The 106122-nt window shown below is 36.3% G+C and overlaps 1 protein-coding gene across 1 annotated transcript; it reads right to left on the bottom strand.

The window, feature by feature from the left end:
* Nucleotides 1–26983: 26983 nt before the first annotated feature.
* LOC150081287 (fatty-acid amide hydrolase 2-like) lies at nucleotides 26984–89430 on the bottom strand. Its single transcript, XM_090379072.1, has 7 exons — nucleotides 89020–89430; nucleotides 69482–69701; nucleotides 68301–68510; nucleotides 60917–61036; nucleotides 58373–58527; nucleotides 49494–49592; nucleotides 26984–27675 (listed from the first exon to the last, which is right to left on the bottom strand). The coding sequence occupies exons 1-7, from the start codon at nucleotides 89203–89205 to the stop codon at nucleotides 27067–27069; spliced, it is 1599 nt and encodes a 532-aa protein (XP_090235198.1). The 5' UTR covers nucleotides 89206–89430; the 3' UTR covers nucleotides 26984–27066.
* Nucleotides 89431–106122: the final 16692 nt, after the last annotated feature.

Raw genomic sequence — 106122 nt, 5'->3', positions numbered from 1 at the left:
ATATATTTATGTTTCTTTCTTATGAGAATATTTCTATGACCATTCAAGAATGACGATATTATATTTACTGCATCAGTGTCTCAATATTTTATTGTTAATAGTTTTGAACATGTTATCTATTCCTACCTCTCCAACTATGCCACCCTTTTTTTCTTACCCCATCAGATGCCTCCCCTCTAATTACTGTCCTATAGTACAGGGACCCCAGCACTTTGGGAAATAAGTGAACTTGACCCTGCAACTAAGTCATTTGATTTCTCCTTGGTTTCCCATAGTAAATTTACACGTAGATATGCGGATTATAAAGCAACGTGTCAATTCTAACATATAATAAATTAATAAGATAAAAATTAATAAAATAAAAACCTTTTTATTGTTTCAAGTTTTTGTAGAATTTTTTCGCCGATTATTAAAAATTAATTTAATTACTTAAATGTAGTATTGAGGTCTTGGTCGGGTCCTTGAATATCTTATCCTTTCCCCCTCTTGTTAGCCCTGCTCAGCATATATGCATAAAGTGCCTATTTTCTTCACCATTTTCGTTTGTCCGTCCGCATGTAATAATTCGACCTAATTGAATGGATTTTCATGAAATTTTATATTCCCTTCTTTTAGACAAATCACTCTAAAGAATGATTTGTCCAGTCTTTCCAAATTTCATTAAAATCAGACCAATAGAAATCTCGCGAATATATTTCACCCCCCCCCAATACATATCACGTATGTTGTCTATGTAACGCGTATTATAACTGAAGAACTTTTATAGCCGAAAAATGGTGCCTGTTAGATTAAGGTTCAACGATATTCAGCCATCTTTGGACTGCAACTTCCATGGTAGTGCTTTCCATATTTCAGGCCCTTTTTTCCTTTTCTTTTTAATCTGTCGTTCATTGCTCTAACAATAACACCATAACCTTTGACTTTTACATTGTCTAGATAATTAGCAGTAAGAATTTTAATATGTTGACTCGCGTAAGTTTTATAATTTGTGAGCTAACGAAATTTTTATAATCAAAGTATAAAAAGTATCTTAATAGATTTCTGGAGGCGCTTTTATTCCATTCATCTGCATAATCCCTCGTGGGTAGCACAACTGGTTCTCCCCACATCGGGTGGAAAAGACCTCAGTTAGAATCCCGTCGATGACGTCAGAAATTTTTATGGGCCTTTTTCATAACGTGGCTGAGTTAGTCGGTCTCAGGCTTAGCATGGTTTCTTCTCCCGGAAACTGGAGTTTTCGTCCAGGAAACAGAAAATCGACCACAGAACACATGCAATTTACAGACAGTATACACGGAACAATATGACCTTAGTTGCTGATGCTCCTAAAACCCTATTGCAACAACAACATATAGATTAAATCCAACCACTTCGAGCGGCAAGATACTTGTCTCGTGCACGTGTTTACGTTTTGAGTAAGATCTCGCTTTATTTTTCTAACGGTTTTGGCCTCGCATAATGTATTTTGCAGCCGAGAAAAACTTCAAGCTATTTTTGATTACAAAAATCCAGGAACAGATCCCACAAAAGTTATAGTTTGCCAACTGTGAGTAACAAAGAAGCCAGGAATTGTTTCCCTTTTGAGGTATGAATGTTATTGCTAGCGTATACACGCGGAATAAATTTGGAAACAATTATTAGATGTAGATTCTTATATTTCTGATTAGATATTACAGAAAGCAAATATAATTTAAAATAAGAAAAAAATTTTAAATATCCAAAAGTTTGCACTTTAGAGAGTTTTAATTTATGGTAGTTTTCGTTGTTAATGATGCTAGATAATTACAAAATAATTTTGTTGTTGTAGTAGGATTTTAGGAGCATCAACGACTAAGGATATATTGTTCTATATACTGCCTGTAAATTGCGTGTGTTCGACGGTCGATTTTCTGTTTTCTGAACCCGAGTTCCCGGGAGGAAAAAACCATGCCACCCTCGCCTGGGACCGAATAACTCAGCCACGTTTTGAAAAAGGCCCATAAAAATTCCTCACGTCGTCGACGGGACTCGAACACAGGTCTTTCCCACCCTGTGTGTGGAGGATGGCGATTCTACCAACTGTGCTACCCACGAGGGCGAAATATTTAACTCCAGGGGCTCACATCTGGTGGGTATGGACTTTGCACACCCAAGGGTCTAAGCTGGATATCATCATTCTTCTCTTTCTTGGTGATTCCCTTCTACTTCTGACTCTTGTTTTCTCTCTCTGGGTAACTCAGAATTTTTTTTTTTTTTTGGCTGGTGCAGCAAAAGCTTGGCTAATAATATAAACATATACATGTATACAGTATATATGTGTGTAATTAAGTTAGAAATGTAAATAAAGATATGTCAGCAGGGTGGAGAAGCCTGCGAACGGCGAATACAACAAACAAGAGCTATGCTTCAGTAATCTATGGTTCTTACCCATGGATTTTTGAGACAATGAGTGATGGGTAGGTCTAGCTCAGCCCACTACTTCGCATTGATTGGTTGCTTATCACCACTATTTTAACAGGCCAGAAACCTAACGCTTGTAGTTGACACTTTTCTCTCTCTAGGCAGTAGATTAATTAAAAGAAAGAACTTTTTTGTTTAGTCTTTAAAATCTAGTACCCTTTCTGATTGATCGTTGGGAGTAGCAGTGATTGACATTCCTAGCTCGCTATGGCTACAGATTAAATCCCCCCGCCGCTGTTTTAATATCGTGAACTCGTTTTCCGATTTTAAAACAGCGTCAAGAGGGGTTGGTATAAATACCTTAAGTAAGAGTAACCATAGTGGGCTAAGCATGTCAATCACTTCTCGCAATGATAAATAGGAAGGAGTTCCAGAATGTAAAGAATAACCATTTTTTAAAATAGATTTTCATTTTAAACTAGATAAAAAAGGTTAGATTAGTTTACGTCACCAATTCGGGATGAATTCATGCGTAAAACGGTTTTCGTATTTTATAGTATACAAGACTATGGACACACCGTTTTTTGCTTGAATTCGTCCAATTCTGGACGGATTCAACGTTAAACTAACCTACCCTTTTTGAAATAGTTCAAAATGAAAGAGTACTAAAGACAATAAATTACTCACAGGACTACATCTTATAATCAATGCGGAGCAGTGGGCGGAGGTAAACCTGTAAATCACTCATTGTCCCAAAGATCTATGGGTAAGAGCCTTGTACTGAAGCCTAACTCAAAAACAAGTTCTTGGAGTTCTTTGTTTTTGAGGAGAACAAAAAAGGGTAGAACTAAATTAAGAGAAAGAGTTTTGTGAAATGAATACGTACCTAAAATTTTTAATATATATTAAATAAAGCCAATGTTGTTGTTGTTGTTGTTTGGTTTTTAGGAGCATTAGCAACTAAGGCCATATTGCTCCGGAATATGCGGTGGTCATTCCTTGACCTTTCCGCATCCTCCATATTTGGTGGTGACGGGCTCGAACCCCGGTCTAATCAAGAAGCGTGTGGTACGCACTGCTGCTCCTTCCCACCTGGCTACGGAGACGCCAAATAAAGCCAATGTGGCATAATTTACAAAAGCATTTAAACAAGTTTAGACCGGTGTCCCCGAAAACGCCAAAGCAAAATAATGTGAAATGTCACATAAATACTGTAAACCATCCACACCATGACCAATAAATGAAATAACTAAAATTCAAAAACAGAAGGCCACAGGACAACAACAGTCATGGAATCACTGCATTTTGAACTTTACTCAAACCACAGAGTAGTAATATCTTACTACTCAGTGACTCAAACGAAATATAAATATGTAAGGACATAAAATGTAAAATTAACCAGTATATAGATGCAAGCATGAGCAGTGCCTAACAACTACGCTCACTACAACCATTTTAAATAAATTAAAATTAGTAAATCGTAAAAAAATAAGAATAAAGCAAAGAAAGTAAGTAAAATAAAGAAAAAATGGCGGTAAAACTCCAGAACACGTTGCCCCTTTGATAATCACGTGCCTAACTTGCTATGGTTAGCGTTAGTTAGGGTGTTTATCCCACCCTTGCCGCTGTTTTAAAATCGGGAACTCGTTTTCCTATTTTAAAACAGCTGGAAGAGGGGGAATAAACACCCCAAGACCATGGTAGGCTGAAGGTGCACCATGTTCTGGATTATAGCGAAATTAAGTTATATATGTAAATAAAAATATATCATCAGGGTGGAGACTCACTGCGAAAGGAAAGTACAACGAAAATGAGTAGTTAAATAAACATCGAAGAGAGCAAACCTGCACTCTGCTGACATATCTTTAACGCAACTTAATTTACATTATGTTTCAGGCAACATGTCGGTTACACTATGCAGCCAATATTGTTTGTCATTTTTTCTTTATTTAGTTTTCTTTCTTTGCTTTATTCTTGTTATTTTTACAATTTATTAATTAATTTTAATATATATATATATATTTTTTTTTTGTCCTTGCCTTTTCCCATTATTATATGGGGTCAGCGTTTTTATTGTTTTGGCATGCAATTTTACGGCAGGATGCCCTTCATGACGCCAACCCTCACCCTTTATTCGGGCTTGGAATATGCGGTGGTCATTCCCTGACCTTCTGCATGCTCCGTATTTGGTGGTCACAGGCTCGAATATATAGTATATATATATATATGCAAGGTGGAATTAATACTTTGCTGCTGCATTTGTCATGTCTTATTTATTTTTATCTCTCCACTGCTATGTGACTATTGATATAAGTAACAACATATTATAAAAGGCACTTGATATAAGTATTACAAGAAAATATATCAGGAAATATTTGTCTACTTCTAGCAGGTTAGTTCCTAAGTTTTATAGTACTGCAAAATAGATTACTTGTATTACTGTAGAATGGTGTAATGGTTGTTATATTTTGCACATCGATCAGCGGTACAGTATTAGCATTAATATTTAGTATGACTAACTCAGCAAGGAAGTAACCTTTTTATATATCCCCCCACCAAATAATACTTTAATGTTATATATTGAAGTATATTTTCTATACTTTATTGATATATATACACCAGTAAAAAATATATTTACTGGTATACTGCACGACTGTTGTTTGCCTACCTGTATCTTTTGTCATTACCAAATTTCCGTTTATGTATAGTGCACTTCCCTATGAAAATAAATTCACAAAATGTAATCCTAATTGTTAAACATATATGATTACATACAAATACTGTATCTTCATTATTTTTAAATTAGAAAATAATTCCAACAATTTCTCAAATTATATAAAATTACAGTATGTCTTGTCGTGATGGTCAGTATCACAGAGTAATAAGAGTGTCAACTAGCTGAATTACTCCCAGCGTCACCAATTTCGGACCTATAAACTAACGCGGCCATTAAAATCCACACAGTGCTAACGTGCATGCTGCCCATTGCTAATAAAATTGGTATTGGTTTGAAAAGACTATAAAGCGTTTAGGGCTGAAGCCTCAAGCTATGGAAAAGTCTAGCCTATGTATAAGTATACTGCAAAAACATCAATAATACATAGCCAAATCTGAATTAACAGAATGTTAGCAAAATGGCATCATTTTAAGTTATATCTCATACTTCGAATACGTAACGCTTCAACTGAGGAGAAAACTAATGTTACTTATTCTCAGATGGATACCACCACCCAGACGGCATCGTTTTGAAATATGGTATTGGATAAAGTTCTCTGTTATCCTCATACTATCCCTATTAAACTTAGAAATGAGATAAAGATGTAGGAAGGTGATAGCAGGAGAGGTAGAGGAAGAAAGGGACAGTTGCTCCTTCAACTCACACTCAAAGCTCATATATTCAATAAGGCAACATTTCCCCAGTAGAGAAGATTGTTGTTACTTAGTCGAGGAAATTCAGTGGCCATCAGGCCTCCCCCCCAGACGGCACCGTTTTGAACTTCAACTCACACTCAAAGCTCATATATTCAATATTCAAATAGGCAACACTTCCCCAGTAGAGAAGATTGTTGATACCTAGTCGAGAAACTCAGTGGCCATCAGCCCCCCCCCCCCCCCCCCCCAGACGGCACCGTTTTGAAATATGGTATGGGATAAAGTTCTCGGTTATCCTCATATTATCCCTATTAGACTTAGAACAGAGATAAAGATGTAGGAAGGTGATAGTAGGAGAGGCAGAGGAAGGAAATGCCGTAGAAGGAAGAAAGGGACAGTTGCTCCATCAACTCACACTCAAAGCTCATATATTCCTCGAATAGGCAATGCTTCCCCAGTAGAGAAGATTGTTACCTATTCGAGGAAACTCAGTGGCCATCAGGCCCCCGAGATGGCACCGTTTTGAAAATAGTATTGGATAAATATTTCAGCTATCCTCAATATCCCTATGAGACTGAGCAAAGAGAAAAAGAGACAGTAATAGAAAAAGATGCTATAGAAGAATGAAAGGGATATTTGGTTTTAATACGCAAACTCAAATCTCCATGCCCCGACTGGGTAATGCGTCCTCACCACCTGAGGACTGTTATTACCCAATTGGAGTCCCATAAAGTTGATTAAATTCTTCCCGCCAGTGCTGTTTCTGGCCCTTTAGCCTTCATCAGTGGGGAGGTAGGCATTCTGGTTAAACCAGACGTGCCTTCCAGTTTCCAGGTATTTCTGTAAGATTGAACCCATCAAGGACTCTATCTGGGTCCTGCAGTGGAACCACATAGTGGTCTATATGGTTCTTAAAAAAACCCTACCCCCTGTGATAAACGGAAAGGGACAATAACCCTTATCCACTCATGTCTATATACCTCAACCCAATTGGGCTTCTCACTCTCCCACTGACAACACTCCGAGGAAGTCCCAGTCCATGTGACCACCAGGTTGGCAGCCGCCTGGAGTTGGCTTGCCCTACATGGGTTCTAGGGTCGTGCCCCTCTTTCACACTCCTTTTATTACATGCAACTTACAAAGCTCAGCCGCCATACATGTGAGAGAGAGACCAAATGCCTGTAGCTGACTTGGTCCCTTTCCCTCTAATAGATAAGCTGATCAAGTTAGTATGTACACTTCCCTTAACCTAGACTCACCATTACCATCTAAGCTGCACATATATGTTATCACCTATTAGCCAACATAAATGTGTGGGAAAACACCATAATCATAAAAATCTTTGCTTTCCAAGTTGTAGTAACTCTAGTACCAAAAATCATTTGATTGCAGCATGCATCATTTGATGGGCACACTTTGACACCTCCATTGCAGAGCCGCCTTCTTTTCTTTTCCTAATTTTTCAGGCCTGAGATTTGCCTTCGTTTAAGAGGTATATCAAGATGTGCGTCACTCTGGAAATCGGGGCCGGAAACTGTAAGAATAGTACTTGTTCCCTGGTCTCACTGAGAAAGTGGAAGAGTCAGAATCAACCAGGTACAGTGAGGATGTGGATATTTCTGATGAAAATGTACTGGCATGTGTCTCAGGTTACCTAGCCAGAAATATTTTAAAGAGCAACAATTGTGAAACATGTAAAAATTTACTATTAGGCCCAAAAGATCTTGATATTGAAAAAATGTTGTTGTATTTTAAAGATTTTCATGTGAGGAGTATGGACTGAAATGGCCATTAAAGGAATTATTGAATACAATAATATGTGTATCAAATATCTTCTTTTCTGAAGTTGATTTGGTATTTCATAAGGAAAATTTTGTAAAAAAAAACATGTTTGTGATAAAACATGTTTTATTGACCTTGAGTGGATTGGGAACCACAAGCACAAAAATATTATTTACAAAAAGTGAAAAATGTGAACTTGGCTTACTGGTCTAGTCCAGCATCAAAATCCCTTAAAAAAAAAAAAAAAAAAAAAAAAAATTGAAATATGTTAAACACATGTAACTGGAAAATGTTAAACATATGCTGTGAAAGCTAGAGGGAAAAATTGTGTCATGATTTTTTTTTTTTTATTAGAGATCAGTTATATGAAAGTAATATTAACTGACTATTCTGAACTACATAAAACATGACAAATCCACAAATAAGATACAATTTCATTTCAATTGGATGGAATTCTATTGTCTGCAAACCACTGAAGTGGCTTCTTCTGGTTTTCAGAGACATTCCAAAGTAATCTTCAGAATGTCACTGAAAGCCAGATATGAAGATTATTTTGAATATGAAAAATACCTGTTCCTTTTTATTAAAAAAAAAAAAGTTCAGAATTGGCATCATAGTTTAAAAAAAAGGTTCTGATGACAGCTCCCACTTGTTTTAGTCTAGTGAACTATCCACAAGAAAGTCTTAAGCATGTTTCAGAGTCTTTATCTGTATCAGTATCTTTCTTACAACTCCAGTATGAAAATTATCTGAATTTTGATGCTGTAGTTGTAAAAAAGATACTGATTTTTGTATTTGCAAAGGAAGCAAAGCTTATCTCTCAGTAACAGCATATCATAGCATCTTTACTGTTTATGAAAACAAGGATTGTGTTGAAGACTGTAACACAGTGTTTTTTTATTATTAATTTATTTGTCTATGTTGCTTGTACTGGGCATATAAGTCTTGCTTTTAATTTTATGACAAATCAATATGCTTTTTTTATATATATATATATTTGAGGACGGTTCATATATATTACTATTTCAATTTACAGAAGACAACATATAATTCAAATGTTTCATATGTAATGAGAAACTTTATAAATTAAAGGAATTTGAATAAATAAAGTGTGAAGTTTGTCCTTTTTTTTTTTGTTGTAAAGTGAACCTAACATAACCCAACCCAACGCAAATAGTGATCTAAATGAAAGAATGCTAAATTTTGTTTTGTTAAAGAAAATAACTAACTCAGCAATAAAATAGTCAAAATTTAGCCACATAATTGTATTTAAAATTTTTCACTGATTACAGATTCTTTGTATTTTTGTGTAGTACACAAAAAAAAAAAAAATTATTAGTGGCTATGGTTTATAAATTTAGCATTAGCATTTAAACTTCTCAATATTTTTACTTGTTATTCTTCCGTCCTTTTTTTTTTTTTTTTTTTTTGGTATTGAAACAATAATTAATTGTGAATATTTCATACTAATAATGGATGAATTGATATATTGTTCATTGCAATTACAAAGCTGTAAAAAATTCTCTACGCACTCTTCCAGCCTGTTTCTTAGGTCCGAAATTAGTGGCGCCACTTCCTATGCGTTTTAACGTGTAACCGGAATTAACATTATCGTCTATGAGAGTTGACCTGTATCTTACTACTCTGTGGTCAGTATTTATAGATACTAAATAAATAACATTAATGATTTAATTAAAAATTAATAAATAATAATGAGTTATTAAGTGTGCTGAAACGGCGAGAAAGTTATTTTGATTAGTGCACAACAGATCGACATGTACTAAAACTTAACGAAACAATAGTAAACGTTAATGTATACACTGACTGTTCGTTTTATTAGGCACATCTATTGGATATGTCGTGTTGAAAATGTGCGACATGGTGCGAGCTGGTCCATTTTGTCGAAAGCGTACCACATGGGTGCTGCTCTATGCTGACTCAATTGCTTCCCACAATCGTTGCAAATTGGATGATTGTGGATTCCATACCGAAGAGCTTGTTCTGTCTCAGCCTGCAGGTGCTCATTTGTCTTGTCCATTCTCGTATTGAACTGCCCAAATACAGAATCTCATTCACATTGTCCATCTGTTTTATTTCGCATGGTACAAACGGATGATGGAGGAGTCCATTTCATTAAAAAGAACAGTGTGCTCAATAAAATGGCTATTCAGTATAAGTTGAGATTAGAAACGTTTATAGCCTATCAGGTATTTTTAACAAATAACACCCTAGACAATATTTAAAATACTGCCCGACGGCCCCCAGACAGGTGTAAAAATAATAGAAAAATGTGACTGAAATAATGCAACTTTTGAATAAATACGCTGCAATGGAATCAATAACTTGAACTCCAGGAGTCACGTTACTGCACTTGTGTCCATTTTCACAGCTCTTGTAAATAGCACGCGTGATACGATCTTTTGAAACAGGATGCAGTATCAAAGTTTACAGTGGGTTTACTGTTGTTAGCTGCGTTTCATTAGATAATGCCTCTTTAACGAGCTAGGAAATATATTTGCAAATAAATTTACTTGATTTATTTACTTATTTCAGGAGTTAGCTATGGATTGCAATGATAATAGACAAACTGGATACATTCAATAACTATATCACGAATATGTCGTGATATAGTTATTGAAGTGTCCGAAAAATATACGGTGCTTTTATCTGATGATCATGGATGCAGACAGTTGACGACACTTCTTGGAAGGATCGTTAGGTTACAATAGAACCTAAATCAAAACAAAGTAATAATAATAAATAAAAAAAAAATAGCGTGATACTGCGGCATGGATTCACACCAAAGTTTGTAAACGCAAATCCTATATTGAGTATTCCAAATATAAGTGTAAAAATGTACCATTTTTAAAACTGAACGCTTACTTTTCGCAGTATAGTATTATACAGGGTGTATCGTAAATAGTGGTCCAGAGTAAAGGAGTCGGTACACTGTGTTCTTAGGTATCACGTACAGGAATTTGTTACTTTTAGTCAAGATTCGCAAAGATTAAATTTTTTGCAAAACGACCTCCCTGAGTTATTGAGAGATGTCGACCAAGAAATACGAGACACAATGTGGCTGCAGAATGATGACTGTCCCGCTCACTTCGCTGTTATTGTACAAGAACATTTAAATCAAACTTTTCCACAAAGATGGATTGGGCGGTTAGGCCCAATTTTATGGCCACCACGTTCACGGATCTCAACCCCCTAGATTTTTTCTACTGGAGGTGTCTGAAAGAAAAGGTCTACAAAGAGGAAATCACTTCTGTCGAACAATTGCATCAAAGGATTCAAACAGCGGCTGAAGAAATTAATGCAAACGGATTTGCTCGCAGACTCAAACGATCTTTTATTCGGCGATGCAGAGCATGCATCACCGCTAATGGTGGCCATTTTGAGCATTTTGTTTAGTTGAAATAAATAGTTAATTTGAAAAGAATGTTTTATTTCAAAAAACCCAATCAAAGAACTTAAAATAAAAAAGTTTGAACCCAAAATATCTTAGGCAATTAAGCTGCTTTTTGTTTTAAATGCCAATAACTTTTTTTTCTGAACTGTTAGCAATTAATGTTGTACCATTTTAGAATCTTGATTTAATAATGATTTTTTTAAATTAATGGGCACTGACAGTGTAGTACATTTTTTTTAGACAATATGCACCTAAAGTCACATGACTTTTTGGAGATGAGTATCGAAATAGGAAAAAAATGAATTTCTTTAAAAACCTTTGACTTTAAATCAGTCGAATGTATTTGTTTACGATAGTGCACCTATTCAGGAGTAATAATAAAAAAACAGAATTAAAAAATATTGATATTTGTTGAAATTATAGGCAAATTAGTGATGCAAGACAGAAATTTAAAAAAAAAAAAAATGAAATTTATTTTTTTCCGAGAATCTTGACTAAAAGTAACTGAAATTCCTGTACGTGATACCTAAGAACACAGTGTACCGACTCCTTTACTCTGGACCACTATTTACGATACACCCTGTATAATATAATTAGCTTGCCACTAATAATCCTATGATTTACCAGTACAAACTGGTAAATCGTAGGATTTATTTCAGGCTTTTACCAGTGCAAACTGGTAAAAGCCTGGTAAATCGTTATTTCGCAAGTTTGTAAAAACTAACAGTTCAAAAATTCAAAATAAGTGAAGCTATTTATTTATTATTATTTTTAGTAAAGTTTTCTTCACAAATTCTAGTGTAGAAACACAAACTATAAATATATATAACACTGTCATATTCACTTTATTTGGAATATGTTCTCCAGGCTACTTTTGCAGGATAGCATATATATCCCCCCCCCCCCGCCCTTCTAAGTGAATGCCCTTAGTGAAAAGTGAGTGCCCTTAAAAGTGAATAAAGCACGAAATTATCATTGCTTCCCTTTTTTGCACTCAATCATCCATATTTTCCGATTTCTAAACAATAGTATACGAGTAATATATATCAGATAAACACACACGCAAGGGTATCTGGGTAATATATTCAGTGGTGCATTATACTTTCATGGGGCCCAAGGCAAAATGGAATTTGGGAGACCCGTCTAAAGAAAAAACTAATAAAGAACATTTTCAATTTCATTTTATTGTGACAACAAAACAAACAAATTATATCACATAACAACTAAATATAAAATTCCATCAAAATGGTAAAACCAATTTTGAAAAAAACGTAATTTTCAAATTAATCTTCAAGTAAAGTTCATTGACCTTCGCAGGTAGAAAATACAATTTCCGATAAAATTCACTAAAAATATTAGTAAAAAAACAGCAATGAGTTTTTGAAACAGTGATTTTGGGGCCCCTTCTGATCAGGGTCCTAGACAGATGTCTTTTTTGCCTATAGAATAATGCGCCACTAAATTTATTCACTATATTTTGTATTAATGAATAACCCGTCTCCATGCACTTGTTTAACAATCGGCAGAGATAATCGGACAGTGCGAAAGTGCTATATCCGCTGCAACTCCAGCTCCTTGTGCTGGCATTTCTGCTCTCAGCAGCTCTTACCCTGCTGGCTTTCCAACAGACTGAACAGATGCAGATCTTTCCAACGAAGTTTGGACTTTGTCTGAAATTTAATTATATGTATATCTTATTTTTTATGTAATTTGATTATTTTTCAATTTGTTCATATCAATCTTTTTTGGTCATGGCAGGTTTTTCCCCTCCCTGTACTTTGGCAAACAGGAGAGGGAGTATATAAGAGTACTGCTAAATTACGTGTAACTGACAGCGGGGTTGCCATTGGCTGGCTGGGACCGCTTTAAATAATAAATATCAATATCAGTGTGAAAATGGAAGCATCCTGCTTCATTCACATTTCCGATTATTAAACAATGGCATAGGGGATATATAACTCCTATCTTCGCCTGGATAACATTCTCTAAAGTTGGAGCATTGGCTCACATCTGGTGAGTATGGGCTTGGCACACCCAGGGTCCTGAGCTGGATATCATCATTCTTCTCTTTTTGGTGATTCCCTTCCCTTCTCTTCTCTTCTCTCTCTTAGGGTAACTTGGGAATTTTTGTTTTTGGTTGGTGCAGCATAAGCCTCAGGCTTCCTTGCACCATATAGCTAATAATACTTTAGTTGTAATGCACAAATAATTTGCAAATGCTATTGTCAAACAGGTTTTGACCAATACAATCAGTTAAATGATAAGATTTAGAGAGATAATGGTTCAAGTAAAGTGAAATGGCCTATAACACACTCCTACTCTCATTTTTGCTTTCCCAGTGCTTGTCACACCAAACTGACTCAACACTGCACTGACCATCTGTCAACTGGCTGCACTTCCTTAGATTAACAGCATAACCCCTCCTCCCTTCCTATTCTGCTTGTACATAGAGTTCCCAAATTTCAATTCTGTGCTGCTTATATCTGCTTGACACCACATTTCTGATATTCCAACATCTGCCTTTGATGTCTCGACCAGCACTTAGAGTTCAAATTTATTTACTATACTCCTAGCATTTGCATTTGTGTACATGCAAGTATACATGCACCTATTCTTAATCTGTTACCCTAACACAGCCCATGTATTTATTTGTTCCGTGATGACCCCCACCATTCCCTGAAAACCCCAGCACCCTGCCCTCCATTCTAATAGAACCTCTGCCTGCAACTACTTTTAAGCTTTTAGTCTGTGAATTCCCCCAAGCAACCAGTTTTCCAACTCACCTAACACTGCCTTGATAGCATCAGCAAATATTCTTGCACCCATTCTATTTAAGTGTATCCCATCCCTGTAGAAGCAGTGTCTCCTGTTAACGACCACACTGAGAAAAATTCTATCCCATAAACCTTGCACAATCTCTCCAGGGTAAAATTAATTGACAAGGCTCTCATCATGTACTCCCTCCTATCGTGTCTGGGCAGAATTGCAGACACCAATTTAACCTTAACTCAATACTTTTTTTCAACATTGACCTGATTGTTAAGTAAGTCTGCAGATCTACTCTTAATGTCATTAGTGCCAACATGTACAATATCACCCTTTGTACCCTTAAAAGGTATCTGCTCTACAACATCAACTTTTGCACCTGGACGACATACCCTGGTCCTATTCTTTTTACACAGTATATTACCCATCTCCCTAACAATAGAGTCACCAACTATAATTAACTCCTGTGGGACCAGCGCATTTTGCCGCTGAGGCTAAAGAGTGAGCTCTGGCATTGTATTTTAATACCTTTTTAATACTTTCAAGGGCATCTACACAGCTCTTCAAACTCTCATAAGGTCTATCAGAATGCTGAGTTGGCACCTAGCATGCACACAGACATCCTCCTTGGCTAGATCATGTCCTGTTCCAGAAGTTCTGCAAACATTTCACAAGCTACACATTTTTTTAGGCTGATGTGTTGGAGAATTGCACCCCCCCCCCCCAGGAGAGAACTGAGTTACAGCACTCCTGCCACTTTGTACCCGTTGCTTTGCTGCTCTAGTCTGGGGCATGATATTGAATTGATTTGAAGTCAGGATAATCTCCAATAAAGATATATGATCCTGCCTAGAAATCAGAGTGTCATTGACGATAAGCACAGGAGCAGAAGAATCCTTTTAGTAATTTTATTAGTAGTGGACTATGGTACTACTATCCATTGGTACGTTATTCAGGGATTACTGCTACCCAAATACAGTACTTTTCATTTTATCAGTGTTAAATCTATTTGCCACTTCTCAGCACCTCTGCATAACTTTTCTATGTCTAGTGTAGCATATCTTGATTCATTATTAACTACTTTGTTAAGCTTTGTATCATGTGCAAGTTTAGATGTTAAATTTGATATCCATAAATATCATTAATACGAGGGGGGGTATCAAAACGTTTGTACCCTTACCTAGAAAGGTGAAACTGCACAGCAACTTTAATCCTTTTCTATGTATTCTCCATGTATAACAACAAATTCCTCCCATCTATGGATCAGTTGTTTAATGCCTTGATCATAGAAATCTGCACTTTTTGCTTGAAACCACAATTCCACTTCATTGATTACTTTCTGAGATGAATCAAAGTGGCATCCGTGCAATGGTTTTTAATTTCTCGAAACAAGAAGTCTGACAGTGCTAGGTCAGAAGAATAGGGTGGGTGCTGCAGTAGTTTGAAGCTGCACACAAATCCAACAGTTGGCAAGAACATTGCATTCGACATTGCTTCTGCAAGGGCATCAGCAATCTTGGAACCCATCTTAGACACATGCAGATGGTCATGTAAAATGCTGTGGGCAGACCCATAACTAATTCCCACTGCATTTGCGATGAAATGAATTGTTACATGTCTGTCACTCAGCACCAGCTTCACAACCTTTGCAACAGTCTGTCTGGATTTTGATGCCCTTCCTTCTCTTGGCTGGTCAAAGACATTTGTACGACTGCACTGGAACTCGCATTTCCACTTTTTTACAGTGTCATAGAATGGACAATTTTGCCCATACATAGCGTTAATTTCTTTGTCAATTTCCTGAGCTTTCTTGCCCTGCAAATGCAGGAACTTAATCACTGCTCAATACTCCACTTTGTCAACATAGTGTCCTTCCTCAGATTATGGTTCCACCCCTGGTGTACCTACGGGAATGAAATTTCACGTTAGTTATTGAATATGTAGACAACTTATATTAAAAATGGCATCGTCCTACTGATGTTTTATCTAGATCAGGATATGAACTTTTTGATACCCCCCTCGTGTTGAAAGCAGTAACAGATGGGGATTTCTCAAGGGTGTGTGTTTTTAGATGCAAAAAGCAACTAAGCTATGAGACTGCAGTTGAATATATTCTTCAGTCATAAGCTGGATGAAAATCTCAAGTTTCCAGGCCAAGAGCCATGCAGTTCCAGTCTTAGACAGTTTAATAAACTTCTGGCAATAAAAAAAAGTGTACTTTTAAATTTATTGCAGGTACGAGAGAACAGTCCTGCACTTTAGAAATTACCCTCAAGTTATAATATAAGTTATTATAATTTGAGGAGAAACTTCCAAAGTACACTTCAAATATTTCTTGTAGCCACATGAGTAACTTGCATTCATTTGATTCAAATATTGACTCAAGCTTTGGCTTTTGAAAAAAGATTGCAGGACTCAACCAGTGTTGGCAAAATTTTATATAGCTGCTCTTTAATTGTCGATTATTTAGATATTTTATTGAATATGTAGACAACTTATATTAAAAATGGCATCGTCCTACTGATGTTTTATCTAGATCAGGATATGAACTTTTTGATACCCCCCTCGTGTTGAAAGCAGTAACAGATGGGGATTTCTCAAGGGTGTGTGTTTTTAGATGCAAAAAGCAACTAAGCTATGAGACTGCAGTTGAATATATTCTTCAGTCATAAGCTGGATGAAAATCTCAAGTTTCCAGGCCAAGAGCCATGCAGTTCCAGTCTTAGACAGTTTAATAAACTTCTGGCAATAAAAAAAAGTGTACTTTTAAATTTATTGCAGGTACGAGAGAACAGTCCTGCACTTTAGAAATTACCCTCAAGTTATAATATAAGTTATTATAATTTGAGGAGAAACTTCCAAAGTACACTTCAAATATTTCTTGTAGCCACATGAGTAACTTGCATTCATTTGATTCAAATATTGACTCAAGCTTTGGCTTTTGAAAAAAGATTGCAGGACTCAACCAGTGTTGGCAAAATTTTATATAGCTGCTCTTTAATTGTCGATTATTTAGATATTTTTATATCTGTAAAACAATAGAGGATAAAGTTGGAACAGATAACACTTTTTGGGAAAAAAAAGAAAAATTTAACAAAAAAAAAGTTCCTTTAATAACAAAGTTTTAACAAATTTTCACACTTAGAATTAATTTAAAATAATAAATGTATTCATTTTCAATGAAATATTAATGCTTAAGTTCAAGTGAATTTGAAACCATAGTTATAATTTTTCTCTTTTTGCTTTACATAATGTGGAGAGAATGTTCTAATAAAAAAAAATATTAAATAATTTTTTGTCCATGAATTTTGGCAGAAATCTGTCTTAATACCATCTGGTTTAACCCGACAAAATTTAATGTGCTATTACTTCTTGCCACCAGCAAAAGTGTGCATTAGGTTAAAGTCAAATATATAAAAACTGGACAAAGTGCATCTGGTTGGAGGAATAAACCTGACATAGGTCAGTATAAATGTTGAGGGAGCTACAAATCCCAAAACTGCTGTATTACTTTATGTTCTGTAAAGAACTCAAGAAATTAAGTGCAGATAAAAGCTTTCAGTCATACAATCCTTGAAGTCAGACTACAACTATACTGCATCTACTTCCATTGCATCTTCCTCTGTATCAACAAATCTCTTACCTCCTCCCCCACATAAAATATGCATATGGTCATTTTGGATTACTAGTAAGTTAACACATTTGCTGCCTTTATGCATAAAATATGCACTAGGAGTGATGTTCGGCAATGCATATCCGAGTTAAAAACAACATTTTGAACTCAGATATGCATCCCAAGCTCTGACAACACAACAAAAAGTCATTCTTAAGTGGTCAATCAATGAGTGGTAAACATAAAATTACCTACTACTCAGTACTGGCACACTGATTGCAGTGTTCAATCAGTGGCATAGCTACCATGTAGGCAGGCAAGGCAATTGCCTCAGGGCCTGGCGTCTTTGGCTGTCTTCTGTTTTTGCAATTTTCATTAAGTAGGGACCCGAACATGTTCTTTGCCTCCGGCCCCAAAAAAAAAGGGTAGCTACACTAGTGACTGCAGTAATGCTTGGTTTTTGTTTATAGATTTGGCATGCAGTTTTGCTTTTTTTTGCTTGTGTTGATGTTAGTTTATGTACATGAGTAAACTGTTTACAAAATTTTAAGATTTTTTCTGATTTACAGCTCAGCTAAGTTAAGTGTTTGCTTTTAGGAACAAATTCCAAACTTATATGAATTTCCAGAATGCTGGGGACATCGGAATGTATTTTCAAGATTCCAAAAATTACAGCATATTGAATAAGTTCTCTCATATTTAGGTAGCAGCAAACATGTTAAACATGCACACATTTAAATTTTTCTATTTTTACTATTTAAAAACAACATTTATGTATTTTCTCACTTGCACGAACAAATTACTTTAGGTATTTGCTTCAAATGTTTTGTTTCCCAATCACAAGGGTTTGCCAGCTGCTAAACCTCACAATCTCTAAGGATTAGATTGTAATAATAAAAAAAAAAATTATAAAAAAAAGTTGGAGGGACCCTCAAACTTTTCCCAGGTCCCTTTGTAACTACCAATCCACCCATGAGCATAAAGCATACTATGCAAAAGTTTCATGTGCAAATTACCAAAATTCCTGCTTTTAGGTTGATTTAAAAGTTATTGACGTACAGGTTAGTGCAAGTGCATAATTTTAGTATTCAGAAAACTACTAAAGTAGTAAAAATTGGCATAATTTAAGTATATCTCATATTGTGAATACCTTCATGAGTTGCCATCATTTTGCACTACCTCGAATAAGTAACGCTTCACCAATGGAGAAGACTATTGTTACTTTTTCTTATGTTACTTATTGTGGGCAGGTACCCAGGCAACACCAGGGTACCTGCCCACCCACCTATCTTCAATGACACTCTAATTTCTAGGCAAGATTGATATTTCTATTTGAGATTACCCTGACTTCTAATCTCTCTTAGCATAAGCAACACCAGGGTACCTGCCCACCCAGCGATGAGAAACCAATAAGCTTCGAAACACACTGTCTGGTTGGTGGTATCCACCGAGAATAAGTAACAATAGTCTTCTCCATTGGTGAAGCGTTACTTATTTGAGGTAGTGCAATATCATGGCAATTTGTTGTGAAGGTATTCACAATATGAGATATACTTAAATGATGCCAATTTTTAACTACTTTAGTAGTTTGCTGCGTACTAAAATGATGCACTTGCACTAACCTGTACGTCAGTACATGAGGCTTTAGCCCTAAAATTCTTTCAGTTTAAAAGTTATTATAATAAAGTGTGGCAGCAACTGCTTTATAGTAGCAATGTTACTCGATTATAGATAAATTATAAAATTCTTATAAGTCATATACTTGATCAAAGCTAGAGAAAAATGATGTTCTAGAACAGAGTATTTGCCTGCTGCAAAAACTGATGTTACACATCAGTTGTGTGCTCCATATGCAAACTACTGACAAACAAAAACAACCAGAACTTGGTCACAAAATAAGGTCATGATAAAGAAATTCCAAGTGATAAATGTCAGCATCTGTAATTGTATCTGGACTTGCTGTTTACCTTAACCTCAGCAGGAAAATGCAATAATGGAGTTTATCTACCTTACAAAAAAAGGGAAATTTTTGTAAAATAATAAGAGGAGTTTATCTCAATATATTACGTAGAACACTTCCATATGATACTCTCCAGAAATTAAAAAACGTTTTAATTTCTGGAGAGTATCATACAGAAGTGTTCTACATACTATATTGAGATAAACTCCTCTTATTATTTTATAAATATTAATATCAATGTAGAACATACTGAGTATTACAGCTCTGATTCATACTATATAAAACAAGGGAAAGTACACACTGGTTGCTTAAAAAAGTTTCTCATCAATGCTCTAGCTCAACTACGCCACGATATTTTTAAGAATTTATTTATTTGCAATTTTTAGGTTACTTAAAACTTAAAAGGTTACTTAAAATTTGTACTGAAAGAAATGCTACTGACTTGTGCGGCGCCTCCGTAGCCAGGTGGGTAGGAGCAGCAGTGCATAGCACACGCTTCTTGATTAGACTGGAGTTTGAGCCCGTGACCACCAAATATGGAGGATGCAGAAAGGTCAGGGAATGACCACCGCATATCCCCGGAGCAATATGGCCTTAGTTGTTAATGCTCCTAAAAACCAAATAACAAACAGACTTGTGCTGTAATGTGATAATGGAAAATGAAAAACATACCAGGGTGAAATTAGAGCACGATTTCTTAGAATGCATCTTTATTATAAAGCTTTGTATTCGGCATTATACAAAATACTTACAAAGTGCAAGCAATATAAAACATTAATAGTAAAACATATTCAGCAAGAATTTCTTCACTGAATTCACACGGGATTATACAGTTTGTTACCAGACAAAAGATACCAATGAGTGAAAGGAAAATAATTTAATAATTAATTAACAAATAAATCAAAGTATGAAGGTTATCACATTTTTATTTCACTTTTTAAAAATAAAATCTGTGCAAAATTTATTATTTTTTTTCTGTCACTTATGACTAGTTTACTTCTTTGGCCTCATGTTCAATATGACAATTAGCATTTATTATCCAATATAAACTGAAATTCCTTTCCTCTGTTTTCTCTTTATTTAGTTACACTGACTACACTTAGTTGTGGGTTTTTAATTGTGCAAAAAATGCTAAATATAATTCTTTATTAACTTAAAAATCGAGATGTAGGTTTAATAGTGGCAAAACTATGACACTTACTGGCAGGGTTGCCACCATGAGGGGGTTTCAAATGCAGATATAAGAATGTAGTTTTATATATCCAGTAGAACCCAGATAAGAAATTTCCACATAAGAAGTTTTGCCCTGTACTAGGTTTGGTTTCTTTAGTCCCAATTTCACCTCAGTATGTTGTAACGTATTATTTTCCTGCATAAGAAGTTTCCTGGGTAAAAAGTTTTCCCGCATAAAAGTTCGTGATAAAGAATACACAGTATTATTATAATGATGTTTTCCCACTTAATACGTTTTTTAAATATAGAAATTATTTATTTTTATTATTAAAAAATATTAAACAATATAAACATTTGGTAATCAAACAAGTTAATGTCAAGCATCATTTTAGTTCGTAGTAAACCACCGAAGTAGGTGAAATGGCATCATTTCTGATATACATACACGTATCTTGTATTGTGAATTTCTTCATGAGTTGCCCTGATATTGCACTACCTCCAATAAGCAACACTTCGCCAATGGAGAAGACAAATATTACTTATTCTCAGTGGAGGGGTCATGGGGTGATGCTATCCACCGAGAATTCATTGGCGAAATATTACCTATTCGAGAATCCACTGTTGAAGCGTTGCTTATTAGAGGTAGTTCGATATCAGGGCAACTCGTGAAGGCACTCACAATATGAGATATAACAAAAATTATGCCATTTCACCTACTTCGGTGGTTTATTACGAATGAAACTGATGCTTTGCACTAACTTGTTCAATTAGTGAATTTTCCGTAGTCTGAGGCTTTCAGCACTAAAACATTTTTAGTAGAAACATTTTGATATAATGGAAGTGAAATATTGCAACTGTTTTCATTAATATCCATAATTGGATATGTAGACAGCGTTAAATTCTGATGGTTGTGAACAGTTCTGAATTACTTAGTAGATTATTGCTCTGTCTTATTGTAATTGTGACCTTTTAAGGTATGTTGAAACTCCAAAGGAGCTCCTTCTTCAAACTTGGTAATGAGTTTAATGAACAGAATGTTAGGCAATTAGAAATTCTTAGTTTAAAAATGTTTCCCATAGGCAATGGAAAATATTTATAAATTCTGAAATAGTACTTAAAAATCATCTTTAACTTATGTTTATCTTTTCATTTTATTTGTGTAACTAATATTTCATACCCTTAGGTCATTTTCCCTTCTAAGAAGTTTTCCCGCATAAGAAGTTCTAAACCTCCAGTCCCTTGAAAAACTTCTTACCTGGGCTCTACTGTATATGGAAATAAAACAATCATATTCAATATTAAAGATATACAATATAATATTTATATTCAATATTAAATATATACAATACAATATATTTAATAATTAATTAATATATCCATAACAAGCACCATTTATTATAACACACATTATGCATTTTAATGAAGTTTAAAAACTGAACAGAAAAGGGTAATTGCATTATCCTACAAAAAAAACAATTTTTTTGTTTTGTAATATAGTGAGAAATGTGTTGAAATACATTCTTTCAAAGTCAAGGGGGCTTGACAGCTAGTTAGTAAATTAAAGATAGAAAAAATTTTAGAGACAAATGAAAGTTCTGTGAGATCAATAACCTGTGTTATTGTCAAAAATATTTCTGTGTATTATTACACAGAAATTTTAATTCTGTTCTATACTTTGGAACCACCAAGTGACAATAGGGGTGTTAAAAACTTCACTAATATGGCAGTCATACATGATATTTGGTTAGTAACAAGTTGTCTTTTTACAACACTGAACAGATTTGAACACTCAGTACAAGCTACCACATGGTCAAATGTGTCACCATCCTCTTTTTTTTTTTTTTTATGAAAACCCCAAACACGAAAGGTATCAAAACCTATAGTACTTAGTACCGTGCATGGGTTGAAGAAGTATGGGGGAAGGGGGATGCCGGAAACTTTGCTCTAGAGACTAAACATGGGTTTCACCACATGGTGACTATAATTAGGGTGCATCACTTTGGCACCTTGTAAGTGGTAAAACATGAATCACTTATAGATGAAACTTGGGGTAGTCAAGTGTCTGGACAAAGCAGAAACTGAGGGGGGGTGTAAACTCCACTGACATGGTGGTCATGCCAGAGTAAAAACAAGAACATTTTATTAATCCTGCATGAATTGGCCATTTTTCACTTAACAAGTAATGCCAATATCAATAACTACAAAAAATAAACAACAGTTTATGGAAGAAATGGCTGCACAGTAGGATGTTGTGCAAACACCTTGTACTTGAACAGGCCATAAAACTGTTTCGTATTTAATGCAGTTTGCATCAAACACAATTCTGAATATAACTTATTTTGAACCACACAAAGCAGCACTTTTATAAAGTGCCTAGATCAATAATTGATTGCCATGTTTAGTTCAAAACAAAAATGAATTTAACTTGTTCAGCATATTCACTTTTCAAATATCTGAATAATATACAACTAACTTAAGTCTAGGAAATTCCCAATATTCAAATGACATATATGTTAAATTATTAATGTCAAATTTTAAATTATTGCAATCGAAGAAAAAAAAACCATTCATAACTGATTATTTCAAATCTTATGAAATAAGGTGATATAAAACAAATAAATAATTATTTGTTTTATATCACCTTATTTTTGGTGTTTTAGGTGCATTAAAAATCCCTTTGGTCTTGTCAAGACCAAAGGGATTTTTAATCCACTATACTGTCATTGAGGACTAGTACCCCAGTACCTACAATTTTGATACATACAATTCTTTACGATTGCACATCTTTTTATGGAAGGATATTTATCACAAGTGTAAGGAAATTTTTCATTAGTTTCCTCCACTTCTTGTGAATCTTATTTGAGTATTTTAAAAATATGGAAATAACAAGGTACTATAAAACTAAAAACAAAAATTCAGTTTTCTCAAAATTTCAGTTGTGTCAATGTACTCTTCAGATTTATCTTGTGTACTCTTAAGGATATGTATATTAGCAGTTGAGAAAAGATGGTGTATATCATGAAGAATTTATCATTCCAAATGATTATTTTTTTGATAATTATTTTAATGATTGTAGTAATGCACATTAGAAATATTTCCAAAATTGGATGTAACGCTAATAGTCAAAATTTTGATTCTTAATTTAAACTGCATTAACAAATAAATTAATGCTTTTCTAACTTAACCAAAATTGATATCTGCTCTTTAAGGGCAAAGGTTACACCAGAAAACCAAATAAATGGTAAATGATATAGAAAATCAAAGTGAATTATGAAGCATTTATAATAGCCAAGAGGCGGGGGGACACACCCAGATATTACCAGAGAATGGCACTGAATTAACTAGTATTTCAAGATGTATTATCTTTATCTGTGTGTGTGTGTGTGTATGTGGGCACATGCAGGCACACACACACAAGCAGTATTATACAAAAACCTAAAAAAAAACAAAAAAAAAAACCCAGATTGAGAAAAGATGGTGTATATTATGAAGATTCTGGGATATATGCAGTTACACAGCATATATCCGTTTTATATATAGCAGTTTTATTTTTAAATAAAATGCAGTATTCACATTTCTTTATTTTGTTTGTTTTTTTTAATCCTTTCAGGTATTCCCAATCAGAGAAGGTTAATAAACATTAGTAACACATATGGACAGGGAGTAAACACATTAACATTAGATTTGAATTTCTGAATATTATAGTTATTCACAAAAATTTTCAAGAATTAATGTGTTACATACTGATGATCCTGTAGACATTGATGACAAACTGAATAAATATTTTGCACCTGCAACTACATGAAGTTTTTAGAGATGGGAATACCAGAAGTATACTTAATTCTAATTGTGAGTTAAATGAAGTTATGATAGTTGAAGGGAAGCTGCTTAAGCGAAAAGTAAGGCACCTGGAGCTAATGGAAGATTTCCAATTATAAATAAAAGAAGCAGAAAAAGAGGTAAGCAAACCTTTAGCCATAATTGTGAGAGCATCCTTGCATTCAGATATTCCTACAGATTAGAAAAGCACAAATATCTTTCCTGTTCACAAAAGGGAGGGGTCAAAGGATGAAGTGATTAATTACAGACCTATAAGCTTCTGTACCACAAAAAAAAAAAAAAAAAAAGTATAGAATACATCCATGGGAGGATTAAACCAGAGGCCAACAAACAGCAACCTTGTCAGTGAAAGTATTAAAGCTTTTTTCATTGAAGTAATAGATTAAAAATTGTTCAACAAAATGCAGGGAAACAGTGGTGAACCCATCTTGGCTTAATATCTTCAAAGATGCAATCATTCCTAAACTGAGCATTGCAGTGGTCAGCATAATATCACGCATAATCATGTATAAAATCTCATGAATTAGATCTGTTACTATAACAAAACCTAATTCACCATTACAGTCAAATCCAGTTGACAGCATTTGTGTAAAGATAAACAACTCCACACAGACTTCATTTCCTAGAAAGAGATAAGTTCCTTATCGTAATAAGAGAATCAAGTGCAGGAAAAAGCAAAGTAAAAATATTATACGCTTTCTGCACCACCTTATTATCTCTCTAGCTCAATTCTCATCTGTTCCTTTCCAGACTGCACACTCTTCAATTCAAAAACTAGCAGTGATTCTTTAATGTTAATCTATGCTGTGTTACTCTGTAATATTTGTATTTAAAAAATTAATAATTCTGATGACAAGGATAAGAAAGATCTGTGAGACATCCATCATGTTTAGTGCTGAAAATATCTATTCAGGTATTAAAAGTGATAAATTCCTTTTTTTCTTTTTTTAGCATAATGCCCAAGTTATTTACAAGTATGTAGGGACACCATTCCAGTGTTAAAACATGGCATTTAAAATAAATATTGGTAATACAAAATGAATTTAAATAAAATTTAACTTTTACAATGGGAAGTTGAGAGGAATGTTGTAAAGTTGTGAAACCCATTTATTTTTCAATATAGTCCCCCTTCAGTCAACACACTTTCTGGCACAGTCCACTAGCTTTTGTGATCCACTCAAATAAAATTTGGAAAATTTCGACTCAAACCAGTTGTTAACTGCATCCATTGCAGCATTGTCACTGTCAAATTTCTGTCCTTTCAAGTCCTTTTTTTTTTGAGATTTTGAAATAGAAAAGTCCAATGGATCCAAATCTGGTGAGTACTGCAGATTCTGTAATAGCTCGAACCCACAGTCACATAGTGTTGCGAGTCACAAAAGCACCAGTACATTGTCTTAATGCAAGATACTTTTGGCCAATTTTCCACGCCTCTGGAGCTTTAATTCCCTGCAGAAATGTCTCAGTAGGTTAGAATAATATTCGGCATTGACAATAGCAACTAGTTTCAGAAAATCAACCATGATCATTCCTTCTGCCTTTCCCAGCTGACTTGAAACTTGAAACTTGGAAACTTTTTAGGAGGGGAGAAAAGGGGAAACACTTGAAACTTTTTAGGAGGGGAGAAAAGGGGGATGCCTTCCACTGTTTCGATTGTTCTTTTATTTCAGAGTTGTAGACAGGTGCCACCATGTTTTGTCCATAGTGACAGATCATCCCCAAAACTGAGCTTTATCTTCATTAGTTTCAAAATGCTGCACTTTCTCATGTCAACACCTCACTCTTTCCTGCTTCTGATCTGCATTCAGTGCTTTAGTGACTCACCTCAAAGAAACCCTTTTCATTCCTAAAATATTCACCACAATATCATGAGCTTGTTTATGGGAGATGTTGAATGTTATTTCAGTGTGCTTCAATGTTATTCTGCAGTCTTGTATGATCAGGTCATGAATGGCATCCACATTTGCAGGTGTGGACATAGTAACAGGCTTCCCACTGCAGGGTGCATCTTCAACACAGTTATGTCCATGCTTAAATACTGTAACCTAGTTTTTGAGTGTGGCATACGAAGGACAATATTCCCCTAATGTTTGCTGTATGATGCTGGATTCTCTCAACAGTCACCATCTTCATTCACCTTCCACACTTCAATGCCCTCTGTAAAGGAGAAGAATATAGTTACAAACCTGAAAATTTCTGTGAACACACAAGAAGAGTCACAGCACAGATTGGCAATATTGTCTTTCACAAAACCTTTGCAATCTATATTGGGCTAAAAACTTTTCAACCCCCCCCCCCTTAATAGCATCATTTGCATAGCATTGGAGGATATTCAAACTCATTATATAGCAATTAAGCTTCACTAAATAAGGTAGTTTAGCATAAAGATTGAATTTTTAGATAACAATCTAAAAATTAGAATTACAAAATTTCAACGAGTTTACAATTCTGAAACAAATGCAATTAGTGTATTCAACATTTACAAATATTTATCAGTCCAATTTGGAAAAATAAATCCATAAAGATAACAAGAAATAATAAAATTACTTTCTTCACTTTACTATTAGCAACAAATGTAGTAAAATATAACAAAAATCTAAAATGATTTATCAATAACCAATTCTTAATAGACATAGTAACATGAAACTTCTTATGAAAAACAATATATACAAAATCCACTCTAAACATCAAAATACTTAGAAAAATTGTCTTGCTTGAAGCTGAGTGCATAGACAAATTATACTGATTATTCATGAGTTTATTATACAGCTATTTTTCCATGCATGATTCTTCTTGTATACTGCTAGGACTTACCCATCCACCAAAGGCTTTTTCTAGTTCCATTGCCACTGCTATGGTTATATGATCATTGTTTAATGACCCCACAACTTGAAGACCAACAGGAAGGCCCTCTCTGCTAAGACCCATTGGGCAGTGGGTTGTTGGAAGGCCTAAAGCATTAAACACAGCCGTATATGCAATATTAAAAGGCTTAAGAAGTGGAAAATTATGACATGGTGCTGGTTCTGGATGGGTAGGATAAATAAACACCCCATTGTCTTTCAACAAGTCTTGTAATTCATTTTTAAGATCTGTACCGATTTTAATAAAATGACCAATTTTTTCATGTTTTTTGTGTAATTTTTCTAACAGCCCTAGACCTAGAGCAGGGAGTGTGTGCTCAGACCACCCAAACAACCATTTAACTAGCTCCTTGAAGACATTCACCTCCTCCTTTCTCCCACCAAGCTCCTCACAGAAAGTGGGAGAATCAGCTGCAGTCATTCTGTAGGCCCATATATTAAATGAATATTTCAGCCTTTTCAAGTTGACTTGTTGTATAGGAATTTCATATGTAGTTTTCAAATAGTTGACAGCCTGAAAATATTTAAACAGATTGTAATAAATAACATGTAATGGCATTAGTTAATTACACATTAAAAAGTGTGCAATGCAGATTGCACATTTAAACAAAAAATTTACACATTACACAAAAATTAAAACAGGACATGAAAGGAAAATGATTTGAGTCAATTCAAGCAGTCCAATCAAATACAATAGATTGTCAGAGTGTTCACAAAAGAAGACTTCCACAAATGTTATGATAGTGACAGGCATGATGGAACAAGTGATTACACTGAAGAATATTAACAATGTAAGCACATTTATCATTGAATAAAATAATTTTTTTGCAACATTCACAAACTTTTTCATCAAACCTTTCACTGATATGATTAAAAAACCCCCGCTAAATACAGCACAGTAATGGATCATTTTTCATCATCATTTAGCTCTGTTATACCCAGTGGGTGTACAGGTCATTGTGGTAGAGCAAATCAATTCTGGGCTATCAGCCTTCCATTCATTATTTTATTTTATGCTGTACTATTTCCTTTTAGAATTTTAATCTAGCCCAAGTAATCTCTCTTTCTTCAAATGCTTGCTTGACACCATTGATTGACTTTCTTCTTTGTCTGCCTCTGGGCCTATTACTATTTGTTTCTGCTTTAAAAATCTGTTTGGTTAATCTCCCTCCATCCTATCTACATGTTGTTGTTATTTGGTTTTTAGGAGCATTAGCAACTAAGGCCATATTGCTCCTGGGATATGCGGTGGTCATTCCCTGACCTTTCCGCATCCTCTGTATTTGGTTATCGCGGGCTCGAACCGCGGTCTGATCAAGAAGTGTGTGCTATGCACTGCTGCTCCTGCCCACCTGGCTATGGAGGCGCCCCTCCCTATCTACATGTCCATACCACCTTATGTTTGTTTCATGTACCTTAGACTGGATATTGATTACCCCAAGAGATTTTATTTATTATTTCTTTGCATGCATTATGAGCTTGCCATTGTGTCTATTAGTTCTATTTGTTTATCTTAAAACTCAAATTTTTGTTATATTCCCTTACCGCATATAAGTTGATTTGGCATACAAGTCAACCTCTACTTTTTTGCCTCAAAAATTCATGCTTAGTTATATATTCACTGTATAGGATGATTCCCTGTTTTTAGCATCATCTTTCATACCTTGTGTAATGTCGAATTACAGTAAAATCTGCATTAAGAACCACTGTACTTTTTAATCCAATTATTTCTGGTCTTTCTTTCTTTCTTTTAAATGCAGCATAATAAATTGTGACATTTTATTATACTGAACAGTGAACTGTAAAGAGAGAGAGGTAAGATATTTTTTACGGTAAATCCATATGTAGCACGTCACAAAATCAAATCTAGAGGCATAGATAATGTGGAATTGCTCTTACTATATATGTACATGGGAGGCTTTGATTATCCAAGCCATCCTTTGTCTATTTAGTATTATACTGCTAATTGGTTTTGCTGTAACAACTCGTTAAGGAAGCAAATTAACTATTAGATATTGACAATTTAAAAAGTACATCTGAAATCATAACTCCTGATGAATTCCATGAATTATTTTTGCTTAATGAAGATTACAGACAAATTCTTAGGTTTTATATGGTAAGCAACAATGTATATTTATGTAAAAAATGTATATTAATAAATTGTAAATGTATTGTTATTAATTCATGTTATTCTAACTTAAGAAAAGATTCTTCAATTTAAGCTTAAAGATTTTAAGCATATAGGTATTTCTCATTCTCAACTCTTAGGTCAATAGATAAAAATGGTTTGGAAACTATTATAATTATCTTATTTTTTGTTTTGGCTAATTTTAATTTTTTCTCCAAATAACTTTGTTTAACTAGCTTCTTATACTTTTTCCTTTATCTATTCTATTGTTTGCTTCTACGTCTAAATTTCCATCTTTAAAGACTGTTCCTCAATACATAAACTTATTTGTTCCAACTAATGGTTATTAATCTAAAATTTAACATTTACTCATCGTTTTCATAACTTTTGTTTTTGTGCAATTAATTTCCATGCCAATGCTTCACAATATTTACTAATTTCATTCAGAGATTCTTGAAGATCTTGCAGGCTATTATTTAATAGCACAGAAACATCTACACCAATGAGCCAAAACATTATGACCAGTGAGTCGTTATGCAAATCGAAGCAACTGCAGGTGAACTATGGCGCATACGCGGCGGGTCGGGACACGATATAAAAAACACCTGATACAGAGCTCCATTAATTGGCGTTACCCTTGTTCTTCAGATGGGAAAGGCAGTGAACTTAAGCGAGTTTTGACAAAAGGCAAATTGCAATGGCCAGACAACTGGGTCAGAGCATATCTGAAATGGCATGGCTGGTGGGGTGCTCACGGGCAGCCATGGTTAGTACCTACTGAAAATGGTCCGAGGAGGGGGAACCCACAAGCCACCGGCAAGGTGTTGGATGACCACAGCTCATCAATGCTTGAGGTGAGTTAAGGCTCTCCTGGATGGTACATGGCAACAGAAGGGAGAATGTGGCGCAACTCAACAGTAATTGGAATGCTGGTGATGGGAGTAATGTGTCACAACACACAGTACATCCAACCCTGCTGAAAATGGGGCTGCATAGATGCACACCGCTCTGAGTGCCCGTGCTAACCACGGTTCACCGGCGACAATGCCTACAATGGGCACATGAGCATCGAAACTGGACCTCGAGTGATTGGAAGAAGGTAGTCTGGTTCGATGAATCACGTTTCCTGTTGTACCATGTGGACGGCCGGGTATGTGTGCGTCATTTACCTGGGGAAGTGATGGCACATGAATGTGCCATGGGACAAAAACAAGCCAGTGGCGGCGGTGTTGTGCTTTGGGCGATGTTCTGCTGGGATACCCTGGGTCCAGTCATCCATATGACAGGCACTCTGACGTCTACTACCTACCTAAACATCATTGCTGACCAGGTACACCCTTTCATGGCAATGGTCTTCCCATCTGGTGGTGCTGTTTTTCAGCAGGATAATGCGCCATGCCACACCGCCCGGATTGTTCGAGACTGATTTGCGGAATATGAGAAGATTTGCAGGTATTGCCCTGGACTCCAAATTCCCCAAACATCAATCCCATTGAGCATTTGTGGTTTGTGTTGGAACAGCAACTCCGATCTGCTGCATCTCAACCACAGACCTTACAGGAGTTAAAGGATCTGCTGGTTATGCATTGGTACCAGATACCACAAGACATATTTAGAAATCTTGTAGCATCCATGCCTCGCCGGGTACGAGCTGTTTTGGATGCCTGTGGAGGACCAACATCATATTAGGTAGGTGGTCATTATGTTTTGGCTCATCGGCGTATATATAATAATGATATACAATTTTTACAACACCCCAGCTAAACTTCATCAGCAACAAATAGCGTAGGCCAGTAAATTAGAATGTTTTATCATGGGAGATGTTGGGGGAGGGGGATTGTAACTTTCCAGATATTGACAGGAACTTTCAGATTAATCATTCACAGAGTAATAGAATATTTTTCGTTTTACTGGATGATTGTTTTTTTTACCAGAATATTAGAGAGACAATGAGAGGGCAATACTCTTGATCTCATTGTCAGCAGTGACTCTGTACATTTAAGAATTTTTATATAAAGGAAACACTAGGTGACAGTGATCATATGTATTAATGTGGGATTTGTTTAAGGATGTAACTACTGTCAGGGATAAGGGGAAGGGATTTTGCTTTCACAGAGGTGACTAGTAGAATGGTCATCTTAGTTTTTAATTCTTTTTGGTGGTTTATAAATTTAAATTTCCAACCAACCCAATATGTAAATTTCCAACTAATACTATTCTTGCATTGTCATTAGTTTCTTTTGTACTTCTAAGATATTAAATATGTAATCAAGTTAGTCACAAAGGAGATTAAGTGAGCTAAAGAACATTATGAGAAGTCTCTGGCAAAGAAAAGCAGCAACAACTTCTTTCCTTATACAAATGACAACAAAAAACAAAGAAGACTGCCAACTTCAACGACAGACAAGAATGTTGAAAAAAAAGTCGAGATTGTGCAACGAGGATATTGGATGAGTATTTGACTAATTGCAGAATAGTTACACATTGACAAAGAAACAGTAAGAACAATTGTGACAGATGGTTTTTCATTGTGACAATGTGCCATATCATTACTTGGTCGCAGTGAGAGTTTTTAATGCAAAACAAGATCACAATGTTGGAGCATCTGCCTTATTCGCCAGATCTGGTGCTGTGTGACTTTTTTCTGTTCCCAAAAATTAAAATCCACCTCAAAAGGAAAACTATTTGAGGCCTTAGCAGACATTCAGAAGAACACAATGTAGCAATGAAAGGCAGCATCTTCTGATGCCTTCCTCTGCTGTTTTAGATCTCGGAAATCACAAATGGAGCTTTGCATAGTATGGCTGGAGAGTACTTTGAAGGGGATAAACATTGAAATTGTTGTATTTAAAATAATAAATGATTTAAAAAATATATTTTTAATTTCTTTTTAGACAGACCTTGTATTAACAGGAAAAGACAGGGGTTGAATCACATTGGTCCATTTGATGTCAGTGGTTTAACTGTTGATGATCCTGCTCAGTTTAACAAACTCAGTAAGAATTTTACATCAACATTCACACATTAAAAATTTTTAAGGGAAGAGGGGTTGTCAGAAGATTATCAAATTCTAACAGGGAGCTAAATGACTTTGTGATAGCTGAAAGAACACTTTTCTTTCAGCTATCACAAAGTCATTTAGTAGTAAATGGTAGAGAAATTGTTGAAGCTAAACATAAAAATGGCACCTGGGATGGATAGGATCTATCCAATTATATTAAGGGAAACAGCAAAGAAGGTTAGTAAACCCTTACCTATAATTATGAGATTATCTTTGGATTCATGGGAGGTCCCTGTGGGATACACAAAGGGGGGAGGGATCTAAAATTGAAATGAGTAATTCAAGACCTGTCGGTTTAACTTTTGTTCTAGTGAAAATAATGGAGTCACTGGCTAAAGAAGTAATGCAGGACCATCTAGACAGGAATGCAATTATATCGTAGTCACAGCATGAATTTGTTAAGGGGTGATCAAGTCTGATCAATCTGATTATTATAATGTGGTAATAAAAAAAAAAAACCGGATGCAAAAATTAATTTTGACATCATATACTTGAATTTCAGGAAAGCTTTTGATACTATTGCATATAAAAGTATACTGTATAAATTGGAGCAGTATGACATTAAGGGCAAGTTACTGCTATGGATAAAGAGATGGTTGAGTGGGAAAAGACAGAGAATGGTTAATAATGGACACTGCTCTTCATGGAGTACCCTAGGGTTCAATGCTGGGCCCACTGTTGCTTTCTATATTTGTTAATGATATTGATAAAGGTATAACAAGCTTAATGTCAAAGTTTGTAGATGATACAAAGGCTGGTAGGTGGTTAATGACAATAATCACGGTAAGCACTGCAAAAAGGTCTAGGAAAATTAGGCAGATGGGCTGAGAAATGGTAGTTGAAGTTTAACACTGACAAATGCAAGGTATACTGCATATGGGTAGCAATAATTCCTCATTAACGTACCAGCTGTGTGTACTACACCCAGCATAATGGAAAATTAAAAAGAGCTGTGGATAACTGTGCAGTCAGATATAAAATTCTCTAAGCAGTGCAGACAGGCTGTCAGGACAACTCATGGTGTTTTGTTAATGATATACAAGAACTTTGCTAGCAGGGATAAGAGGGTGCTTATCCCATTGTACAAGGCAATGGTTAGGCTGCATCTTGAGTATGCATGCAGGTCTTGAGGTGTCATTTTAGGATGATGCAGATTTGCTAGAATGGGTGCAGAGAAGAGCAACAAGATTAGCAAAGAGAACAAAAGGGTGGTCCTATCAAGAAAGGCTTTTGTTCTGCATCTGAAGACTAGGCACTTGCAAGGAGATCTGAATGATGTGTTTAATGCTTTGAATAGATTGAGTAAGTAAATGTTGATAGCATTCTTCTTCTTCTTGTTCACAATACACATATGAGGGGACATAATTTCAAACTGAGGAAGAATGGTTGATTGTTGGAACAAACTTCCATCTGTTTTTGTGGAAGTGGGTAGTTTGAATAAATTAAAGGAAGAACTAGACAAATTATTGGAGGGGATGGACAGGTTATGTGGGAATTATTATTATTATTATTTTTTTGGTTGATGCTTTATAAGCTTGCTTCCTTGCATCATTTGCTACTACCCATAATAATATAAAGAATTCTTCATTTTTTCTTTTTCTTTTTTTGAGCTTTCAACTGGGCTGTATCCATTGATAAGTTTCATTAACGAACTTTCCATCAAAAATTCTGCCCACATAACTCTACTAGACAATGTTTCCTAGCTGCTTCCAAAATGGATCTAAAAAGTTACTGCTACACTTTTCTTACTTCCAGAATAAATTTATAATTATTGTTTAGTTGCAGCTCACTTGGATTCACCCTCTTGGGTTTTTGTAATATTAATCATTGACTTCATTCTTCTGCTAATACCGCTCATTAGCTATTTCAGCTTCTAACTATATGTATCTTGATGGTTGTTTATTTTCTTAAATGTAAAATAAAAGCCAAAGCTATGGTAGAAGCTAGTTTACTTCTAATGGCACAACATATTCCCCATGATCTCCTTTATTTTGAACATTATAAATTGATCCTTAAACTAAGTTTCAAACAGAGTCCTTGGTGTTTTAGACATTGGTGAATCAATGCATGAACTTTGTGAGTCACTGCATGTCCTGGAGCCTGTATGCAGTGAAATTCAAATTTCACAACTGTCAAATAATTATTGTGCAATTATTTAACAATTTTAGTGCATCTTGTCATTATTATTTTATAAAAAGGAATGGAAAAAATTAAGGATAAGGAATATAGGTCTCATAAATGTAATACAGATGATTAGTTGAAATAATTAGTTGTGCTGAAAGTGGAAAATCTTTGGCCTCAATCAAACAACCAGTAAACATAAGCTGATTGCCTGTTATTCAATTGTGAAAGAAAAGGGCAAAATTAACGACCACGTAAAAAATGCTAGAAATAAAGTGGGCAACTATGACAAAAAAGGTGGCTAAGGTAAAGAAAGCCACACAAGTACCACTGGAATGTCGGCTAACTTGCACAGAAAATTAGTTTCCTGAAACCGCACTCTAGCACTGCTCGCTCGGTAAACAGACGGTAGGTGTTATGGTCTGGAGAAGAAGTCAAGAACGATACTTTGTATATTGATTGACAGGTAGGTGTGGAAAATGATGAAATGACTGGTGGTGGGCGTGACGGACGGCAAGCTACTGTGTAGCTCACTGGTTGGCATTATGATGTGTATTTATGAGTAAAGAACGGTGCATAATTAGTTTTATAATGACCAAGTAATAGTAGTGATGAATCTTTTAAAGATGGAAGAAATTTGCAAGGAAAATAAAACGTTGCTTGATTTTTTGATGAAAACTAAATGAATAAGTTTAACACCGTTTATTTTAAGTTAATTGAATCATGAACAGAGTCATGTGGAAAGTTCTGGTATTGTAAAAATTGTTCTGCACAAGTTTCTTTATTAAAACAGTTTTATGGAAAATACAAAACTTCCATTAAAAAAGATAATGTATATTATATACTTTTGGTCAATGCGCATGCCAGTAACTATGACAGCATTCCATCTGGAGATTTCAAAAGTAAACAGCAATTAAGTTTTATAAGAAACTAAGAGATATTTGCAAATTGCAGTTGAAAAACCCATTAAGTTGGGTGGGTCGGGGAAAACTGTAGAAGCAGCCGAAACTGTATTGGTAAAACCAAAACATCAGAGAGGACGAAATTTAACTGCTAAGAAGAAACGGGTATTTAGAGTATTTGAAAGATTGGTTGGTTGGTTGGTTTTGATTTTATTGGCGCAGTAGCTACTGAGGCTATAATGCACCAAGACCAAGTCATATATAAAAAATTTTAAACTTTCAGTGACCCAATTACTTAGGTCACTATGTCAAAATATATAACAAATGTATAAAAGATAAATAAATAGAAAATCACAATAAAATGTAAATTTTATATATGAGCAAAAACGTTTATTGATTTTAAAAAGCTAAAAACAGCAGACACATTGTTATTGTCAGATAAAATCTGACTGAGTGTATAAGGCTCAGCCGGATGACTAAAAACGGTAAAATATAAATCACATTCTTGTCTAAAACGTGGACACACGGTTAAAATGTGATGAATAGTTAAAATGGTGCCGCAGTTCTCGCACATAGGACAGTCATCTACCCTCAGCAGAAAAGCATGTGTAAGATGACTGTGTCCTATGCGGAGATGAGCTAAAACAACTTCCTCTTTGCGGTTCCTGCGCAGACTAGACTGCCAGTGTTGGATTACAGGCTTTATCTGATAGAGCTTGTTTGTGACTTGCTCATGCCAAGATTGTTGCCATTGGGAATGTAATTTAGTTTGTATTAGCTGCCTGTAGTCTGTATAGGGGACTAACAGGCAATAAGTGTTGTGTGGTTCTGGTGATCTGGCCGCAGCATCTGCCAGATCATTTCCCCTGATCCCAATGTGGCTCGGAATCCAGCAGAAACGGATCGAATGAACACTCAAACAGGGAATGTAACGTCTGCTGAATCCGTGTCACAATCAGATGAGGATTATACCTCATCCCCGATAAAGCCTGCAGTGTACTTGAAGAGTCAGTGTATACCATACATCTTTGGTGCTTACGGGTTTTAATGTGGTCCAAGGCTAGCTCAATAGCATACAACTCAGCTGTGTATATGCTGCATTCGTGGGGAATCTTCCCAGAGATAGTATTATCTGGAAAGATAGCAGCAGATCCTACAGACAACTCTGATTTCGAGCCATCGGTAATCACAGGCAAAAAATCAGCGTAATCGGATCGGTGGGCAGCATAGAGTTGCTGGTAAACAGATGATGAGGTCCCAGACTTTACCCATTTCTTAAGGGAAAAGTCACAGGACGGGATATTAGCATGCCAGGGTGGAAGAGTTTCTTTTGGTGTTTTCGCAACCTTGTCTACCGTGATGTTAAACTCTCTGAGTAGCTCTTGGACACGAATACCAAAAGGTCGATTGGCAGTCTGACGGGTATTGTACAAGTTTTCCCAACGTGGCTCGAAAACGGGTGTCCACGTAGGATAGTCTGGCAGGGATTTCAACTTTAATGCATAGTTTAAAGACAGCTGCTTACGTTGAAGGGGTAATGGTGGTTCACTTACTTCGCCGTATAAGTTCTGGACAGGAAATGTTCGAAATGCTCCAGTAGCGATACGGATAGCCTGATGGTGGACAGGGTCCAACCATCGGAGGACACTATCTCTGGCTGAGGAGAATACCTGGGACCCATAATCTAATTTGGATTGTACAAGTGCACGGTAAAGCCGTAGTAGGGTGCATCGATCTGCTCCCCAACGCATGGAGGAGAGAGAGCGAAGAATATTTAGTCCTCTCGTGCATTTTGTACGAAGTTGACGAATATGTTCGAGAAAGGTCAACTTTTTATCAAACGCAAGTCCCAAGAATTTTGTCTGACACTACTGGAATAATATTTTGTCCGAGCCTTAATTCAGGTTCAGGATGAAGATTACGCTTGCGACAAAAGTGTACGCAAACGGTCTTCTCCGGCGAGAACGCCATTGGCAAGTGCCCAGGAATTAAGGCGATCAATGGCTTTCTGCAGTTGTCTTTCAATAACTCTCATGTTGCATGACTGACAAAATATGCTAAAGTCATCAACATAGAGGGCACAGTTTACAGTTGGAGGAAGTTGTTCTGTGATGGAATTTCCTTTGATGGCAAAAAGCGTGACACTTAATACTGATCCTTGTGGTACTCCCTCCTCTTGGCTGAAGGAACGAGAGAGTGAGGATCCCACACGAACTTGGAAAGATCGATTGGCTAAAAAGTTTTTAATAAAAATGGGGAGTTGCCCCCTAAGACCAAGGCTATGCAGATCTTTTAAGATGCCAAATCTCCAAGTTGTGTCATATGCTTTCTCCATGTCAAAGAACACCGACACCAAGTGTTCACGTTTTAGGAAAGCATCCTGGATGGATGCGTCCAATCTAATAAGATGGTCCAAAGTGGACCGGTTCCTTCGGAAGCCGCACTGGATGTTGGAGAGAAGGTCATTTGATTTGATATACCATATTAAACGAGAATTAACCATTCTCTCCAGGATTTTGCACAGACAGCTAGTCAGAGAAATAGGACGATAATTGGTGGTGACTTTTGGATCCTTTCCTGGCTTAGGAAAGGCAAGAACGATTGCCTTTCGCCAGGAGTCCGGAAACTGCCCTTCAATAAAGATTCTGTTATACAGAAGGAGCAGACAATCCATAGATTTTGGTGAAAGATGTTTAATCATTTCATAATGGATGCCATCTGGTCCAACAGCACTTGCTTTGGAAAGAGTGAGGGCTCTTTTCAGTTCCTCTATAGTGAATGTCCCGTTGTAGGGATAGAGCCCCTTGGACTTAAAGTGCTTGTTTTTCCAGTTTATGTTTCAGGACCAAGAACTCTGGGGAATAAGAGGATGTTGCGGAGATGATAGAGAATGTTTCCCCAAGAGCATTGGCTATTGCAGTTGGATCTGCAATAGTGCATCCATTATAATCTAGGATTGAAGAAGGGTGGGATGTATATTTTCCCTTCATTTTCCGGATTTTATCCCAGACTACCTTAGAGTTGGTAGACTGGTTAATAGATGATGTAAAACGGATCCACAATTCCTTTTGACTCTGACGACGGATGTAGTGTGCTTTGGCTCTTGCACGTTTGAAGGCTATAAGGTTGTTCGTGGTAGGATATCGCCGAAATATCCCCCACGCTTTGTTTTGAGCCTTTTTTGCTGTTGTGCATTGTGAATTCCACCAAGGTTTGGGAAATGGTGGAAACCGGGCAGATGTTTTTGGGACAGCATTCGCAGCTGCTTGGACAATGATTTCTGTGATGTACTTTACTGCATCATTGATAGGCTGCTGACTGACTGTACTGAGGTCAAAATTTGCCTGATGTTGGAAGGCATTCCAGTCACCTTGATCAAACTTCCACCATGGTAACCTAAAAGGAAGACATGGCCTCCCACTGTGTAACAAGATTATCACAGGGAAGTGATCACTTCCGTATGGATTCTCCTCCACTTCCCAAGTGAGTGAAGGGAGTAGAGAAGGGGAGCAGATAGAGAGAGATCAATGGCAGAAAAAGTACGAGTAGGCATGTGGAAGAAGGTATTTGTTCCAGTATTTAGAAGGGAAAGGTCATCGTCATTGAGCATACGCTCTATGACTCGTCCCCTTCCGTTGATGTTAGCACTACCCCACAAGGTGTTATGTCCGTTAAAATCCCCGAGAAGTAAGAAAGGGGGAAGCAACTGCGTTAGAAGATCATCAAGGTCTTCCTGGGAGATGTCAGTCCCAGGTGGCAAATAGATAGAGCAGACCATTAATAAAAATCCCACTGTAAGGCGAATTGCAACAGCTTCTATGCTAGTTGTAATTAGCAAGGGCTGCACTGGGGTCTGGTTACCTACAAGGATAGCCACTCCCCCATGAGCAGAGCCATCCGCAATTCTGTCCTTTCGAAAAAATGTGATGTTGTGCATGGTGGGATCATCATTTGCCTTTAGATATGTCTCCTGCAAGCAAAAGCAAACTGGCTCGTGCTTTTGCAGGAGGGCCTTGATGTCATCAATATTTCGCCGGAATCCACGACAATTCCATTGTAGGAATTTAGCCATTATTTTGGCTTGTTGGGTCCATCAGGCGGCTTCCGAGGTGCTGAGGGCTTACTTTTATCAGTCTTGGGTTTATCTTTTTTGGGGAAGAATGGACGCTGTCCCGTGTCCATTTCTTCCTCTGCAAAGAGTTCCAAGACTGAATCTTCGGGTACCTCCTTCTGCTCGATATCCACGTTTTCTTGGGTACTAGGGGGGGACTTCCCCTTTTTTATTCTTTTCTTTCGTAATTACCTTGGTTACTTGTGGAGCATTAGGAGGTACTGATATAGCAGTGGCAGCTGTTTGGTTTTTCTGTGCAGGTTTTTGAGAACTTAAGAGATAATGCACGATGGGAGTGAAAGACTCCTTTTAAGGAATGGTCATGTCCGTCTGAGTTCCGACGGAACATCTCCCTGCTACGTTCTGGGCGTAGGTAGGTTTGTTGGTATTCAGGGGTTTCACCGATTTCCTTGCCTCCTGGTATGATATATTTAGCTCTGCCTTCAGCCGTTGAATTTCTTTTTCTTCTTTCCACCTCTGGCATGCTCGTGAGTAGGCCGGGTGTTCGCCTTCACAGTTAATACAGGTGGGTTTTGCGGCTGAACATGCTGTTGTTTCGTGGTCCTTTGCACCGCATCGAGCGCATGCAAGGACTCCATGGCAGGCCATTTGAGAATGTCCATACTTCTGGCATTTAAAACACCGTAAAGGGTTCGGAATGTATGGACGCACTGAACAATTTATGTATCCAGCTTTAATCTCGTCAGGAGGTTTAGGAGAGTTAAAAGTCAGGATAACGCTCCTGGTTTTAACAATTTTTCCATCCCTTTGCGCAGTAATTCTCTTGACGGCAATAACTCCCTGTGGTTTTAATTCGGAGCAGATTTCCTCCTCGGTTACGTTGAGAAGGTCCCACTCCGAAATGACACCTCTTGATGAACTGAGTGTTCTGTGTGGTGTCACTGTTATGGGTACTCCTCTGATTGATGTTGTTCAGAGTAGATGTTCCGATTGCCTGTCATTTTTAGTTTCAATTAAAAGGTCTCCAGAACGAAGCCTCTTAACTGATTTGGGTGAACCTGCTAACCCATCTAACCCTTTTTGAATAAAAAAGGCGACATTTTACCAATCGGTGTTTCATTGGTAGAATGCATGATTAAGAACCTTGGGACTGGCCCTGATGGTAATTCGGTTCGCTGACTCTTTTTAGCAATAATGCTATCTGCATCTTTGTCAATGGTTTCAGATAGGGACCGGGTTGGGGCTCCTGAAGAAGTTAGTTTATCAGGATTCATGTAAATTTTAATTGGTTCAGTTTCCGGGCTCCCCACCCACCACGGAGCCCAAAGGGACGCCCACTACCCGGCATGCAATAAATGCGCTTGGGAGTGGAACGCCAGGGCTACCCAGACACTATACCCGCACCACTGCCAGCCTGAATCCTATCCCTCAGACCATGAGGGTAGGGGCGTGGCATTGACACGGTTGACCCTCGCAGGCGAGCCTACTAGCCGATTGATCCTAGTAGGTCTGCTTCGACAAGACCACCCGTCTTGTCGAAGCAGGGGCCAAAGTGGTGTATTGAAGCTGGGCCTCCTCAACCACCAGGATCCCCCTTTCCGAATTTCCATGGGTCGCAGCGCACGGCAAACACGCCGGATTCCATTGATGTAAGCCTGGAACTTGGGCTGTGGGCGTTGGATCCCAGTGCTGCTAGTCTGGAAGTCCAGCAGCGTCACTGGGAGGTCTCCTCACCACATACAGGTGCCCACGTCGAGGGGGAGTATTTGAAAGAGAATCAAAATTCGTCTTCATGAACTTCATAAAAAAATCGGAAAGCATAAACTCTTTTACGCATTATTATAAAATTAGTGAAGAAAAATATTTTATTTCTTATTTGGGCTGGAAGGTATAATCTAACTGGAAGTATAATCTGTCTTGGAAGGTATAATCTGACTGGATAAAGTTTAAATTCTAATGAGCGATACTAGGAGAGGCTGTTATTGATAAGCCCACTGGTGGGTAGGGGAGAAATAAGGGGCTCAATTTAGCCACAATTTACCATCATAACAGATGAATGGTGTGAATATAGGCATATTACAGCCTTAGAAAAAAAGAAAATCAAACATTTAACAGTGAAACACAAAGAACATTTTGTAGATCCGCATACAAATAACATCGAAGCCCAGTGGAAGAGACTAAAAAGTGTGACTAAAAGACTAAATGGCAGCTGTAAAGATATGTCGATGGGTTACATGAATATGCGTGGCATCAAATTTATGGGAAAAAATCATGAAGATACTTTTCAGAATATTATTACTCAAATTTCAAATAGCTATTGAGGTCCAACTATATGATTTGTATTCATGAATTTTTTTTTTCTGAAAAAAAAAAAAAAAAAAAAAAGTCCCGTTCCATTCATTTTTATGTTCTTCATGTTTTTTTCTCATTAAAAGCATATTTTTGGAGTTTGAGTGTTTTTACTATATTATTGATTTAGGTTTGGTTATGAAAAAAGGAAAAGGTTTCTTTATTTTTCGTTTCATTTCATAATCTGACCTTAAATGGTAGGTTAGGAAATAATAGAAAAGGTTTCCCTATACAGTGGATTCTGGTTATTTGGGCCCTGGTTAATTGGGGCAGCCATTTATTTGGATCAATTCTTAAAAAACAGAACCCAATTGAGAAAATAGCCAGGGTTTACTTCATTTAATTGGGACAACGTGTGGTTTAATCGGGGTAGGAGACTGCAGCACTAGAGATTACTATACGATTGTCTCTGACCGTACCACGTGGTTCGGTCGGATTTCTGGAGGTCACAACCATAAAACAATAAAAACAATTAGCAGTCACCTGTTTATTGGGTTTTTCTGTTAGTGAAATCTATCTATCATAAACGGACAGTAAACTCGATCTTATTGAATTTGCGATAATACCGACAGCTGGAATTCTATGGGTTATTATGGTGAAATGTGTTTACACTTCCATGAAGTCTTCAATCATATAAAAAAATTAATTTTCAGGATCTTCTCTTCATTCCTATTTTTAAAGCTTCGTAACTTGTTACTCCGTTCTCACTTGTGCATATTGTGTTAATTGCAATTTGTGTATGCTGTGTTCTTTGTTATTGATTGCTTACCTTTTTACTGTTTTAAATTTTAACCCCCACCCACAAATGTCAGTGAACAGAAATGTCAACTAGTTAGTATGTACATATTACAGTACGTATTAATTATTCCGATTATCACATATATTCTTCTGATTTTCATGTATCATTTAATTTTTTAATTGGTAAGGTAATAAAGGGCAAATTTGTGCTTAATATACTTTACTTTTATAGCCTGTGGATAATATTCCTCCTATTTTCGCTAATTAGAATCGCTGTTTAATAGAATTAAAATTCAATTCACAAACGTGATCACAATGACTGGCGCTTACTACACATCATATAGTGAATGGTACTTTACTATTGTGAGTTCATCGTAACATGATTTGATTGTACAAGGTATGTTATAAGGTATGTTCGTGTCAGACGGCACCTGGGAATTCTCCCATCTCCTGTATTGAATGGGTTGAGCACGCTGAATTCTGATGGGATCCTTCCACTTGTTCAGATTACGAACCTAAGGGGGCATAAATTCAAATTAAGAAAAGACAGATGTAGAATAGATGTGTGGAAATTTGCCTTTAGCCAGCGGGTGGTTAATTGCTGGAACAAACTTCCATCTGTTGTTGTGGAAGTTGATAGGTCGAATAAATTTAAGGAGGAACTGGACAGGCATTTGGAGGGAATGATGTGATTTTTTTTTTTTTTTTGGCTGATGCTGCATAAGCTCATACACATGCTTTCTTGCATTACATGCCACTACTACTACTACTATTGAGGACAACAGACAAGGACAGATTTGATTGTAGAGTGAACCAATTGTAAAGTGGGGGGGGGCTTGTATTTTTAACTATTTACGTGAAACTTCGGATAATTGGGGCAGCCGCTTAATCAGGCCAAAATGCACTTACAGTAATAAAAAATTAATATTTTGTTAATAAACAATTTATGCACTAGTCCACCCATGATTCTAAAGAAAAAAGATCAGGTTACCCCTCCACTTCGGGAGGGTTCAAGCTCCCATGGGATTCAAGTGGAGGAAACCTGACCTTTTTTCATCATTATGGCATATTATTGAACAACAAAATAAAAATACAGTAATAAAAAAAATTACCTTTTGTTAATAAAGAATTAATGCACTAGTCCGTCCATCAGGCTGCCCCTCCACTTCAGGAGGGGTTCAAGCTCCCATGGGATTCAAGTGGAGGTAACCTGACCTTTTTTCACCATTATGGAAAGCGTTCATTAGGGCAAGTTACCATTAGTGCTTCTGAGATTAGGGTAAGTGATACTAAACCGACGTTATTGTCTGTTGTGTTCATGCACCAATCAGCATATCGTTTGCCACGCCTACCTGTCAATCAGTATATTGTTCTCAACTTCTGCTCCACACCAATAACACCTACCATCTGTTTACTGAGCGAGCAGCGCAAGAGTGCAGTATTGGGAAACTAATTTTCCAAGTAAGTTATCCGACGTTTTCCGTGGCTCGTGTTGGCTTTCTTTACCTTTGCCAAAAATGTAATTGAGGAAATGAAAAAAATTTTTAATTTAATATTGAGAACCACATCAAGAAACATTCCAGTAAATCTTTCAGTCATTTGTGGCTATGGGTTTGTATGATGATTGGTAGTACAACCACCCCAGGGACTCACATCTGGTGAGTATGGGCTTGGCACACCCAGGGTTCTGAGTTGAATATCATCATTCTTCTTTTTCTTGGTGATGCCTTTCTATTTCTGATTCTCTCTCTCTCTCTCTCTCTCTCTCTCTCTCTCTCTCTCTCTCTCTCTCTCTCTCTCTCTCTCTCTCTCTCTCAGGGTAACTCAGTGCAGCATAAGCCCCAGGTTTCCTTGCACCATATAGCTAATAATAATAATTTGGGTGAAAATGTACTGCTAATGCACCAGGAATTCATGCAAGCAAAACCTGATTCAACAGGTTCAAAAATAGGGTCGCACAATATTAGATTGACCGTTGTAGTAGAGAATCTGCTCGTTCTAATAAAAAAAAAAAAAATGCACTAAAATTTGTGAAAAAGCTTGCTAAAATTGTTGATTTTAGCAAGCTAAAATCAACAACGGAGGTTAATTTTCTTGTCAACTTTTTTATTGTTGATGAGACAAGATACGGCGCCTCTGTAGCCAGGTGGGAAGCAGCAGTGCGTAGCACACGCTTCTTGATTAGACCGGGGTTTGAGCCCGTCACCACCAAATACGGAGGATGCGGAAAGGTCAGGGACTGACCACCGCATATCCCGAAGCAATATGGCCTTAGTTGCTAATGCTCTTAAAAACCAAATAACAAACAAACAAACATGAGACAAGATTATGTTGGAAAAAGACTGCCTGCATGAACCTATTTGGCAAAGGAGAAGTTGCACCTGGGAAAAAAGGTAGCCAAGGACAAGTTCACACTGCTGCTTGGTGGCAATGCAGCAGGTGACTTAAACTGAAACCCAAACTAGTCTTTCGTTTAGAAAATCCTAGAGCTTTGAAGGGGAAGGACAAAGTATGTTACCAGTCATTTGGAAATTATTTCAGATAATTTCCAAATATTTCAAATATACTGCCCCACACAAGAACACAGCCTCCATCATAATAAATAAATAAAGAAATTTTCTGTTTATACTCCGGGACGACCAAATGGTCAGAGGAGTTCACAAGATAGACAGAATACAAGAAACAGCCGTATTCAGCAGTCATGTGCTTGAACCCCTGTCACTCAAGGCACGTGTACTTATGCACCTGCATGCCTGACCACTAGCTACGGTGTCCTTGAAAAGAAAATCTGGGCAAACTGCACTCCTAAAAAGTTGTACATAGGGTTCGGGGATCTGTTATCGGTACTTCTGCGTAGTTACAGTACCCCTATCAAAAACATGAGGGGTATAGCTGTTGATCATTATTCTGTCCCAAATGAGAATACCATCTCCACCATAAGCATCTCTTTCTCTAATGTTGGAGGAATGGTACTGCATTCCTCACTGTCTCTAGATGAAATAATGATTAGAATCTGTTTGTAGGCTAAAAAGGGAATCATCAGAGAACAGAACTGTACCCTATTTGTCAGGGCTCCAAGTCACATGTACATGGCACCAGTTTCAACATTAATGACACAAACCACTGGCTTCCTTGTATAAAGTTCACTTGAATCGAGCCTTCTTAACACAGTCTGGTTGGAAATGTTTTGACCTGCAGCTGCAGCAGCCTCAAGACAGTTGATGACAGGACATTGTAAGGTTCTGTCTTGCTGTAAGAGCCAGACAGCAGTCTGTTCTGGTTGATGTAACTCTTATGTGACCTTGGCCAGCTTTTCTTGTAATGGTTCCTGTCTCCTGAAACTGCTTCCATGGTGCCGAGACAATGTCACATGACACATTAAGCCAACTTGCCACCTCTGCCTGCAACGGCCCAGCTTCAAGTCATCCAACAGCCCACTATCTCAAAAAAAATCATCTAAACAATGACGACTTTCAATTCTGAGTACTGGAGATGCGACTATGCCACTGAGCAAGCCAAAAAATGGGAATGAATGATGTTGTTGCAACCTGTATTTTTATAGGCTTGAATAATTTGCTGCTCTGTAAGGTGGTAGATCAATTTCTATTGAATACTTGGAATTTACATGCCTATATTATATCAAATATTTGCTTTCGGCAACACTGTTCACAATAAAATATTAATGAAAAACATTTTGTTCCATTAATTTTGTCAAGAAGTGTATTGAATTGTATTTCTTCTGTCTAATTAATGCCACTATCAGTAAGCTGAGATGGGTTGGCTTTAAAATAAGAAAGCAATATTTAAGATTAATCTTATTGCTTATAAATATTTAAAATATTCCGTATACATTTAATAACAGTTAGCATTAGCATTAGTAGAGGCATTTGATGCAAGAAAACAAGCTTATGCAGCATCAGCCAAAAAAAATAAATAAATAAATAAAAAATAACCACTTCCACTTCACCCCTCTGTCCGTTCAAAATACCTGTCCAGCTGAGCCTTAAACTTATTTAGGCTATCAACTTCCACGACAAGGGATGGAAGTCTGTTCCACCAACCAACCACCCACCAGCTAAAGGCAAATTTCCTCAAGTCTATGCTACTTCTGTCCTTCCTCAATTTGAATTTATACCCTCTCAGGTGATTTTTCTGAGCAAGAGGAAGAATCATATCAACATTGAGCATGCTCAAACCATTCAAGGCTTTATACACCTCTATCAGTTCACCTCGCTGGTGCCTAGTCTCCAGACACTGTAATTTGAAAAACTTTAGCCTTTCTTCGTAAGAGCACCCCTTTGTTCCATTCACTAATCTTTTTCCGTTCTCTGTACTTGTTCCAGCATCTCTACATCCTTCTTGAAATGAGGCCTCCAGACCTGTATACAGTACTCTAGGTGTGGCCTGACCATTGCCTTATACAAGGGAATAATGACCTCCTTATCCCTGCTAGAAATTCTTATATATCATCGACAATACACCACAAGCTACTCTTACAGCCCGTCTGCACTGCTCAGAAAACTTCATATCTGCCTGCACAACCACCCCCAGGTCCCTTTCATTCTCTACCACTGTCAGTGTAGTACAACAGAGTTGATACGTTGCTCTGGGGTTGCTGTTTCCCATATGTAGTACTTTACATTTGTCAATGTTAAACATTTGCCACCTCTCAGCCCATCTGCTCAACCTTTCCAGATCCTGTTGCAGTAGCATAGTGTCAGTAGTGTCCTTGACAACCCTGCCAATCTTCGTATCGTCTGCAAACTTGGACATTAAGCTTGATATACCATTATCAATATCATTTATAAATACAGAAAACAATAATGGACCCAATACTGAACCCTGAGGGACTCTACTAATAACATTAGTCCACAATGAGCAGTGTCCATTGATTACCACTCTGTCTTCTCCCACTCAACCACCCCTTTATCCATAGCAGCAATTTGCCTCCAATGCCACACTGCTCCAATTTGTGCAGCAGTCTTCCATGTGCAACAGTATCAAAAGCCTTTCTAAGATCCAAGTATATAATATCAAAGTTATTCTCTGCATCCAGTTCTTTTGTGACTGCATCATAGTATCCAATCAAATTGGTCAGGCAAGACTTACCCTTAACAAAACCATGCTGTGTCTGAGCTATAACCGAAGTCTTGTCTAGATGATCCTGCAGTGCTTCTTTAACCAGTGCCTCCATTAATTTTCCGTGAACAGAAGTTAAACTAACAGGTCTATAATTACTTGTGTCATCCTTTGATCCTCCTTTGTGAATTGGGGTCACATTTGCACATCTCCAGTCCATGGGTACTTCCCCTGAGTCCAAGGAAGCTCTCATAATTATGGCTAAGGGTTTGCTTACTTCCTTTGCTGCCTCCTTTAATATAACTGGATAGATCCCATCCACCCCAGGTGCCTTGTATTTATCTTCAACAATTTTTCCTCCACTTTACTCTCAGTTATTACAAGATTCTCTAGCGTACTGCCAGAGTTGAATCCACCTCTGGCATTCCCCTCGCTGAATAACTCCTCATGTGTGAATGTCGATGCAAAATATTCATTTTTAGTTTGTTAGCTACCTGAGCAGGATCATCAACAGTTGACCCATCGATATCAAGTAGACCAATTGATTCATCCCCTTCCTTCCAGAGTTTACATAAGTAAAGAACTCTTTGCTGTTTTTCTTTGCATCCCTTGCCAAAGATTTCTCGTAATCTGCCTTCGCCTGCCTAACCTTCTTTGTAACTTGGTTACAGATCAACTTGTATCTATCATAGGCTTCTGTGTCATGTGTTAATTTGTATGTATCTCATGCATTTTTCTTCTCTGCCATATGTCTCATTAGTTCATCTGACATCACCTTAGGCCTAAACCTTGAACAATATTTCTTAGTTGGTATGTAAAGCCTAGTAGCTTCCAAGATAAGTTCTTTGAATGCTTCCCATTTTGAATTTTCTGTTGGTAACGTCATCAGTTGGTCCCACTGTATAGAATTTAAATACTGTCTCAGTCCATCGTAGTCGCCTTTACGAAAGCAATAACCCTTCCCTTTACCCCTAATGGTAGTTACCTCTGAGTAAATCCCACTTCAGCACGCTGTGATCACTGCCACCTTGTGGTTCATTTATCTGCAGATTCTTAATGCATGAAGAATCACTACTGATAATCAAATCAAGAGTATTACTTTCTCTGGTTGCCTCCCGAACATGCTGATGTAGAAAACAATCATCCAATAAATCCACAAAAGCCTTGCTAGTGTGTGAGTGACCAGCCCCCAAATTCCAGTCAATATCTGGGAAATTAAAATCCCCCATTATAAGACTCTGATTTACTGACCCACTATTTCCCTGTACAGTTTCTTATTATACTCATCAGAGTCATTAGGCCTATAGCACAGTTGGAGGTAAAGACACTAAACATTTATACCATAACAGAGATTTTCAACTCCTATACTGCCTTATCATGGTGAGGAGGTTTGAGTAATCCAAGAGGCACCTGCCTCTTGGATTACTCGAAGGCAGGAGCCTAGGCTGGCAGGAGCTTATGCTCTTAATAGGGCAACCCTAGTCAGACAAGTCAAAGAATGGAGTTAGACAAAGTGTAGTCCACCATTGAAGAAGGTGGGCTAGCAACCCACTCTTCAGATGTAAAATTAAAATGTGCGAAGAAAATTAATGGATAGAAAATCCAACAAGTAACATACTTTATGGTAAAAGATGATGAAGAAGATTAGAGATTTTAAAATATTTCTCTGCTCTGAAAAAATTTTCAAATGATTTTTTTCAGACTATATGAAATGAAGAGAACTTATTATATTTAAATAGAAAACACTGGTTAAAAAAAAAAAAAATCCATGTACATTTCATTACCAGTATTAAAACTTTTAATATTTGATGGATAAATGAGCATATGATAAATTGTGTTGTAAATAGTGAGCTCTTAAACAATACAGTGAAAAGCATCTCACCCTTTTAATAGTTTCTGCTACATCTGGATGTACATTTGAAATAAGTGGATTTCCACCATCATTCAGCATATAAAACACCTTCAGATCCTTCAATGATACCTAAATAATAAAACACATTTATAACTTCTAAATGCAAGAAATGAAAAGCAATGCTTAATGATCATGTAGGTCCACTAAACAGGATAAGAGAAATGCTTCACTATGGGTAATTTACAATTTTTTTAAAAATTAAATTTAGAGGTATACCTCTAAATTTATTTTTTAAAATTTTTTAGTCTATATACCTCTAAATTTAATTTTTAAAAAAATTGACAGTAACAACAAAAATTTTAGACTATAATGTAAGAAATCACTGGCTACCTAAACCCTTTATTAGCCCCTGTTCAGTCTTAAAATTGGAGACAGGCTATTTTCTTATTTGGGCTGGATATCCCAGAAGGTATAATTTGACTGGATAAAGTTTAAATTCTAATGAGTGATACTGGGAGAGGCTGCTGTTGATAAGTCTACTGGTGGGTAGGGGAGAAATAAGGGGGTCAATTTAGCCACATATCTGGCCTCTCTTTGCTAGTAGTCTGGCAGATATCGAAAGATTCTCTGGTTGTATAATGTTCGGAGATGCAAATTTCCTGGAGGGTATCTCTTGTTTTCCCCCACCTCAGTTTTCCCTCTCCTCCTAGAGATGGGGTTGTGATAGACCTATCTGACCATATCTGGCTGGGAGTAATGAAGATTATGGAATGAGGAAATGTTTGGAAATGGTTTTGAAATGCTGTTAATGCTGATCCTTGGTTACTGAATAGCCCAGCCTTCTTTAACCCTCCATGACTTGTACTATAAATGAAACAATTTTCTTTTTAATTATATAAAATAGAAATTTTTTTTGCTTTTTTTTTTTTCTCAATTGAAAACAGTTTTATTAATTATGGCTTGCAAAACTCAGTTAGTCCTATTATATCAGCAGTAGTTATAACCAGGAGGAGTTCAAATTCAGCCATTTTATTGACAACACTCCCGACATTACTGTAGATATTAAGACTAAGCAATCCTCTATAGTTTACTAACTTGACACACCCCTTGAACTTATTTAGGTGTGTATGATGAGCTTTATCTTTCCTCTCATCTGAAACACTGCTACAATCAGAACATCTGATCAACGTTGGCTGTTGTGGCAACAAACAAGAATTCATGAGGCAAGTGCAAGTATCACTCTGACCCATATCAGATTAGTTTAGATCTAAACTAATTAGTGATCTAATTAGTTTAGATCAGCATTTATCGGATGTTTACAGGCAGTTTCCACTTTACGAGTTCTTGGGTTTACAAGTTATTTTTTCAAGTTTCAAGTATCGACAAAATCGAAAATATGAACATTAATTTCCAAAAATGAATGTTAAACATTCATAAATACTGAATTTCAAACCACACACGTAGCTATACAATACAGTGCACCCTGTTTTACAATATGTTCCAAAGACACCATCGTATTGTGAAAATATCGTAATGTGAACTCAATAACATTGTTTTTTGGTAATTTGTTCTACAGTCTTGGAAGTTGAAATTTTCACTATAAATGTCATTTTTATAGTATAAATTGTATTAGTTACCAATTCAAATCATTAAAATGCACTACACTTTCATTGTTATCATATGTTCTGTTATAAGAACGAATTTTGAATGCTTCATGATATTTTTCTAAAGCACATTTCTGGAGGTCACAACCATAAAACAATAAAAACAATTTGCACTTTCCGGTTTATTGGGCTTTTCTGTTACTGCAAGAATTATAAACAGGTAGTAAACTCCATGTTATTGCATTTGCAAAAATACTGATAGCTGGACTTGTGTGCTTTTTTACATTATTACAGTGAAATGTGCTTCCCCTTTACTGAAATCTTCAATCCGATTAATAAAAAAATAAATAAATTTTCAGAACCTTCTCTTCATTCCTTTTTTTTAAAGCTTCGTAAACTTGTTACTCTGCACAAATTGTGTTAGTTGCAATTTGTGCATTCTACTAAAAAATGCTTATGCATGCTATTGAAATTTATAAAGAAAAGAGAAGATTATCTTGGAAACAAATGCCTCTTGAAGCATTTCTGAAGAAGGAGACTCCTTGTGCAACAAACCAACAAGTGCTGACCCAGTAACGAGTGATCAACGAGTGTACATTTAGTCGATGATGATGAAGAATAAGCATTCTTTAACACTTGTAAGTCATAATTTCTTTATTATTATAATTTGCTTGATTTTACAGGCTGTTTTCCTTTCTTTGGGTAAATCAATCATTGTTTAAACAAACTAATTAGCTAACTAATTTCACTAAAAAAATTGAATGGCAAATGCCTAAAAAACGGTACTCACCTTGTATAAATCTGCAATAAATTATTGGTAAATGTTGGCTGAATTTAGTTTGGAAGAAGCATTAAAAAAACTAAGGCAGAGAATGGGGAAAAAATATTTTGAAACAAATTTTAAAATGAGCACAAGGAAGTAGAAGTGCAGATCTCCAATCCTTGGTTGTCATAAAAAGGTTGAAGGACACGAATGAAAGAATGAAATAAAAGAGAAGACTGGTGGTGCCAATAGTCGTTGTGAGAGACTTTCGTTAAATGAACCGTCATCAGTTGGCAAATGGAAGAGAAGTGAGCGCGTGTTGTATTTAAAGTTGGTCTATACTCTCGTGATGCTCTTTTTGACACGTGGGAACTTTAGCTGCGAGAGGTTCCAAGCCGGTGAGAGGTTGAAGGGAAGTTTTGCGTTAATAATATTGAGATCGGAATGGTGTCGGTACCATTCGATGGTGAGGGCTTCATATTGAAGAATTCTGTAGCTCGATCTAAGTTTAATAATAGTGATGGCAGAGTCAACAAGGGGGGTGTGGTTGTGGTTTTGAGCATGGGTTGTTAACTCAGTGCAGGATTGACTTGTCCTGAAACTATTGAAGTGGTAGTATGCGCGGGTGTTGGAAGTTGTGGAGGAACCGAATTTGGTGGTAGTGCTGCCGATGTAACAGGTGTCGCAGTTTGGTTGGCATTTTATGAGATATATTATATTATATTATTGAGATCATTGATGGGATACTTGTATGTTTCTTTATAAGAATTAAATAGGGAACCTAGTTTATTATAAGTAGAGAAAGTGAGGGAGATGTCGGTATCTTTGAATGTATGTCGGAATTGTGCTGCGAGTTCACTATGGTAAGGGAGAACTATGCGAGTATTTGTCTTGTTACTGTGTCTGATGGGGTTATTAATGTTGTTTTTAACGGTGGATATTGTGTGTTGGATGAGTTAAGGGGGATAGCTCCTGGCTATGAATTTTATCAGTAAGGTATTGAAGTTCATTGTGTAGATTGTTTTGTGAAGAGCTGGATTTGATAGCATTGTAGATTTGGTTGTATAGGACGGCTTTTTTGGTACTAAGGGGATGATGTGAAGTGAAATGTAGATATTTACCAGTGTGCGTGTTTTTTCTGAAAATCTTGGTATTTAAATTTGTGTTTGTTGTATAAATAGTGAGATTAGGAAAATTAATTTGGTTGTCTGTTCCGATTTTGAGGGTAAGCTTTAGCCTGTCATGTATTGTATTGAATTTTAAAAAAAGATTGTCTATGGTTGTTCTGTTGCCTATTATTAAGACATCATCGGCGTAGCGGATGTATAATTTAATTTCAGAAGGGAAAGGTTGTAAAATTTGGTTTTCAATAGTGGCGAGATAAATTTCAGAAAGGGGAGCAGAAATGCCTAAACCCATTGGTAAACTGAATGTTTGTCGATAAATTTTATTATTAAATCTAAAATATCTAGCATCTAGTAAAAGAGTAGTAAGTTCAAGGATGTGGTCAACTGAAAGAGGTACGTTTCGTTAAAGTGTCATCAGCTGTTAGAAGTACGCGTAATGCTTGTAGGGTGAAAGGAATATGCACGTTAGTGTATAGGGATATGACGTCAAAAGAAGCTAATATGTCTTTGTCAGATATGGTGGTGTTGCTGATTTTTTGGAACGCTTGGTTTGTATTATTAATTTTGAATGTAGAGAATCGAGTGAGTGGGGATATAATTTTAACAAGGAAGGTGGATATATTAGCAAAAGCTGATCTACTAAAAGAAACAATAGGTCTTAGTGGGTGGCCAGGTTTGTGTAGCTTGGTTATTCCAAAAATGTGGGGCAGAATGTTGTTGTGAATACCTATCTGTTGTAAAGTAAAGAGGTTGATTTCTTTGTTCTGTCTGAGTTTTCTGAGAATTGTGTCAAGTTTATTTTTAAGTTTTGTAATGTTGTGGTTGCTGTCATTTGTATATGTATCTTGGTCGGCTAAAATTAATTCCATTTTTTCTGTGTAGGTGTCCTTGTCCAGGATAACGATTGTGTCTCCTTTGTCAGCTTTTTGGATGATGATATCTGGGGTTTTGCTTAGTCTTTGTAAATCAGAGAGTTGTTGTTTTTTTATGTTAGGGAGAGATGTGAGTTTAGAATTTATTATCCTGTTAGACTGGTGTATAAGTCCCCACTTATCGGGATGTTGGTCGAGTTTAGACTGGAGTTCGATTATACAATCTTTTATTGGATAGTGTTGTTCTTTAATGGCAAAATTAAAGCCAAATTCTAGGCCGGAGAGTTCGGAAGGGGTGAAGGATTTTGAAGAGAGGTTAACGGTGGAAATTTTTGGGGGGGTTTTGGATGTGAGTGTGTTCCATTTTTTGGTGTATTTTTGTGTTATGTGTTGGATGGTGGCGTTGATATGTACATTGTTGTGGTTAGTATATTCGAGTTAGTATATTTTTTTTAGTCAGTTTTGTCACGGTATTATAAGACTACTATAATTTCACTATCGTCTAACTAATTTCATTGTTGAGAAATTAACCCCTATTTTTAACATTATGTGTATGGGTAATAAATTCCTGCTTTAAGAGTTTTTGCTTTACGAGCGTGCGCTAGGAATGAATTAACTCGTAAAGTCAGGAACTACCTGTATATGATTATAAACACCACTTAATTTATAAACTGTACATTCAACAGTAAACCCTAACAGTTGTGTTTTGCTCTCGGCACTAAATCGCATACAGTAATTCTTTTACAATGCAACTGTTTCCATGTTTCAATGAAAAAGAATTATTAAATACTATTTACTATTGTATTCTTATAATTTACAGTGAAGTTTTCAAAATAAAATAAAGTACAGGATAATATTGAAAAAAAGTTGCAAGTTAGGATTAAATTTGAAAGTGTCTGCAATTCTCCCCAGACACGACAGGAGGGAGTATATGATAAGAGCACTGTCATCAATTCAGCTCTGGAGGGAATGTACAAGACTAATGGGGATAGAATTTTTTCTTAGTGTGGTCTGTACTTGTTAACAACTCTATAGCATCAGCAAAAATATTTGCTGATGCTATCGAGGCAGTGTTAGGTGGCTGGAAAACTGCTAGCTTGGGGGAATACACAAACTAATATATTAACAATAGCAGCAGGCAGAGGTGTAGGCGATTTTTGCACTGCTTCTATTGGAAAATGCAGCAGTCTGAAAAGCAAGGTGCTGGGGATTTTACGGCCTGCTGTGAGTCATCGTGAAACAGTAAGAACAGATGGATGTACACCAATGCTAGGAGCATAGTAAATAAATTTTATGAATTTGAAGTGCTGGTCAAGACATTGTCGGGATATCAGAGAAATGGTGTTACTCATATATAAGGGATGCAGAATTTGATTTATAGAGAATACAATGTACTGTATTTCCCCATGTATAAGACACACCCTTTTTCGAAAAATTTGGGGTCTGAAAACTGGGTGCGTCTTATAGAGGTTGTAGATTTTTTTACTTGTATTTCATGCTTGTTGTCTTTGCGCTCATTGTTTCGCACTTGTTACCAGTATATTAGGTTACGTTTTGCCACGTTCTGCCCAGAAATGGTTCAGAAAAGATTTTCATACAGTGCTAAATTCAAGTTAAAAGTGATCCAGTTTGCAAAAGTGAATGGAAATCGTGCTGCTGAACATAAGTTTGGTCCTCCTCCAACTGAGAAAACAATCCGAGACTGGCTACGGGAAGAAGAAACCCTACTGAAAATGCCACGGCAGAAGAAGGCCATGAGAGGCAAGTCAGCAAAATGGCCTGATTTAGAGAGGGAATTGAAGATATGGATCGAAGAGCAAAGGGCAATTGGAATTCCTGTGTCCACAAAGATGTTTTTTTTTTTTTTTTTGTAGTTGTTGGTGCATCGGCTTCTGTGGCCATAATGCACCTCCCAAGGTTTTTGCAGTACTTTGATCCAAGCCCGAGGCAGGATTCAAACCCGCGACCTTCAGGTTGCCAGGCAGGCATTTTAACTACCCGGCTAGCCCGATCGGCCAAAGATGGTTCAAGCATGAGGCAAGAAGAATTGCTGATGAAAAAGAAGTTACTGATTTCAAAGGAGGACACAATTGGTGCTTCAGGTTCACGAAACGGAATGGACTAGCATGCATACACGCACCAGACTTGCCCAAAAGATGCCTGAAAGCTATGAGCACAGAAGGTCCTTGAATTTCATCGTTTTGTCATTCAATGTCGGAAGACATCAGTTTGAGTTGGGACAGATTGCAAATATGGACGAAGTCCCCCCCCCCTCAATTTGATGTCCCAAGCAACAGAACAGTTGATAAGAAAGGGGTGAAAACTGTAACTGTGAAGACAAGTGGACATGAAAAGAGCCATTATACAGTTGTTCTAGCTTGTTGTTGTGCCGACGGAACCAAGCTGCCTCCTATGCTGATTTTCAAATGCAAAACAATGCCAAAAGAAAATATTCCTCGAGGAGTGATTGTCCATGTTCATGACAAGGGTTGGATGGATCAGGATGGGATGAAGATCTGGTTTGAGAAAGTTTGGAGCAGGAGACCAGGTGGGCTCTTACGCAAACCTGCCCTATTGGTGCTTGATCAGTTCAGGGCACACATAACAAAAAACACAAAGAAGATTGCTGCAGAGCAAAAAACAAAACTTGCCGTCATACCTGGAGGCCTGACATCCCAGCTCCAACCACTTGATGTCAGCATTAACAAACCCTTCAAAGCTGCCACGAGAGACGAATGGAACCAATGGATGAAGTCTTCTGGGGACAATTTGACACCAGCAGGAAGAGTGAAGAAACTAACTATAGGAGAAGTTTGTACCTGGGTGAAAAGATCTTGGGATAATATCAAGATTGAGATCATTGTCAAGTCATTTAAGAAGTGTGGCAATTCAAATGCCATAGATGGAACTGAGGACTAGGCAATATATGAAGACAGTGATTCGTCATCAGACACAGATGAGGACAAGCTAATGGATGGGAGTTTTGACAGGGATGAGGAGTTGTATGAATTTTATGATGAATAAAACTTGAGTTCAATAACTTTATGTAATACATTTTTTCGGGCCCCAAAATTAAGCTGCGTCTTATACATGGGGAAATACGGTATACAGAAACGACAAAAAAAAAAAAAAAAATTACATTAGGGTCAACCGGAAAGTTATTTTATATACCCTGTATTGTTTCTGTAAATTGTATATGTTCTCTGGTCGATCTGCCTGTTTTGCTGAAAGAAAAATCCCAGTTTCTGAAGAAGAAACCTTGCTGTCTACACCCGAAACCGACTAACTCAGCCACAGAGTGAAAAAAAGCCCATAAAAGTTTCTTGCATCATTGATGGGATTTGAATCTTTTCTGCCCGATGTGGGAAGACTGTGATGATACCACTGTGCTACTGACACAGACATACAATACAGAAAGGACATATATGTATATGTCTATGGTGGCACCCGGACCTATGTCCATCTCCACCTGTATAATTTGTATTAAATGTACGTATGTCTAACATGTAGGTTAGTGCAAAAGCATCATTTTAACGTAACCATCCACCAAAGTAGTTAAATTAATTAATTAATTAAATTGGCATTGTTTTGGTTATATCTCATATTGTGAATGCCTTCACAACGAGTTGCCATGGTATTGTACTACCTCGAATAAATAACACTTCATCAGTGGAGAAGACTACTGTTATTTATTCTCAGCAGATACCACCACCCAGATGGCACTGTTTCAAAGCTTGTTGGCTTCTCTTCTGTGGGTGGGCAGGTACCCCGGTGGTGCAACGGTGGGTTTTTTGGGGGAAAATTTATAAAGGAAATAGTAATCGGATACTCGATCAATATATATCATTAAAACGAAGGTCCGCTTTATTTAAGAAACCACTCAGAAAAATTTCTAAACAAGTTGAATAAAAGCTACAAGTGTCTGAACATGGCTCATTATCGACCACGTGGTATTCCTGTTTGCATTTATTGAGTCCTGTGATCAGAGTATGACACTGGTATAAATTGTATTTTATTCTACTGATTGTGATTACTGATGTTATCTCTATATGTGGGATAGCCCAAAACTTAAATCAGGATCATTAACTGCTGTAATTTGGTGGTATAATACAACCATGATCGACCAATAAATGCTTTGCCAATATTGCGATTGATTGGTTTACAGCCCAGCTGTAGTAAATGGAAAGAATGGGAGAAAAATCATAAGTACTTGTGACAGTATGCAATTTTTGAAACTTTTGATTTGACAAGTAATGATAATTGAGAAAAACTGAGAAATGCACTGGTAATTTTATCATCTGTTATCTGGAAGGAACTATAAAATGTAAAAATTGTGAAAACCCAAAACAAGAAAAATACATGAGATAAATGAAAGTTTATTTCAGTTTATTGGCAATGTACTGTTTCATAAGCCTCCAATAAATTCATGAAGTAATGAAAAAAAATATTTTTTTTTTTTTTTAAAAGCATGTAGAGATAATCTGCACAGAGATAATTACAGTTTACTGCATATCTAAAATAACTAATTTCTCTGGATACTTACAAACTTATCAAGTTTCAGTTTTGAAACTTTATCTCCAGCTAAAATTTTGAACAAGGGTATCAAGTCAACAGCATATCGACACATGGGACCAGTTCCCAAGAGATTATCAATGTCACCTTCTGCTGGTGGGAGTAAACCCTGATTAGAAACAACACCTAGGAGAATAAAAATATTGAAAATGTAGTTCATTCATTTTATTTTAAATAATAAAAAAACAGATTTCATTACTAAAATTTTTTTCATTATGCATAATATAGGATTTAACATAGAATCCAGAAATGTTTCACCAATTATTAATTAGTTCTATTGTAGCCCCCATACAGTTATTATTATTATTGTTGCACTTATATTATTTCTCCCTGATTGGGGAGGGGGGTTCCATCCCATGATGGGTACTGCTACCAAGTACACAGGATGGTTGTTAGGTCTGGTGTTACTGTTGGTCGAAGAACTCTGACTATCCTACAAGTGTTCATGATTGTGACTTTCAGGAATTCCTTGCAGAATTCCTGAAAGTCACAGTCAGGAATTCCTGGGAGACCTATTGCTGCTAGGCTGTTATGTAGGGTCTTTGGCAACATAACGATGGTTGACATGATGATCGTGATGGTCATTACGTGTTGTATATGGCACATCTCTTTGATCTCCTGTCTTAGGTTAGTGTACTTCCTGATCTTTTCCCCATGGGTTTTCTAGAAGTTGCAAGTGCTGGGCACCACTATATCAATCAGATAGGCAGCGTTTTCCTTCTTGTTGACAAGGGTTATGTCTGGTCTGTTGTTTGGGATTTTCTTGTCTGTTATTATGGCATGGTCTCAGTACAGCTTGTGGTTTGAGGTCTCTAGTACTGCCTGGGGTTCATTCTTGTAATACGGTACATTTTCTTTCTTTCAACTGGTATTTCCTCTCTAGCTTCTGATGTATTATCCTGGCTACCTGGTTGTGTCTGCGAGTGTACTCCATTTGGGTGATCACCTTGCATCCTGCAGTGATGTGGATTGTTTCTGAGGCATAGTTGTTGTGTCAGAGGACACTCCTGTCTCCTCAGTGATGTATTTTCTATAGTTTCTGGTGTTATCTTGGATGGCGAGAATGAATCCTTCAGTCTTGGGGAAGAGTGTCCCACTTGTGAGCCATGCATTGGAAGCCATTTTACCTATGTGATCTTGATGGAGGTCATCATCATTATTGGTGGAGATCATTATAATTATTACTAGTACTGGTGGAGGCCATTATTATTATTAGTAGTAGTAGTAGTAGCAAATGATGCAAGAAAACAAGCTTATACAGCATTAGCCAAAAAAAAAAAAAAAAGTCAACACTTCTCATTTCACCTGTCCATCCCATCTAGCAGTTTATCTAGTTCTTCTCTTCCTTGAATTTATTCAAATTACCCACCTCAACAACACCAGATGTTTGTTTCAACAAACAACCAACACGCAGGCTGAAGCAAATTTCTGCACATGTGACCCGCAACCATCCTTCCTTAATTTGAATTTATGTCCCCTTGAGTGTAGTCTGAGCAAGAGGAAGAATTCCATCAGCATTGAGCTTACTCCTCCAGTTTTAATCATAATAGCATATATGTGTAAAGTGCCTGGTGATCTTCACTATGTACATCCACCTGCATATAACAACTTAACTTCTAATGGAAGGATTTTCATAAGATTTTATACTTGGCTTGTTTAGAAATATTTGTCAAGTCATCCCAAATTTCATAAAAATCAGACAAATAGAAATCTGGAAATTATTATTTCTTTGTCCATCCATAATAACTACTTCCAGTGGATGTATTTTGATAAAATTTTATATTTAGTTCTCTTAGAAGACCCGTTGAGTCATCCCAAATTTAATTAACATTGCACCAATAGAAATCCAGCAATTATTATTTCTTTGTCTGTCTGTCCACGCTTAAATAACAGAACTTTCAATGGATGGATTTTTTAATAAATTTTACATTTGGTTCTTTTATAATTTGTCAAGCTTCTCAAATTTTACTAAAATCAGACCAATGGAAATGTGACAATTATTACTATTATTTTTTCATATATATCACACAGGCCATCCATGCACTACATATTGTAGCTGAAGCAGTAGATACACGTTTGTTGCCATGTGTTGATTGGAGGAATGTATTGGCAATATGGTGGATGTGTAGAAATTAAATGCTCTCAATTCTTGCATAAAAGTCATTGCTTTTTTTAAAATAAATCTTGTGTTATTGCTATTTGCTGATGTGCCTAAAATGTAAAGCACTGCATACATTAACTAATTTGTTTAATCTCATATCAGGTGTTGTGAAATGCATGTTAAGTTTATATTTTTTATAAACTTAACATGCAAAAACTATACTGTCAAATAGCAGTATGAAATTAGGAAAATAGCATAAGTTAACACATTTAATTGTGAAATGAGTTTCTTTCTGTACTATAACATATATTTTATCTTTTAAAATTTTTACAGTGAACAATATGGAACCTTGAGTAAGTGAACCAGAGTTAAATGCAACAGTCTTGGCACAACATACCACAATATATAACTCACCTCTGGATGGCTTATGACCAAATATCCCATTGAAAAATGAAGGAATACGTATACTTCCACCAACATCTGATCCAATCCCAATAACAGAACCTGCTGATGCCAAAAGAGCACCTTCTCCTCCTGAAAAGAAGAATGATCCATTAACAAAATATCTTATTTGAATATCTTATTATAAGGACCTTGGAAATGCACACATCAAAGTATATGAAAAATATATATATATAAATTTAGTTGTATTATAAATAATTTGTAAAAATTAAGTTAAAAATTAATTAGCCCACTAAAGTATTCTCTTATAACTGTTAGTAAGGCATTTAAGTAAATTATGAATGACAAGTTAAATTTGGTTAAAAGGAAATCTTAGCATTACTAACAAAAGACATTCCTGGCCAACATGATCTCCAGATTAAAATACACTGGATTATTTTCTTTGGGGGCATACGAAGCACTAACATATGCAAAAAATCTCAACAATCCAGATGCACTTTTTCAACAAATCATGGATGCTATGGGTCAAATTTGAAACAACTCAAGAATGTTGGAGAATGCAATCACATCTCTACTGCATATGCTGAAATTTGTATTGAGGTTGCTCGTTCTTGTCAAGAGCGAGTTGTAATGTTATTTAGAGACATTCCTAGGGTATGTGGTGCCTGGGTGCCAATTGCGATTTGGCTCTCAGGTGCCAATTGAAATTTGGCGCTCCCTTTAAAATTTTCTTTGTATGTGTATGAAAGTTTCAGATTTTCAGGTGCCCCTTGAACGTTGGCACCCAGGTACAGTGCACCCCTTGCACCTTCGGTATGGCCCACCCCTGGTGATGTTGATTAACCTTACAAACATTCGATTTTTACATATATTTATAAAGGAGACATTTCTGGACCCATGTTTATATGCAAATTTTTTCCTTTTGGGCTGAAGAACACATTCCTACAGTATTTTGAGGCAGGTTCCTCCTGTATATTAGATCACCCTGTATATTAGATCAAATTCCAATTAATTAATTCTGCTGATTCTTAAAAAAAAAATCAATTTAAAATACACGTTAAACTATAAATTCAAATTCTATATAAAATTACTGAAAACTTCAGTATAAAAATTCTTTAAATTGGGACCAATAAATAAATTTCATGAAGTATTAACATGTAAAGCATAGTTTACTGCGATACGTAGAAAGACTTGCTGAAATTCTTACGACCTTAGCCAAGCTCATACATGAAGGAGATTATATCAGAGCCTGGAGCTAAATGGCAAACTGTAACCCCCCTCTTTGATACATGAGATGGAGGACAATCCAAGAAGTGTAGCCACACATAAACACTAGATGATCAAAGATCAGACAACAGAAAGGTCCTCCATTTTCTAGATTTTATAATACATGGAAAATCTTGTGAAAAAGTCATGTCATATTTCTTTGGTATCTCTTAATGAAGGACAGAGTCAATCAGCTTTGCACCACCACACACACAAAATACAGCAAACACTACATGTAACACAAAGAACAAGACATGCTGTTTTGCATATTCTATATATTTTACACAGCAGACTAGCAACACCTGATGACCAGTACATTAACAAAAAAAAGCAGAAATTTGTAGAGTTTTTAAAAAATTTCATATTTAATAGTGAAGCCATAATTTAATACTTTTTCATGAAAAATACTGAGAAAAATTCTGTCGTGATAGTGTCAAAACAAGTTAAAAAAAAGATAGGAGTTTCTGTTTAAATCCAGAGAGCTGGAAGGTATGCTACAGATATTTCATGTTCAATGGTGCCTTCTACTATCAAAAATCAGTGGCTCAACTGCCTTGCTCCTTTATTTACAGAAATATATAGAAAGAAAGAAACAAACAAATCCCTCAAAAACAGACAAACAAGCACAATTTCCTCTTGTATTTCATTTGGTATACATATCTTATTCTATATTTTCAGTCATATCATACAAGATAAGTAGCAACCACTTTCCAGGTCTACAAGATTTTTTAAAATCTAGTATCATAAAAATAAGCCATTAAAATAATTTTACTTGTTAACTATGATGTAATACAGGAATCCTTCACCAACTGCGGTGGATACATTCCTGAAAAGTACCAAGTTTGGCAAAACTTTGTTTGCAAGACTAAGATCCCATAGAAAACAAAGAGTTAAAAAAAGGGGAAAAAACAATAAATAGGTCAATAAAATAATATAAAATGTTACATATTATATAACATAATAATAATAACACTGACAACACAATAAAAAAAAAAAACAAAGATAAGGAAATACACATACATACACACAAAGTGTCACTATCCTCTGAACCTTCATTTGACACTGCAAAACCCAGTAATTTTCAAAATATTACAAAAACAAGTTCAAAATATCTCTGGGAAAAACAAATTTTAATTAAAAACACAAAAATCTACAGAGAGAGAAAATAACACAGTAAATATATGATACCGATAACAGCACATCATTGAGAAGATAGACTGCAGGGATTCCTAAACTATTTGTTCCAGCACCTTGGTGTGCTACAAGATTAGAAGAAAACTCTGTTCAGTTCAATGGCATTCACACTTTGTTTGCCATGTCTTTTAACCCTAGGTATGATTCAAGTGACAGAAGTCTGGAGCATAAACAAATGTCCTTCCACTGCACTGCCCACGCTGATGGTTAAAGCAATAACTGTTGTGTTCTTTTGTTAGTATTAGTAATGGCTGCATCGTGCAAGAAAGCCTATGGCTTATGCACCAGCAAAAAAAAAAAAAAAAAAAAACTGAATAAAACAATGATAAAAAAAATAAATGAAATAAATAAATAATAATAATTAATAAAAGAAAAGGAAATTAAACCTATCATCCTATGCACTTCCCTAACCCGAAGGTACTATCCAGATGACCTTTGAATTTCCCCAAACTGTCAGACTCTACCACCCACCATGTAGGCAACTTATTCCAGTAATTTATAACTTGCTGGCTAAAATAAAACTTCCTGCAGTCCAATCTAAACGTTTCCCCCCCGTAACTTGAATTTATGTTCCCAGGTTCTAGCATCATTTATAATCTTGAAAATTTCGTCCTCATTCATTTTACTGAAGCCTCTCAGAGCCTTAAACACCTCAATCAAAAATTCTCTATAAGGTGTCTAGTTTCCAAACTCTGCAACCCACATATTCAAAGTCTTTCTTCACAAGGACACCCTTTTGCCGATCTCACCAGGCGAGTTACCCATCTTTGCACCCTTTCAAGAAGCTCAATGTCTTACTTTAGGTGCGGTCTCCATACCTGAACACAGTATTCCAAGTGTGGTCTAACAAAAGCCTTATATAATGGGATTATCATGTCCCTATCTCTACTTGCAAAAGTAGAGATAGGACACCATGGGCCTTCCTTGCAACCTGTTTACAATGCTCAGAGAATTTCATGTCTGACCATATTGTAACGCCCAAGTCCCTTTCCTCCAGTACTGGGTTTAGTTGAACTCCACCAAGTGAATAAGTTATTTTGGGATTACTGTTTCCCAGGTGTAATACTTTACACTTCGTTGGATTTAAAGCATAGCTGCCATTTTTCCGACCATTCCTGAAGTCTATCTAGGTCTTTCTGAAGAAGCTCAGCTTGACAGTGATTATTAACTACCCTACCAATTTTAACATCATCTGCAAATTTATACATCACGTCCTCTATCCCTTCATCGATATCGTTTATGAAAATTAAAAATAACAGTGGTCCTAATACTGATCCTTGGGGAACCCCACTTCTTACATCAACCCAATCTGAGGAATAGCCATTTATCACAACCCTCTGCCTCCTGCCCTGAAGACATCCTGCTATCCATTTAAGGATTTTCCCAGTGATTCCAACCTGTTCCAGCTTATAAAAGCAACCACTCACGCGGGACTGAGTCAAAAGCTTTGCTGAAATCTAAATAAACAATGTCGAAATTATTCCCTAAATCCAGCTTGTGAGAGACCCTTTCAAAATAGCGAACCAGATTTGTTAAACATAATTTTCCCTTTACAAAACCATGCTGAGTATCCTTGAGAATTTCAATTTGATCCAAATGATCCTGAATTCCACCCTTGATCATTGCCTCCATGATTTTCCCTACCACTGAAGTCAGACTGACAGGTCGATAATTTCCCATTTCACTCTTAGAGTCACCCTTATGTATGGGAGATACATTGGCACTTTTCCAATCCAAGGGAATCTCCCCAGAGTCTAGTGATGCTTGCATAATTAGCCTCAATGGTTCAATGCACTCACTTGTCACCTCCCTTAAGATTATAGGGTATATTCCATCAACTCCAGGAGCCTTACTGGCCTGTAGGCTCGAAAGTTTTTTCATTAAATAATCTTGCGAAATTTCAATATCATTAATTACATATTTTTAAACTTTGCTCCCACAATTTCCCATTGCCACAAAAGGTTTTTCATTGGTAAATATTAATGCAAAATAACTGTTGAGCTCATCTGCAACGGCAGCTGGTGTATTTAATACTATCCTCTTTCCCTTACGTGAAGGTCTGATCTGGTTTGTACTGCTCTTCTTGGCATTTATATATGTGAAGAATTCTTTATCTCCCCTCTTTGCTCTGTTTGCTAGTGCTTTCTCATAAACTGCCTTTGCCTGTTGAACCTTTTCTGTGGCTCTATTACAGATCATCTTGTAGCTGTTATAGGCTTCAGTACTTTTTATTGCTCTGTAACCTTTCCATGCCACCTTTTTCTGCTCAAGTAATGTGGCAACTTCACTATTCATCCAACTTGGAACCCTCCTCGTGGAGTATTTTTTTTTAATGGTAAATACGCATTCAAGGCATCTGTGATTAATGTTTTAAAAGCATACCACAGTTCAAATGTTTTCATTCTCTGCGCGATATCTACCCAGTTAATAGCGGCCATGTAGTACCTTAAGGCATCGTAATTTCCTTTTCTGAAATTAAAACCCATTCTTTTGCCTTTTACTGCTCCTACCTATCTCATTATCATCCACTGTAGAACTCCGTGATCACTCCCTGCTACTGGTTCCTCTACTGTCAGCCCTGTTATGTCATCTGATTCATGGGTGATGAAGTCTAGGATATTCTTTTCTCTAGTACTTTCCCTGACATGTTGATACAAATAACAGTCATTTAGTTGATTTAAAAATTTTGTTTCCCATGTCTAGTTTCCTTCCCATTTACTCCAATCAATTAGAGGCAAATTGAAATCACCCATAATAAGACAAGAGAATGGGTTGAATTGTGCACATACATTCATGCACAGAATGTAAAATATAAATACAGCAGACTCTCGATTTACTGGGAAACTTCAAGACTCCAAATTAAAAAAAAAAAAAAAAAAGAAATCAACCAGAAATCATAAAATTCAGGTAATAATTAGAATAGGCATAAAAAGATGTTTTGGAAAGTCGTAAATAAGTGACAAGAAGCAGCATTATAAGTCGTCATTGGAAGATGAATGTACCTATTATCTTGCAAACCCCGATGTCTTCACACCAGCTGCTGAAAAAAAAAAAGAAAAAAAAAAAAGAGAGAGAGAGACCAAATGTTTAGTTTGTTTTAGTGCATCACGTCGATTGTTTTGTTCAGTTGCACTGCAAAAGGACAAATTTGTTTCGTTATTTATGTCAGGGATGTCGGAATTTTTTTTTTCTGTTTAGAAATCTCAAAAATGATGGATAAACTCAAGAGTTGTGCTTTCAATTAAACAAAAACTTGAAATTATTCAAAAGTTTGAAAACGGTGCATCCATTAAATATCTAATGAACCATTATAATGTTGGTGACCAAACCACCCACAACATTGTAAAAAATAAGGGGAAGCTATTAGATTTAATATCGACATTGTAAAAAATATATGCATGTCCAATATACGCGAGTATATTTTTCTTGTGATAAGTTTTTTCTTTTTTTATCTATCGCCATACTTTTTACGTAGGTTGCTGAACATTTTTCGATACAGTAAGTCTCCGACTTACATTAAATTATTTCTATTTTTTTTTTATATGACTGAATATTTGAGTGAAGGGGGGGACACTTTTCACTATAATAACTTAAAAACGCACAGAATTCCATCTATTGGTATTATCGCAAATGAAATAAGATTGAATTTACTACCCGTTTATAATGAATTGCACTAACAGAAAAGCCCAATAACTTGGAAAGTGAAAATTGTTTTATGGCAGTGACCTCCAGAAATGTGAGCTCGCGTGGGATGATGATGATGATGATGATCATCATCATCATCAGCCATTTTCAATCCACTGCAGGATGAAGGCCTCTCCAGCAACTTTCCAGTTCCTTCTGTTTTGTGCGATGGCCATCCATTTACTACCCACAAACTCATGGATGTCATCTGTCCATCTCCGTCATTGTCTTCCATGTTTTCTTCTAGCTCCTCTTCAGTACCATTCTGTTGTTTTCCTAGTCCATCTGTCATCATGTCTTCGAGCCATGTGTCCTGCCCAAGACCATTTTAGTTCTTTAGTTTTGATAAGAATGTCCTTTACTTGAATTTGCTGCCTAATCCATGTGTTTCTCTTCTTATCTAACAGTCTGATTCCCAATATATTTTGTGTGGGGTGATAAGTCTTTCTGCCTTAACCCTATGAAGTTCTTTACAGAAAATTTCATTTTAACCGTTATCATAGTGCCCACTAAGAGAATAAGTGACAGCGGTACTAGTAAATCTATCAGGAAAAGGAAAGTGATCGAGATGGATCAGAAAATTAAAATAATAAGGATGTATGAAAATGGCCAAACATTAACAAGTATTGTGTGGAATTCAGATTTTTCAGTGACAATGGTGAACACAAAAATGGAGAAAGACAGAATACGAGAAGCAGTGAAGCGATCGGCACCAATAAAGTCAACTATAATAACCAAGGCTACAAAATACATATCAGTTTTTACAGTACAATAACATGCATTTTTTTTTTCCTTTTATGTTTTCTTTTCTTATGTGCCACTCTGGCTACTTCACCACTGTCCCCAGATAAAGTTTTTAATTAAACTAATTAAAAATATATATATATATACACATATAATATACATATATATATTTTTTTTCATTCTTCTGAGAATATGTGGTTTTTGTAATTTTGACATATCAGGGATATAGTAGCAATATTTTTTAGTCATTCCGGGGTTACGTAAAACTCGACTTATGTAAGAAGTCCTGGAACATATCTCTTATGTATGTCAGGAACTTACTGTTTGGATTAACTGGGAAATCAATTATCTGGGAATTTTTTTTTACCATCTATCCCAGAAAATCGAGAGTATACTGTATAAACAAATATAAAACTGTGTTGAATTTGTAGTTGGGGAAGGATTGCTGTACATTTACTTTTTTTTGGGTCATGACAAATATTAAATATTCTCAATGATTTATACATACCACTACTTCCTCCTACAATCCTGGTAGTATCATATGGATTATTTGAACGACCATATATGTTATTACTTGATTCCCACCACATGCACAATTCACTGATATTTGTTATTGCAAGGGGAATTCCTCCTGCTTTCCTAAGCAAATTAACTGTAACAGCATCTTCAGTTGCCCTCATTCCTTTTCGTAATACAAGACCTGAAGTAAAGAGCATACCTAAATTAAAAAAAAAAAAAAAAAAAAAGTGAATGCTAAAGAAAAGGAAATATATTCACAAAAATTTTTTTTTTAATTAAGCATAACAGTAAAATATAGTAATTGAATTAGCATCTGTAATTCTAACCCTTTTTTTTCAAAACCAGTCTGTAAATGTGCATCAGTCCATTTTTCACAGTTTAATTCCAAACTCAAAAATTAACTTTTATTTTTCGTTTCTCCTTTCAACTTCTATTCTTTGGAACAATTAAATCCCAATGGAAAATTTTTCTTCTTATGTATTTCATGAATATTAAAATCACATAAAGTAAAGTCCGATATCAACAAATATTTCTGTCTTCTCAAATACAACCAATACACATTACTACAGTACTGTTGAAACTTTATACATACTAAACCTTTTGAACTCTTCTTTTTATTCAATTTTCTCCATATATATATATATATGGGAAAATTAAGATAACCGAGATTAGGCTAGCTTAAAGACCTGTAATGTATTAACTATAATACCTATGTGTAGAAAATACCTGTAATTAAGAAAATGAACAAAGACGGAATAAACCACAATAGAATGATAATACAAAAAAGAAATAACAATATGTACTCTGTTCGTACCCATGCATTGCTAAAACAGCTACTGGGACAACAGTAAAAGCTAGAGATAGAAATAAATTAAGTAAAACTACTATAAAAGCATATTAAAAATAAAATACAACATGAATTATCATATTACAAAAGAATAATATATATATATGGACAGTGGATTGCTGAATAATGGAATAAGTCGTCTTTCAATATGGCAGAGGCAGAAAATCTGACTAAATTCAAAGCAGAATTTGATGGTCACCCCATGGAAATGGGAATAATCTGAATATTCTGTTTTGTTTTATTATTTTATTTTATTATTTTTTTTTTTGGCTGAGGAAAAAAAAAAAAGTATATATATATATATATATAATAATCTTGATTACCTTTCACTGCAATTGCTTCTTTAGTTGTAAATGGAACTCCAAAAAATGGAAACTGACTAGCTATTTCTGTTTCTGATAATTCTCCAGATGCAATTTTCTCATCAACTATGGAGGCTTCTTTAAGAGCATCACCAAATCTGTCTTCTACAATTACATTTAAGTAAGGCTGGATTTCACGAATTCTGGAAATGAAAGCTCTCACAACATCTACGCTCTTTACCTGTTTTATTTAAAGAAAACAATTATTAAAATCTAAGTCTTCAAAGTGCAACTGTGTATATGAAAAACACTTGAAAATTATATAAATTTACATTATTATTTAGAAGACCAGGTTATTTTCAAAATTTCTATATGGGGTCAGCCCACTGGTAGGTCACATCCCACAGGATAAGGAAATCTGTACTTCTGTCTCCATAATAGTAGACAGACTATGGTATACCAATCTGTAATTTAACACAAACTATTCAAAAAAATTAATTTATTAAACAGCTGCTAATAAAATTGAGTTTTTTACATATCTCTAATTGTGATTCAAACAGAATTTTCAATTTATATTCCATTTGTACTCTAAAATACAGACCAAAAATTTACACTAGTCAGCTGCAAAACATTATTAATGGTGTATTTATATAATTTTTATACAATCATAACATTTTAAACAATTATATATAAACACAGTTACAACTTATCATTTTGGGTTCACATTAATTTGCCTGTCTGCAGCAGGAATATATCATGCAATGTTCATGTGGACTAATTTATAAACTTGGAATAAAGCCAAGAAAAGGTTACTCTCATCAGAAATGAAATTTGAAATTAGATTATTTCTACAGTAGAAGGACAATGACAAACTCCCTATGCTACAGAAATTGTAACAGAAAGCAGATCATATGGATTTGATCTGCAAACTGAATTTCTTAACTAAATTAGCTGCTTCAGCAAATGCCAATGCACAAACCCAAGATTTTTAGAATAGTGAAATAAAATTTTATAAACATGCAAGTAATCTGAAACTTTTTTTATTAAGCAATCAGTGACAGTGTCAGGCCATGAGGTATCAGTGTGCCATGTCTATAAATTGCATTTGTTCTAAGGCCAACTTATCTTTCCCAGAGAGGGGGCAGAATGAAAAAAAATTTGGGCAATCCTTGTGATGACAACTGAAAATGGCTAAATCAAGGTTCCTTGTATTGTTGCATTTCAAACCAAGCCTTTCCAAGTAAGAGAATTGAAATACCACTAACCTACCAACAAAGGTTAAACAAATTGTTGAATTCCTTCAATTATAACATCAACACAGGAAGTTGCCTAATTTATACAACTGGTCTATATACAGAAAGCTTCTTTTTTTCTTTCTAATGTTTTGTATCCTACTTTCTTAGTTTGCCAGGACTGATACTGTATGTATACATGTTCAAATTTTTTCATAATTGTTGAACAGCATTATTTTTCCAGAGTAGTTTAAGGACATTAATCTATACTTATTGAGGAAGTATTTTGAAATTGAAAAACCAAAAATATTTCAGCAGGGTTGCAACATTATTGTAAGACATAATGGATGAACTCCATGAAATTCACCAAAAGTTGAAAATACTCCACTGAGAAAGTCTAGAAACAGTAAATATGTTATTAGGAAAAAAATGAGTGAATTTTCTAAAATCTATTCTTGTGTAAACCATGTTTCCAGTCAGTTTGTCAAACTCTGCAGTCAATACAGTGATATTCTCAAAGTAACTCCACATATGCATTCTTAACAGTTTCTCCTTTGTTACGTTTTTGCAGTTTTTCAGTGTACGGATGGATGCAAAGAAATGACCAGAGCAACAAATCATCCATAATTTACACTGTTTAAAAAAAAAAAAGATGAATTCATAGTCTTAATTTTAAATATTCTCATTCCAAATCATTTTTAAAAGGACTGGAATCTTTCTTTTAATAGATATGCAAATCAAAAACATGAAAAAATGATAAAAATGAGCTTTAGTGGGTAGATTTGTTTAATTAAAAAAAAATCTATATACATTCCAACAAACTGTGCAGAGATCACTCTGTACACTCTTTTGGGTGTTTTTCAATCCCCCAAATACTATTTTTTACTATTTCTAGGCTTCCTGCAGTAATATCACACATATATTTTTGGCAGCAAACACTATATTAAGCACTTGAATTTGCCTTCCAGCATCTAATCATCTTGATATTACACAAAATGAATCTGTAAAAAAGTCTGGTAGTCCCATAAATTTTCTTGAGGGCAATATGGAAAATATTGCAAATATATTGCATGACATTGCAAAAAAAAAATTTCCTGGGTGTTTTAATTTAATAAACCTTAGGTTTATTAAATTACAGTTTTAAATTATTTTATTATTTTACAGTTTATTAATTAAATTAGGTTTATTAAAGTTAAATGTAGTATATCAAGTCTGGGTGTTGTAATTTAATAAACCTCAGGTTTATTAAATTACAAAACCCAGACTTGATATACTACATAAGCTCTAAATAACAAGCAGGTGTCATTTTTTTTTAGGTGTGGAAACTGCATACGATAACATTTCCATCCTTGTCTCACAGTTAGTTCTACAGGAATATTTCTTCATAAAGGGAAATATCCTCAACATTTCAACAAACATTCTTTAGTAGAGACAAATTACAGTGAACAACAAAAACATGAGCGCTACATATGAGGTAAATAAAGAAGTCTCACAAAGAGACATCTTGTCTGCCACACTATTTACTACAGCACTTGACCCCTTCTTATGACACTGTGCAGGTGGTATGAAATTTTTGTTTATTCAGAAGACCAGGAATCAGCAGACTACTGTAATGAATACGTAAGTGCCAAGATAAGAGAACATCAGAGTATCTGGATTATAATGGACTCAACCTGAATGAAAATAAGACTGCACAAATAATTTTCAATAATAAAAGAAATCAAAGATCCAGTGGCTCTTCCAATAATTTTGCACCTTCAATGGAATATGGCATCAAATTCTTGTTTATGAATTTTTGAATTATATCCAGGGCTTTTTTTGTGACGGTACGCAACGGTACGACGTACCGGCACCTTTTTTACAGCATGCCAGCACGGGTGACACGCCTGGCACGCAGTCGGTGTCAGCCATGCCAGCTGCTTCCATCTATTAAGGAGATCACGTGACAATGGGCGGAGTCAGCACCCGTCAATCACGGCCATATCCTAGCAGTCTGGAAGGGGTACCCGTTTCTGAATCTCGATCAAACCTTGCAATGAGGTCACTTGAGATAACGCCACATATACAAGTTGTCGTTGATTATCTTTCTCATAATTATATACAACTTTGTCGAAGGTCCCTCCTTGAGATTTATGTATAGTGAAAGCACAAGCACATACTAAAGGAAATTGTGTACATTTACATGTTAATTTCCTATTGTTCTTGAATGGAATCTTAGTTGATCGTTTTTTAATAGGTACACACTGACTAGGTAAATGTTTATCTTTCACATATTGTTTATAACGAGATTGAAGGTTATGTCCTATTTTGACTCAGAAAATTTCATCCATACTTGTTTAACCATTGCCTATTTTTGTAAGAATTTTAAAAAATGTACTATTGGACCATCAAACAACTTGTACTAATTCATGAAATTCTAGTGAATGCCATAATTCTGGAGCAATCTCTAATGACTTGTTTTATAAATTCTTTCGATTCCAATATAGAACGAGTAATGTTAGCTGTTATTCCTACTGATTTAAATGCAATTTGAAAATTTTCTGCGGTAAGCATTCGCATAATTTTCATTGCCATATATGGCAAACGTTGGGGAGTTACTCCACGATGATCAGATCTACGAATTTCACTCGATGCCATCATAAAGGGAGTAATTATTAATCCATTTTTAAAATTTTCATGCATGTCCCAAATATACAGCTGGAAAAGAAAGTTCTTCTGCATGTATATCAAATATGAAACTTGTTGGAGATGATTTCTGACCCAGTGCTGTACATAAATATTTACCTTCAGACCATAATAATGTTTGTTATTGAATTATCAATAGTTTATCATCATTGTTGACAGGTTCACAATTTCATCTGAATGTTCCTGTTCACTATCATCATTTGTCCCCAAGAAATCATCACTCACTTTTATGCCATAGAATTTATACAGAGGTGAATTTATCAAATACCGTAGCCATATTTTCACTATTTTCTACTGCACACATCCTTGTAGATATGATGATTTATGTACGAGTCTTCGTTTTATATGTACATTAATGGCATAATTGTCATCTAATTCTTTAGGTAATTGATGAACCATCGTATTTACGTTAACTGGTACATTTATTACTTGTCCAATGATCCCATATTGTTTATGTTCATAATGTAAACGACGAATTTGCACAAAGGGTAATCGTGGTGATATCAAACACTCAGTTACAACATCCAGTGGAGGCAAATGATAGGATATGTTGGATATATAAATCCATATGACATGGCCATAGTTGGTATCCATCCCTCTTTTAATGAAGTATGACACGTCATGAAAGTACTCACTTCTTGTAAATGAAATTCATATGAAGTTTTTGAAAATAGTGTCAAACCTAATTGAAACCATAAATGATCAGAAACATTACAACTAAATCCAAATGGGTTTTGTACACTAGTTTTTCAAACTCACTGTCAGCTTGTATAGACACTATAGGGACGTAATCAAGAATCTCATTATTAGCCATTTCTAATTTTTCTTTTTTTCATGCACAATATTCCTTCATTCGTTCTGCTCCAGTTTTAGATTCCTGATAAGTATCAGGCACAGTAGAACTCTGTGGTTGACAAGTATCAGGCATAGTAGAACTCTGTGGTTGACAAGTATCAGGCATAGTAGAACTCTGTGGTTGAATTTCATTATTATTCGGAATAGTTTGAATTTCTAATTTCCTTTTCTTCCGTTCACGATATTCCTTCATTATTTCAGCTCGAGTTTTTTTGGGTGCAGTTTGAGAACTCTCAGGCATGACGAAATATTCTTGTTGAATTTCATTTGGATTCACATTTCTATCCAACTTCCCTTTCTTTCTTTCACAATATTCCTTCGAACACTGGGCTGTAGATTTTGGCACAGTCACTCGCATATTAATCATTATGCTGATATAACAGTATAATGTAGTGCATCACTGCTCAATTGTACTTGTTGTGTCACTGCACTTGTTGCGTACAATTGAGTTTTCATGGGTGCATACGTTGTTGCATCAATGCACTTGTTAAATTTTTAAAATATTTTTGTTAATTTAAAATTTTTAAATTTAAATTTGTTAAATTTGGGTTAAATTTGTCCATTTTTGTGTGTTACTGAGAAAGAGTAAATGTGCCATCAGAATTTAGTTTATTCAACCCTCTTAAAGCTTTAAACATTTCACTTATGTCCTAATGCAAATGATGGTTTCTTGGAAATTTCTTAGTGAAATTTCTAAGCCTATATGCAGATGAGTGTCCATGATATGGTTTAATGATTGTTTCATACAATGGGATATTTGTCTTGACTCTACCTCTCATTTTTCCCAAAAAACTTCGGCAGAACTCTTATTGCATAGTTTAATCTGCAGAATATGTTGGGCAAAGATAAACAGTGATGAATGGAAATGAATGTGTTTTAAAAGTAATCTATACACCCATTTATTTTTTTATTATTATTTTTATTATTACCACCACTAGGCATATGGTGCAAGGAAGCCTGAGAGAGAGAGAGAGAGAGAGAGAGAGAGAGAGAGAGAGAGAAAAGTAGGAGGAGAATCACCAAAAAGGTTAAGAATGATGATATCCAGCTCACTGTCACTTTATACAAGAGCATCCCTTTCTGCTGATATTTATAACTAAATAAAGTTTTGATTAAATTTAAAAAAATTCCATAATGTATAGAGTATTACAGTGAAACATTCCTCTATGACCAACAGTTAGTTCTCCAGCAATCAATTCTTAATTTTTTTTTTTGCTGGACTTAGGAAACACCCTGTATATTAAGATGTGTATTTACATGTAAATACACATCTTAATACATAAAATCTAAGGAATATAGACACAAAATCTAAAGAAGTGAATCCAATTGATGTGGGTGGGCAATGCAATGTTGAGTCTGTTTGGTGTGACATAAGCACTGGGAAAGAAAAAATGAGTATAATGAGCAATTGTGCAGAGAAATAGTGGGCCAGTAAATTAGAGTGTCTTATAATGGGGGATTTTAATTTCCCGGATATTGACTGGAATTTGTGGGTTGGTCACTCATACACTAGCAAGACTTTTGTGGATTTATTAGATTGTTTTCTACAGCAGCAGGTTCTGGAGGCAACTAGAGGGAGTAATACTCTTGATCTGATTATCGGTAGTGATTCTTCATGCATCAAGAATCTGCAGATAGAGGAACCACTAGGTGGCAGTGATCACAGTGTGCTTTACTCAGAGGTAACTACCATCAAAGGTAAAGGGATGGGTTTTGTTTTCTTTCGTAAAGGTGACTACGGTGGTCTGAGACAGTATTTAAATTCTATACGGTGGAACCAACTGATGATGTTACCAACAACAAATTCAAAATTGGGAGCATTCAAAGAATTAATCTTGGAAGCTACTAGGCTTCTCATACCAACAAAGAAATATTGTTCAAGATTTAGGCCTAAATAGATGTCAGATGAACTAATTAGACATGTGACAGAGAAGAAAAAATGCATGGGATACATATAAATTAACATGTGATACAGAAGCCTGTGATAGATATAAGCTGGTCTGTAACCAAGTTACAAAGGAGGTTAGGCAGGTGAAGGCAGATTATGAGAAATCTTTGGCAAAGGATACAAAGAAAAACAGCAGAGTTCTTTACTTATGTAAACTCTAGAAGGAAGGGGATGAATCAGATTGGTCCACTTGATACTGATGGTTCAACTGTTGATGATCCTGCTCAGGTAGCTAACAAACTAAATGAATATTTTGCATCTACATTCACACATGAGTTATTCAGGGAGGGGAATTCCAGAGGTGTATTCAACTCTGGCAGTAAGCTAAATAATCTTGTAATAACTGAGAGTAAAGCGGAGGAGAAATTGTTGAAGATAAACAATGGGTGGATGGAATCTATCCAGTTATATTTAAGGAGGCAGCAAAGGAAGTAAGCAAACCCTTAGCCATAATTAGGAAAGCTTCCCTTGACTCAGGGGAGGTACCCATGGACTAGAGTTGGGCAAATGTGACCCCAATCCACAAAGGAGGATCAAAGGGCAACACAGGTAATTACAGACCTGTTAGTTTAACTTCTGTTCCATTGAAATTAATGGAGGCACTGGTTAAAGAAGCATTGCAAGAGCATCTAGACAAGACTTCAGTTATAGCTCAGACACAGCATGGGTTTGTTAAGGGGAAGTCTTGTCTGACTAATTTGATTGGATACTATGATGTAGTCACAAAGGAACTGGATGCAAAGAATAACTTTGATATCATATATTTGGATCTTAGAAAAGTCTTTGATACTGTTGCACATGGAAGACTACTGCATAAATTTGAGCAGTGTGGCATTGGAGGCAAATTGCTGCTATAGATAAAAGGATGGTTGAGAGGGAGAAGACAGAGTGGTAATCAATGGACACTGCTCTTCATGGACTAATGTTATTAGTGGAGTCCCTTAGGGTTCAGTGTTGGGTGCATCAAATGATATTGATGATGGTATATCAGGCTTAAGGTCCAAGTTTGCAGACGATACGAAGGTTGGCAGGGTTGTTAATGACACTAATGACAGTACACTGCTGCAACAGGATCTAGAAAAGTTGAGCAGATGGGCTGAGAGGTGGCAAATGAAGTTTAACATTGACAAATGTAAAGCACTACATATGGGTGGCAGTAATCCCAGAGTAACGTATTAACTCTGTGGTACTACACTGACAGTGATAGAGAATGAAAAGGACCTGGGGGTAATTGTGCAGGCAGATATAAAGTTTTCTGAGCAGTGCAGACGGTCTGCAAGAGTAGCTCATTGTGTCTTGTCAATGATATACAGGAATGAGGAGGTGGTTATCCCCTTGTATAAGGCAATGGTCAGGCCACACCTTGAGTACTGTATACAGGTCTGGAGGCCTTGTTTTAAGAAGGATGTAGAGCTGTTGTAACGAGTACGGAGAAGAACAACAAGATTAGTGAATGGAACAAAGGGTTGCTCTTACGAAGAAAGGTTTAAGTTTTGCAAATTACAGTGTCTGGAGACTAGGCACCTGCAAGGTGATCTGATTGAGGTGTATAAAGCCTTGAATGGCTTGAGCATGCGCAGCACGGATGGGATTCATCCTCTTGCTCAGAATAATCACCTGAGAGGGCATAAATTCAAATTGAGGAAAAACAGATGTAGGATAGATGTGCAGAAGTTTGCCTTTAGCCAGCGGGTGGTTGATTGGTGGAACAAACTTCCATCTGTTGTTGTAGAAGTTGATAGCTTAAATAGATTCAAGGCAGAACTTGACAAACATTTGGAGCGAGTGGAGGGGTGAAATAAGGGTTTTTTTTTTTTTGGCTTATGCTATATAAGCTTGCTTTCTTGCATCATGTGCCTTTGCTAATGCTATGTCCTAAAAAGCAGCATAAAGCAATTCCCCCCCCTCTTCTCTGCACCTGTCCCAACAGATTAACATCCTTCCTAAAATGAGGCCTCCAGACCTGTATGCAGTACTCAATATGTGGCCTAAGCATTGCCTTATACAATGGAGTAATCACCTTTTTATCTCTGCTGATAAAATTCCTGTATATCATTAATACCATCAGTTGTAGAGGCAGCATGTTTGCGCTGTTAAGAAAACTTAATTGACTGCACAATTATCCCCAGGCCTTTTTACTTCTGCAGTGCACCGAGTGTGATACCACATAGCTGGTACATTAATCTGGGATTAGTGCTCCCCATATGAAGTATCTTGCATTTGTCAATATTAAACTTCAATTGCCACTTCTCAGTCCATCTGCAGAATGGAGGGGTGAAATGGGAGGGTTTTTTTTTTTTTTTTGGCTGATGCCACATAAGCTTGCTTTCTTGCATCGTATACCTCTGCTAATGCTAATTTGTCTAGATCTTGCTATAGCAGCCTTCCCTAATTATGTGATTAACATATCACTTGCAAACTTAGACATAATCCTGATAGGCCTTCATTAATATCATAAATAAATATAGAATGGCCCAACAATGAAACCCAGTGAACTTCACTTATTAGCACGGTTCACTGGCATTCAGTGCTGGGACTCTTCCTTGAATATACACCTTGGGGATAATTGTGCAGTCAATGAAGATCTCTGAGTAGTGCAAACAGGTTGCCTGGCCAGCTGATGGAATTTATAAGCAGAGATAAAGAAGAGTGCAGGAACCAATAAGGCAATGGTTAGACCACACATTGACTACTGTACAGGTCTGGAGGCCACAATTTAGGAAGGACATCAATCTGCTGGAAAGGCTATAAAACTACAAAATGAAAACCAAAAATAACCAACAATAGCTAGTACATATCCAGGGAAGCACAGTGACAAGGGAATCTGCAAGGATAAAGCACAACTGCTGCTCAAAATAATGTTATAAAAGCCCACTCATAAGCAAATACTGATACCCACTAAGAGGAAAACTACCTAAGAGAAAATTTTGGGGAAATTTATCAAAGCATCCATGGTCACTTTGCTACAGCAAAGTGACCATGGATGCTTTGATAACAATAAAGATGAAATGAACTGAAAACATGTGCTCAAATATGGTTGACACCCAGTAAGCACCTCTCAAGTACTGCTTGTTGCAGTTAGGAGCAATCTGCATACATGTTATAAGTTTCCGGCACCCCCCTCCCCCATACTTCTCCTTCAACCCATGCACGGTACTAAGTACTATAGGTTTTGATACCTTTCGTGTTTGGGGTTTTCAAAAAAAAATTTGAGATACATCATTATACTGGCTGGAAAATACCAGGAAGGAATCTTTGTAATAAGCTGGAGATATACTCAATCTCAGTGACTCAGCAAATTTAAAAATATGATTCTGGAAACCCTTTATTCTCTGAATGTTGACAATTTGTTTAGAAGAAAAGTAATGCCAAGAGCAAAGCCCAGTTTTTTAGATGCAGAGGAAGTAGTTTTTTTTTTTTTTTTGTTAATTGTTGGCACATCGGCTTCTGTGGCCATAATGCACCTCCCAAGGTTTTTGCATTTTACTCTGATCCAAGCCTGAGGCGGGATTCGAACCCCCGACCTTTGGGTTTCCAGGCAGGCACTTTACCCACCTGGCTAGCCCGGTCGGCTAGAGGAAGTAGTATTTGTATTGTGCTTATGCCAAGAGACATTAGAAGTCAGGATAGAGATCCCCTATACAGATATATGATCTTGCCTAGAAATTAGTGTCATTGAAGATAAGCATAGGGGCAGAAGAATCCTTTTTGCAAGAATTGAGACAGGATTGAGTTTTAGAAAGAATAAAATCAACTAAGTTATCTTTGCCTCACTGGAGAATTACATGGAGATCGGCATTTAAGGAATTGGTAGTGGATATTCGAAAAGTTGAAGCTGTTTGTGCAGGGAAAGTTTTCACCTTCCCATTTCTCAAATTAGAGGGTGGAATGCAATGTGCTATCATTAGCAAAAATATGGAAAGGATTTCCTGTCAATGGAAGGTCATAAATATACAACAGGAAAAAAAAATGGGAGAAGGAACTGAACCTTGGGAAACACCAGCATTAGTGGAGACGTTAAAAGACAGAGGCATCTACCATCACCTGCAGTGAGAGGTCAGAGAGAAAACTAGATACCCAATTACAAAAAAAAAACAGTTGGCGAACCATAAGATGGAAGCTTATTTAGAAGCCCTTTATGCCAAACATGATCAAAAGCATTTGAAATGTCAAGAGCAACTGCTTGAGCTTCACCAAACTTTTCCATTGAATTTGTCCAGAGATGAGTAACATAAGAAAGAATATCATCAGTGGATTGACACTGATGGAATCCATACTGGCAATCGTTGATCAGATGGAGGGTTTCTAAATAGTTTTAAGAGCTGGCAGTTAATTGATTTCTCCATTACTTTAGAAAGAGTGGAAGTAAGTGCGATGGAACAATAATTGGATGGAAGGGATTTGTCACCTTTTTTAGGAACTGGCTGGATATGAGCAAATTTCCAAGCAGAAGGGAATAAGAAAGTGAAAAAAATGTGACACAGAAAAGAAGTAAGTTCAGGAACACAGGTTTTGAGAAAAAGTAGAGAAATATCATCAGGATTTAGTGCTTTCTTAGTATCAAGACTGTTCAAAATTCTTCTGACTTCCTTTTGATGGAAGACCACAGATTCAGACGTCTAGTATCATTGTTGCAGGCTCCAGAATTTCCCTCATTCTCTACTGAGTCCTCAGTACTTGGCACAGCCCAAGCTGTTACTTCCGGCCAACAACAGAACATGTTCTGCCATTGGCCAAACCCAATAGGCATATAGCAACCAGGGTGCACTAGACACCCTGGTTGCACTAGTGCACCCTGATCCCCATTCCCTAGCTGTGTGGAGGCATGTCAGTTTCTACTATCGATGACTCTTTACTGGGGTCCCAGGGTAACTGAGAGGGGCAAGTAGTAAGTGAAAGGAGTTGGTGATAGTGGGAGAAGTTTGGGATGTTTGGGTGGGGGGGACTAAGTGATGAGAGTAGTAAAAGAATACAGATTGTAGTGATGGGCAGTGAGTCAGGAGGCATTGAATACAGGAGTTGGAAGAAAAATAGGCTCTAGCAGGTCAGCTTTATCTTTGACTGAAGTGGCAATGGAACCATCTGTTTTTGACAGAGGTGGGAACAGAGATGGGCAAAAGTTGCAGCCAATAGCTTTAGCAAGAGACCAGAATGCTTGACTACCATTTGGACAAGAAGAAAGTTTTCTACTCTTAGCCTGTTTGAAATCCAGTTTGGACTGATTAATAACTACTTCACAATTGTTGCGAGCTTTGGTGTAAGCAGTAAATTAACTTAAAATTTGAATACAAGAAAATTGTGATAAGCAATGTTCTTATCTTGAACAGCCTTAGCACATTTATTGAAAAACCAAAGTTTAGACAAAGTCTTGATCAGATTTTTAGGAGGAATAAAGGATTTCATTCCTACAAGAATAATTTCATGACACTATCTGAGCAAACGTTGACATCAGAAGATTTGAAACAGTAATCCAACCAAGGAAAAGAAATCTTGTGGATCATCCCATTTTGTATTCTTGTCTCACCAAACAATGCAAGGTTGAGAATGGCCATGAGAGAAAGGCTCCATTGGAGAAGAGATCATCACCAAAATGTGATGGGCTGTTTGTGCAAAAAAATATCAAGTGTATTGCTGCATGGTTAGGATTGTCTGGTATTCTGGTAGGTAAATGAACAATCTGTGTGAGGTCATTTAGTAATTGTAAAAGCCTCATCATCTCAACCAGCTGGGTCCTTGTGACTAGAAAATGGAAGCCAGCTGGATTTGTGAACATTAAAATCACCAAGGAAAATTATCTCACTGTTAGGAAAGGTGGACTGGAGAAAGTCAAATTTCAAGGAGAGGAGGTCAAAGAGTTCCATTAGTGGAGTTTGAAGAACAATAGAGGCAACAGATGAATTTGACAGAATGTGGTAGAGAGATTTTAAGCCAGAGAATACCGAAAAGAGGAGATTCCAAATTATTAAGTCTCTGAAAGGGAATATCAGAGCAGACATATGCACACGTACCACATATGCACACGACATATGCACACGAGCAGACATATGAGCAGACATATGCACACGATTCCAAATTATTAAGTCTCTGAAAGGGAATATCAGAGCAGACATATGCACACGTACCACCTTTGAAGTGAAAGAATCAAACAGCAAATAATTCAGACAACTGAGACGAGCAATGATTGAATCAACTGATAACAGAGATTCTGTCAGAAAAAGTACATGAAGTTTGGCAGACTGTAAATGAAAATCATTAAGATTAGAACTGAGACAACATATATTTGTGAAATAAACAAGGAAGTGTTTTGGAGGTTTAGATCTTTTCACAGATAAGTTTGTTATATTAGTTTGATAATTCATGATGTATTCAGTAGTAAGAAAAGATAGGAAGGACATGCTATATGAAGTAATGAAATTTTTGAATGTGGCATACACAAGGCAAGAATATACCCAGCTCCTCGACATAACGTAGCCTCAACCATGCCCCTGGCATACACACTGCTCAGACTCCATCCAGTCACTGTCTTGCAGAGTAGAGGCAGATTATACACTAGCTGATCCGGAAGCCTCCTAGAGAGCTACCAATAGATTTGGTCCAGTGGACTATCTAGCAGCAAGCATGTGAACACAGTTTTAGAGCCCTGTACCCTCAAAATTTAAGGGAAATTAGATCTTGCCATGATGTCCATCATAACTTAAAAAGACATGAATTATACTGTATGACAGTAGAGATGGTATGGGTTGCTTGGCTTTGCTCTGGAGATTAAACATGGGTTCCACAACTTCAAGCCTCCAATAAGCAAAGTGATGGTATTGCACCAGTTCATGAGAGTCATCTACCACCTAGTATTGTGTAGTAACACAGAACAGTGGCATTCCTCCATGTGGGGTGGGTGCCACACCTTGACCCCCTGCTTATGTTGGTTAGCACCTGGGTGGTCACCTCCAGTATGCTAGGTGCCATATATCAGGACTTGCACCTTGAGGTTATAACCAGGGTCACTAACAGTTCCACCATTGTGAAGGTTCACGCAGAGGATTTGGCTGTCACAGACTGACCAGATTTCACTGAAAATTAGGTTTAACTTGACTTTCAGTGTCATTTCATTTTTTTCCCCCCTTTACTCAATAAATGAAAAAAAAAATTAAATGACACTCAAAGTCAAGTGAACCTAATTTGAGTCACCTGAATATCAGTTCAATCAGCGTTTTAGACTCCCAGGTAACAAGCTCAGCTTGGCATAGCATACCTGAGAGAACATCTGTGACAGCCTCAAGGACTTAGCAATGTTGTTATAACCATATAATAAGAATGTTGTTATGTTATGTAATAATGATTAGATTTCATATTCAATTACTGAATATAAAAAATAAATAAATTGCAAATATAAATAATGATAAAAAAATTAAATTCTATTTCAAAAAATGCATAATTAGTGGTATGGAACTATTTTGGCAAGAAATCTACATTTTATCTATTTTAGTCCCTAGCCTAAAAAAATAGGCTAAAATGGATAAAAAATGCTATAGGAGATCAATTTTGGAAGCACTTCATAAACGCAGTAAACAAAACTGTTACTGTTGTCATTAATGCTACCATAACCTATTATCATTTAAATGCAAAGCTCAATGGTTGTCTCATCCTATAGCTGAGTCATGCTGATAGGATTTTTAGTGACTTTCATTCTCAAAGAATTGATGTAATTTTAATTGTTACTGAAAGTTAGCTGTAATTCCTATGAGTGTCAATTTTTGGGATCAATGTACTTTTTGTGGTTATTAAAGGCTTTTATATTATATAATGGGTAAGTTTTGCTTAACTTGAACATGAATATCATTATTATTTATATAGTGTTATCATGAAACAACATATTGCACTGTATGTACTATGTCTGTACAAGTGAATGTTCATGGGCTGCCTGCTTTGCAGATTGTGTGGATGGAATTTGAACCCAGACCTCTCCCATCAAGTGCAAATAGCAAAACCATTAAATATCAAAGACTGAAATTAATGACACTTTCTCCATGTAGGAGTATAAAAGGAATTCCAAAAGAATGCCAACTGATCAAAATTACATTAGAAAGGAACTTAGTTGAAAATTTATTCTTTTTTTTTTTTCTGGAAGTTTCAAATTTTCTTTCCAAATATCATCCGTTGAACATAAAAATAAAGCTAATTAATTAAAAAAATAAATCTAATAAGGTCAGTCAGGAAGAAATACCTCCTATTCTTTTTCAGCATTAGTATTAGAGACATATGATACAAGGGAGCAAGCTTATACAGCATCAGCCAAAAAAAAAACCTTCCCATTTCACCCATCCATTTGCTCCAAAGGTATATCCAAAGATATATCGATGAAGGTATATCAGGCTTAATGTCCAAGTTTGCAGATGATGGAAATGTTGTCAGGGTTGTAATGACACTAAAGACAGTATGTTACTGCAACAGGATCTAGAAACGTTAGGCAGATGGACTGAGAAGTAGATACTGAAGTTTAACATCGACAGATGCAAAGTATTGCATATCGGTAGCAGTAACCCAAGAGAAATGTACTAACTGTGTAGTACTACCCAGGGAGGTGGAGAATGAAAAAGACCTGGGGGGGGGTAATTGTGCAGTCAGATATGAAGTTCTCTGAGCAATGCAGACAGGCTGCCAGAGCAGGTCATGGAGTTATGTCAATGACATATAGGAATTTTGCTAGCAGAGACAAGGAGGTGATTATCCCCTTGTATACTTCGTACACCTTGAATACTGCGTACAGGTCTGGAAGTCTCATTTTAGGAAGGTTGTAGAGTTGCTAGAACAAGTACAGAGAAGGGCAACAAGACTGGTGAGAGGAACAAAGGGGGTGTGCTTATGAAAAAAGGCTTATGTTCTGAAAATTGCAATATCTGGAGACTAGGCACTTGCAAGGTGATCAATCGAGGTGTATAAGGGCCTTGAATGGTTTGAGTAAGCTCAATGTCGATGGAATTCTTCCTCTTGCCCAGATTGATCGCCGGAGGGGACGTAAATTCAAATTGAGGAAAGACAATTGTAGAATAGATGTACGGAAGTTTGCCTTTAGCCAGTGGGTAGTTGATTGCTGGAACAGATTTCCATCTGTTGTTGTGGTAGTTGATAGCTTAAATAAATCTAAAGGCTGAACTAGACAAATATTTGGAGTAACCGGATGGATGAAATGGAAAGGGTTTTTTTGGCTGATGCTGTATAAGCTTGCTTTCTTTCATCATACGCCTCAACTCATGCTAATAAAAATAAATCTAATAAGGTCAGTCAGAAATAAATATCTTCTATTCTTTTTTAGCATTAGCATTAGAAAGGCATATGATGCAAGAAAGCAAGCTTATACAGCATCAGCCAAAAAAAAAAAACTTCCCATTTCACCCATCCATTTGCTCCAAAGGTTTGTCCAGTTCTTCCATGAATTTATTTAAGTTATCAACTTCCACAATGACTGATGGAAGTTTGTTCCAGCAATCAACCACCTGCTGGCTAAGGCAAATTTCTGAACATCAATTCAATAACTGTCTTTCCTCAATTTGAATTTATGCCCCTTCAGGTGCATAATCTGAGCAAGAGGAAGAATCCTATCAGAAATGAGCTTGCTCAAGCCATTCAAGGCCTTATACACCTCAACCATGTCACCACACAGGTGTTTGGTCTCAAGGCAATGCAATTTTCAGAACTTAAGCCTTTCCTGGTAAGAGCAAACCTTTGTTTCCCTCACCAATCTCGTTGCCCTTCTACATCCAAGCTCATTTCAGCAGCTCTACATCCTTCCTAAAATGAGGCCTCAAGGTGTGGCCCAACCACTGCCTTATACAAGGGGATAATCATCTCCTTATCCCTGCTAGAAAAATTCCTGTATATCATTTACAAGACCCTATGAGCTGCTCTGGCAGCCTGTCTGCACTGCTCAGAAAACTTCATATCTGACTGCACAATTACTGAGTGGTCAGGAGTGGGCATGCAGCAGCACACGTTCTTTGAGTAGACTGGGGTTCAAGCCCCTGACTGCTATGATCGATATGGTTGATCTACCACCTGCACTGGACCAGATTATGGTCCATCTCCCTCAACATGAATTGTTGAGAAGGCTTCCATCCTGCAGTGAATTGATAATGGCTGCTGCTTAGCTTATCTTTTTCATTCTCCACTACCTTGAGTGTAGTACTACACAGTTGGTACATTACTCTGGGGTTGCTGCTACCCATATGCAGTACTTTGCATTTGTCAATGTTAAACTTCAGTTGCCACCTCTCAGCCCACTGCTCAACTTTTTTAGATACTGTTGCAGTAGTGTACTGTCATTAACAACCCTGCTAACCTTTGTATTGTCTGCAAATTTGGACATTTAGCCTGATACACCATCAATATCATTGATAAATATAGAAAACAATAATGGGCCCAACACCGAACCCTGGGGGACTCCACTAATAACATTAAGTCCACATAGAGCAGTATTCATTGATTACCACTCTTTCTGTTCTCCCACTCAACCATCCCTTTTTCCATAACAGAAACTTGTCCTCCTTGCTTTTCCTTTAAGTTACTGCCATATGGCAGGGGCATATTCAAGGGTGCATATGCTCCTCCTTAACCCTAAATTTTTTTTAGAATATCTCCTGTGTTCTAAAAAACTCACTGGTTGAAATGCCCCCTCCCCCTTACGATGATACCTGGATTCAGCACTGGCCATATGCAATAATACTTTGGTGTAGCAGTGGAATAGTCACCAACAGTTTTGCAAATTACAATCTCATCCAACAGATGGAAGTGCAATAGCAGCAGTAAATAAAAAATGATGGAATGTATTCTTAAAATGACAATACTTAACTGAAGTCAATTATTGAAGGTCAGAGTCCAATTTGTACACACAAATGATAGAGGCTGACAGTTTGAATAAATTCAAAAGTCAACTGAATACTTACCTTTCTGAGAAGGGAAGCATATAATTTGTGTTTTCTTATCTACTTGGTTGTGGGTTTTTTTTTTTTTTTTTTGGCAGTGCAGCAAAAGCCTGTGGCTTCCTTGCACTATATGGCGAATACTATTATTTCGAAAAATGTATGGAATCATCAAAATCTGAATATGTGTCCAATCCTTTCTGTAGTCCAGATGTGGCTGTCATAATATTATCTCCGGTTGTTCGAAGGGCTGAGAGGACATAATTACAAAGATGCTTGGAACAGAAAGGGAGAATTTTATAGATTGGGAATTCGTGTACTTGTTCGATGTTGGAAGAAACGTCAGAAAAATGGGGTTCCAGTTGAAAAGTAACCACCTTCAATATTGTTAAAGACACCTTCAATATTGTTAAAGATCCCTCTGTGATAATATACTGGTTTCACCGCCTGTCACTCATTTGGAGAGGTCTGGGTTTGGGTACCATTGATGACTGGAGGAATTTCTAAAGGCCCCTTCAATTGAATTTCGGTCCATCTCAAGAGGAGGTGGTAGGCCTCCCATGAGTTATTTTGGATTTTTCAGTCCACACAATGTGCAAATGTACAGCAATAATACACAACAGTGCAATATGGCTTGAGTTGCTGAGGCTTCTAAAACCCAACAGCATTGTTGAAAACACAATTATTATTGTAAACTGCCTGAGGTATAAATTTTCTTTCAGGAGACATTATTTTCTGATTAACCCCTTCATACATTATACTGTTAACAATTTTTTAAAAAATTTTAGTAACTTTAATCACTAATTTCTGGAAAGGAAATCAAGAAGCGCAGTAGTAGGATAAATTTCCTTTTAATTGTAATTGTTTAAATCGACACTGTTTTCAGATTAAATCCTCTACCATTATGTGGAAAACATCAGCCAGCATCTAATTTCAAATTTTGTGCCCATGTCATATCACACAAAACCCATATGAGAAGCATTTGAACACTTGCTTTACAGTTTAAACGTTAGGCTTTCCTCATTTTAATCCCACATACCTTAATAAACAAATAATAAAAATGAAGTTTGATGAAATCTGCTACAAGGCATTTAAAGCTGATAGCCGAGTTATTAAAATAAAAGGGACAGCCAGAGCCTCATGCCAGGAGTTAATACAACGCTAATTTTATTTTATGGCGTGATTTTACTACTTAAAATTTTGATTATTAAAGAGATTATTTTTAAAAAATCTCTCCGAATTCTAGTTAAGTTCACACGATTTTATATCTTAAAATTAACGAACTGCATATTACAATACTGAAAAAAAGTAAGAGTTTCTATGTATGTATGCCAAACATATTGTAACTAGAATACCAAAGCCTGCTAAACATTTTCGTTCTGTCTATAGCAGTACGTTGTCAGGAAACTGTCGTTGCTGTAACTTAAAATCCTTGAAGAGTTACGCCCCAGTCACATTTAAAATTTCATAATAAATAGCCATGAACGTCGCCAAATATTTTAATGGAGTGGGACACTTGCGTTCTGAAAGCCAGTATTCATCTGTTCGACACACTACTAAAAGTCATAAAATAACTTAAAATGTAACTGCTTGATTTTTATCCTAAAATCAGCAGCTGTATGATGACAATCATCGGCATTGAGCGAGGAGAAAAGGTAAAAGTCCAAATAAAATTTTAATTTTACTTGGGATGGGATCCTACTGTAAAACTGAGAGGAAATGCAGTTATTTATTATTTTTTTTTTTTCGTAATCCTTTTGACTAGCTTAACAATTTTTCTAACTTTAATTGTATCCAATTTAAAAAAAAATTCACTTTTCCTATTATTAAAATATAACTATCGGACTGACATCACTAAAGGGAAACCAGTCTTACGCATTTCATCATCAATCTACATACCACTGATCAAACTGTTTTGACACCTACTTTTTTCGATCTGATTTTCTCTGCTAAGCTTGTTGCACTTTCCAGAAGTAGAGAATTTTTAATTGGCGGAAGCTTTTCTGACTTTCCATGATAAATAATTCCAAAAACACAATTAAGAATTCTGATGCTTATAAACTGAAAAACAGCTAAACAACGGTAAGCGACAAGGAGTAACAGGTTGGCCATCGCAAAGGAGAGATGTAGCAGAAGACAAAAGTGAAGTAGTTGTACAAAATTCGTCACAACTTAGCACCATACTACACACATAATTCACCAACTTTTAAAAACAATGATAATGTGTGAATTTAAATTATTCAATTAAAGATACACCTTTACACTTTACAAAAGAACGACAATGCACGCGACTTAGGTCACACCTACACGATCCTGAAACGATATCCCATGCGTATCAGTCACAGTCATTCAGTGACTTTTCCTATCACTCCGTTCTACAGTTTGCATTTGGCGCCCTCGAGTGGCTGTTATTAACCCACTTTCATCATCAGCTGTCAGACTTGTTTCCCGGATGAAAAAACATTCTCAAGGTTCGTGTTCAACAAGGACAAGTCTTCTAAGAAGTATGTTGCTGCAGATCGCATGATAACTTGAACCCAAATTCGCTCCGTAAGAGAAGGGAGAATGTTCAGATTAAAATCTGAGCTTTATTAGTTTCATTTTAATTTTGAAAATAACTTCGTTAATAAACAAAGAATAAAAGCGATTGCGTAATGCTTCATTTTACTAGGGAATTAAGATGGAAAATTAAACAGAACTATTTGACAAATGGTGCGTGATGGATAACCATTTAGTTACAGTATTTCCATTTGCCATAATTTTCAGGGCTTTTTATATGTATATTTAATAAGTGGTGCAAATGATTGTTGATATATGTTTCATATAAAAAACAAAACTATTGGTTAGAAGGCTGATGAGAGGAAAGAGAAAGCTGAACTCATTAATTCATGCTCATTTTCATAAATTCGTTTTGAAAACTGTATATTCTCATACTAAAATATCAAAAAGAACAATTAAAACTTAGTGATAGAAGATTAACTTTTATTTTACTATTTTTTATCATCAAATATATAATACAGAATTCAAATTGGGTAGATAATATACAATTATATACTGAGTGGAGGATTTATTAAATATATTTTAATAGATTATTAACAGAGCCGGCCATGTTAATCTATTAATGGGGGCGGCTCGTTGGTAGGCACTACCGAATTGCAATACCCCCAGTTTTTAAATCTAAATATACAGTCAACGGAGTTATATGAAATTTTGTAAAGAACAATGCAACACAATGAATATTTTTATTAACAGGTCCCGCATATAGTGTACTCATCCTCTATTTCCAATAATCAAAAATAAATAAATACATAAATAAATAATTGCATTATTTAATACAAGTATTAAATAGAGCCCGGGCCATCCAGGCCCAACCATACATAGCCTAAAGCCTTTGGTTCATGGGAAAACAACTATTTCCAATAATAAACAAATAAAAACATGAAATCGTTTCTAACTTTGAAGTTTAACAGTAGGCGTAACTGTGCGCTAGACAGTTCCACATTTTGCTCCCAGTGATTGAGTCAATGCCTGGTCGGTGGGTTGCCGATACGCCTTTTTTTAGAGGATTTTTGAAAATTCCGATGACTACTTCAGAGCCCGAACGCTGCCATTCAACATTAAAAAGAATAAAAACATTTTTAAGGAGCACTATGAACCAGGAAAGGCTAAATGCTCTCAAGCAATGCTTTTAAAAGAGAAAAGCTTGGTCAACAGTGCACCAAACTTGAATGAAAAAGTTATTAATATATTTTCAACAAATAAAAACTGAAAAATGGATTTTATTTTTAAATAAAGTTTCAGGATTACCCAAGTCTGTTAATGGTAAGTGTCCAGTTAATGTTTTGTAGTATTTTTAACTTGCTTATTATTATTACTATCAATGTCTACATGTCTTATAACCAAGGCAATTTAATGTAACTTTAAGAATCAGCACCTCCATATATCAGAGTTATGAGCCACCACTGCTATCTAATAAAGTGGCCGCTCAGTATACAGTGAGTGTGTCTGGTGTGTATCAAGATTGGTTCCAGAACTAAATAACATCCAGTCAATGGCGATCCGGTGGCAGAGAACAGCTTGTTGATCAAGAGAAGTCAATGGAGTTTGACAGGAATTGTTACAGAATGGCTACAGTCAGTAAAATAATAACCCAGTACAACAGTGATACCTAAAGAGGCATTTTAGAAAGCATAATTTGTCATACCTTTTCAAGTATGGGATATCGCAGTCGACGATTGAAAGTGGTTCCACTCCTGTCAGCAAAAAAAAGATATGGTTATGATGAATTTAAGAACACCAATACTGGACAGTGGAAGATTGTTAAAAGACTTCATGGTCTTATGAATCTCAGTACCTGCTGTTTCACGCTGATGAAAGGACCCGAATATGTTAAAAACAGTAAGAGTCCATGGACCGATCTTGCCAGGTGTCAACAATGCAGGCTGGTAGTTGCGGTGTAATGGTTGGAGAGTGTTGCGCTGGTGCATCTTGGGTCCCTTGATACTAGTGAAGTAATTTTTTGGATGTCACTGGTGATCTAGAAATTTTCCTGACACAGTGCATCCCTTCTTCGCTGTAGTGTATCCACCTGAAAGTGGATTCTTCCAGAATGCATAATGTGCCATGCATGTCACAAGGCCAGAAATGTACAGAACTGGTTCCAGGAAAAAGAGAGTGAGTTCCACGTAGTGCCGTGGAATTCACGTTATCAGATTTAAATTCAAATGAGTACCTGTGGAATGAGCTCTTCAGAGTAAAGTTGTCCAACCATCTAATTTGCAACAACTGCAAGAAGCAGTTAAGTCAACATGGACCAACATTCTTATGGCACACTTTAAACACCTCATTGAGATCTGAATGCTGTTGAGTAGGTGCACCTAATAAAGTGGTCACTCAGTGTATTAAATATAATTGAAGTGAGTTAAATATAACAGAACTGAGGTCACTCAGTCTATTAAATATAACTGAACTGAAACGAGTTAGCAACACTGCCTATAAAGCTGTGGAAGGGAAGGAAATAAAAATAAATACAGTACTGTATTTAAAAAAAAAAAAAAAAAAAGAGGCTCACACAACTAGATGTAATAGATTTGGGAAGACAGAACGGTCACTTGCCTGTACAAAAAGTCACGGAATCTCGTGTTTTTTGATAATTTTAATTTCTTAGAAGAAATTAAAATTATTCATCTACAAACCATGTCAGCGGCCATACATCAAAACAAATCTTACCAAATTTATTTGGCCTTTCTCCAGCACTCAGACTAAGTAGTCATTTATGAAAGATTTATTTTGAAGAAGCAAAATTACTGGGGAAGCTGCGTTAGATTACTAACAGTTTTTTTTTTTTTTTTTAATAGATATTTTGCTTCTGAAAGCCTTTGCAGGAATCGACCTCAGTTGGGAATCAAGGCGCATAATTCAAATTTACGAATCGTTATTGGTGAGCGTCAAATATCATCGGGAAAGAAATCTTTCCCGATGATATTTGGCGCTATGATGAGTAAGGTGTAAGTCAATTGTAGCTTGATGATTTCTTCAAGACCACTTCATCAACTGGACCTATTTGACCAGAACCCTCTACCAGAACGGAATTATCACCTCTCCCTCTATATGACAATTGTTTATGACTCTGAAAATTATAATTCTTTCAATTAAGTTAATATTGAATATTATGTATCTTTTTTAACTTTTTTTTGTATGTTTTTTATTCAATGGAGTTTAATAATTTTAAAGTATATTTTCCCCTCTAAAATCGATTTAAATGAAAAACCTGATGTTAATATTGAAAACAACTTTGTGTGAAAAAAAAAAAAAAGTGGTGGAAACACTCCCTATTAGTTACATTGTATAGTTCTTGACGTGTTTAATTAAAATAAAGTTTGGTTCCTGTCGTAAATTTATTTTTATATTTTACAGATGTTTTAGTGGCGTGTATAAATTACTCAATGTACATTATAATATTTTATTCATACTTATACATTATTAATAATAATATTTTTGTTGATCCTGTAAATTATAAGTTCATTATTAATATATGCTTTTAAAATACATTCGATTTAACTTAGTCCGTTAAATCGAGGGCCTACTGTAATTATTTTAGCACACTTAGTTAAAATTCCCTCATCACCAGCTGCCACAGTGCCATGACACGGCTATTACTTATGATGAGTAAGCGTCATCTGCCAACTTTTTTTTTTTTTTTTTTTTTTTAATGTCTACCAGCAGACGACGCGGAAAGCAGTAGTTAAACAACGGATGCTGTAACTTGTTTAGGTTTCCGCCTCACGTTATGTAAGGAAACATGCCCACGAATTATATTTACATGCTAATATCTAACATCATAGTAAGAACTACGAGAATTAAATGCTTCCTTAAGAACTGACCTGTGCATTTTATTTTAATTTTTTATGTGAAATAAGTTAATAAACTCTTCGCATTCTAAGAAAATCGTTGCCTCTATTATTTTACCTTAGTGCTTATGTGGCTTCAGGAATGCTGAAAATTTGAATTTGGCAAGGTCATTCAAATTTATTATTTTATTTTAATATATATTTTATTTAATTTATATTATGTTATTAATATTTATTATATTATTTTATTTATGTATATTTAATAAATAAAAATTATATATAGGCTAGCGGTTATTCTGCCAGTTTTCTGCTAAATTTAAGGTATATTAAAGTAATTAAGCCAATTTGATTATATATTCACAGTAAATTCTCAGTATATTTTTGAACATAGTAAAACTGGCAAATGGCAAACAGAAACAGATAGCCTCAGCTAATTATTGATGGGATATATATTGAGTGCAGCTAGCCCTTGTCCATATAACTAGCTATCTATATTATCATTTTAATTTTACTATTTCATTTTATTTTTATTTTACTTTATGTATTTATTTATAGGGTACAACAAAGAAGCCCAACATAGGAGTCAAAATTACCAACACAGAAGTCCAAATTACCTAAATTTGGCCCTTTGAACTAATGAATATAGTTTTCACTCCTAATACTTTTATGCTAAATTCTTCAGTTTATCTAATTGGTATTATAATTAACTAAAAAATTGTTTATATATATATATATATATATATATATATATATACATATTGTGAATTATTACTATTAGTTATAATTCACTGCAAGAATTTTGGCTGATGCTGTCGAGGCAGTGTTAGGTGGGTCGGAAAACTGCTAGTTGGGGGGGGGATACAAGGACTAATAGATTAACAGTAGCCACTGGCAGAGGTGGAAGTGATTCTTGCACTGCTTCTATTCAAATGAGCAGAAGTCTGAAAAACAAGATGCAGGATATTTCAGAGACTGCTGGTAGTCATTGCATTACAAGTAAACACATGGGTTGTGTTAGGGTAGCTAAGAATAGAAACAGGTGCATGTATACCTGCGTGTACACCAATGCTAGGAGTTTGGTAAATAAATTTGATGAATTTGAGGTATTGCTCAAAACATCAAAGGCAGATATTGTTGGGATATCAGAGACGTGGTGTCACACAGATATAAGTAATGCGGAACTGGAATTTGGGGAATACAATGTATATAGAAAGGATAGACAGGACAGGAGGGGAGGAGGGGTTATGCTATTAATTAAGAAACACATAAAGTCAAAGGAAGTGAAGCCAGTTGACATCGATGGACAGGGCAGTGTCGAGTCAGTTTGGTGTGACATAAGCATAGGGAAATCAAAATTGAGAGTAGGAGTGTGCTATAGGCCTAATGACTCTGATGAGTATAATAATATATTGTACAGGGAAATAGAGTGGGCCAGTAAATCAGAGAGTCTTATAATGGGGGATTTTAATTTCCCAGATATTGACTGGAATTTGTCGGTTGGTCACTCGCACACTAGCAAGGCTTTTGTGGATTTATTGGATGATTGTTTTCTACATCAGCATGTTCGTGAGGCAACAAGAGGGAGCAATACTCTTGATCTGATTATCAGTAGTGATTCTTCATGCATTAAGAACCTGCAGATAAATGAACCACTAGGTGGCAGTGATCACAGTGTGTTGAAGTGGGATTTACTCAAGGAGGTAACTACCATCAGAGGTAAAGGGAAGGGTTTTTGTTTTCGTAAAGGCGACTATGATGGTCTGAGACAGTATTTAAATTCTATACAGTGGGACCAACTGATGATGTTACCAACAGCAAACTCAAAATGGGAAGCATTCAAGGAACTAATCTTGGTGGCTACCAGGCTTTACATACCAACTAAGAAATATTGTTCAAGGTTTAGGCCTAAATGGTTGTCAGATGGACTAATGAGACATGTGGCAGAGAAGAAAAATGCATGGGATACATACAAATTAATGGGTGACATGGAAGCCTATGATAGATATAAGTTGGTCTGTAACCAAGTCACAAAGGAGATTAGGCAGGCAAAGGCAGACTACGAAAAATCCTTGGCAAAGGATGCAAAGAAAAACAGAAAGGAGTTCTTTACATACTTGAACTCGAGAAGGAAAGGGATGAATCAGATTGGTCCACTGGATATTGATGGTTCAACAGTTGAGGATCCTGCTCAGGTGGCTAACAATCTAAACGAGTATTTTGCATCTACATTCACGCATGAGGAGTTATTCAGGAAGGAGAATGATGTAGGTAAAGTAAACATTGGCAGTGAGCTGGATGATTTTGTAATAACTGAGAGGAAAGTGGAGGAGAGATTGTTGAGGATAAACATAAAAAAGGCACCTGGGGTGGATGGGATCTATCCAGTTATATTAAAGGAGGCAGCAAAGGAAGTATGCAAACCCCTAGCCATAATTATGAGAGCTTCTTTGGACTCAGGGGAGGTACCCATAGACTGGAGATGTGCAAATGTAACCCCAATTCACAAAGGAGGATCAAAGGCTGACACAAGTAATTATAGACCTGTTAGTTTAACTTCTGTTCCAGGTAAATTAATGGAGGCACTGGTTAAAGAAGCACTGCAGGATCATCTAGACAAGAATTCAGTTATAGCTCAGACGCAGCATGGTTTTGTTAAGGGCAGGTCTTGCTTGACCAATTTGATTGGATACTATGATGTAGTCACAAAAGAACTGGATGCAGGGAATAACTTTGATATTATATATTTGGATCTTAGAAAGGCTTTTGATACTGTTGCACATGGAAGACTGCTGCACAAATTGGAGCAGTGTGGCATTGGAGGCAAATTGCTGCTATGGATAAGGGGATGGTTGAGTGGCAGAAGACAGAGAGTGGTAATCAATGGACACTGCTCAACGTGGACTAATGTTATTAGTGGAGTTCCTCAAGGTTCAGTGTTGGGTCCATTGTTGTTTTCGGTGTTTATGAATGATATTGATGATGGGATATCAAGTTTAATGTCTAAGTTTGCAGATGATACAAAGGTTGGCAGGGTCGTTAAGGAACCTACTGACGCTATGCTGCTGCAACAGGATCTGGAAAGGTTGAACAGATGGGCTGAGAGGTGGCAAATGAAGTTTAACATTGACAAGTGTAAAGTACTACATATGGGTAACAGTAACCCCAGAGCAATGTATCAACTCTGCGGTACTACACTGACAGTGGTGGAGAATGAAAAGGACCTGGGGGTAATTGTGCAGGCAGATATGAAGTTCTCTGAGCAGTGCAGACGAGCTGCAAGAGTAGCTCATGGTGTCTTGTCAATGATATACAGGAATTTTTCTAGCAGGGATAAGGAGGTGATTATTCCCTTGTATAAGGCAATGGTTAGGCCACATCTTGAGTACTGTATACAGGTCTGGAGGCCTCATTTCAAGAGAGATGTAGAGCTGCTGGAACGGGTACAGAGAAGGGCAACAAGATTAGTAAATGGAACAAAGGGTTGCTCTTACGAAGAAAGGCTTAAGTTTTGCAAATTACAGAGTCTGGAGACTAGGCACCAGCGAGGTGATCTGATAGAGGTGTATAAGGCTTTGAATGATTTTAGCATGCTCAATGCCAATGGGATTCTTCATCTTTCTCAGAATAATCACCTCAGAGGGCATAAATTCAAATTGAGGAAGGACGGATGTCGGATAGATGTGCGGAAATTTGCCTTTGGCCAGCGGGTGGTTGGTTGGTGGAACCGACTTCCATCACTTGTTGTTGAAGTTGATAGCCTAAACAAATTTAAAGCTCAACTGGACAGGTATTTCGAACGAACGGAGGGGTGAAATCGGAGAGGGTTTTTTTTTTTTTTTTTTTGGCTGATGCTGAATAAGCTTGCTTTCTTGCATCATATGCCTCTACTAATGCTAATGCTAGTTTCATATGTGTATTATTACGTATTTATGTTCTTTCAGCTATTTCTAAAAGAATAGCTGTGAGTATAAGGACAAACATAAGTAATAATACACATATAAAACTATTAATTGCGGAAAAAAAAGTATATAAATAAATAAATAAATTTTCTGTTCATACGCTGGGACGACTGCAGAAGTCCATAGGATAGACAGAATACAAGAAACAACACCCTATTTATTTAGCAGTTGACGGGGTTGAACCCCAGTCACTCAAAGCGCGTGTATTTTTTATTTATGCACGCTTGTGATGACCACTCGGCTACAGTGGCCTTTCCTATGAGTTTTAAAACATCATCTAGTCCAACAGTCTCTGTCTCAAAAGCGAATGATAACATTTATTGTTAACATCTGCATATTTTTGTCCATTGAAAAATATAGCAATAAGTGTTTATTAACAACTTCTAAAAGTCCGATTATGAAAGTAGATATAAAACCGCACCATCTCATCATGAAGTAATGGTTTGTCAAGAAATTGCATTTTGGTTTTCTTCAGCCTGCACGTTCATTATCTTTATTACCTTTGTAATATGTTTATAAGTACACTCATGCGTATTAAGAGCATCATGAAAATAAGAATGGCCTTTGTAGGATCATAAAAAATTCAGTCTAGCCCTTCGATGATATTCAAGTTGGGCAATACACAGGTGTGTCTCAACATTACGGAAGTACACTGCATTTTCCTAAGACTGAAGTCTGTTCAAATTACGATATCATGGATTGGATGGACTTCAGGGATTAATTTCAGCAAGTACATGTTTTTCTTTATTCTTTGTTCCAGGCCACGATGTGCGGGGTCTGGTGGTCAATATTTGCAAATATCTTTAATAGAAATAAATAAAATAATAATAGTGGCATTATTATAGGAATAAGGACATTAGGTATAACTTAATAATATTATAACCACTATATTTTCAAAGCAGAAAAATATTATTGTTTTAGTATTATAAGTATAATATATTGGAGCTTTAAAATATACTGTTTACGTTTATAATAATAATTTATAATAGTTTGTAATTATAGGATGAATATCAAATAATGAAGTATTTTAGTAGATGTGCAATTATTCAAAATCCATTGTGCAAGAACTCAGTCCTGTGATGGCATGAAAGTAAAAGCACAGTATATAAGAGGTGTGACAATAAAGTTCTCGGACTGGCGCTGTTGCTGTCATGTTCGATGAGTTTGAAAATAAACGAAAGTGGCATGTTGTAGTGCAAACTTCCTCCAGTAGATGGTATATAGATTACCCAGTAGACTGAGAGGTTGCAAGTAACAACCAGTTTAGTTAGTAGCGTTAATTAACGTTCCGCGTCATGATTTTCTAATGGAACAAAGAAAGAATGTCAAATTTTGTTTTAAACTGGGAAAATCTGTAACAGAAACGCATGAAATGTTAAAATGTTTATGGTTATGAAACGTTAAGTCGTACCAGTGTGTTTGAATATGGGATTTATGGAAATTTAGGGTTGTTTCCTACCTCTTTACCATTGAAACAACTGATTAAGCTTTCCTTTCACGGAGTCTGTGAGTTCCAAATAAAAATGAAATATTCAAGTGATTCCACGCCATGTCAGGAAGGGTGAAATACGCGACATCCCGAATGACATGTCACCATCGATCGTGTGAACCATTTCAGCCATTTTTTTTTTTTTTTTTTTCACTATGATTTCCTTTCAGTACATATATTGATACAAATGATTGATTTAAACAATCACTGGACTAATAAATTTTTAAAAAATACGACTTTTATTTCTACGCGTGTTTTATAAACTGGAAATGGTTCTGGCCAGTGCTTTTTCTTTGAAAGCCAATAAATGACAGTCAATTTCAGATGGCCTTGATTAAGCTCGTGTTCCGCACTGCACATTTATTTGTCTTACTCTTGTTTACATGTTTTTGGCCCGAAACAAAGGAAGGTAAGTAGCATTGCACTTAACTTCCTTTGTTTACATCAACGTAAAATAAGGAATAAAAAGGGTGGAATGTCGAATAATTACAATACTGTATTCTGGATGAGATGTCGAATTATGTTTGCATATACATTATGTGCTAGAGTCCAAAAAAATTGAAAAGCACTGGTACAGTGGGTTCAAATTATTATTATATTAGGGTCACCCGTAATTCATTACATAAACCCGTATTTTGTGTCTGTAAATTGCGTGTGTTCTTTGGTCGATTTGCCTGTTTTGCTCGACAAAAAACCCCAGTTTCTGGGAGAAAAAAAACCTTACTATCTACGCCTGTGACCGACTAACTCAGCCACGAAGTGAAAAAAAGCCCATTAAAGTTCCTCGCCTCATCGACGGAATTCGAGCCCGGACTTTTTCCACCCATTGTGGGGAGGACGGTGGCGATACCACTGCACTGTGCTACCCGTGCAGACGAAATGGTTCCATAGTGCCGACACATTATACGAAATCGCTTAATGTGTCGGCAAAGCACTTTTGCCTGCGACTGCCCAGCTTCAAGTAGTCCAACGGCCCACCATCTGAAAGAATCATCAAAATAACTATGACTTGCCATACTGAGTACCGGCGATGTGGCTGTGCCACTGAGCAAGCCAAAAAACAGAAATGAACTAATGTGGGCGCAACCCGTGTTTTTATAAGCATGAATAATTTGCATAATGTGCGGCTCTGTAAGGTCGTAGATCGATTTTTATTGGCTGTGAGGCACAGACCTTCCTTTTCGCTAAATCTTCGTGCAGAATTTGACGAATCGTCTCCTTGTTCATATCCAATCCATTAGCCATCATTCTGGGATCAAACAACGATCTCTTGCCACAATTTCTCGAACTTTTACAACTCTGTCCTCATTTCGAGAGGATGACTGACGCACACTTTTTGGGTCATCACCTCACGTCCATCAGTGAACCACTCATACCTTTGAAATTTTAACATTTCATTCATTTATGTTGCAAACTTCCCCAGTTTAAAACAAAATTTGTTATTCGTTCCTTGCTCCGTTGCAAAATGGTGACATGGAATGTTAATACGACTAACGAATCTGGTTGTTACTTGCATCGGCCATCTACTGGACAATCTCTCTACCATCAACTGTTGGAGGAAGTTTGAACTACAGCATGCTACCTCGGTTTATTTTCAAAATCATTGAATGAACCAGCGGCGCGTTATCCTATGGGCAAAAAGAGCAATTGCCTGGGGCCCCCATCAACGGGGGGGGGGGCAAAGTCCCCAAATCAATATTCTATAAACTCATTTTTGTAGTAAAAAAATCGGAAATTAAATTTCGGTCCCATATCTGGATGTCCCATACCTAGATTGCAGGTGTGACGCAGGCGTATGGCAAGAAAATAGGATAGAAAATGAACCTTCCAACTTTACAGTATCAGCCGGCGTTATTATTGATCAAATTGAAAACAATACCAACAACGCAACTGTGTACAATATTAATGATAACAATGATAAAAATATTAATACAAATATCAATGATAATAAGGACAAAATATTAATACAAACAATATCAATGATAATGATAAAAATACGAAAGCAATACATACAAATAATATCAAACATAAAACATACACTAAAGATGTTGCTTTATGGCCAAAGCCCATCACAAATGATTTTATTGAGTTTTGCCTTCGCGAAAAATCGCAAAATTTTGGAAACATTAAAAATTCAAATCGAAATTTTAATTGTGATGGAAAAATCATTACGAGAAAATTAAGCGAATCACATTTCTATTTAAGTAGAGCTAATGGTACCACAGAAAAAAGAGAGTGGTTAATATTTTCAGAAACCACAAAATCTGTGTACTGTTTTATTTGCAAATTGTTTTCAGTTAAATCAAAAAAAAAAAAAAAAAATGATTAGTTACTGCATGTAATGATCGGAAACATATTGTTGATATTTTAAAAAGGCACGATGAGTCTAGAGAACATAAAGAAAATAGGTAAAGCGCTTGAAAAGTGTAGGAAGAATTGATTTAGACTTGATAAAAGCTTATGAAAACCAAACAAATTATTGGCGTGAGGTTCTAAAAAGAGTTGTTGCGATTGTGAAATTGTTAGCTTCATTAGGGTTGGGATTTCGAGGGCATGATAGTAATGTAGGAAATTTTATGAGTTGCTTAGAATACTTAGCTAATTTTGATATGTTTTTGAAAACCCACTTAGAAACTTATGGTAAATGTGGTAAAGGACAGGTGAATTATCTTTCTAATACTACGTGTGACGAATTCATACATTTAATGGTCTCTAACATAAGAAATACAATTATTAATGAAATCAAACAGGCTAAATACTTTTCACTTATTGTTGACTCTACTCCCGACATAAGTCACACAGATCAATTATCATTTATTATACGATCGATATTTAGATAAAGAAAATAAAATTCAGGAACGTTTCTTGTCTTTCCTACATATTGAAAAGCACGATGCTAGCTACTTAGAAAATATTATAACTTCAAAATTAACGGAATATGGTTTAAATATCCAAAACTGTCGAGGACAATAATAAAAATTCTGATTTACATAATGCCGTAAATCTTTTAAAATCGTTATCTTTGTACATATCAGAAGACATTCGAAACAACAACGAATTTTTTGATACTATAGCACAGAACGTTTTGCATTAACAAACAATACAAATTATGAGTCAGACAAAGGGAGAAAACCCAAAAGAAAATTATATTTTGACGAGAAAAGGGATGGAGATGAGGATGTGCAATTGGCAGGCAAACAACGATTTATAGTGAATTGTTTGAATGTTATTCACGATCAGTTGGTATCAGACATTCAAAGACGTGTTGAGGCTTATCAAATATTTTAAATTATTTTGCCATATTAATAAATATCAACTTAAAAGAAATTTCGCCAAGTGAGTACGATGAATGTATTTTAAATTTAATAAATACGTATTCAAACGACACCGACGTTAGTATTTTTAAGGAAGAATTTACCCACATTGTAAATCTTGCAAAAAATTAAAATTTAAATTCTCCTTTATTAATGTATAAAGCGATTCAAGAAGGGCTAGTTTCTACGTTTCCTAATGCGGACGTAATTTTAAGAATATATTTAACCACACCTGTTTCTAACGCATCGGCAGAGAGTTTTTTCAATGTACTTAAAAGAATTAAAAATTACATTAGAAATTCTTTAGGCCAAGAAAAATTATGCAATCTGTCAATATTATGCATTGAAAATGACATTACTAGTGGGGTTGATTATAATGAGCTGATTGATAATTTTGCAGCTCAAAAAGCATGGAAAGTGAACATATAATGTTCTTAAAATTTTCATTCTAATTACGACTTTTATTAGGTAATTTGTTACGTTCCGTTAAGAATTGTTTTAATTTTAATTTATAGAAAGTTTGTTTCGTTATATTAAATATATATTATTCTAATTCTCGTTTAATTAATCTAGTTTATTATTTAATGCAATAAAAGTACTTAAATACTAATTGAGTTATTTATGACTTTTTCTTGTAGATTATACTTAATCTATATACAGTATAAAAGTTCTTTATAAATGTCATACATGTAATTTTGTTTTATTTTTAATAAAATTATATCTACAATTATTATTATTTAGCTTTTTGCATGAGTAAGAGTATACCGGAGGCGTGGGATTTCCCCTCAAAGAAAAATTCAACACCATAGGGCCCCCAAATTAAAATTTGCCCGGGGCCCCCCGTGAAGTCCTAACGCGCCGCTGGAACGAACATAACCGTTAACAGCACCAATCAGTCTTGTATTTAATTTAAATGGGGAAGGAGGCTTCATTTGTTTAAATTTCTTTATTTTGCTAAATAGAAAAAAACGTATAATTCAAAATATATGGTTTCAGTAGCTTATTTTAATAAAATGGATCATAAAAATTATAATAATGCAAGAAAGCAAGCTTATGCAGCATCAGCCAAAAAAAAAAAAAAAAAAACACTCCTATTTTACCCCTCCGTTCGTATCAAATACCAGTCCAGCTCAGTCTTACATTTATTTAGGCTATCAACTTCCACGACAAAAGATGGAAGTCTGTTCCACCAACCAACTACCCGCTGGCTAAAGGCAAACTTCCGCACAACTATACTACACATGTCGTTCCTCAATTTGAATTTATGCCCTCTCAGGTGTTTATTCTGAGCAAGCGGAAGAATCCCATCGGCATTGAACATGCTCAAACCATTCAAGGCTTTATATACCTCTATCAGATCACCTCGCAGGTGCCTAGTCTGCAGACACTGTAATTTGCAAAACTTAAGCCTTTCTTCGTAAGAGTAACCCTTTGTTCCATTCACTAATCTTGTTGCCCTTCTCTGTACTCGTTCCAACAGCTCTATATCCTTCTTAAAATGAGGCCTCCAGACCTGTATACAATATTCAAGGTGTGACCTGACCATTGCCTTATACAAAGGGATAATCACCTTATTCCTGCTAGACAAATTCCTGTATATCATTCACAAGACACTATGAGCTACTCTTGTGGACCGTCTGCACTGCTCAGAAAACTTCATATCTGCCTGCACTATTACCCACAGGTCCTTTTCGTTCTCTACCACTGTCAGTGTAGTACCACAGAGTTCAAACGTCACTCTGGAGTTATTGCTTCCCATATGTAGTACTTTACATTTGTCAATGTTAAACTTGATTTGCCACCTCTCAGCCCATCTGCTCAACTTTTCTAGATCCTGTTCTACTGTCATTAGTGTCCTTAACAACCCTGCCAACCTTTGTGTCGTCTGCAAACTTGGATATTAAGCTTGATATACCATCATCAATATCATTTATAAATACAGAAAACAACAATGGACCCAACACTGAACCCTGAGGGACTCCACTAATAACATTAATCCACGATGAGCAGTGTCCATTGATTACCACTCTCTGTCTTCTCCCACTCAACGATCCCTTTATCCATAGCAGCAATTTGCGTCCAATGCCACACTGCTCCAATTTGTGTAGCAGTATTCCATGTGCAACAGTATCAAAAGCCTTTCTAAGTTCCAAATATATGATATCAAAGTTATTCCTTGCATCCAGTTCCTTTGTGACCACATCATAGTATCCAGTCAAATTGGTCAGGCAAGACTTTCCCTTAACAAAACCATGCTGTGTCCCAGCTATAACTGAAGTCTTGTCTAGATGATCCTGCAGTGCTTCTTTAACAAGTGCCTCAATTAATTTTTCTGGAACAGAAGTTAAATTAACAGGTCTATAATTACTTGTGTGTCGCCCTTTAGCATTAGCATTAGCATTAGTAGAGGCATTTGATGCAAGAAAGCAAGCTTATGTAGCATCAGCCAAAAAAAAAAAAAAAAAAACCACTTCCACTTCACCCCTCTGTTCGTTCAAAATACCTGTCCAGCTGAGCCTTAAACTTATTTAGGCTATCAACCTCCACCACAAGGGATGGAAGTCTGTTCCACCAACCAACCACCCGCTGGCTAAAGGCAAATTTCCGCACGTCTATCCTACATCTGTCTTTCCTCAATTTGAATTTATGCCCTCTCAGGTGATTTTTCTGAGCTAGAGGAAGAATCCCATCAGCATTGTGCATGCTTAAACCATTCAAGGCTTTATACACCTCTATCAGATCACCTCGCTGGTGCCTAGTCTCCAGACACTGTAATTTGCAAAACTTTAGCCTTTCTTCGTAAGAGCACCCCTTTGTTCCATTCACTAATCTTGTTGCCCTTCTCTGTACTCGTTCCAGCAGCTCTACATCCTTCTTCAAATGAGGCCTCCAGACCTGTATACAGTACTCTAGGTGTGGCCTGACCATCGCCTTATACAATGGAATAATCACCTCCTTATCCCTGCTGGAAAAATTCCTGTATATCATTGATCCTCCTTTGTGATTTGGGGTCACGTTTGCACATCTCCAGTCCCTGGGTAACTCCCCTGAGTCCAAAGAAGCTCTCATAATTATGGCTAAGGGTTTTCTTACTTCCTTTTCTGCCCACTTTAATATAACTGGATAGATCCCGTCCACCCCGGGTGCATTTTTTATGTTTATCTTCAACAATTTTTCCTCTACTTTCCTCTCAGTTATTACAAAATCATCTAGCTCCCTGCCAGAGTTTAACTCACCTCTGGTGGCCATTCCCCTCCCTGAATAACTTCTCATGGGTGAATGTAGATGCAAAATACTCATTTAGTTTATTAGCCACCTGAGCAGGATCATCAATAATTGAACCATCAATATCCAGTGTACATTTAATAAAGGCTCTGGCTCAAATGATCCAGAATGAATTGTCTGGAATACCTTCGTACAATCGAGTTAAAAAGTACACTATATGACCAAGAATATTCGGACATACACTGGTAAATGCAAAAAACACTTCTAATTAGAAATCCTAATACATGGTAGATCTATCTTTGTCCTGTTTGATCGTCTCAACTCTTCTGGTCATACATTCTACCAACTCCCGGTATGCGTCAGTCTGAATACAGGACGACTCTGGCGTGAAAAGCAGCTATATAACATAGAGTGTTGTTGTGCTGATACTGACAAGATTGCCATAAGCATACAAGTTGTTCTTTATCTTCATGGACATATACACTAGCAACAAGAATCAAATCCGAACAAACTGAAACAGCCCTATACCACCAGACTGCTTCAGACTTCAGAGTTCAGACGCTGCAGTCTTACAAGAAGTGCCCTCTGGGCAATCTCCACACCCACTGATGTCCATCAGAACGACACAATGTATAGCGAGATTGGTCACTCCACAGAACCTACTTCCACTTTTCTAGTATTCACGAACATCG

Source organism: Mastigoproctus giganteus, chromosome 8 (genome assembly GCF_048544385.1).
Source record: "Mastigoproctus giganteus isolate SK-2022 chromosome 8, ASM4854438v1, whole genome shotgun sequence".
NCBI lineage: Eukaryota > Metazoa > Arthropoda > Arachnida > Uropygi > Thelyphonidae > Mastigoproctus > Mastigoproctus giganteus.
Note: the sequence above shows the minus strand (reverse complement) of the source record. Positions and strands in the feature narration are given on the sequence as shown.

What these genes read in the sequence shown, in the direction of transcription:
- LOC150081287 (XM_090379072.1), bottom strand. Translation starts at nt 89,205, where the DNA reads ATGGCCAACCTGTTACTCCTTGTCGCTTACCGTTGTTTAGCTGTTTTT. An exon ending in GATTGTAGGAGGAAGTAGTG is followed by an intron (nt 61,037 to 68,300) that starts GTATGTATAAAT and finishes TCTTCTTTTCAG; the next exon opens with GAGGAGAAGGTGCTCTTTTG. An exon ending in AACTGAAACTTGATAAGTTT is followed by an intron (nt 49,593 to 58,372) that starts GTAAGTATCCAG and finishes TTTATTATTTAG; the next exon opens with GTATCATTGAAGGATCTGAA.